This window comes from Labrus mixtus, chromosome 9 (genome assembly GCF_963584025.1).
Source record: "Labrus mixtus chromosome 9, fLabMix1.1, whole genome shotgun sequence".
Classification (NCBI taxonomy): Eukaryota; Metazoa; Chordata; class Actinopteri; order Labriformes; family Labridae; genus Labrus; species Labrus mixtus.
The window spans coordinates 5,274,464-5,417,814 of NC_083620.1; the positions used below are offsets into that span (position 1 = coordinate 5,274,464).

The 143,351-nt window shown below is 40.4% G+C and overlaps 7 protein-coding genes across 13 annotated transcripts in view; all 7 read right to left on the minus strand.

The window, feature by feature from the left end:
* Positions 1–8,088: 8,088 nt before the first annotated feature.
* On the minus strand, positions 8,089–8,935 carry LOC132980124 (zona pellucida sperm-binding protein 3-like). The gene is made up of 2 exons (XM_061046054.1): positions 8,395–8,935; positions 8,089–8,320 (listed from the first exon to the last, which is right to left on the minus strand). The coding sequence occupies exons 1-2, from the start codon at positions 8,905–8,907 to the stop codon at positions 8,198–8,200; spliced, it is 636 nt and encodes a 211-aa protein (XP_060902037.1). The 5' UTR covers positions 8,908–8,935; the 3' UTR covers positions 8,089–8,197.
* Positions 8,936–13,729: 4,794 nt separating this feature from the next.
* LOC132980126 (aldehyde dehydrogenase, dimeric NADP-preferring-like) lies at positions 13,730–24,887 on the minus strand. Its single transcript, XM_061046055.1, has 10 exons — positions 24,695–24,887; positions 22,708–22,889; positions 20,936–21,167; positions 19,820–19,905; positions 18,461–18,669; positions 16,939–17,056; positions 16,702–16,843; positions 15,433–15,599; positions 15,240–15,339; positions 13,730–14,155 (listed from the first exon to the last, which is right to left on the minus strand). Exons 1-10 carry the CDS (start codon positions 24,714–24,716, stop codon positions 13,833–13,835), a joined length of 1,581 nt encoding a protein of 526 aa, XP_060902038.1. The 5' UTR covers positions 24,717–24,887; the 3' UTR covers positions 13,730–13,832.
* A 1,283-nt stretch (positions 24,888–26,170) lies between these two features.
* On the minus strand, positions 26,171–33,313 carry LOC132980127 (aldehyde dehydrogenase family 3 member A2-like). 2 transcript variants are annotated; one of them, XM_061046056.1, is made up of 11 exons: positions 33,175–33,313; positions 31,935–32,097; positions 31,308–31,539; positions 30,866–30,951; positions 30,578–30,786; positions 30,272–30,389; positions 29,958–30,099; positions 29,653–29,819; positions 28,838–28,937; positions 28,513–28,751; positions 26,171–26,753 (listed from the first exon to the last, which is right to left on the minus strand). In XM_061046056.1, the coding sequence occupies exons 2-11, from the start codon at positions 32,094–32,096 to the stop codon at positions 26,739–26,741; spliced, it is 1,470 nt and encodes a 489-aa protein (XP_060902039.1). In that variant the 5' UTR covers position 32,097; positions 33,175–33,313; the 3' UTR covers positions 26,171–26,738. The 2 variants fall into 2 exon arrangements, with proteins under 2 accessions (XP_060902039.1, XP_060902040.1); XM_061046057.1 differs by having other exon boundaries at positions 31,935–32,109.
* Positions 33,314–34,782: 1,469 nt separating this feature from the next.
* ulk2 (unc-51 like autophagy activating kinase 2) lies at positions 34,783–78,047 on the minus strand. Its single transcript, XM_061046058.1, has 27 exons — positions 76,625–78,047; positions 70,356–70,448; positions 70,126–70,167; positions 59,369–59,401; positions 57,329–57,365; positions 54,742–54,915; positions 54,000–54,073; positions 53,557–53,658; positions 53,409–53,467; positions 52,436–52,518; positions 52,293–52,343; positions 52,125–52,213; positions 51,196–51,364; positions 50,160–50,217; positions 45,753–45,902; positions 43,895–44,040; positions 43,728–43,808; positions 42,245–42,507; positions 41,973–42,151; positions 41,421–41,530; positions 41,138–41,275; positions 39,920–40,161; positions 39,645–39,823; positions 38,567–38,685; positions 38,283–38,440; positions 37,780–37,915; positions 34,783–37,141 (listed from the first exon to the last, which is right to left on the minus strand). The coding sequence occupies exons 1-27, from the start codon at positions 76,712–76,714 to the stop codon at positions 37,077–37,079; spliced, it is 3,120 nt and encodes a 1,039-aa protein (XP_060902041.1). The 5' UTR covers positions 76,715–78,047; the 3' UTR covers positions 34,783–37,076.
* Positions 78,048–79,928: 1,881 nt separating this feature from the next.
* On the minus strand, positions 79,929–81,641 carry tmem97 (transmembrane protein 97). The gene is made up of 3 exons (XM_061046061.1): positions 81,442–81,641; positions 81,200–81,344; positions 79,929–80,371 (listed from the first exon to the last, which is right to left on the minus strand). The coding sequence occupies exons 1-3, from the start codon at positions 81,556–81,558 to the stop codon at positions 80,121–80,123; spliced, it is 513 nt and encodes a 170-aa protein (XP_060902044.1). The 5' UTR covers positions 81,559–81,641; the 3' UTR covers positions 79,929–80,120.
* Positions 81,642–82,291: 650 nt separating this feature from the next.
* si:ch211-167j9.5 (tyrosine kinase receptor Cad96Ca) lies at positions 82,292–90,190 on the minus strand. Of its 2 annotated transcripts, none has more exons than XM_061046060.1 (12): positions 90,051–90,190; positions 89,619–89,717; positions 89,037–89,118; positions 87,871–88,093; positions 87,442–87,580; positions 86,566–86,664; positions 86,313–86,473; positions 86,085–86,222; positions 84,955–85,063; positions 84,185–84,284; positions 83,016–83,115; positions 82,292–82,902 (listed from the first exon to the last, which is right to left on the minus strand). In XM_061046060.1, exons 2-12 carry the CDS (start codon positions 89,653–89,655, stop codon positions 82,789–82,791), a joined length of 1,302 nt encoding a protein of 433 aa, XP_060902043.1. In that variant the 5' UTR covers positions 89,656–89,717; positions 90,051–90,190; the 3' UTR covers positions 82,292–82,788. The 2 variants fall into 2 exon arrangements, with proteins under 2 accessions (XP_060902043.1, XP_060902042.1); XM_061046059.1 differs by having other exon boundaries at positions 84,955–85,066; positions 90,051–90,189.
* A 4,603-nt stretch (positions 90,191–94,793) lies between these two features.
* usp32 (ubiquitin specific peptidase 32) overlaps positions 94,794–143,351 on the minus strand; it is a 51,457-nt gene continuing 2,899 nt past the window's right edge. Inside the window, exons 2-34 of one of the 5 annotated variants that reach the window (XM_061046066.1) lie at positions 130,571–130,698; positions 128,539–128,644; positions 127,570–127,688; positions 125,707–125,866; positions 118,570–118,701; positions 117,983–118,090; positions 117,548–117,663; positions 116,306–116,368; positions 115,677–115,760; positions 115,506–115,567; positions 115,280–115,382; positions 114,799–114,985; positions 113,297–113,478; positions 112,343–112,483; positions 108,377–108,494; positions 107,025–107,182; positions 106,484–106,565; positions 106,177–106,251; positions 105,348–105,486; positions 105,159–105,264; positions 103,705–103,878; positions 103,194–103,368; positions 102,364–102,515; positions 100,988–101,099; positions 100,688–100,887; positions 99,902–100,086; positions 99,485–99,571; positions 98,905–99,025; positions 97,979–98,170; positions 97,653–97,878; positions 96,828–97,270; positions 96,650–96,742; positions 94,794–96,016 (exon numbers count right to left, since the gene is read on the minus strand). In XM_061046066.1, the coding sequence (XP_060902049.1) occupies positions 95,843–96,016; positions 96,650–96,742; positions 96,828–97,270; positions 97,653–97,878; positions 97,979–98,170; positions 98,905–99,025; positions 99,485–99,571; positions 99,902–100,086; positions 100,688–100,887; positions 100,988–101,099; positions 102,364–102,515; positions 103,194–103,368; positions 103,705–103,878; positions 105,159–105,264; positions 105,348–105,486; positions 106,177–106,251; positions 106,484–106,565; positions 107,025–107,182; positions 108,377–108,494; positions 112,343–112,483; positions 113,297–113,478; positions 114,799–114,985; positions 115,280–115,382; positions 115,506–115,567; positions 115,677–115,760; positions 116,306–116,368; positions 117,548–117,663; positions 117,983–118,090; positions 118,570–118,701; positions 125,707–125,866; positions 127,570–127,688; positions 128,539–128,644; positions 130,571–130,698 (4,703 nt within the window). In that variant the 3' untranslated portion in view covers positions 94,794–95,842. Of the gene's footprint in view, positions 96,017–96,649; positions 96,743–96,827; positions 97,271–97,652; positions 97,879–97,978; positions 98,171–98,904; positions 99,026–99,484; positions 99,572–99,901; positions 100,087–100,687; positions 100,888–100,987; positions 101,100–102,363; positions 102,516–103,193; positions 103,369–103,704; positions 103,879–105,158; positions 105,265–105,347; positions 105,487–106,176; positions 106,252–106,483; positions 106,566–107,024; positions 107,183–108,328; positions 108,495–112,342; positions 112,484–113,296; positions 113,479–114,798; positions 115,016–115,279; positions 115,383–115,505; positions 115,568–115,676; positions 115,761–116,305; positions 116,369–117,547; positions 117,664–117,982; positions 118,091–118,569; positions 118,702–125,706; positions 125,867–127,569; positions 127,689–128,538; positions 128,645–130,570; positions 130,699–143,351 lie in introns of all 5 variants that reach the window. The other 4 variants (XM_061046064.1, XM_061046063.1, XM_061046065.1 and 1 more) reach the window with 4 other exon arrangements.

Below are 143,351 nucleotides of genomic sequence, written 5' to 3' on the forward strand. Positions count from 1 at the left end.
GAGAGACTGGGGCACACACACTCTGTGCAGCGATGTGGTGAGGAGCTTATGTTCCCAATTTTCACTGTTTTTCCCCACACAGGTCAAGATTGTTGGGTTTGGGGTGGAGACCACCCGTAGTCCCGTTAATCTTTTCTTCTCATCAATCTTGTGTATTCATGTATTCAGTCATAGGAACTGTCTGAGTGTCAGCTGATAGAATTTGAGCCCTCTGTTCATCTGAACTTGGACTGAACTCCCATTGAAAAAGAGAAAATGCGAGGGATTAGAAAACAGTGCAGGAGCTTTATAAACTGTCATAACTGTTTCACAGCAGCAAACAAGTGAGGCGAAAAGAACAGACAGAGAGCTGGAGAAATATGACAACAGTATGATGATTCAGTGCAGACCAGCAGAGTAGGAAATCGGGTCTGCATAGCCTACTCACAAATGTCTCGAATACGCTAAACAAAGAAATTAATAAAGCGTGTAATGTTGCTGTGTGAGTCACTGCCGGTGGGCGTGCAGTGATAGCAGATGACAAACAGCTTCACTTACAAAAATAAGCCCCGTACTACCACATGTTCAGTCGAGCAGGAAATGTTCTAAACAGGGTTCCAGTTTTCTGCTTTGTTAACCTGCTTCACAACACCAGCCACTACGACTTACATCCAGACGTTGCCCACTGAGCTAACACTTTGGCTGTTCCAGGTTTCAAATAATATAAACAAATTAAATATGACAAAAATGATATTTGACTTCTTCCTCGTTCATAAATATAGATGAAAATATGAGGGGAGATATGGCAGTTTTCTAAGGAATAACAACTTATTTGATAACATATAAGCTAATGCCAGACAGCAACTTATGTCAGCATATTGATGACTCCTAACATTACTGTTTAATATATTACATAAGCTAGCTCGGAAAGGGTTGATGACTGACTCTCCAGTCCGCTGTTATACATGACTAACCATAGCTAACCATTATTATTATTTTTTTTTTTTATGAATTATACTTTCCACTGTTTAATTATTATTTATTTTCTGTCTTTTTTTTATGTTCACCTTTGTCTTATGTTACATGTTCAGAATAAACAAATCAAATCAAATCAAACCATAGCTAAGTGGTTAGAAAATAGGTTGTTTGTCCTTGAAATATGGCCCGATATTACGGTTTTTACTGGAGCTACATTTCTTCAGTTGTTTTTCATTTTGGACTGTGAAGTTGAAGCGCTTCAGACAAGAACATTAGCATTCAGCTAATTCCTTGGTAAAAGTACTGTTTAATGATATTTTACTGTAAAACTGTCTTGCTGACAATAAAGTGAGCTAGGAAAATGCTAATGTTAGCCGTTACTGCTAATTTGTTTATCAAATATGTTGTTTTCCATATAGCTGTATATCCTGCTGGATTTGCATTATCCATTGTCTTTGGAGTTGTTCAAAAGCAGTGATAGTGATGGTCTCCTTAAAGCTAATTTCAGACAAAAGCTAATATTCTGGTCTTCCAGGCGGGCGGCCCGGGTTCGAGTCCGACCTGTGGCTCCTTTCCTGCACGTCATTCCCCACTCTCTCTCTCTCTCTCTGATTTCCGACTCTGTCCACTGTCCTGTCTCTCCAATAAAGGCACTTTAAAAAATCTGAATCTTTAAAAAAAAATAAAAGCTAATATTCTATCAAATCCAAGCTCGAAAGTAATGTTTAATCACTTGATGACATTTCCTAGCTAAAGGTAAAGTTAGTTGTTTGTGCTTTTAAAGGCATTTCCTTGTAATGTTTGACGTGCAGGTATTGGCTTACAATGAAAGCTCTGTAGATGTGTCTGATACAGACGTAGGTAAATCATTTGATATAAATACTTTGACGTCACATCTCTAGTCGTTTTATAACCAATAAAAAACACATGAATGAGCAGAATGAGTTTACTAGACAATGATCAGACATCCTGTTTTTTTTTGTTTTTTTTAGCAAACACACAGCATCCTGAATCATCTGTTCATCATGTTCTAAATATGTCATGAATATTTCTGCTGCCAGTCATATTTGCATCACACACAGCACAACCCTCACATGAAACAGCCACTGACCCTTAGCAAAATTACCAGCTTGTAAATCGGGCACTTTCACCTTGTTGTGCTGGTTGCCATGAAGACGAGGCAGCTCCAACAGTTGCCTCATTCATTATTCCATCCACCAGTCACCAACAAGGGTTACATCAGTCATTCCTTACAGATTGTTTTTTTAATTAGGTAGAAAAAACTCAGAGTTAATATTTCGCAAACACCTGGCTCTCCATTTCCGGAAACGATTCCCTGAAACATGCATGAATTAAATATTTAAAATGGTACCGTCTGACGTCAGAGTAGATCATGGAAACAGGAAGCTCCCTCCTCAGGAAATCACGGATGTTGTGCTGTTTGCACAACAACGATAATCTCAGCGAATCGATGCTCTAATGACAACAGATGAATAAACACAGGCTCCATCCGTTTACAATGCTGGTAATGACTTACCGCTCGGACAGATGGTAAACATTGGTGAACTTTCAAACAAATCAATACTGCAGGCTAACATGCATGTTCAGTACACACATGGAACGTTTTAATATTGATAAACTATCAGCATTGGCGTTTAAACCAACAAAAACACACGTGCACAAACATTGACAATGTTGGGAAATGATACCAAATGCTTAATGGATTGCATACTGAAGGGTGAGCGAGGAGTTTTTAATTGACATGTAATCATATATTTAAAGGCAACCTTGAAGATTGTGACCTTTAATGGGTATCTTTTTAGAAGACAGGAAAGTTAAGAGTATGATTCAACTCCTGAGTACATTTCTGAACTGCTCACAGACTTAAACCCAACCCGGACCCTCAGGTCATCAGGTCTTAAATAAGTCCGGAGAGGGGGCCTTTAGTTACTGTGGTCCTTCTCTCTGGAACAAACTCCCTGCTGACCTGAGGTCCATTACTACTGTGTCTACTTTTAAAACAATCTGTTCTCCAAAGCATATGAATGGTTACTATTTGTATGTGTGTATGATCACTTTTGTGGTAACTGATGTTTGCTTTGTGGTGTGTATGTCTTCACTGATTAGATTTCTGTATCTTATTAATGACTGTGGAAACACTTTTTTTGTATGCTGTGTTTGGATTTTGTTTTTAACCTCAATGTAAAGTACATTGAGCTTATCTGTAATGATAAAGGTGCTATATAAATAAAATTGCTATTGCTATAAATGTTATAGCAGCCGAAACCCATCTGTAATACCCTCATTGGACTCATTGGTTTGTGGACTGCCTTTATGAAGCCTTGGATCCATTCAAAAAGTCCCCCTAAGTCCTTTCCTATTAACTTTTCCTTGACCTTGATGAATAAGGTCAAAGGGTCAAGGAAAGGTGTGAATAAAAGGAAAGGAAAAGACGACCGCAGTGAAAGGGAATCCAGCCGCACTTACACGAGGCAGATGTTACAGATGTGATATGGGACTGCTCTTAAAACTACAATCAACTGAAGATGGAGAAAGTTCATCTATCATATAGTGCGCTTACTGTGTTTAGTGCATTCATTTAGTGCTCACTCATATAGTGCAGGCAAAACAACATGAACTCCTTGCTGGTACTGATACGTATACTTGATGCTTTTTATGAGATCAGGAAGTGTCTCTTGTTTCTAAGCTGATTATAATCAACACTGGTTCTGTTTTACATCCAGCTGGTAAGTAATATGTAAATCCCTTTTAGCTACATATAAACACACTCGACTGACCTTTTGGAGCCAGCCTCAAGTGGCCACTACGGGAACTGCATGTTTTGTTGCTTCTGCATTGGATCTACCTTTCTACTCTGGGTGTTTCTGCTAAACTTTAATCCTTTTCTATGTTTGAGAAAAAAAGATGAGACATTCTTTCATTACGTTTTTGAAAGAATATACTCATTAAGAGATAAAATAATTTCCATTTCTTTATAGTATTCATATTATTGTTTCTGAATAGGCTAGAAGGAAACATTTTAGAAAGATAAGCTAGATGAGAGTGCTTCTGCGCAGGTGACAGAAATAGGCTTTTTTTTAAATATGCATATTTATAAAAAAGCATCCAGACTCTGCAGGTTCTGAGTCACATGCAGTACGCTGCTGTGATCAGGCCTCTCCAGCTGTGAGGAGGAGGAGGAATAAGACATGTGGGAGAGATGAAAGACACAGACAGCGCTTACTCCGCAGATGTTGTTAGACACACTTATTTGGAAATGCAAAATGAAAATCTAGATGTCCGTATTAATTTTAATGGAAAGCCAGAGCTCACGATGAACCACAGGGAGAAAAATGAAGAAGAAACATGCACTTGTGAGGTCAATGGAACGGCTACAGAAAACAACTCTTTCCAAATATATGACAAATGCGAAAGTTATTTTCTGATCATGATCTGGCAGGATACAAAGCAGCTGCTGCATGATTAACAGTGATGTGTTTCCTGGAAAAACTCCCATCCAATACAAACTGAGCATAAAAATATCTTGTCCTGACATGTATTTATCAACAATGTGGTCTTCAGCACCAACAACGATCAAACGTCAGCAGGATATGTTCCAGGAGGAGAAATCCAGGATAAATTAAAATCACAGCCTTGTACACTTAGATCTAAAACCAGGGTTGTTATCATTCATTTCTGCTGGATCAGAGTATTAATCGTCCTCGGCTGCAGGGAGATTTCTGGACTGGTTTTCAAAACCTGCAGTGGATCATCAGCGTGTTAGGACAAGCACCGGTGTGAGACAGAGGAGACACAGGAAAAGAGGTCACTGGCTGCTTTCATACACTATGGCACACATTTCAGACCTCACTGCAGCCTTGTGCACGCTCGTCATGAAGCGATCCTCATAAGCAACACATTAGCCTAACGCATACTGCATGCATCCACACATGATTGAGAGCATTCTGAAAGACTGGTTATGTGTTATTATCAACATGTCAGGCAACATAACACTTAAACAGCCAATGGCATTTACTTTAATTTGACTGATTTTCTGCTTTAGTGTGTTAATCATCATCTCACTCCACCAGATAGGAGCTACTTATACTACTAATGCACACATCAACCTGACGGCTATTCTGTGTCAGATCTCCGATGTGAGCTGGTAAATTAAAGCTCTATCACCTTCATCCAAAGCACAGCAGCTGTATTGGCCCACTTCCTCGTAAGAAGATGGCCTTATAGAAGATCATCGTAATCAATTCTGAGAAGTCTGTCTGACAACAGCAAAGATTGCAACTCCATTTCATCAACCACAGTTTCCCCATCTATCTTGTTGATTACAAAAGAGACACATTTCCATTTGGTTGCAAAATCAAGAAAATCCAATTCAGATGTTTTTGCTTCATCTTGGCAGTTTCCAAATCAGAGCAACTCTTCAATTGATTGGATTCTTTTTTAAAACATTCTATCATCGAGCACAAAACACTTGAAAAAAAAGGAAGTCACTGCATCCATATTTTTATACTACAAATTGACTTCAACATATCTGCGGTATATTTGGTTATCTGGCTTCATAAACCCCGACTATGGAAGCCCTGAGAAGACATACATCCATACATTTTATTTTACTCCGTTTTCCCTTGGTAATGGGAGAGCATTTCAGCTGTTTTCTCAAGATCTCGACTTATTTATCTCTTCATCTGGGGATGAAAATGTTGATATTTCCCATGATAAGTGAATTGTAGTCATTTCATCAAGATCCAGAAATTAACTTGTGATAACAGACAAACCAGGGTTGTTATCCGGAGATAAGAGAAATAAATTGAGATCAAGAATACATGTAACTTGACAAAGGAGACGTGGTAGGTGGTGTCAGGAAGCTGGTTAACAATTAGATAAGTCAATACAGTTCCTATAAAAATGGGCCGTTTTCCGAGCGTATGACCAATCACAAACATGAACAGTCAGCAGTCATCATATTTCACAAACTCAAGGCTTACTATATTAAAAAACAATAGTAAGTTAACACTAGAACGACCAGCATTTTATCACTACTAGAAAGGCCATAGCGGTCATTCTGACTGTTTACAAATGATTTGCATATCATTTCAATAATCAATATCAAATATAAGAATAAATGGATCTGTAATGTTGTGAAAGGTATAATAAACTTCAGGACACAAACATTAAATTCTAATGAATTTTAAATTTGAATAGTTTATCGAAAACCACGGGAACAGCAGCCGGAGTTTTTTGCGAATGGAAATGATCTCTGTATCATTCTCAGGTTCAATCTCAGAGCCAGTGTCAGATGAAGTTTCGAGAGACCAGGAGACATAACTTTCCGAATCCGAACCTGCGCCTCCATCAGATGCAGAAAACAACTCCATCTCGGTTATATGCAACTGTTCTGATATTTTTCCAAACCGACACGCCATGAGCAACAGTTAACTTATCCGCATAGTGTGCACAGTCTGCTGTGCTTTCTGCTCTCTCTCAGTTTTTAAAAGTTACTATCAAGCCTCTCCACCCGAAGCTCACCTGTTGTGATAACTGAATTTATAGGATTAGGATTAGGCTAAACAATGTTACAAAGCAGCAGGCAGGTGAGAGTGAGTAACCATGGTGACTGTCTGTCTGTCAATCAACAATGTCCCGCCCCCTCTATGAATTAAACTCTTCTGTCAGTAAAACTTACTTTGATCATGTGTCACAGAATGAACACATTCTGTATTATGTTTGATTATATATAAACCAAACTAAAGTTAATCCAATGATGTCATAAAAACAACAAAGCCTGCAGAGCCCATATAAAGCTCCAGCTGGAGGAACTCTGCAGGGCTAAAATAGAACAGAAACACAAGAACTTGAAGTCTACATGTTTTTAAATGAATGCATCACTGCGTGAAAATGTTCCTGATGAACATAAAAAGAGGACACATAACTAAATCATCATTTCAAAGTGGTGAGGAAAACCTTCAAATTGTGCATAAATATTGATCAAATTGAGGGAAAGATATTTCTGTTGCTAAAGATGTTCTGGGTGAGACCTCCAGACCTCCTACAAAGATGTTTTTCAAATAGATTAAACTCGTCTGCACAGTTTTTGTGCATTTAAAAACATTATACAGGGAAATAAGTTTGGTTGAACTGGCCAGTAACTTACAAATTTGTCAAAATGAATACAAATGAAAAACATCGTGATAAAATCGTGATATGATATTTTTCCCATATCACCCACCTCTACCTTCAAGAGCGGGAAAAAGTAGCGAATACTGAAATGATACACTGGCTATAATGCATGCAGTCAATATGACCACTATGGACTTTCAAGGTAGAAATACTCAAAACTCTTTTGTGTTATTGATAAAATAACAATGCTAGAATAAAATATAGACACATTTAGGAAAAGTCACGGTCCTGTAGTTACATAGGTTTTATTTTAAGTAAGTTATTACATTGCAAAATTAAAAAACAGTCAAAATGACTGCCTGGTCTTTCTAGTGTTAAACAGATGATCCACTCTTGAATCAGAGCAGCTGCAGTGAGAGATTGAGGAAGAACTGGCAGCAAAAACACTTGCTGCATATTGAGACTTGTAAAATCACTTTCCATCATAGATATGATTAGAATAGCTCCCATTTTCCCCTTAAAGGAATTCATTGTTAAAATGTTCTTTTGGCATGTTTGACAGTTAACAAACAATATTTCAGCCGCAGTCCACTGTGATCAGACGGAGCTGTTAAAATAAATATAACTGAAAGCTATAACTTATTTTATTTCTTATACACACAAGCAGGCTTTTGTGCACCATAGTTGGTCTGTGTCAGCAGAGCAGCTTAAGGTTTAGGAAAAACATTTAAGTAGAAGAATAGAAGGAGAATTGCCTCATTTGTGACCTGCTAGCTCATAATGCTAATACAGCTTTAATCACTGCAGGTGATTAAAACCACTACACACAAGGAGAAGCTGCTCATGTTTCTCCTCCAATGCTATTTGTGTAAATGATGGGAAATAATCCTAAAAGGACTCCACTTGTAAGTGAAGATACCCGGTCTTTGCAAAGTCTCAAAGTCTGTTCTAATGTATGAAGACGTGATGCATGGGCCAAGGTAAAGATAAAAACAGTTTTTTAAGATGTGAAAACTTTTATTTATTTTTCATATTACATATAAATCAGTTTATTTTTGTCCACAGGTCAAACTGAAGGTTGTTTTTGTGTGATCCAGGTCTTGCTTCACCTCGGGTAGTGACACTCCACTCCGATGACGGCACTCTGAGTCCTGATGATGTTGCTTCTGCCCAACACTCTGGGTTTGTAGACCAGCGTGAAGGCATAAATAAAGGCATCCTCTGTCATCTGAGGAAGAAGAACATCTATTTAAAGACTGAACTGACCCAACGTGTAATATTATTTAATAAAAATACTCATACCACTAGTATGCTTCCACAGTCATGCAGCTCACTTTCAAATACCAGCACATGAGAAGAGTCGTCGACCTCTGTGGCTGGACAACCACCAAGCGTGACCTCCTCTGGTTTCACCCTACTGCTCAGACCCAGCAGGTCCTGACTCACCTCCACCTGGATCTTACTCTCCCAACACCTCACTGCAACACGTTCTTTCTTCACCTGCTGCTGCTGCTGCTGCTGCTGCTTAAGCTCAACAGGAGGCATGATCTTCAGCTCCACTGGATCTTCTGGAAACTTCCAGGAGAACAGTTCGATTGCTGGCCAGATCTTCGTTTGAAGAATCCCTGCAGTTTGTGTTGCAGACTCCCTGGAGTTCCCTCTCTCAGGTCGTGCTGCCGGCTCGGCCTCCACCTCTGCAGGTTTCTGCTCCTCCAGACCCCAGTACGTTGGCAATCTCATACTGAGGAATCGAGCGTCACTAAGCCTCAAACACGCAAGCACAAAGCCAAACACAACAAGCTGCATGGACTGCATTGTTTCAAACAGACTGCTTTCCCTGCAGCTCCTTTAAGTATGAGCAAAGACTCCTCCCTCAGAGTAATTAGCTGCTTCACCTCCACACAGGTAAACCTCTCAGCTGCACCTCCAGCACTAATTAACCTTTGAGCTGTGTGACACTCTGAGACATGAGAAGCAGCCTCTACCACCTTCAGGTGCTCCACACATGCAGACTGAGCTTTCTTTGTTTCTAAAGGCGCTCAGAAGAATGCATTAGACAGCAACTGAGTGGCATTTTACAAAGATCTGTATTTGTGTTTTGAGGACATTCAGTCATTCAAACGTGTGTTTATTAAGTAAAACTCTCAGGTTTGCTCCGTGAACACGTTTTAACAGTCACACATTCCAGTAAAATCAAACATAGAAAATAACTTCATCTGAGAATAGTGATAAATAAATCATGACAGTATTGGTTAGATAATGTACTCACCTATACTTGCACCTCTTCTTCCCTACATTTCAGAGGGAAATATTCTGTTGACATCAACTCTCTGTACTCCAACTTTATCCAGAATGTTTCCTGCCAGGTTCCTAGTAAGTGTGAAGATGTTGTGAGCCAGAGTGAGCATGCAGCAGGAAATATCCAGGTGTGAGCAGGAGGTGGTGATGTGGCTTACATCCTGTGACTGGTGCATCATTATAGACTGTATGTGCACAACCAGTGTGTTCTCCATGCACAGACTGAAACCAATGTTCTTCTCCGATCTCTGTTGATACTATGAATGTGTCCAACTACACATGGCATTAATATGAAAAAAAATGAAAAATCCCCACCTCAATCTCAGATGTCTTGATGAAATTTACCTGGAAAAAGGTTTAAAGATTTTTTTTTAAAACCAAGAAATCTGAGCCTATAAGTGATGTCTCCTTTCTTTGTGTATTTTAATGTAAAAGACTTTGCTTACTTCTCCAGTGAACGATCCTGGACCAAAAAGAACCTCAAACATTTCAAAAGACATTCTGGGACTCTAAGGAAGCACAGACATCATTTCTTTGAAGGCGCCTTTTCTTTGAATGTGAAATAAATTCAAGCATTTGAACCTCTGGTGTTGAACGATGAAGCCAATGCAGAAGTGCCAAAAAAAAAGCAGTTCCTTGAGTGTGGCTGCAAAAACCTCAGGTTGAAAGAACAGTTTCCATCGCTGTAGCCTATTTCTTTATTGGCATACACTGCCCAGGGTGTCAATTTTACAAATCATCTGTTTTGATGACATAGAAGCTAATAGTTAAGCACATATTTGCATGATTTGGGGTGTGGTGGAGTTGACTGACAGGTGGATGCGTTCCAACTTTTTGCCAGAAGGCTGAAGGCCCGCCTCAAATCCACTTCTTTGCTCGTTTTTTTTGATTGATCAAAAGTCAGGTTTGGATGCTGTATTTTCAATACGGAGACTGCTGTCATTTGGCTTCAAATCATCTCTTCAGAAGCTAACTGGTGACATCACTGAGACTACGTTCATGTTTCTTCAGTCTATGGTTTCACCTCACTGTCTGTCTGTCATTGTCTGGATTGTTTGTTTAGTGTTTGTTAAAAAAAAAAATACATATATATATATATATGTACAGTATATGTGTGATATAGGGACAGAGAGAGTGGGGGGAAAGGAGCCACAAGTTGGACTTGAACCTGTACCGTCCGCTTCAAGGACTACAGCCTCTGTACTTGGGACGCGTGCCCTAAAAACTTGGCTAACAGCACCCCAGGACATAATGTGTTAACATAAAACTGATCAACAGCTGCATGTGAGAAGGAAAATAAATCACCTTTTAATCAAAGTCAGACACCAGCAGAAGCCATGTACAGCTGGACGACTTCCAAAAAACATGATTTAAACATACGAGCATATAAGAAAACATATGTTCACCTTCACATTTTTTCTCTTCTCAAAGTCAAAGTGTAGTGCTTATAAAGCCTACTCTTTTGTTTAAAATTATTCTCTGGATGTCTGAAATAAAAAGGAGTCATGAGAAATACTGTTCCTAGAATCTAGACCCTTAAAGCCAGAAGTCTGCAGGAAAATATTTGTGCTAGCAGGGATGTCTTTCTTTCTAAAGCAGCAGTGGGTGTGTGTGTTGTGTGTGTGTGTGTGTGTGTGTGTGTGTGTGTGTGTGTGTGTGTGTGTGTGTGTGTGTGTGTGTGTGTGTGTGTGTGTGTGTGTGTGTGTGGTGTGTGTGTGTGTGTGTGTGTGTGTGTGTGCTCGGCTTGGCTGCCAGCAGAGTTCAGTCATGCAGCTGCTGAGTTGACGGCTCTTTGGCAGGGTGTGTTGTCTGCAGAGAGGACAAATGAGGGCAAATATCTGCAAAAGTAAACTTTCAAATCCCGCAGAAACAAAGTCCTGATACACAGAGCAGGCCTGCAGAGCATAAGTCTGACGACACAATCTCAGAAGGAGGTCGGACAGTTGGACACCTGTCAAACATGCTGTTGTAGACGTCACAAGAAATGTCCTTGTGTCACCCGAACCATCTGAACGTATAAAAGTCTGATAGACCGAATATTCAGGTATGTTTTTATCAGATAGTTGTCATAGTTTGTACAATTTAACCCTACGAACTATCAACCAAAAAAAGTCACCATATCTTATTAAAGAATGGTCACGTCTTTTTTTCTATATCCAAGATGAATCATCTAGTCAGGCAGCATTTGCAAACACCGCAATGGCATCCCAGCCCCCCTTTAATACTGTGAGCAGGGACATACATGAATGTACACACTTTTAAAAAATTTTATTTGTATTTGTTGATCCTTTGGTCTTTTACTGCAGCGCCCTGTCGTCCAAATATGCTCACATCTGGCTGCAAATAAACAAGATGGTAATGGTGCTGAATGCAACACTCAAAACTCTGAAACATTTCCAACCAGCAGGGATCCAAAAAACATTCCTGGTTTTCATCAACCTGTAGAAACTGCAACACCACTGACAGCACCAATCTGCCCTAAGGGATGAACTCTACAACTGACACATATAAAGTACCATCCACACCGCTGGTTTAATTAGAATAGATCCATTTAGAAAAGACTGAAAGTCAAGTAATAAATGCCCATTTCAATTCCCGACTTCTTAGAACTGCTTACTGATTCAGATATTTTCAAACCTGGGCCCCATTTTTACATATGATGTAGTCTAAATGACTTACAGGGTACAAAACATTTGGATTCTTTTAGTAGATTTCTTCAGCCAGCAGCCGAGCAAACTGTAATGGTCGCAAAATAATCTCAGGACAATGCTATGTAATCTCATTCATGCTTCTTTTAAACCAGAAACAGCTGTTACATCGCTCTCTTCAAACCCACCAGACTCCACTGACAAAAACAGTAGTAGAATAACTTTCAAAACACAGGAGTTGCTGGTCTACTGCTGCTTTGATTGCAATGTTTGTTTGTGTTGTTGTGTGACATGTGTGGTGTGTAGAATGGCTAGTAAGCAACACAATATTTATACAATATATACACAATTACACAAAAATGAAAAACCTAAAACATCGACTTTGTCCAAGACCGGCAGCTCCTATGTTCTGTGAAATTCCAATTTCTGTTGATGGAGTCTGGTCGCTCTGAAGAGAATCAACTTACAGCTTTTCTGGTTGTAAACAAAGAACTGTAAAATGATTCTTTTACAAAACATCATTGTCTAGGAGCGCCAGTAGCCCAGTGGTTAGTGAGCACGCCCTGTGTATGAAGGCTGTAGTCCTCCAGACGGATGGCCCAGGTTCAAATCCGAATTCCCCACTCTCTCTCTCTCTCACTGCCCGGTTTCTGACTCTGTTCAGAGTCCTACCTATAAATAAATAGAATGGATAGAAAGCCCTTTTCTTAAGGTTGTCAGAAACAAGGTGTCAACAAAAGAACTTTTAGTCGACATTGTTTGATGGCTCACATCGGCTGCAGCTTTTAAAAATCTGCCTGAGAGCTTTTAGTTTGAGTCATTAGGAGTCCAAAATATGTGAAAATAGGACCCAGATCTCAAAGAACCTGAATAATCTTTTAGGAAAATAACATTATTTTTAAGTCTATGTGGCTAAGCAACAGTAATTTAGGCCTACATGAATTCGGCCCAACGTCAGTGAGCCTGTTAGAGCTGAAACAGGGTGCTGGGATGTCAGCTGTTTCCTGCTGCTGGTTTACAAGCAGGATCTCTGATATCCAGAGAACTATTAAGTGATAAAAATGTCTGTTTGGAGCTTAGCAGCATCTCAGAGGAGCGGGGAGAATCTGATGCTAATGGGGTGCTCGTTAACATCAGTGAGAGGGGCTCGAGTGCACTGTGGGACTGAACTGAACACTTTACATTTGTCAGATCTTATCTTTGTTACTTTCAATGCTACAGTTTGTGTCATCAGAGGTTTAGAATCTGTGTTTTCACTATCAAAAAGTTGATTTTTTTACCCCCTACTTTTAGAAAATCACCAACCCTGCATGTTTTTATTTAGTTATATGGATACTCTGCATCTTCTCATCTCACATTTATAGATTTCTGTTTTTTTTAAGCCAATGCAAATTAAGAAAATAAAATAACTGTGTTCCTCGGGTTGGCTCCTTTCCTCATCTTTATCTGGCGCCTAAAAACTCTGCTCTAACTCTCTGCTGCCATCTTGTGCCCACAAACAGTAATAACACTCCTTGCATTCAGGACTCATCTTCAAAGAGCGTCTTGTATTTTTTAGAAATTGGTTGTAGACTTTCTGTGACTATTTAGGAAAGGGATTATATGTTTGAAATAAAAGTGGAGTATTGTTGAAGAAGGAGAGGATTGTTAAAATCAGAGATTTATATTTGCTACTAATACAATAGAGATGATAACACTTCAATAAATCTTTTAATCTGAACAAACAATAGCAAAATACAAACTTGTTTGGACTGTTGAACACTGTAAGAAGAGCGTGTTTTATAATCAGATGTTTCACCAGAAGTAGTTGTAGATGCCTCTGTAGTACCAGCAGGTGCAGTTGAGTCCTGCAGCGATGAGGAGGATGACCAGCAGGGTGACGAAGAGGCCGAAGCCGATGACGGTGGCGCTGACGGCCCAGATTAACGTCCTCTTCGACATGTCGATCAGTGGTGACCTGAGCGCCATCCGAGCCCTGCGTGCTCGCCGGCGGTCCTGAGGAGGGTACCGGGACAGGTTGACGTGCTCCATGCCCAGAGAGCGGATCAGACACGCCCTCTGGTGGCTCAGCCGGTCAAAGGTGTGTTTGCCATGGTAACAGCCCATACCGCTCTGACCTGGAGGGGTCACACAACAAAACATGGAGGTCAGTGCTCAACCAAAATACCATTATAATAAAATCTAAAAGAGGACACCGGCCAATCAGAGTTTGTTTAACAAGAGCAGGAAAGTTCTATTTACTGGTCATCAATTGAATATTACAACTAAGTTGTGATTGTAAATTATCCAACAGGATTATGACTGTTTTAAAACTTTAAATAAGAATTCAAAGCTCTGAGGATGAATTTGATAAACCTGTTGATGAACTGGTTGCTCGTTGTCAAGAACAAAATTAAAACAATTGACGTTTACATGCATGATTATTTTTGTAAAAACCCAGAGACACACCTCTCAAAACATTCTGGTATTCTCACTATGGTTTAAACAGTACCAGAATTTTAAACTTCAATATATACACCTGTTTCGTTACCACGGCAACAGACCCAAAATTGTCTAGTTTATTGTTTTAAATGAACAAAAATTGCAAGTAAACTCCTGCACAGTGTCAAAATTGCACAAATATGCTGGCAGCATTTAGGTTCTGAAATGTTAATAGTGTATTTGCGCAATGTATACATACAGCAGCAGCTTTCAGTTAATAATATGCCTGAGTAATTATTTTTAAGGCTTCGGTACTTTTGGATACTGTCCATCATTCAAATAACAGAGATTGTATTTAAAACACATTGTACTTAAAAGTAATGAAAATTTTATCAACTTAATTTGTTAACCCCTCCCCCCTCCTCCTGAACTAATTAAAGATGTTGTTAAGGTTTAAAAAGCATAGGCACATTCTGTTTGGTGATCCAGTTTAGTTAATCCTACACATATTTACACTTGGAACTGAAAGAAGAAAACCTAGAGTAACACCAGATTTGGACTTGACACTGCAAAAAGTCTACTTTCTTGATGAAAGATGATCAAAGGTTTCAATTTTTTTCCTCTGGACTGAAAAACAAATGATTTTATGTTAAATTGTTTTGGAGTGGAGTTTATCTTTGGATGTTCAACATACGAGAAGGAATACTTTGTCCTGAGGCTGCCTGATATGAAGGTCCTCCCACATAAACATACAGACAATAATGTACTTTTGATTCTCACCAACTCCACCAAACGGGAGTGAGTTCAGCGTGTAATGCATCATAACATCATTGACCGTCACTCCTCCACTTGTCGTCTCCTCTATCATCCTTTTTACCGCCTTAAAAAGACAGAAACAAAACAAAAAGGAAAAGTTTACAACATGAATAAAAAAATGTGTTTGAACGTCCTCCCTGCTGCGGCTTCCTCTCACCTTCTTGTCCTTGCAGAAGATGTAGAGAGCCAGAGGTTTCTCTCGCTCGTTGACGAAGCGAATGGCGTCGTCCATGTCGCTTACAGTGACGATGGGCAGCAGGGGGCCGAAGATCTCCTCCTGCATCAGCCTGGAGTGGGGGGGCACGTCCTTCAGCACTGTGGGAGCTGCATGGAGGACATCATAAAAGTACATATACAGTATATAGAGTTAAAAAAACGGCAATCTGAGTATTCACTCCACTACTAACAGATTTCGAAAAAGTACACTCATTTTGTCATCTCATCTTGAGTAAAAGTAGAAATAGATATGCAAAGAAAGAATCTGGTAAAAGATTGACACCTGATTAAACTTTTTTACAGTTGTAAGAGTTTAAAGTCCAGACTGTTAATTGTTCTCAAAGTAATAAGTCTCCTCTGAAATAATTTTCTACTGGTTGTTTCTGTCTTTGAACAGACCGATGTCACAGCTGCGTCTGGTGAAACAAAATGTATCTGAACTTTACAAAAATGTCCTCTCTTTGTCGGGATTCTTTCTGTAGAGAGGTCTGACACTCATACTAACTGTGGAAAAACAAGAACTGAGTCAATAAGTGACATGTTACAACCTGAACAAGTTGTTCTGCAGCTGCAACTGGAAGTCATCTACTGGGGCAACTCCACAGTCATTTATCCATCTTCAACATTTCTCCTTAACTAAAGTCCTATTTAATCTGAATCCTGTAAAAACTATCAACCACTTGTAATTTAACCCATCTGTTACATAATCCTGAGATTATATGTGTCTCTAGTCTGGCTACAAACCCCCCAATGATGAGAAAAGTCCATCCTCTCCGTCTTTTGCCTGCTCCACTTTTCAGAAAATGTGTGCTCAAACAGGCCGTTTGGAGATTTTCCCTTCATGACATCACAAAGGGCAGTAACCCCTCCCCCAGGTGGGTGACACTCCCACAGCTAGGTGTTTGTTCTGCCCTCTGAGTCTGCCTTCTCACTGTAAACAATTTGGCAGTGTGCAAGAAAGCTCGAGCCACCCAAGCCCTTCCAGAGAGGGGGCGTGGTCAGACACAGCTCATTTACATATTTAAAGGTACAGACACAGAAACAGTCTGTTTTGAGCAGGGCTGAAATAGAGGAGTTTATAGACATGATCAAATACAGGATCAGAGTGGATTTAGAACAAGATACTTCACACACATGTTTTAGGCAGCTCTGATCCTTAGTTCACCTACTCTGATAAGTAAAATATTTGTATTTCTTTACTTCTACATACCAATGTATCGCTGTGAGGCGTCGCTCTGTCCTCCAATGACAGGAGTGTAACCCTCCATCAGACCCAGGACTCTGATGAAGTGACGCTGGTTGATGATTCGGCCGTAGTCCGGTGAGCTCTTGGGATCAGCGCCGTAAAATTCCTGGGATGGATTTTTAAGAAGGTCTTGATTAAACTCCAGACTGTGCAGTTTCACTTTGTGTTAAAATGTAACCAGGTGACAGTCTGAACAGGTACCAGCAGAGTAAGTCGGATGCACTCCACCACCTGTCCCTGGATGCACGGCTCACACAGGATGTAGTCTGGAGCGATGCACGTCTGACCGCAGTTCACAAACTTCCCCCACGTGATGCGACTGCACACAGAAAAAACTGAAGACTGAATTCCCTTTCAATAACATATTTTGTCCTCTTTCACAATTCAAATGTTTGAGTATTTTAAGTCTTTAAAGAAGCAACATTCAGATATTTTTATGCAGATTTGGCTGTTGGAGGTGTCATGGTTTCAATTCTGAATGTGAAATGATTTAAAGTTTCTAAAGGAACTTTCAATTTATGTTGATTTTGGCACCCCCTGTGGACAAAGTGGCTTCCTCTATCGCTGCACCAATTTGTCCTGTACATGAATAATTAGTGTTTTTTTTCATCCTACTTTCCTTCAACATTCAAAAAGGCTGTTTTGATAGTGTGCTGTTAATCACTGCTTATAATCCCCGCAGTCTCAGGCATTAAAAATAACCGTACAGAAATAGCCGTTCTTTGTTCTTATAGTCTTGTGTGTTTATTTAGGTCATAAAGAGCCATCAACATTAATTTCAGTCTGCTTCTTAACCAGCTACAAACTCCCCACAGGAGCTTTAAATGAGTCTTTGATGTCGATGATCAAAATCAAACGTTCCTGCAGAGATCAAAACATTTGTTACAGAGTATAATCCTTCATCAGATACTGACTTCACTTCACTTTTTTCAAAGAGACCAGACTCCATAGTAACAAAAAACAACAGGATTTTCATGTAGCAGAACATGGTTGTTTTTTTTGTCTACATCAGTCCTGATTTATTAGTTTGTTGGTGTCAGTGTGTTACAGAAAAAAACATGTTTGCATCCTTACCAACCATTTTAAATCAGAAAATAAAAGACAAAGTTAGACATGTAACCCTTAATACAAATGAACTAAAGCATAAAAATACAACACAATAAATAGATTCTGATTATGCAAAAAAAAGGGATAAAACACTTCAGGACTAAAAATTCTAAAACTAGAAATAAATGATGGCTAGAATAATGTGCATGGAATGATTCAAACTCACAGATTAGCACAGACAATATATCTGATCGAGGCCGAGGTAGACAAGTAAGTCCACTCTTTAGCAAGGCCAAAAACTAGTTTTGTTAGAGGAGTCTGGTAACAGTTGATGATGATAATTTAAGCCTTTTAAAAGGCAAAAAAATAGCACTTTTGATGCACATATTTAAACTACAAGCAAGTTTTACATTATAACCATTACAGCCAATTTCTGATAATCAGCGCGAGCAATTCTAAAACGTTCTATACCATTGTGCCAGATACAGTAGACGCCAAAACATGCAACAATACAGACCAGGTTCACAAGTACCAGAATCCCCTTTAAAGCTGTTGCACCTTTAGTTAAGTACAAAATCTCAACTGGTCACCAAAGGACACAGTGTTAAGCATGAACAATAGGACAGAATCATGTCATTCAGCTGTTTGTGTGTCTCTCTGCTGAGTTGTGTGTTACCGGCAGGCGACCCTGATGTCACAGTCCTTGTCGATGTAGCAGGGGCTTTTCCCTCCCAGCTCCAGGGTGACCGGTGTGAGGTGTCGAGCTGCAGCCTCCATCACCAGTTTGCCCACAGTGCTGCTTCCTGTGTAGAAGATGTGATCGAACCTGAGCCTCAGCAGCTGCTGGGTCTCTGACACACCTCCTGTCACTACCGGGTACAGGTCCTGGAAATAAACAGTAACATGTTCGTCAATATACAAATATAAAACTGCACCAAAGAACTAATGAAATCATAAAGCATACTTTACATGAAAATTGGTGGCATGTTCCTGAAACATCAGTGAGAATTTCCAATTTTTAAACAATGGTCCTATTGTTACATATTTGATTTGTAATGATACAAGGTACTAAAAGTTCTGGATTTGCTTTAGTAGATGAGAAATGGACTGCAAAAGATTGTACATACCTATGCCTGATAAAAGTTTGTCCACTAGCATGCTTGTTTTTGCAACTGACACGCTGCTGATTCTGTTATTAACAAAAGTGTCTGACAAAAGAATGGAAAGTATCCCATAGAGATAGAGCTAAAGTCTTAAAGGAGTAAGATACATTTGACAACCAGAAAAAGTAATTTCATCTTTCTTGTTTAAGATGCCAGACTCCTTTAACAAAAACAGTAAGTTTCCACTTAAAATAACAGAAGCTTCCTGTTATACTGCAGCCTCAATCTTTTAGTTTGTTGTGTTGTGTTGGATCAAAAATAACCATTTCAACACCAAAGTCACACAGTAACACAAAAAAACTAACCAGTCAAGGCAGGGGCGGATAAGAGAAACCAGTCTCACTGTTTTTGTCAGTGGAGTCCGATGGCTTTGAAAAGAGCGACTAGGAGTCTGTTTCTGTTTTGAAAAGGGGATCTTCCTCTTTTAAAGAAATCGTCTATCTCTGCAGGAATCCTTTCTATGATGTTGTTACACACTAAGTATAACAAACTGGGCCTGCTATTGGAAATGAAAAATGTAAGTGGGCGTATCAAGCAAATTAACCCTCAAGGACGATTTTGCAGTCATCACAGCCCATTTTGTGGCCTTCAGCTGACCAAACTGTTGGAGACATTTCAAAACTTTTTTTGTACAAATTACTTATTTAGACCCCACATTAGGTCAAAATAGCGTCACTTGGTTTAAAAATAACTCCTTTACAGATGATGTTAGTGTCTGGGAAGAATGAGTCTCTGCTGATGTAACGGGTCCCGTCATAGAGTGGCCTTTTAGCCTTGGCGTCAGACACATCCAGGGCTCACTGTGCTGTGTTGGTGCAAGGCTTTGACGTTACAGCAGCTTTTTCTATCAACAATAGCTCTGGTGTTCAGACCTTATCCAGATAGCGAGGCAGCAGAGCCCGGAGGAGGAGGGACGAGAATTCGCTTAGCTCTGACGGCTTCACCACAGCTGCGTTGCCTGCACAGAGAGAGAGAGAGAGGGAGAGAGGACACGGGTTCCTGTGAATGGAGTGAGATCATTGAGTGACGGAGAGCAGACAAGTAGGAGGCTGAGAATGTAGCGCTGACTGCCGTCAAACTGAAGCTAACAAGAGGACATTTCTCTGTCACTGAATCTTAGACTTGTTCAGTAAAAAGTAGTTTCTAAGAACAATTAAACGTGTATATTTAGAGGCATTATTGTCTTTATTTACTCATGCTACTGTGGTGGCAGCTAAATGTGGACAGCCTGAAGTCCAAGAGACAAATAGGACTATGGGAACATTTAGGAATCAGGTTCAGGTTAATTATTTGTACCTGAAGGTAGATTTGTTTGCAGCCAGCAAGACTGACATCCATCATGATACACAGATTACAAAACAGATTTTACAAGGGACAACACATTAGAGAGAAGGTAAACTATTAAATGATAAAATACCAATCAGGGCATATAGGAGATAAAAGTCTCAAACAATAAGATCAATAAAAACACAAATAAATACATAACCTCTTCAGTCTGGATAAAAATAGCCCATAAATAAATAAATAAGTCTGTATGTGCAAATATGGCCACAGCTTGTTCAGTTCAGTGGAAGCAGCAGGAACAGAGCTGTTGTTGTACCGCTTTGTTCTGACCCTTGGAACTAAAAATCTCAATCCAGAGGGGAGAAGATAAAGAGCACTGTGCACAGGGTGGGAATTATCGTTAAAATCGAGGTAGCTATCCCCTGTAACTGTCTCATATACAGGGATGCAGGGTAGAGCTGTGACCCACCAATCAGTCGACTCGATGATTCAACATTTGGTTTAGGGAATTTCTGTCTTTTAAATTAAGTACAATCCTTTGATTAATTTCAGGCTTCTTCAAAATTCCTTTTTATGTGTTGGATGCTCATTACAGACAGGAAGTGTCACCAAAACAGATCACAGGATAATTCTGCTCTCTGGCTTTTGGGTTCTGCTTCACTACAAGTAGTTATTGATGGACTGGAGACATAGAGGCATCTTACCAGCAGCGATAGCCCCAACAAGTGGCTGGAGGGTGACGGCCCAGGGGTAGTTCCAGGCCCCGATGATGAGCACCACTCCCAGCGGCTCCGGCTGGATATAAACCTCGTCTTTTAAGGTAAACAGGCTCCTCTCTACTGACCGGGGAGCCGCCCAATCCTTCAACTTTTCTATTGCCAGTTTGATCTCGTTCTCGATGCCAATCAGCTCCAGGAGCGGCGTGTCGTACTGGCTCTGTAACAACACACGGCATACTATCTCTATATGCAGACGACATTGTTTTCTATTTCTAATACAGAGAAGAAACAGCAGAACATTTTAAGTTTTCTTTAAACAAGAGGGAAACTGGAATAATTCACTTTAGGAATTCTTCTCTCCACAGAACTAACTGGTTCCAACTTGGATCATAAACACTATAACATACAGTTTCATGTTAATATGTGTCTTCTAGTTTGTTGCCTGATCAGCAGGTAGAGCTTTGGAAGGAATCATTAATAAAGGTAAAAACATGTCAAACTGCTGTTTGAGGCCTTAACAATACCTTTATGTAATGCTTGAATCAGGGGAAAAAAGGCTACATGATAGTTTCTGAGTCTGCACGAATATGTGCTACAGGTGATATTAACAGCTATTCAATTAATGTTAGTGTCATGTTTAGCAGAAACACTGGAATCTCTTGTAGTTTTGCCATTCGTTTTAACCAGGAGAAAACACTCCAAGAGTGTCCTTACCAAGACAGGCAGCAGCTCAGTTATCAAAGTTTCTGACAAACAATGAGCAGCCATACATATAAACAAAATGTAAGATATATCAATACATTAAAAGACATTAAAAATAACAAGTAAAACAGCAGATATTTATCTTAATAGATTAAGAGCGTCCATGTGAGTTTCTCTGGATCCAAACAGCGTCTTAGCCGTAACAAACAGGATTTTATTTTTTTATTTTATATACTTTCTTAATTCCTGAGGTAAATTCTGGTTTACACTCTGGTTTATTTAGAGACATGCTTCTCAAACACATAGGCCTGAATCACACACATGCACAGGACCTGTGGACATGCATTAGTGGAGAGATGTCAGAGTGGGGCTGCTACACACTGCTACACAGGGAGCCCACCAGAGTGGTTAGGGGTTCGATGCCTTGCTCAAGGGCAGTACTCTGGAAGTACCCTGGCACCTCTCCAGCTACCAGACCAACTTCAATATTATGGTCCATATCGGCACTTGAACCATCCGGTTCCCAACCCAAGTCCCTACTGACTGAACTACTGCCACCCATGATTAAAAACAAGTCACAGCATAACAACAGCTACTCTTTCTGTACCAAACAATCATTAAGGTTTTAGAGAATCATCAACACTGTGCTGCATTTTTCAAAGACCGACTTAAAGAATTAAATTCAGTGGATCATATAATTTTTACTTGACTAAACTTCTGTAAAACAAAATTGTTTATGTTCTCAGAGAGGTTTAAAAAGAGTAAAGATGAAAAGACATGTTGAAGTCACTCCTGGTGTAATATAATGTTAGCTTGAAATTTACTTTTTTAATTTTACATGAAGACTTTGACAGCTTTCTGATAGCTCTGTTTGGATACAAGCTGCAGCAAGCTTATTCATTTGCAACAGTGAGCAGACTAATTCATTATCATGGATGTATTTTACCCCTGCAGCCAATCAGATTCACATATTTACAGACCATGGATATAAAGTATACTATTACACTGACATAATGTACATTACATGTTACATGCGGCAGTCACCCTGCACTCACCCTGTTGATGTCCTGTTTGAGAGCGGTGGAGATCTCCGTCTCTTTCTCTTTGATCATCTTCTGCAGGGCGTGAAGCTGCTGCAGTCTGAACTCCAGCGGCCGAGTCCTGCCGCTCAGGAAGGCCTCTCTGGCCCGCTTCACTGCTTGCCTATCCATAGAGACTGCAGGAGGAGTCTCGGGGGCTGCAGGACAATCATCAAAACACTTGAGAAAAATGATCTTTGGTCTCTAACTGTGTTTATGAAACATTTCTTTATCAGCCTTAGAGCTTGTGTATCAGACACTCGTTTTACTTTAAATGGGATTCCTCAGGGAACCATTCTAAGAACCATTATGTTTGTCTTTTATGCTACCACTTGTAAATATTATTACCCATCACTATCATTTTATGCTGATGATACTCAATTGTACATCTTTGTTTCTGGTGCTGTCACAAAAGCGCTGAAGGGTTAGTGTCTGATCTGTTTTAGCTTTGTTTAGGAGGATAAATTTGTAAAATTTACAAGAAGAAAGTTGTCATATTACGCCATTAAAGTCGTAATATCACTAGATTAAAGTAGTATATATGAGATTTAAGTTGTAAATTAGCAACAATAATGTTGTAAATAAACAAGAGTTGTAAATTTACGAGAATAAGGTTAAGTTTAGTTATAACTCAGCGTTGTCAATGGTTAAAGCACGGAGATTCCACTTATTTTAAAAGCATTTCAATTAGCAAGTTCCTTTCATGAAGTAAGTTTATTAATAACGTCCATAGTTTGCGTGCCTAACAAGATATTTTCATTCTGACAGATTAGCTAAATTTATAGATAACTTTTATTTATACTCAGTTACATGAATTAGTATCTTTAGAATAATTTAGAACATGTTCATACCTTTGGCACATTTTTTGTACCAAGGCTATAAAGACAGGGCTGCCTGCCATTGTGGTCATATGTGTGACCTCATAATGACCTCGTATTAGTCTGTCTTTTCCTCGCAATCCCCCAAAAAAGGTAAATATTCTATTAAATCTCTAACTTTAATCTCATAAAATTATGATTTGAATTTTTTACTGTGGCTCTTATACTCAGTTGTAATAATATTTTTTGGAACAGTTGATTTAAAATACCAATATATGTATTTATAAATTCTTTGAAGCAGAACAGTCGGCCTACTTGTTCTTAAAGATTTATTTTTCATGAAACTGTTTTTCAGATGCTTATACTTTTTACAATAGACATAAATGGATAAATACAATTTAATAAATTTTCTTTCATGACACTGAAGTCCAGCTAATTTCAGTAGTAACTGTCTATCAACATGCCTAAACCTATGACATATTAAATCATCATATATATTATGACTTGAGGCGCCGGTAGTCCAGTGGTTAGTGCGCGTGCCCCATGTACAGAGGCTTAAATCCTCGAGAGTGGGCGGCCTGAGTTCAAATCTGACCTCTGGCTCCTTTCCCGCATGTCATTCCCCGCTCTCTCCCTCTGCCCTCTGACTCTATCCACTCTCCTATCTCTAAAATAAAGGCAAAAAAGCCCCAAAATAAGAATTTAAAAAATCCAAAACATTATGACTTGACCATTTGTCGATGCTGAGTGACAGAAGTTCTTGATACATGTTTTTGAAGAGCTGTGAGGACATCATTAATAATCTAAATTTACCAAAGGAAAGAATCTGGAGCCTTGCATGATTGTTTTTTGTGTGTCCTTGTCCTGCTAACAGCTGAGATTCTCCAGAAAGCAATTGCCTGTTACAGTTTGAAGTTTAAGATTGTCTGACATGTTTACTTTCATCCACTGAGAAATCACCAGTAAGAGATTAATTAATCTATCTATTTTCCAAGACATAGTCAAAGCACAGTTAAAAAATGGCCCCAAAGATTATTTTGTCAACATCTGCATTTATCATTATTTGCCCTTAATATAAATGAAAATGTGTCAATCATGTCATGTTTAAAATATACATCAATAATGAACAAAAAAATGAAACTTACTTGAGCTCAGGTAAACAAGCATTTAGTGGATAATCTCTGTAAAAATACGAGTTAAATCTTCAGGCAGGGATCTGAAGTGAAAGCGGTTCAGATGTCCGACACGCTGCAGACACACACACAGACTGAGCTCCGCGTGCAGGCAGCTCCAGGATCAGTTTACAGGGAGGCTTACTCAATGTGACCAGCAGCTTCATTCAGACCGCCTCAAACACTGAGAGCCTTGATAACATCAGATCCCACCTCCACACACACACACACACTGACATTTATTCAAGGCGACACGTTTGAATTAAAGATTTAGACCTCGGTTATCGTTTGTCGTAGCTTGCTTATTTGATATTGTCCAGTTTTATTCAATGCAATAAATATTTCATCACTCTATTAACAAACATCACCATTATACAATGACCTCATTTGTTCCTCAGTCCTCATGGAGGTCAGAGTGTTATAACAACAGTATATTTTAAATAACAATAACCATGGGAACCCGTAAACAATATGCTACAGATAAAAAAAAGAAAAAAATTCTGAGAAAGACCATAATAAAAAGAGAGGAGGATTTTTTTATCCAAGACTACAGTAGAAATGAAGAGAATACATTTAGTGGAGAAGTCAAGAATGAAGTATAATGGGGGGTTGGTAGTGTAGTGTTAGTTTGCGCCCCATATACAATAGGATGCTGTGATCCTCCAAGTGGGCGGCCCAGGTTTGAATCCGACCTGTGGCTCCTTTCCCGCATGTCATTCCCCTCTTTCTCTCTCTCTCTCTCTGGTTTCTGACTCTATCCACTGTTCTGTCTCTACAATTAAGGCATAAAAATCCCCCAAATTAATCTTAAAGAATAAAGTATGACATGAACAATTAAAGTCTGACTGTGCAGAAGAGAGTCCAAACATCTGCACTCGATATAATACATTTTCTATGATAAGAATGGAAGGGACATTTTGAGAATGAAGATGTCATGTGAAGGAAAACTATTCTGATTAAAGAGGAGATAAATCTTTTTTTAATGTCAGATTTTGGACCAGTTTTAAATGTTACTTCAAATTAATTTGAGATATTAAACAGTTCTCAGGATGCAAAACAGACACAAAGAAATGTGGAAAATTAGACAAAGAAAGAAAGCAGTTTCAAATGTCAAGAATACATTTGAAAAGTTGACAAAATAAATTGTTGTTGAGAAGGTCAGGGGAAATGTTGCAAATAAAAGATGTAGTTAAAAGATTAAAAATGTCAATGTTGAGAAAAAAAGGTAGAAAATAAACAAATGTTGAAAAGTTTTATTTTTAAATACTAAAATGTATGACTTACTTTAGATGTTATTTCTACTTTATTCTGGATATTCAGTCTTTCTTAGAGTGAAAGAAAGAAAGAAAAATAGAAACACAGAGATAAAGAAAGATAATGGAAGAGAAAAATAAGACAAAAATACACATGAAAGAAAGAAAGAAAAAGAAAGAACTTTCTCCTCTCAGGTTTGTTTTTTCATGCTTGTCACTCTCTCAAACATGTTGAACTGAACATTTTATTTATATATATTTTTATAAACCAAACATCTTCCTGCTCTCATCCCCTCCTCACCACCTCTTTTACCTTGCCTGCTAACTCGCACTTAAAATATGGACCAAGAAAAAGTCAAGAAGAATCATCTGAGACTTTTTTTTAGTTTGTTGGAGTTTAATTGCAGAACGTTTGAGAAAATGTAACAGAGGATTGAAAACCTTGAATGCAACAATGACACCGCTGTTACAGTTTATCTTCAAAGCAGATGTGTTGATTCTCGTGTAAAATGTTCCGTGCAGGATGTGAAATTGAAATAAAACCGATTATATTTCTATGAAAATATGAAAAACAATAAAACTATAATAGCAGCATTCAGTGTGACAGACGAGTAATTCTAAAGACATGTTTATAAAGACATACATAATACAAAAACAAAAGTATATGAATTAGAAATGATATGGGCCGTGTGTATATTTCACATTAAATCATTGGGACACCTGCACAGGTAAGACCGCAGGCCGCCAGCTTCTTCTCCTCGTCTTCATCGCAGGAACCTCTGAAAGAAACACCACACACAGACGCAGAGACATTAAAACAGATCGTTTGACTGTTCACGGGAGCAAAACAAGCGTGCATGTCAACAAAGGTGGTGGGGTGGACCAAAACAAAAGGAGCCATTTAGCAGAGGAGAGTGAAGCATGCTGGGTAATTAAAGGGAGGGTAGATGAGGGGGCGTTATGAGGTTAGATTTCCTGGACAACACCACACATTGTCCGCACGAGACAAAGCCATTGTTGTGTGAAGGTCCAGGCCTGTGGGATTGTGGGTATGTAGGGGGGAGGAGTACTCATATCTCATGGGGAAAAATGAATCTGTCGTTATTTAAAAAGCAGTAAACAGACGTCAGTTACACCATGTCACAGGAATCACACAGCTCTTCACTTAATCAGATCAGTTACATACCACTAGAGTTCTAATGTTGTCAACACTGTGACGTCTCTGCCTGTATGTGGTCGTTTCGGTTTAACTTCCTGGCTCAGCAGCCAATAGGCAGAGAAGGACATCAGTTAGCTGTGTACACCTGAGTTACTCAGGCCTAACACACTAAAAGATCTTTAAAATCTTAAAAGTTTTGAAAATGTGAGACTCCACACATGAGGACAAATCATGACGGATTAACGGTGCAGTTCTTAAAGTGTGCGGTCTGCAACGAGACCACCAACTCAGCACACCAAACACTAACCGATTCATTCACCAACAACCAGATCAAAACATGCAATCTAGCTACTCTGTACAATAATGGACTCTGTGCATTCACTTTCATTGCTCCCTATATTTGTATATTATTTATTACATTCTTTCACGGATGTGTATGTGGGTATGGTTGAGATGTGCTTGGCTTGTGTTTGTGTGCGTGTGCTGGTTATGCTGCAACTGGATTGCTCCAACAGTTTGGTTGATTAACATGACAATAAAGATCTATCTATCTAAACGTGAATTAAGAGTAAACAAACATGATGGTCAAGCTAAATGTGGCTAGCTGTTAGCTGGTACATCCATTATGGGATACATTTGCTTGCATGTTTTTGGAGTTAAAACAAGAAATTACTCAAATATTTGGGTGCCTAGAATTTCTATTTGTTACATCGATACAGAAATTGATTTCAATGGATTTTTTTACTGGTATTATAACTGAGTTTAAAACTCTTGTACGTGACATACAGTCAGGGGAATAGTCTTCATCACACCACAGACTGAAGAGATACAGAGTCTGGGTTTACAGGCTGCAGATCGTTTTTATTTTTTCATGTTTAACAGGTATCAGATTTCATAGGTGTCAAGTTTACCATGTTCAACAATTTATTTCAGTGTTAGTATGCTAACACATGAAACAAAATAAGTTGTAAATGCACAACATTTGGTATTCAGAACTTGATACAAAGTAGAGCTGAAGATAAGCTGAAGGAATTCATGATAGCGTTCCCTCAGTCCGTCAGTGCTTGCTTTCATCTAGTTATTTCTTACCTTGTCTATGGATTGAAAAGTGATTTACAAATAAAGTTTGATTTATTGATAATGCCTTCAGTTTTGAAGGTGCTTTGCTGCTGAAATTTGATCTGATGATGACCTTTAATGACATTGCAGGCATTAGTTCTTTTAACTTCAATCATGAGGGTAAGTCGTTATTAGCTGGACGCAGCTAGCTGAACTCAGATCATCTCTAAATATCTCTAATCTCCAGATCATCAGTCCCAAATTAAATACCATGAAAACGTTCCTAATTTGACCAGACAGGTGTAGATGAGTTTCTTTACCTGGACCACAAATGCTGCCAGGCCAGCCAACATGGCGAGCATGGCCATGCGCTGCAGCCCGCACACGTTCAACCTATTCAGTAGGAAGAATCGAGCCCAGCCCAGCTTCTTGGCGGTGTGAGGGGGGTAACGCATGCTGTTGACGCCCTCCATCTTCAGCTGCTTGATCAGACAGCTGCGCAGGTGGCTAAGCTGGTCGAAGCTGTGCCGGCCGTGATAGCAGCCCATCCCGCTGTTGCCTGAGAGACAGGTGAGGGGAGGAGTCAGCTGTGAACGTGCATCAGGATGAACAGCTGGAGGTTAGATTTTAGTGTTTAAAACTCACCTACTCCCCCAAAGGGAAGAGCGCTGACAGTGAAGTGAACCAGGCAGTCATTGGCCAGCAGAGCTCCGCTAGACGTCTCGGCTATCACCCTTTTGATCAGCTGTGAATCAGACAGGAAGGGTCAGAGCAGTGCATTGTGGGTACAATCTTAGCATGACTTTTTTCATTTATGTACGAGTGCCATATTATCTTAAAGTGCAATAGTGTCATTCCTTGTTACTTGTTATACAAGTGAATACTACTGTTCTTAACGGCTACCTCATGTTGACGTATTTATGTGATTTTCAACTTAAAATTCTGTATTTTAGATTTTATTTTATTGCATATTTATCTTATTGTATTTAAGCTGTCTTCAGGCTGTGGTGTATATTATTTGTTTATATAATTATTGGTTAGGATCCCCATTAGCTGTTACTTATAGCACAACTCCTCCTGAAGTGACGTCCACATTAAAAAACATATCAGCAGGTATACAGAGGGAGAGAGGGCTGATGGCCTTATACACCTGTACAGTGACAATTAACATCTTCTATTCTATTTGCAGTGTAATCGGTGTTCATGAAGTTTCTGCTCTTTGTTTCATTTGTTTTGGACTTTAGCATGTATTCTAAATTTGCATTCTTTCTGACTCTTTCCAAAATGTAAATCATTCCAGCCGTTGCGGGCCAGCTGCCAACATAGAAAGGGATATTTGTGACATTTCTTGGTGCATGATGAAACCTGATGTTGATATCAGTTAGGATTTTAACACTTCTTTTTTTAATAGGTTTTAAAAAGATATGTGTATTCATGTCTGCAGGCGGTGATATGATCACCTTGTTGTTGTGAGAGAAGACGTACACAACCAGGGGTTTTTCCCTCTCGTTGATGAACTGGATGGCCTCGTCCACACCGCTCACTGTGATGATCGGAAGTAAGGGACCAAAGATCTCCTCCTTCATCACTTTGGATTCCCCCGTCACATCCTGCAGCACGGTGGGCTCTGTCAGGAGAGAAAGGACAGGCTCAAAACAAACTGATACTACTTTAAATAAAGCATTTTAAAAGGTAGAGTTATGTGGCTGCAGTCCTACAGAACAGATGCTTTAGATGTGGAAAATATCTCAAACACATCACATACCTATGTAGCACTGAGATTCGTCGCTGTCTCCACCAGCAGCCACCGTGCTTCCCTCCATCAGAGCCATGACCCTCTTAAAGTGCCGCTGGTTAATAATGCGCCCGTAGTCCTCAAAGGTTTTGGGATTTTCTGTGTAAAACTCCTGCAGCATGTGGAATTAAAAAGACATAATGTTCACATTGTCTTCATCTTCAACCGATACTTATTTCCCCTTCATTGTTGTGTTGTGCTGTGGTCAAAGTCATTCTTAGCTATTGTCTTTTGTTCGACTCCTGAGAGATGCGAACAGGTTCAAATCTTAATTTCAGACCCACCTTGATGCACTTCTTGATTTCTTCCACCACTCTGCTCTGGATGGACGGTTCACACAGGATGTAGTCTGGAGCGATGCAGGTCTGACCACAGTTTACAAACTTTCCCCATGTGATGCGACTGTATCGGTTAAAAACAAATAATATATTGTTATTGTTCTGTATTTCATTCATTATATTTATTTTACTATTTGATTTCCTCTCAGGACTACGTTCTCAGTGGATGTGACCGCAGCAACTTCCGCCTACCCTGATGTCACGTGCATAACCTTTTATTGGCACCATTACAATGCTACATTTCAGACTGACCGACATGCCACAGAGATGTCACAGCTCTTGTCGATGTAGCAGGGGCTCTTCCCTCCCAGCTCCAGGGTCACCGGAGTGAGGTGTCGAGCCGCAGCCTCCATCACCAGTCTGCCCACTGTGCTGTTTCCTGTGTAGAAGACGTGATCGAATCTCTGTTTCAGCAGCTCCTGAGTCTCTGCCACTCCACCCGTCACCACCGGGTACAGGTCCTACAGAGAGAGCGTGCAGATATTAAAACTATCTATGTACTCTAAGTGTAGGTAAAAGAGAAAGGAGTTTGAAGCTCACTTTGTCGAGATATTTATGCAGAAGCTCCTCCATGACCTTGGCAGAGTGAGAGCTGACCTCAGATGGTTTGATCACTGCTGCATTACCTGCAGGATTAAAGAAATGAACACAGTGTTGGGATGGTGATGATCATTAAACACTGAATAAAAATAAATAAATAAATCAAGTACTTTTGAGACGTTTTGTATAAAGTTGTGATATTCAGTAATTAATGAATGTTGTGGCTGCAGTGCATTCTGATCTAATGTGTGTTAGTTTGGAGCTCAATGCCTCTGGAAATTTGGCTTAGAATCATTCAAATACATGATATCAAAGTTCAGAGGGTCAATAGGCCTAAAAATAAAATCTGAGTTAAAATTGTGCACCTTCAACAACAACAACAGCATAGCTACTAGAAATCATAGCTAAAAACTCAAAAGGGTGTGTAGTAGTATTTTAGTACCAGCTGCAATGGCTCCAACTAGTGGCTGGAGGGTGATGGCCCAGGGGTAGTTCCAGGCCCCGATGATGAGCACCACTCCGAGTGGCTCCGGCTGCACATAGACCTCATCTGTTAAGGTGAGGAAGTTCTTCTCCACCGGCCGGGGAGCCGCCCACTCTGCCAGCTTCTCTACAGCCAGCTCGATCTCCCCCTCCAGCCCCAGCGTCTCAAACAGCTCTGTGCCCTTCTCGCTCTGAAAGCAGAATTCAGACGGTACACCTGGTTATTAGTCTACATTAAGGTTGTCAAATATTTCAATTTACCTCAATTTTCCGATACCACGTGTTTTAGAACAATACAATCTCCACTGATGATAAATCGTATTAAAATCACAACTTCAGATCGTCAGACATATTTTAACCAATAGTGGCCGCTACTTATTTGTGCAACTTAGACAGTATGCAAAAGTATGTAAGCAATCTTTGGTCATTAAAGACAAGAAAATATTCGATATTTGGGACCCCAAGACTTGTACATATAAGTATGTTGCCGTGGAATCAAAACAGGTGTTGTTTTTACAGAGCTTCACAAGTGGTTAGCGTAATGTGTCTAATATGCAGATAAACAGATTGTTTTCTTTTCTTCTACCTTGCCGAGGTCTCTTTTGACAGCATATGTGATGTCCCCTCGTCTCTCTGAGATGAAGCGCAGCAGGCTCTTCAGCTGGTGGATCCTGAACTCCAGAGGTTTGGTCTTCCCTGTTAGGAAGGACTTCCTCGCCTGCTGCACGACCAGCTGTTCTCGTGACATCCTAAACACAAAGCTGTAACATTCATCGTTTTCATTCATGAGAGTCAGCCTACTATAAAAACAGGTTAAGGCTGACTTCCAGCATTTTCTCTGACGCGAACCACGCCCTGACTTGAATTTAAAATATGCCAGAGATGCACGGTCACACTTTTTTAATCAGACTGAAACACTATTTTGAACACAAGTCAATCCTACAATTGAATAAGGAGCTGTATCTTTGACTCTTGTCTAAAGAGACATACAAATTAAAGTTAATTTGTATATTGTGATGCAAGACAAATTTCAGATTTTGCCTGAAAATAAAGTCCTATCAATCAATAAATGACGAGACAATGTACATTTATCAACACAAGCACCTACAAATGTGCTTCGATTAAGCCGTGCATGATCATTTTTTGTCTTTAGGTTGATGTTATGCCTGTTATAAGAAAACATATGAAGGATACAAACAAAATGTATATAGGTAAAAACATTATCACACACATAGGCATGTGAAAAAGTGAAAACCTTATTGCCTTATTAGACAAACAGAACAGTATGTTCTAACTTCTCCAGACTATGACTACATCTTAAATAACATATCTGGATTTAGTCTTTCTGATTTCTTAAATGACATTATAAAGTCAACAATAGTTTGTCTGACAGTAGCCACTGATTGCACAGTCTTCTTAAAAATAGTCATTTAATGAGAAGTTTAGAAGAGAAGAACTACCCCAGAGATTTTTGAGGTAAACACTCATTAAATAAACTGGGAAAAAACTACAATACTGTATTAACATAGCATGAGCATTTCAACAGAAAGACTACAATACTGATATCAATATAGTACAATTATTTAATTTAAAAAGACAACAATACTGTCATTATTTTAAGTGTATAAATATCAGGGTTTGTTAACTATAACTCAACAAGCTGTTTGATAAACACACGTCCTCAAAGTTGTCTTAGCCTTAGCTCTGTTGCTAATGTCAGTGACAGCGTCTAAACTGTTTAAGATACATATCTATATTAACCATGTGAAGACATATGAGCTTTGAGGTACATACATTAATATATACAGGGTAAATTAAAGTCTTACCTTTCAGAACAACCGGGTAGCAGGTTTTAGAGCTGTTGTTAGCGCCGTCGGCTAGTGATAGAGTGGTAGAGTGATGCTGCATTCAGGTGCTCCTCGGAAAGTCCCCTCTCCCGACTCATTTGTGTAAACCTGGTGTAGCCTGAACGAGATTTACACCGTGATAAATATTTAAAGAAAATACATGGACACTGAAACTAAAATGTTTTTTTTTATTAATAACCGAAATACAGTAGTCAACTTACACACTAATACCACATAACCATTTTTAAAAAATCTAATAAACGGTTAGCAACACAAACCTTTTGACCGTCAAGTCACTATTCCCCGCCATTTTTCAGCGTATCAATAAATAGGTAATTCGGCTACCAGCATTGCATGCAACTTTTTAAATTGTTCTGGTTTACTTCCGATATGACTGCGCCTTATGGTCTTACATGATAGTTTTATTCAAGCTGGAAATCATTTTCCCGGATTTTTCCAACATCACTTGAATCACTAGCCATATTCGGCACCAGCAATTGGCCTGCTAAAGTGTCCATCAAAGTAAGAACCAATCAGCTACAGGAACCCCCAACTGATCGTCCCCAGCATTGCATAATAATAAGAAAAACAATATAGCTACAGGGTGCTGAAGAACTGGAAGAGCCACTTAGGTCGGCATTTCAAGTATTTAAAATCCATCTGCAGACTTCTCGGCTGGCTGAGTTACTTTCAAATTGTGCTTCCTCTCCGACATCTTTGAAAATACAGTAAATAATTTAAGATTTGTTCATTTTCAAAGTTGTATGAAAAGGTACATTTTACACTAATAGACAAGTGGTATAATGCTCTATCAAGGGTCATAAAAAGGTAGAGCGGAGACATAATGCAGTTGCAAAAAGGTGAAGATTTACGCAGCAACATCCATTTACATTTTTAAAGGGAGGCTCAGATGGATTTTTGAGTCATGATTGACCCAAATATCCATCTCAATTCAAAATCAACAAATATAGTATGTCCTCATCAGAAGAGTTGATGAAATGTGTACTATCCACAGCACATCAATTCAACACTCTAACATCTGTTTATGTATTCAAAAATATTTCATTCCATCTCCGTGTGTAAATATTTAAAGTTTTGTCCTTTCTTTTGTCTCTCTCGGTTCAATTAGTTTCATAAGCAAAGTGGTAGACAAATTAAATTCTACTCAGTCAATAAATGAACTAAACGCTGCAGCTCTAAAGTGTCTGTTTCCCTTATGTTGCGTTTATGGTCTATCATCATATACATAATTTGATATTTGATCAAATGCCCAAAATATTTCACCCAAATTGATAATATTTCACTAATTTTATCAGGCATAAATAAACATTTTGCTCTTTACAGCTTTCTGAAATGTCCCGACTTGAACCCAGAGTATTTGAGGTTTAAACTGATGGTTGGACAAAAGATGAGAATATCCTTTTGGGTCAAATAAATAGGGTTATACATTTTTTACACTATTGACAGACTTAAAGGTTACTTCTGAACATGTTCATCAGATTAATTGACGATAATAATTTTATGTTGAATCCAAACAAAGACAATTATGATAAATATATATTTTTAAATAATGCACAGCAAGACAGCTTTATTGTTTCTCTTTTTAATAACAAAGACTGTATTTGTGTTCCATAAAGAACAGAGAGACATCCCTTGGTGAGACACAACATTGACATTTGTCTTCGAAAAATCGGTGCTTGGATAGAGATGCATTTTCAGGATCATGACTGACGGCGGGGTTCTTCAAAATGCATTCAGAACAAGCAATAGAGGCGTAAAACAACAGGGAACATACATTCAATAATCTAGAGGATCTACAGGGTAAAATGCAGACTCGGTTGGTACCCATGCTTTATCCAAAACAGTCCGCCTCTAGTGACAGTCCATGGACAGGAGCAGATTCAGGTGGGCTTTCTGTCAGATTTATTTGTCCCTCGTCACTCTGTGTGCAGTAAAAGGCTTCGTGTGGTTCAGAGTGCTCATGACGAGGATGAGGAAAACTTAAAAACCCGGATATGTGTAGGAAAAAGAACAGTACATCAGAGAAACAGGCCGCTGGGTGCCTGTGAATGCATTTATACACATTTTTACACTGAAAAAGAATTTATTCACACATGTACAAAGGAGTAGGCCTATGTCTGCTTTTACAAGAAGGCACCTCCTTTTTTCCATCGTTGTCTGTTCCTACTGGCCTTAATGCACACCTGGCAAGTGCTCGTGTGTATATTTTCTATATAAATACACACTCATACAAACATATATACAGTACATACACTGTTGGTAGCACAGCAGACGACTGAAGGGAGGCAGAGGAACCAAGTGGACGATAGGCAGTGCAGATTTTGACAATTCAAGTCTCACAAAATTGTATAAATTAAGTGAGAAATCTGATGATTTCACACTCATTTCAGAAAATTTCATGAGACCCACTGAACAGATAAGTGTGTATTGATCAACAGTCCTGTGTAGAAAGAGTTTTCTGGAAAGTTTTGAAGCTGCCATGAGTTTTTTTTTTTTTTAGCACAACCCTGTTGCGCCAAAAAAGGTTTTATCCTTATCAAAGCCCCTTGGCAGACATGGATAAAATGTATCAAATTCATATATGTACATATAAAGATTTGTGCTCTTTGACTGACAGGCTGACGGTATCGTCAACAAACCCCCAAAAACTCTGATCTCATACACACAGACACACACACTCTCACTCCTCCTCCCAGAAGTGGAAGAAGGAATCATCACATGCATCACATATTTATAAATATATACAATTTTGCAACATCAAGTCTTGTTAAAAAAAAAGTAGCTACTGATACTGACAGAACATAAACAGCTGTAGTAATTTTAGTAAAATCAATCTTATTTTGAAAGTAAATTGTCGTCAAGTTGAGCTGCAGCCAACAAGTCTTGGCTGTTCCGAGTTTCCCTGGTTGCTCGGCCTTATGGGAAATGTATGCATTCTGATGACTTGTTGCTCATGCACATAAAGCAGGTAGGTTTGGGGGTGTAAGAGGAGTGATTTGAAAACCCCTCCCCCGTCTGCCTTCACATATCTACCTCCAGAACTTATTACAGATACTCGTCTCCTCCACAAACTGCGATAAAGTGCTTCGGCTAACAACACAACAAAATTAAAAACAAAATTAAAAACAAAGCAGTTTCAAATCTACAGGTTCCTCACTGACTAAACACGGCTGTGTGGTTTCTGTAACAGGAGTTTGTGTTGTTTCTGGGTCCAATCTGTTACAGTGATTGGCCGTCAGCCTTTTGCTAATTTCTTCTGTCTCTTTTCACTCCAATACTTGAGGTTTTCAAGATAAGCAGGAGATTCGAACGTCTTCTGAACCAATAAATAAGATCAATAATAACCTAAAAAACAGAGTAAATAACCACTGATATCACAGAGTAAGCAGGTTTTTAAAAAGATGAACCGCCTCATAGTCCTGTACAATGTCTTTTTCTTCTGGTAAAAAACAAATGATATCCTGAATGACAGACATTAGTCTTTATATACGTATAGTTCAGGTCCACCATTATAGTGTAGGAAAAGAAATGCACCGCAAAGTGCATGCATCATGTCCTCATCCAGTTACAGCCTTCAGTTTGTGGATATTTTTGTCATCTTTGGTTGGAAGTTTGTGCATCAGTCACAATTCAGTCTGTGATGCAGCCAGAAAAAACAAAAAACAAAAACTGATGATAAATACAGATGAAAACGAGCGAATGAAAAGTGCTTGAACTGCTACAGGAGTGACCAGCAGCTCTGTGAGGATGAAGGTTGACAGTCTCAGGATGCTGCAATCCCTCTGTGTGTGTGTGTGTGTGTGTGTGTGTGTGTGTGTGTGTGTGTGTGTGTGTGTGTGTGTGTGTGTGTGTGTGTGATGCTACTCGTACAGTGTGACGGTGCAGTAGCAGAGGGCGGAGATCCTGCGGTCCACGCTCGCCTTATCTGCAGGGAAACAAAAACAAGATGGTGTTTACACAAGTACCAAAACAAACTTGAAAGTTAAATAGAGTAATTAGACAAACAGACTACAGACGTCTGTCGTATCAGACATGTGTAGGCTCTCTTTTAGATTGATTGATTGTATTTATTTAGGTGTCATGCACCAAAGTGGGTTTATTTAAATATCAGTGACAACACAAACCAATGCATGCACTACAGAGGAATAGGTTTCATGTACGGGTAAGCCTCATCAGCTGAAAGTCCACACTGTATGAAATATTGTGGCAGGTAAGGTTGTTGAAGTTACTTTTTCAATACTTCTTGTTATAAAACAAGACAATCTCTCTGTGTTGTTTCTTAAAGATGATTGATAGTATCAAAACATACTGAAGCTATAAATGCACTACATCCATTCAATAAGACGGGTGTGTGGGAGAGAAATCAATCAAAAACCTCAAAGAAACTTCTGCACACAGTCCATAATTATATGAGTAACATTTTGCTGATGTACTTGTGGAATTTATAAATTGTGCAGTCAACTCTTAAAGCACTACTTAATGTAAGTTAAAACCATATGTGTTCATACTGGTTGCTCTTGTATGAGGCCAATAGTTAAACATGCGCTCAGAGTCTGTACTCACACTTGACCACGTTCTCGACGTCCGTCGGGTCCTGCAGGATCTTGGACAGGCCGTCCAGCAGCATGGCCGCCTTGCTGTAGCGGTAGGCGATATCTTCCGTCTGCTTGAACATCTCGTCCAGAGCTGCTGACTGAACCTGACACACACACACACACACAGTCACACACACATCATCAGGTAAGGCTTAACAAAACATGTAATAGCTGTTCTTTACTCAACACAGCATCTGACAAAAATCACAAGTGTCAATGATTATGTGTCTGTGGCAAAAATCTCAGATTCAAAAACAGTAAAATTGTATATTTAATAAAGAAAAGAGCTTAATTTATACGTTTACTTTATTACTTTATGTTATCTTCTTTATACCAAAATAACCAACATACATCTAAATCAAGCATATTTCTTGTACTGACCCTTACATTGCTCCACAGCAGAGGTTTTCAGGTCAGTGGCTACACAGCAGTAAAACAATATAATTCAGACTTCTTGTATCTGAGGCTCACCATCTCCACAGCTTGATTGTAGATGAGTTTCTCCGCGGTGACGCTGTTAATCTCGTCCACAAATCGCTGCTTGTCAGAGAAGAAGTGGTTCAGTTTGTCGGTCAGCCGCCGGCAGAGGGAGATGCAGCTTTTGTACCGATCGTTCAGACTCTTCACCACTGAAAGTAGAGGAGAGGGATGAGTTACTCTGCAGGGGTGTACTTGTGCTTGAAATATTTATATCTCTCGTTCAAGAAAGTAAAGTTGAAGTCATGTATTGGTTAATGTTAACTCATAGTTCTTACCTTGTTTTACTGCGGAGGAGGGATTGAGCTTGGCTGATTTGATCTGAGCTTTGGCAAGGTGGAGGGAGGAAGCCAGGAGCTGTGCAGCCTTCATGTAGAGCACCAGCTGTTCCACCTGCCTGTAGGGGGCAGCACAGACACAAAATATAAGACCAAGAAGTTTTAAGCACTGCAGCAACATCACAGAACAAAGAGCCTCCTCACACAACACAAGATAGGAGGACAAATTTCAAAACATGACATATGAAACATCAATTTGCCATGACATTCAGCAGGATTCAGATCTAAAATAAACCCTGAAAAGGTTACGCCTCCTCCAAGCTCGTCATCTATAAGCGGACATGACAGCTTCATCAGTTTAGAGTGCAGCTGTGGGCCTGCACCTTTTGGGCATGTTAGCATCGGTGTACAAGTAGTGCTGTTCTAAGTGTGAATGTGGTGATAAAACAGGGCAATTTGCGGGTTTTATTTCTGCGCATATTACCGGGCACAATCCATCATTAGTGGATCAGGTCCCATGTGTTTAAAAAAAATCTCTTGTTATTTTAACCATCGGAAGAAATTAAAAGTACCTGAGTTAAAAAAAAAAAAAATTCTGATCTAAAGTAATATTTTTAACTAAAAACTACCGTGAAAGAGAGAGAGTGAGCACACTGACTGGCAACCATTCAGCGCTGTAACATGTACTTGTGCATTTTAACCAGTGTGGAAGAGTTTGCCCACAAATGTAGTTCATTAAAACATGAAATTAGCTCATATTGGGTGTTAGGGAGGTTTTGTTGCCATGGTTTCCAAACAGGTATCGATATCATTTGATTTTACTAGTATCGTAGCAAAGTTTAAAATTCTTGTATAGTAACAAACCAGATGTCGGACAATATCAGATTTGTTTGGGACTGTTTTTTAACCTTACACGCTCAAGTCTGGACTCTCTCCTATCAGTAATGTACGATGTCAGGTATGTAACTATATACTGTATAGATCGCTGCAGTTGGATCTAATACATTTCCTGGTTCCATTAAGATGTAGGTCTGTCATTTTTTAACTATGAAGAGATTTACATTAAGTTATCCCTTACCCCCACTCTTTGCTGAGCTGGCTGATCTGGTCCACGACCACACTGTCCTGGGGAGGGTAGATGGAGGCGGCTGACACGCCGAGCTCTGCCCCTCCAGCCCTGATTGCCGCCATTTCAAGGACGCAGTCGGTGAATGAGAGCATCATCCGCAGGTGCATCAGGGTGTCTGTGTGCTCACGCTGCAAAATAACAACAATTAAATGTTAAAAATGATGAGTAGAGTTACAAGCATTTTTTCTGTAAAAATAAGATCGAGGCATCAAACCCCCCCTCACCTCCATGAGAGTCTCCTCAGGCAGCTCAGGGGCTTCGAATGTGATGAATCCCTCCAAGCTGGGAGGAGAAGTTCCATAGGGGACGTATCGCAGGCTGCTGGGCGCGCCCTCGGCCCCGGTGACAAGCTGTCCTCCACCAAAACCACCAGGAGGAGAGGAGCCCATGGCCATGCCTGGAGGGGATCCCACATAGACCCGGCCGCTGGTGGAGCACAGGGAGCCACCCGAGCTGTTGGAGCCCACTGAGAGGAGGACGAGGAGGGGAGAGGATGATGCGATAAATACAACTGACAAATATCTCAGATTACCTCACAGCCTTCCTGCTTCTATATGTTAAAGGATATTCAAGCCTGGGCCTTGTTTTAATATCATTTGGGGTTTAAATTACTAGAAAAATACACAAAGTTATAGAACTGCTCCCATTAATTGCTTGAGTCTGCAGCTGTGAAGCAGTAATGTCTCCAAACTAATCCTTGGGACAAATATGCCTTTCAGGTATGCCGATAAACACAGGCTCAGATTGTTATTCTACATCATTCTAAGTCTATGACAACATTACAGAAAGGATCCCTGCAGACATAAACCAATTTTCAAGGGCTAAGATGATTTGAGACCACAAACTGCCTTCTCATCGCTAGCCTCAAAGCCACCAGAATTCACTGACAAAACCAGGAATTTATGACAAAGAAAAACAAGATTTCCCTTTAAGCAGCTGCTCTTTCAGGCAAATATTTCTGTTGTTGTGTGACTTTTGTTCTTCAAATGTTTTATTTGGATCACACTCATATTTGTGAAACACAATTATACAAAAGAAAATCTGGTTTGACTTCCTGATAAAGGCTTGATGCCGAAACATGTCATAGTTGGTTTTGGAGGGCCACAAGCCAATGCCGTGAAGGAAGTTTGTTGGAGGTTTTTTTGTCTGACTGTATGGATCCAAATCCAAAGAGTTCCTCAAACATACATTTTTTAGTCCATGACGCTCTCCTTCCTGCAGCTTTTTGAGTTGCACAAAACAAACTGACTGATGTAGGCAGTGTTAAACGAGCAAAACCTCTGTTCTTTCAGTCATAACAGCGAGCCTCATGGCTGCCGGCAGAAGAAATCTACTGAAGCTATTCCAAAACTTTTCATGCCCTTAGTCAATAAGACCCAACATTGTGTAAAAATGAGTTTAAAAATACCAGAATAGAGCATCACTCAGTGAAGGATCTTTACCTGAGGTGGTGCGTGGTCGTGTGCCCAGGTGGCTGCAGGTGGGAGGAGTGCTGCTGTTTGGCGGTGAACCCACAGTGAAAAGGACAGTACGAGGACTGGCTGACCCGCACTGAACCAGCCCGCTGGGACCTGCAGGGGCTGCAGAAGAGGACACTTGGCTTTAATTTCTAGGTGAGGTATAAATTATTCCTCTGAGCTCATATTTATACAGAACTCTGTTTGACTAAATAACCAAACACATGCATCCCTTTGTAAACTCTGTCCGTCGTGTGTGTAGATGTACCTGTGTCCATGGGCCGCTCTGTGTTTAAGCTGTCGTTGCTCCCCTGATAGGCCTGTCCACCAAGCGTGATTCTGATTGGCTGCTCAGACAGACGACCTGTACTGACTGACCTGCAGAGGGACCACAGACAACGTCGACACAAAGTCAAACAACAGAAAAGATGACATCACAGAGTAAGGGGACAGACACAGAACATTTATTGCGTCATTATTTTACGGTTTTATCCTTATCAAAGCTCTGTTCTCTCCTTACGTTAGAAGAGGCAAGGTTTAACCCGTTGCTCTAGAAACCGACAGGTACAGTGGCTAGCAAAAATATTCTTTATCCTGATTTTTTCCTATTCATTGTACAGCATTACAAACTGGGATTTATATTGATTAAAGGGGGGCTCTGTGTTTGTGACAAAAACACATTATAAAGACAGAAAAACAGACTGCTGAAGGCACAAATATCCCTGATCTCTCTCTTTCCCTCATGGCATGTTTAGGTTAAACAAATGTCTATTGTAAGAATAAAGTTTAGGTAGGAGAAGGAAAAAGGCAGGACACAGACCTGCCAAATGTCCTGCTGCCCTCTGGAGCAGCTGGGCGTCCACTCAGGTACGGGCTGCAGTGGTGGGCGCAGATATCACGGGCATCTGCCAAGGTCTTGGTGGGCACGGGGCTGTCTGCTAGTGCCATCAAGTTACAGGACGCCTGAGTTTTGGGGATCTTGAATGGGGCAGAAATGGTCTGAGAAGGAAAAAAATAAGTTTAAGAACTGATATTTGAGTTGGTTTAGTCATGTTGACTAATGATGAATTGATTAATAATCCCTCCACTCACTTTAGTAGGGGAGCCGATGATGGTCGGCAGTGGGGACTTCTGCAGCCAGTCGGACGTGCGCGGGGATGTCCCCAGGAGCTTGGTAGGGGAAGAGCCTAGACTGGCCGGTCTGCCGAGCTGAGGGGAGTGACTGCAGGAAGAGGAGGAGGGCTGAACAGGGTCTGATAACTGCTTGTGGAGCTTGCGGGTCTGGTAGACTTCGGTCAGGGTGGGGGCGCTTTGTAGCCGAGCTCCCAGGAGCTGAGAGGACGGGACGGGGGATCCTAAGAAAATGTAGAAGAATGGATTAATATCTGTACAAGTTAGTACAGAAACTGTCTGTGGTTAAAAACAGATCTCACCATCTTTCTCTCTCTATAAATAATATTTTCTTAATGTTCACAAACATTAGGAATACTAATCTGTTTTTGTAAAAAGGTATGGTGAGCTGGTGTGAACACCGCCGGAAATATTCAGGAAAATTCACCATTGGTGAGTGGAAGGGGCTGATGATGTTTATATATCCTGAGACCACTATATGGACGATAAGATCTTCATGCATGTAAGGAAGCAGCTTCATACTCTTTCATGCCTGCCAGTATTTTCTTTTCCACTTTTTGGTTGATACTGAGAAGTTCAATAACGCGCAGCACTGATATAAAGACAAAAACGTTGTCTGAAAGGGAAGATGTCCCACTGTGAGGGACGTGTGTGACGGAGCAGCTCAGAAATATTTCATGGGAAGGCTAACCTGTAACTCTCTAGAAGTGCATGTGTAAAAATGGCTGTCCATTGATTGAGCGAGTGCAATGGCCCCAAAACAGCCAAACCGTCGGCCGAAGAACTCTACTGGGAGAAAGAAAAGGCCTGTTTGTCAACACAAGGATTTCCCTTTTATGGGCCCAAAGTATTTCTTAAGTTTAACTAGCAATTCATGTGGTATTGATGGCAATTGATCATGAACTTTCTAATTCCTCTGGCATGTCAGAGAACATCATTATGACTCATTTGTCTCTCAGCCTCCTGCTCTGTAGCCGCAGGGAGTGATGCTACTTGTGACACTTCCATAACATTTGCTGAGACTTTTCACAGACACTCAGCGTTAGTCATATAATCTGCCTGTTTGTTTGTCTTTCCTGTTTGAGGACTGTAACTGCTGTTCACTGTCTGTCTGTCTGAGGCTTCATTGCAGACTGTGTGTATTGTAGCTTCCCTCTTTTAAAACACGGTCACCATGACAGCAAACCTCTCTCACAAACAGAAAAGAAGTTGTTAGACGTCTGCAGAGTTCATGTAACGACTGCGTCAGACTTTCAATAGGGATCTTGACTCATGTTGACTCATGCACTCTTTCAATAATAAAGTCATGACACACAGGAGAGATCAAAACAAAGACTCATAGCTGCAGCTAATTCTTATAACACCAGGACAATACGTTGCATGTTAGGTTGAACACGTTGGCAAAGTTAGATGTATGTTAACCCGGATCTGTGTAAAGACTGACCTCCTGAAGAGCTGCGGCTTCGAGGCTCGTGGTTCTGCAGGTGACAGCAGCAGTGACCCAGCTGCTCGGGGATGGTCCCAACTGTAAACACGAGCACAAACCATTTTAAAATCATGTCTTTGGGTGGTGTTATTAGAAAGCTGAGACATGTCTGGACATGTTCTTACCCAGAGGTGAAGGGGAGTAAGGACGGGAGCTGCCGGTGGAGAGACGCCTGCTGACCGTCTGAGGGGCGTCTGCGGAGCTGGGAGACCCCGAGCCCACCTTAGGGAACCCCATAGGACTGGTGTTGGAGCGCCTCACTGTTCCAGACCTAGTAAACAAAACAAAAAAATCACAAAAAGTATTCAAGCCTCTGTGAGCAGTTTATGGTTATGAAACAGACATGAATTAATTGAGATGCCTCTTCACGACCTATAAAAGCAAAGGAAGTAATCAGGGACCAGATTTTCTATCATTATTTTAAGACGAGATGACTAAAAGCACCCTGCACTTAACAGTCTATTTTTTTTATTTCCGTAGCAAAGTTTCACATTGAGTGATAGGTTTAACTGTTAAAATAAAGCAGGATGAAAAAACTGCTTACAAATGTACAAGAAGGTCAGCAAATACATTAATGTACTGCTTTGTCCACTAGGGGTGCCAAAATCAACAAAAAGTTGTTTACATAGAAGTACATAGACTAATTCTTCAGAGCTTTAAGAAAAATAGAATCTGCCCTGTTTCAGCACTAGAGTGACTTCAATGGATTTAATACTCCGCATGGAGTTTTTCAATGGTTATGAAACAAACACAATCAAACAATGATGTCTCTGTATTACCAACAAATGCAAACCAGATCATCAGGAAGAGTATTTACGACTCCTTCATAGATCTTTTTGTTGCTGGTAAATGCCGCCACCAGTTAGGATTGAGGCTGAACTATTAACCAGAGCTTAGTCTGCAGTTTCCTCTGCAAGACAACACATTGACTTGTACATTAGACATTGCTTTATTTTAACATTCTTAATGTATTAGTCACTGTAAATTTTACCAGGAAAAGGTAAACAAAGATGCTCTCTGTCTGTCTGTACTATATCTTTGGGTTTATATTTAAAGTAACGGTTTAAAGTATATAGTAAAGACATCTTCTAGCTAATGTCTCCTTTGTTTTTGTAGTTCATTCAGTATTAAACTCAGTGTGTTACATATCTGGATAAAAACTCCTTACAGTGCAATTAACTGCTACCTCACCGGTTTAACAAGTTATACTTATTTGCCTGCCACAGGTCCTGACACAGTTGAATAGAAAACATGTGTGGGAGCATCTTCTTTGCAGATTGCTCATATCACACAAGAAGTTTGATTTGCAAAGAAAGTTGTAGTGTTTTGCAGGAATCCATGTAATGAGTGAGATCTTCTCCTAGGAGGGCAGGCCTCTGTTAGGTCAAAGGGACAGCGTCAGAGCTGTAATCCATCCTGAACAGACTGATAAGACAGGAACACTGAAAGTGGGACAGCTGGACAACGACTGAGGGATCTAGCTCCTAGAGGTGCCCAGAGGATCACTACAGGAGGAGTTTAATAGTAAATGACAAAGCCAGGACACCACCAGATAAAAGCAAGCCCATACAGAATACTGTCAGACTGAAATTATAACCACATTAGCAACACAAAGTCTGCTGTAGTCCTCCCTTTTCAGACAAAAGACAGTAAATGGGAACAACAGAGCTTATCTCCCTATGAAACAAGGTACCACCCTTCTTTCTTCCTCTACCCTGACATCAGCTTTGTCTTCACATTAAGATGCCAACAAACACTCCCAGACTCAAGACAGGACATCCCAAACTCAAGCTGATGTAACTGTACTGCAACTTTATTGTTGATGAAGCAACAGCCTGTGTTGTGAAACCTAGCCTTAAAAAATGCACTTCAAAATGATGACTAAAACACAAGAAAGAAGACGATATCAACAAACAGATTCTGATTCTTGGTGTTTCTATTTCTAAATCTCTTACAGTCAGACCCAGCAAAAGCAGCGCTTACCTGGGGGAGGTGTACAGTGCGGGGGTCGGGCTGCTGGAGAGGTTCTGCTTGATGCGTTGGTAGTTGCGGATCTGAGTGGGAACAGGGATGGGGGTGGTCTCGGCCCGTGGGGACACCATGGGGGTCTGTCCTGAAGTCGGCTGCTGCTGCCTGGACGGGAAGAACGAGGTAAGGGTGGTAAGCAACTCTGCTCGAAGCTGATGCTGCTGTTTCCATATGTGCAGGACATCTTCAGGGGTGTCAAAACCCATAATAATCTCAAAAAGGCATGTGTTATAAATTTAACACAAATTAAGACAATTTGTTCCTACAGCCTCCAACTTTTTGTTTACTTCGCTGGGAAGGTAGGATGAGGAACTGAAGTATAGCTTTGCTGCTCATGAGTGCAAAGAGAGAGAGAGAGAAAAAAAAGGGGGCCAGGCTCCCCATGTAAACACAGAAGCAGAACCAATCAGCTCACAGCCTTTTGCTGGGGGCGGGGCTAGAGGCAGGGCCAGTCAACGGCACGTGTGAGGCACGTCCTTTCTGTGTTCAGCAGACACAGGAGGGAAGTGCAAAGAGACACAGCTCATTTGCATTCTTTTGTTATTCCAGAGGAGACAAAATGTTCTCGAACGCAGGAGTCATGACCGAGTCATCCACAGAAGGCCTCTGCTTACATATAAAGAGAAGGGAAAGAGGAGGAGTGAGGGATACGGCCGTTAAAGAGAGCGGCACCAGTTGGAAACCACTCTTATGTAATGATGTGTAGCCTGAGAGGGTCTACAGGGGAGAAAGTGGAGGACACGTGAGGCACAGAGTAGTACAGACAAAGACACAGACAGCAGCCTCTTTGTTTGATTTGGAGATAAAAAAAAACCTTGTGCTTTTCTTTCTCCACACACAGATCAGGAGGAAGCCTGATACAGAAACACATCATGGAGGCTTCCTATTTTCTTCCAGGTTGCTAAAAGCTTTATTGATCCTCAGGCGAGGCTTAATATGTTGTGCAGTGCTGTTTTCTCCTTTTTCACAAAGAGAGAATTTGTAGGTCAGTGAATTGCTGCTTTATAAAAGAGTGTACTCGATCTGCAAGTCAGTTGCTTCTACATTGACCTGGATTTTAACTGAGCAGCGTAGGAGAGGGGGGATGGTATCAAACCATGTCGACCTCTTTCTTTTTTTTTTAATCATTTGTCACTTCTTGTTTCTCCTTATTAATTTCCCCCTACACACCATCTCTCTGTCTTGTTAAGTGTAGCTTTCTTCTATAGCCCACACAGTATTCCTATATCTATCTATCTATCTCATTCCTCGACGGCCATCAATCTAAGACACACAGGGCACAGACGACAAACAAGGCTCTGATTTAGGAGCTCTCTGGGAGTGTTTCTGGTGCTGCTAAACTGCAAGGAATGCCTCCTGTAATGAAGAAGAAAAGCGGTTCCTCTTGTTTTGATTGTTAACTAATTTATGTTCGCAGTAAAAGAGTTAGTGCTATGAAGGGAGACAAAAAGGAGAGAAGAGGGAGGGAGTAAAGCCGGCGGCCTTAATGGTTAGATGAGGATGAGACAGAACAGCAACAAAAGACCAAACAGAGTGAGTGTCACGGAAAAGGGGAACTGTTTTGCTTGAGGCTGTGTGCAAAACGTTGAAACAGGAGGGTTGAAGAAGTGTAAAGTGGTGTCTGGCTGCAGGTTATCTACAAAGGAAGGGTGGGGAAGAACAAGGCATGACAGACAGCAGCAGGATGTCTGCCAGTTTTTCATTTCAGTTTTATACTACCCTTAAGTTAGAACCTATATGAAGCTGACCAGGCTTCAGGGATTGTTGAGATGGTTCTGAAACTGTAAAATGCAGAAAATAACCACTTCTGAGACAGCTGCTGTAAGGACTTGTGTTCAAGTAGCGGGTTTTTTTTAAACATGCATCTACCTTCATTCAATACCAAGGCTCTCCCCAATGGGCCTTAGGTTTATCATTTTGCCAACTGAGGCCCTTTCACACATGACAAATTTCCTGAAAATTTTCCCCAAATTGTCCAGGTGAGCTGCATGTGTGAACCAGCCCACATACTTGATTTTAACATGAGTACGGTACCGCCTCTGACAAAGCAAAAACCCAATCTTCTGGGATTTGGGGTGGCAGATCGGATTTCCATGGGGGAATACAATGATCAAACGTACACGTAGGTTTTGATATAAGCTGTCATCATGGCGTCAGACTCTGTCGCTCCATCTGCCAGCGTCCTTTTAACATCATCTCCTCTCCCGTCAGAAAGGGACAATATTTGGCTGGGAGGGTTTTGAGGGAAGGGGGCATAATGGTCCAAAAGATTCAATTAACCTTCAAAACATGACTCAATGTAAGAGAATCAAGAAACAACCTTTGATTAAAAAACTATGAATAGGACATAGAAGGACATGAGGTTGAACTGTGTGTTCAGTGTGATGAGTGGGAAAAGGTTCTATCTGGATTTACCTGCAGAAAAACGCAGTCAGTACGATGTTAAGAGAATGTGTTGGAGAAGATGTGAAGCATGTATGCGTCTCTTAACACAGCTGGGACACAGTGGTCACATTCACTGTTTGTTATTGAAGGCCAGATCCAGTGTGTGTAAGGAGTCTATTCTTATCCCACGGCCCTCGCTGGGTCAGGAGCTGTATTTAGCACACAGCTCCACCTTGTTGTTTGGCTCAGAGTCTGATTCATAACTTAGAGGTGGGCGAGAGGATTCACGCGTGACAAACGGACAGTGAGTGTGTGTGATATCTGGTGTCAGGATGAGAGGAGGGTGTTTTCTTTATTTGGCGGTCAGAGAGCTACTAACGTAGGAAGCCTCGTTGACATGAAAACACACACACACACACACACACACAAACAATAGATGGTATGACCTTACAGACGCACACACGTGAACTCCAGGCCGTGTGTGAAATAGAATCTGAGTCACAGCATCGTGTCACAATAAAGTGCAAAGTCGATCTATTTTCTGCCCTGACTCTTGAAAACATCCAGTTCATACTCCATGAACCTCGCTGATGAGTTTCAGACACTGCCGGGCTACTTTTTGGAATCCTTTTAATGCCCTTTGGTATTTTATATATGACCAAACAATTAGAAAAATACAGTAAATTTTTTTTTTAAAGTCCAGCCCCCAACTCCCATAAAATAAGACGTTTGGTTTTTACAGTTTGGTTTGGGACATAAATAATTACAATATTTGTTGGAAAGTGATTCAATGTGTTCATGATTATACTTTAAATATGTTGATATGTAGCTTGTGTTACCTTTAAACAAAGCCAGGCTAGCTTTTTTCCCTGTTTCCAAGGCAACCAGTGAACTCTTTGAACTCAACTGTTATTTCCACTTTGTTTATTGTGGCTGTCAATATATTCCCCATCCGCTTGACTGCCCCTTGAATCTTATGTACCTGTACATGTTTATTTATTCTTACTGGGTCATAGCTTGTTTGGTTATAAGTTTAAACATGAGATCCTAATGGGGCATGGTGACTGTAGCATGCTATTGTACATTCAGACTGTTACCACAGCAAATAAACACAAACTTAAACTCCTCTAAACACCCTCATCTGATCCTTTAAAGTTTAAAGAAATACATCAGCTATTCGCCTGCTGCTCTAAATCACCATGTTTCTTTTTTATTAACATATCTGCATATTTTATTTATTTAACTTAACATTGTTTCTTTACTGCACAAATAGATTTCATATGAATTTTCACTGCATCTTGGTATAGTGAGATGATTCTGTTTCTGTATGTGAGATGACTCTGGTGTTTTGAAATAAAACAGACTTCTGTATTGACTATTGCCTGAGTAATAAGAAGTCTGAAGCAGATCTCCAGGCACAGTGTAAGGGTCATCTCTAATTTTAAAAACATTCAAAGAGCAAAGATAAAACCATATCACTCCCGCTCTCGCAATGCTTCATTTTTTCAAGGAAAATTATTAATTTTAGACCTCAACTCGTGACTTTAAAAGAGCTCTGTGACCTGGCTCTTACCTTCATCATTGATTTACTTACAGCCTGTGAACTTAGCAGCCATGTGCAACATTATCTGTCACTACATACAACTTATTATGTAGAGAAAGCCTTTTAAATCGTAAACATGTTGTTTGCCTAGTTTTATATTACATGTGTTTTATTATTTACTTTTTTCATCAGGGGTTAGGTTTTATGATTTAATGAACTTTTGACTTTAACTATGTGTACTGTTATACTTCATATCAGAATAATCCTCTCTGTCATCATTCCTATCACTATTGTCTTTGTTATTATCATTTTGGAGCAACAGAGGGGTTGTTAAGTGTCTCCGAGTTCACTCTGTCATTGCCTCTTACCCAAAGATTTCACAAGGGGGAAAATAAAATGTGGCATTAAGTCTCTGGTACTCAGCATCTACTCACCCTCCACACATGAGGAACTCACTGGACGGTCGACGAGCCACTCCCATTGGCTGATCATCTGAGGAGGGAGAGAGAATTAAAGAAAATCATCATGAGGATGCAACAGGCTTTACAGATGTTTATCAGCAGTAACAAGGTGATTGAAAGTCACTCACTGTCACACTTTCAATTCTCAGCTTTTTGTTCAGTATTTGAGTGGGGAACTAGCAGGTATGTGTGTGTGTGTGTGTGTGTGTGTGTGTGTGTGTGTGTGTGTGTGTGTGTGTGTAGCAGTAGCAGTAGCAGCTGCAAAGCATGAGGGTTCATTTTACCAGTCAATAGGCTACATGTGACTGTCTCCTGTTTGTGGACTGATGTCTTCAATTACAGCGTGAAATGGTGAGCAGCTGTCTAACTTACTGTCTGTGGATTTGGTGACATGTGCTCAGAGTGTATGTGTGTGTGTGTGTGTGTGTGTGTGTGTGTGTGTGTGTGTGTGTGTTAGCATGTGTGCTGTAGGGATCATGAGCAGGTAGTGAATGTGACTTCCCTACATGTGTATCCAAGTCATGGTGTGTCTATAAATGTTTGCAATTTGAAGACATCTGCGTTCTGGAAAAGAACAGACGTCACATGTGTTTACCTCTGTGTCAGAGGTCACGTGTTTTAATATTAAATGTACAGTGAAATGTGTTTTTTTTTCTTTAAGGAAAAATAACATATTTGTATCAGGTCATGGTTATCTACAAGTAAATGTTTTAACTTAAGGACTGAATGGGCTGTTTTTCTGTCTGTGTCTGCAAAATGTTTTGACGTTTTACCAAGTTGTGTAAAAATTAAAGCACTCTTGCACACTTGGACGTCGGCAAATCGAGTATCAATGAGATAAGTAACAGTTCTAATTTTCTATAAATGTAATGTAATAGCATTAAGCTAAAGATACTTTCAATTAAACCAAAATGGGGATTTCTTTTATTTTAATTAAAATAATCAGATTTTAACACCTGAGTTGATTACCTGGGATAAACACAATTGTTGTATGTGTGATGCAACTTACAGCTGTCAGTTGAAATGTTCGGCACCAGGACAAAGTCATCAGTGTCGCAGGACGAGTTCTTACTGCTCGTGCTTCCTGCTGACTCTTTAGATAGCTGCAGGAAGTTGGGCGGGCCGAGCGGCGGGGAGGACAAGCCATCTTCTGCAAGTGTCTGCATGTCCGGGAGAGACTGAGCATGTACAGAGAGAGAGAAAGAGAAAGAGAGGGAGTCATGGAGGAGAGGAGAAAAAACAGGATTCAATTGTGATGTGCCTCCTGAATGATGCAATTAAAGCTTCCAGGCAGGGCAGTGCTGACTGTACTGTCAAAGTAATGAAATCACATTGTTGTAGAGAACTCTGACATCCTGGGAAATAGTCTAACCCTTAATTCCCACTGCTGCTGTGAGATTAGATCTGCCACTGTGAAATACATTGTTACAACCAGAAGTGGACCTATTTACAGACGAGAGTTTGAACTAGCTGCAGTGGATTATGACTGAAAAGGTTAAAAAAAGTCTTGTAATGAAAGGTAAATAAGAAATAATCAAGTCTTTTTACTTCCCCTTTGTTGGGAACCCTGTTTTACTTTTCAAGCACTGTTTCAGGGTTGCTGCACACTTTTTAAAATTTGATTAAATAATTTACAAGACCCAAACAAATATAAATGAAATGTTTATAGGCATGATCAAAAACAGGATCAGAGTGGATTTAGAACAAGAAACTTCACGGACATGTCTTGGGGAGCTCTGAGAATTATTTAAACAGGTTGAAAAGGAGGATTATTATGTGACCTTTAAACGTGACCTTTAAACCCTGTGATTGTGCTCGAAGAAGTATGCAGATCAAATATGAGCACAACAGGGAGGCACAGTTAATGTTTTAATGCCTTTGTTAGAGTGCGAGTGTAATCCCCTCTGAATGAGGATTAATAAAGTAAATTAAACTCACAGGAGGGGAGTTGTAGCGGATGCACGGGGAGCTGCCACAGGAACTGTCCGTCCCTGCGTTGGAGGCACTGGGGACCGGCACCGGACACGCTGAGAGCAATGAATAAAAAATTAATCATGTTTTTAATCTGAAGTAAGTCATCTTGTTTAATAGGGAATGTGAACTTACATTTTTTAATGGTGGACGTCGGCTCCAGGAAAGGATGGCTGAAAAATGCATCTGCAGAAGAACAGGTAAGAGTAGATTGTAACAAAAAAATAAGACAGTCTGAGAAAACCTCTTAGATTTAATATTTTTATGTCCCCACTCACCGAAGTCCATCCGGTCTTTCTGATTTCTCTGCAGCAGCCCGAGCAAAAGGTCGCTCAGCGGTGGAGACGTCTCCCGTGGGATGCTGGGTAACAAGAGCATGGGAACATTAACAACATTGTTTCCTTTTGAGTTTGCTACGTGCGACTTTGTGTGCTCTAATAAAGTCCTGGTTGGGATGTACGTCAGACTTAATGACATGAATTCTGAAGCATGTCAGATGATGGGAGGAATGCACGGTGCATTTTAGCACCAAGACGTGAATAGAAACAAGTTAACAGACAGACTAGCTGCTCTCTGAGGCTGTACTTAAGACTGAACTGAGCTACGAGCTAAATGCTATCACCATGCCGACATCCTATAAGGTCAACACTGATGCAGTCATATGTTTGCCTTGGTCACTGTGTTAGATGCCCATCAATGGCACACAAGTGTACAACTGAGACTGATGTGACCCTCATTACTTCTGCAGGTATTTTGGTCATTAACCAATAGAGCTTTTGCAGGGCAATTCAAAAGAATACATCAGTAAAGCAATGAGAAAACTATTTTGGAAAAATGGAATAAGAAATTACTAACATTTAAAGACAGTCTTCTGCATTTAAATTTATTCTATTTCTTATTTTCATTTCTTTGCAAATGTGTTTGTTCCTTTTAATTCATCATATACGTCATTATTTGAGTGTATAGCATGACTTATCAACTTTTTTCTATTGTTATATGGCAGGTCCCAGACTTCAAAAGCAAAATATGAAAAAGATGAATGTAACAAAAGCAACAAAAAAGTTATGCATAAAATAATTAACTTTACACTTGTATTTGCTCATTGCAATTATTATTTTTGCCTTTTTTGTATTGCACTTATTTGACTCTATGAAACCCAAAGGATTTGTTAAATTCAAATGTTTAAGTCATGGTCTCATTTCTTTAATCGTCGACTTTTATCCGGTACAGAATGAGAGAAAAGAGGCTTACATAGGTTGTAGGTTTCTGTTCTTCTCGTAGAACATCCTCAGGTCTTGGGGACTATTCGCCTGAAAATGTAAATACACAAATCAGATGTCTTGACACACAACTTATAACAGAACATATTTTTGATCTGTGAGTGGAGCACAATGTCAACCTGGAATGGTGGCTTTCCGACCAGACACTGATATATGACAGTGCCTATGCTCCACAGGTCGGCCTTGGCATCGTAGTTCTGGGACATGATGACCTCCGGGGCCTGTGGAGGTTAAAGATCACGAGTAAAGATCCCGCAACACACTGTTACGCAACACACTGCTGAGAAAGCTGACAGCTCACTTTATGAAGGACTGAGCTCAGCTGCTCACACACACACACACACACACACACACACACACACACACACACACACACACACACACACACACACACACACACACACACACACACACACACACACACACACACACACACACACACACACACACACACACACACACACACACACACACACACACACACACACACACACACACACACACACACACACACACACACACACACACACACACACACACACACACAGTAAAACACACTGACCATGTACATGGGCGAGCCGCACAGAGTAGCTGCCATCATGTTGCTCTGGAGGTACCGCGCAAATCCAAAGTCAGCTGCAGGACAGAAGCAGGAAAGAAAGCAGTCAGAAAAAGACGTGGGAAGTTTTACATCTTACTTTATCCCCTTGGTGAAGATGCTTTAAAACAAACACAGGGAAAAGAAAAACAACACAGATGAATGTCATCGGTGTTGTAAGAGAGGCATTCATTACAAATATCTGATGCCCTAAGAGGACAGACATCTGTACATTTTATTTTTTTCCATATTCCTGTGAAAACAATGACATTTCGGTTGTTTTCTCGAGATCTCGACTGCTTTATCTTGTTATATCTCAAGATAACAACGATTGTTCTCCTGTGACAAGTAAACTTCTTGAGATCTCAAGAAATCAGCTGAAATTAATTTGTTATCACAGGAAAAAAAAAGGAACGCATCCTGAGATACAGAGCGATAAATAAGTCCAGATCTCAGGAAAGCAAAATGTACCTATCACAGAAAACGGGACCGATTAAAACTCAGCGTTATTACAAAAATGCTTTTTAAGTATTCTTAAATGTGTTGTAACTTTTTGGGAAAATATGAACTGAACAGAAGCTACTGTCAAAGAAAAATAATGTGCAGACTTTCAATTACCAGAAAAGTATCAGAAAACTTGTGACACTCAAAGCACCAGTCATTTATCATGAATTTGTGTCAACCCAATGGAGAGGATTACTGTCACCTATTTTGATGCGGATGCCGCTGATGTTGGACTTCTTGCGGCCCACATACGACAGCAGGATGTTCTGAGGTTTCAGGTCTCGGTGGATGATTCCTTTGCTGTTGAGGATGCGCATGGCTGCAGCGATCTGCTGCAGGAAAACCCTCAGCGTGTCTTCTCTCAGAGTCCCCTTAGCTAAAGAAGAGATAAAATGTATTTTGATAACTTGTGATTGAAATTAAAATGGGTCTTTCAGTACACATCCATTGATCCTGAAGTAACAAAAAGGAACTCTAAAATGTTTTTTTCCCCATGTTCCATATTTCTGACATCCGGAGTTGGTCTTTCCCTGTTTTGTTTGTCATGTACCTGCACATCATGAATATCTCTAAAACCTAGATAGCAGACCATAAAAGGCTCCCAACAGTCCAAAAGCTTCCAGGTTTGCTTTCAGGCTATAGGCCCTGATTGTAATGATCATTTTTCAGGATAGCTATCCTCAGGCTGGCCCATTGATCTCATTTAGATGCTTCCTGCAGCCTAATGAAGCACATTAATAACTAGTTTCCTTTAGCTGCACTTCCATGAGGCAGACTCAAAGTTTACATAGGATAAAAAGTCATGCATAACACAACTATGAATCATTTTATTTCTTTTACATCATAGGTAGAAGAAGCAACCACGACTCAGTCTCACTTAACAGTCATAATCCTCAGGTAAAAAGTGTAAATCGAGGCGATTCTTTGGTAATGAAATAAGTCTAATCCGATGTGAGTCTAAGAGGATTCCTCTCTCTCTCGCTCTCTTTCACTCTCTTCTCTTTCTCCTTCTCTCTCTCTATCAAGCTATTGTGATTACAGTGTAGTCAAAGATCAAAGCTAGTAAGCTTAACAACATTAATCTAGGATTTGAGGGGTTAGCCGCTCTATGCCCACCACAGCGTACTAACTTCTAACATGGGATCGTTATGTAAGTTGTGGAATCATTCACCAATGAGAGATCCTCTTATTTGTTTTACCTATGCAGCGCTCAACGTGACTAATGAGATCAAGATGGACAGCTGGTTCTGTACAGTATGCTGTGAACTCTGGGACCCTCCAGTTTTTATTTCACAACCAACAGTGTGACTCAAGAAGAGAGACCATCCTGACATCGATGAGTCTGACCATGAACTATTCTGTAAACTGTAAATGTTGACATGTGGGGCAGGTACATTATGCAAACGTACAGTGATAAGAGAGGAGCAGTTCCAGCCACACAATCAGTGTTTTTATGGATCAGAGGTGTAAACACCTGCAGTTATATAACAGGCGGATTGGCAAACTGCCACTCTTTTGGAGGAATTCCAGCAAGCGACCTGATTTTAACTCCACACAGCAGCAATACTAACATACTGGGAATGTTTTTATGTTCAGCATTCACTGAAGCTATAAGTCAACCCATTCAGTTTAGTATAAAAAACAAGCAACTTTTGATGTTGTACGTTTAGCTTTTACTACTGTGCATCAATAATTAAGATAAGACTAAAAGATCTGGAAATATTAGAGATATCAATTTTTTTTTAAAAGAGTCATAAACAGTGTGAGGGTAAAAAGCTCTTGCAGAAGTCTAACACATCGACCTTGAATTCAAATAATTTTTGCAGGTCAGAAAATAGTAATAGCTGCAACTTCCGCTGTCGTCCCTGCTGGCAAATCAACTGATGCATTCACTAGAAGTGTTTATTTTTGCCACTGACAGGTTCGGGTTGTTTTTCCAGATGTCTTGCAACATTGAAGAACGACAGCAACAAAGATATTGTGTGCCTTTGGTTTTTATACATCGTAAATCTGGATCCAAACAAAACATTAATTTACACACAACAATGCTAAACAAATCAAGGCAGCCGTACACTTCTCACTCTCTTGTTCTGCAAAGTTAAAAGTCAGGGATTTGTTAATGGAGTCGTCTAGCTTTTAAGACAGCGATATAACTGCCGTTTCTGGTTTGATAAATGCATCATACTTTCCAACAAAAAGGTGTATCTCTGTATGGATCATGACTGTAATGGTGTGAGACACTTAGAACAACAATCTGAGCCTGTTGGTGGACAAAACAAGAGGCTGTCGTCTAAAGCAGTCCACAGAAGCATTTTCTAAACGTTATTTAGACAACAAAATATGGCAAAATACTTCCCAGGTTTCCAAATATCAGGATTGTCCTATAAGCCAACTTGTTGCCGATGAGTAGAAATGCTGACCTTTGTTTTAAGTATCACAACAGCATATAAACTGTGCTGACTGGCTCTGAACTAAAGAAGGAACTCTTTGTACTAAGCCATAGTGACAAACACCCCCACATATAAGGCATGAAGACAAACAAAAACTCACTCAAAGACACACCCATGTACTCTCTGACATCCCCACAAGATACAGGCCTACGTTATTCTACAAATCAGACATTATGCAAAAATCATTAATGCTCAATAACGTGCACACATTCCCACACCTACACTCCCAGCAGCTGCATTCACATGGCTGTTCCTCCTCTGCAGCATTAGCAACTTTGTTATGATGAACAATAATCTGTGTGTGCATGTGGGGTGCAGACAGATTAGTGCGATGCTTACCTTGCAGATAGTCGGCCAGATCGCCTCCGTTGCAGTACTGAATGTGGGGGGGAAATACATGCTATCAGCAACATTTACATCCAGGTGCAACAATGAAAAGCTGAGAAGCATATTTTGACATTAAATCTCTGTTCGAGTGTGGCTCATTTATTAATCTTCTGATTGACTTTATCTGTGTCTGTGCTGACAACCTCAGTCGCAGAGTGCAGTTAGTTCTCAGGAGGGAAGACATGAACAGATGGATTAAGTTTTTTGTGGTGGGGTAAAAGACAAAGAACTGCTGAGTGGATAAACAAAGATGAGAAAGATTGATTCAAGTCAGAGGAAGCCAAACAGAGCTTTACTACCATCAAGCTGTGCTTGAAACACTGGTAAAGATAGTCTGTGTACTCTGTTAAAAAGGGAAATATGTCTTCAAGGTTTAGGGGAATGAAATTGGCTCTTAAATTGGCCTCTCATTATCTTCCAGAACTGGGGAAATTGTTGACAAAAACCTCATCAAGTCAACCCCGGAACCCATCTGCTATCATTTGAAGAGGATACATCCTCTGGGATTGACAGCAAATTTACTGGGGGGGAGCTTCAGATGTAGCCATTGGTTTCCGTGCAATGCATTTGTTTACTGTCAACTTGAGAAGCAAGAATGGTGTTTGTGTTGAGGAACACGAAGCATGAACTGCATGAAGTGAAAGAGAGAGAACAGTTGAAATTGAGGAAATAAATTAGCAATTTTTCAGCACCCAAATGATGCTGATGTATATGTGCAATTTCGACAATGGGCAGGGAATTGGTTGCATTTTTTGGTAATAAAAACAAAGGAATTATTCGATTTGGGGGCCCAGGACTTCTTTTTTAGTTGCTGTGATGTCGAAAAATCTACTTTTCTAGATACCATAATACTTAGAAGTCCCAAAACATGACTTATTCACATTAACAATCAACTAAGCCCCAAATACAGCTGTTGCTAACCTGTTTCCAGATGCTGTGTATAAGTACAGTAGCAGACTTCACATCGGTATAAATAGTTAAATTTATGCTTAAAAGCTTCAAATTAAACCACAACACAGTTTAGAGTTTGTGTCCCCGAGAGCTATACAGTTAGCTTCAGTATCTATCCTGTTGTCTCGCTGTTTGGCTCGCTTACTGTTTATTTGTTACTTAACTGAGACTTATTTAAACAATTCCTGCGACTGCACGTTGGCAGAAAGCTGCACAAAATGTTCCAAGTCAAACATCTCCTTTCCTTTGAAACATTATTCCAATAAATTACTTGTTTTTTTTAGCCTTCACAGGGAACAGCTTTCTTTTATTTTGGATTACACCTGGCTCTGTGCACATATCTCTTCATAACACTTTCATCTGATGTTTCCAACAATGTTTGAGTAAGACTAAGTGTTTCATGCTAGGCTAAACATGAGGAATGAGCTTTCATTTAGCCAGATTTAGCAACAAGGGCATGACCATCGCTGTATTCCTTTTTTAACAATTTTACTGTTGAATAATGAAAAGCCATGTGCGTTAGCCACAAACTGCCCTTCTTGGCTTCACCTGTGTCATAGAGCCATCCATAAGTTAATGTAACCTTGTCATATTACAGGTCAGCAGGATAAATCATGGAGTGAACTGTAGACAGCTCTAAACATAGATCAAGAAAACATTTTGGCAAAGGCTTTTGGGGAACGTGATTCCTAGAATACAGAGGGGTTCAGTCAGGGTTTGTTTTCTACCCTGCAGCAAGAAGAGAGTGTTGCGAAATTAGCGTGGAAAGTAATGGACGAAGCCGAGGGTGAGGTTGTCAGCAAAAGGAGAGAGGAAATGTAGACACAATGTGAAAGAAAACAAGAGAGGAAAACAATAAAAAGGGGTAAATAGCTGCCAAGAGCCAGTATTGGATCTGGAAGATCAAAACTCAGCAAAGAAAGCTTCAAGGCTCTGCATTATAGAATAATATAAACTTTAACTTTACAAAATAACTCAATGTAAAGTAGGGAGAATGTGAGTAGAGGTTCATAAAACATCCAGTCACGTTTTGACACTTACCTCCATGACCAGGAACACAGAGTTGGGTGTTTCCTGGAAGAGAAGAGACAGAATTAATGACAGAAGTCATTTTTCATCAAGCAGCTGACAGCTCCACCACACACAAACACACAAACACACACATGTTAATAAACATAATCCAAGAGAACATAACAGCAGACAGCTATTTTTGACCAACATGCTGCCCATGAATGGGTATTTTTAAGGCATTGGAAATGTTTCCAGATGCTTAAGAGATACTTCAGGATAAAGTTACTGTCAGATACTTCAGTTCCCCAAAAGTTTCTGGATTCTGAAACATACATACAGTATAATATCATCAAATTCAGTGTTTGAAACAGGCTATGGATTTGTACTTCACAACTATCAACTTTCAATCAATCCTAAGTCAATACATTTCATGTTGAGAGTACTTATTTGTTGTTGTCTTACCACTAACCGGTGGGTATAAATCTTTCCTAGAAGTGGGCGGGTTAGCCAACATTAAATTGCAGGTTATTGTCTACAGTCTGTAGCCTGTTCACCAGTAGTGTCTAGCGTTCCAACAAAGGCTGTGGTAGTAAAGTACAATAAACTTAAGACCTACACCTCTATACCTTTAAAACACCATCAATAAACAATGGTGAACCTCTTTCTGTGTTGGCAATGAAAAAGTGACACAGCAGCACATAAACTGCACAACACATAGTAGTCCAGTATTTTTCCAAGCCTTCTGTTCTACATATAACAAATCCTGTGATCTGATCACCAGCTTCAGCACCGTACCAACATCAAGTCAGCCTACGTGTGACCCCGAGCTAATGGGCTTGTGTGTTTGGTTGTTAAGTAGCTCAGTCTTTTCCAATCCGACACTGTGATTTCTCCAACTGGGGCAGCTGGTGATGGGGGAAGGGCCACCAGTATCCATTCTGACTGTATTGGTGGGAGAGTGTGTTGGGGCAAGGGGGCTTCAGGGGGGGATTACATAATGGGGATGTATTATGCAGTGCAATCTGCAGAAGAGGGGGGATGGGAGTACAGTGTCAGGGTTGGAGTGTGGAGGGTGACTCATATGTCACCTGCACACCACAAAACACACAAACACATCATGGGGAACACTGCAGAACATTATTGCACAATCCACGTCAGAGAAAACTGATAACAACAAATACCAGAGTACTTCTAAGAAAAGCTGCTGCCTGGAGAAACATTTATTTTTCTAAGCGTGCGTGTCCTTTGGCAGCTTCAAGTGTTGTCGTCTCTGGTTGCTGCAGTTGCCTTAGTTTGGTTTGTTGCCTAATTGCTCAGAAGTGGGATGAATTTCAAGAGGCAGGTGGGGACAGCGGCACACAGCGCAGCCTTTGTTTGTGACGGCTTAGAGGAAGTGGAAGCAGTTTTGAACAGCTCAAACTGTTTTCTAGAAGGTACAGTGTGATTATTGGCTGCGTTGGAAAATAAAAAATCTGGACTTTGGACATTGATATGGCTCAAAACATTCTGTCCAGCACAAAAAATACCCAGAACACTATGTTTTAAATAGTCCCTCTGTCGTCATTAACTTTACATGTAGCGGCCAAATGTGCAGCAGGACAGAAGCAAGTAAAGGTTGTATTATCCTCAGATATGAAAACAGACACACAAACACAAAACACTGCACAACGCCAAGAGTGAGTGTGAGCCAAAATCAACACTGAGGTTGGTGTGTTGTTCAGTTATTGCATCAAGCTGCAACTCCAGGAGTGCAAGGTTATGTAAAACCATGGGGGGATGGGACAGACAAACTGGAGGGGGTTGGAGGTGGGGAGAGAGTGTATAAGTGTGTGTGTATGTTTGTTTATGTGTGTTGTGAAGAGCAGGCATTCTTTGTCCTGCATATGTAATCCAGAGACTTCTGAGAAAACTGGTGTCATTTGAGAGCAAAGTAAAAAGAAGGACACAGTGACGACAAGTGTGTGAGTGACATCTTCAGCAGGAAAACACTCATTATGACTGAGGACAAAAGCTCAGGACTGTTTGTTGATGTTCGGCGTGGCTGTGCCTGGTGTAAAAAGGGGAGGACGTTTGTTATTTTGCAGGTTTATGATCTGTTATTACGATACACAATACAAAGCAATCACTTAGCCCCTGTGACATCTTGCCTTCACTTTGAATGTTAAGAAGGTGTAATGGGGGCCGCCATCAAAGACAATTAATTTTTTTCAAACATTTTTCTTGGAAGGTTCCAGCGCCTTCAGATTCAAGATTTGTATTTGTCACATGCTCATACAGATATGCTGTGAAATGTAAAGCAGTTATGTTAAAGTAGTTCAGTAGGTCTTTGATGCCACAAATCCGTCACAAGGGGCGAGAAAGGGTCTGCAGAGCCAGCAGGGGAGAACAGCACTGTGTGCTTGTGTGTTTGTCTGAGTGTTCACAGACATGGACACCATAGTTACGCCAATCAATATGAAAGTACAAAGACGTAATGACGACAGAGATCGTTACAGCCGTAATGTGGAATCAATCTAAAAAAAAAGGCTAAATGTCAAAAAACAAAAAAGTGTGCACCTTTATCTGTCTTCCAAAACGTCCTTGTTGTACGACAGTCCCAGTGTAACATCTGTTATGTAACAGAGGCACATGTGTGGCAGATCATGAGTGGTCAGCAATTATGTTACACACTAAGCACATGCTCCGTTCAGATGACTGTGCGACCACATGTGTGTGTGTGTGTGTGTGTGTGTGTGTGTGTGTGTGTGAGCAGCAACAGGTTGTTTTTTTTCTTCTGAGCCTCGGTCTCAGCCGGTTAAATATCAGTGAAGAAAAAATAAAAAATCTGTGCAGGAATTTGGATGGAGGCCAGCGAGGTTCACTCTGCAGGTTTTCTAGGAAAACTCACTGAGCTCCAAAAATTCCCCTTTATCCAAGAAGAACATGTACTGCCCCTGTTTTCCTTTAAGCCCCCCTATTCTGTCAGACCTGCCTCAATACCTTCTGTAATTACCACACACACACACACACACACACACACACACACACACACACACACACACACACACACACACACACACACACACACACACACACACACACACACACACACACACACACACACACACACACACACACACACACACACACACACACACACACACACACACACACACACACACACACACACACACACACACACACACACACACACACACACAATGGGCTGGGGGCCCCTCTCACGACTAGAACACAATGTTCCTCAGAAGGTTCATCAGCTTTTGTGAAGATTGGCTGATAATACTTCATAAACAAACCCAAATTCTACTCTTCCTCTTTTTAATTTCAATATTAGCAAATGTTTAATGTTTCTGTCTCTTTAAGGTATTGTAATGCATAAATCCACACTTATAGTGCAGGTGAATGCAGGTTTTGAACTTGAACGAAATAGCTTGACACAAAGATTTAATATCTCAGGGTCGGAATACGAGATTTCTGTAGAGCTTCAACTACATCTCTATGTCTTTATCAAAAGTCAGGGTTGACTTTTTCTTGGCGATGAAGACGGAAATCTGTAGAGAGCTCTGGTAAAAGCTTGCTGATGGATCCTGAATAAAGTACAGTAAGTAGGCTACTTTCATGAACTCACTAGCTTTATACAGTTCTTTCAACGTCATTGTTTGGCCTTATTTAGTTTATTAAGTATGCTCAGGACACATGATAATAACATTTATAAAGCAACTTTTTAAATCCAAGTTACAAGGTAGTTGGAGTGTACTGCATGTCTTCCTAAATTTCTGAAATTGCTGTAGTGATCACTCACATGTAGTCTGTCTTAAAGGTCCCATAATATGCTTTTTTATGGTTTTATATGCCCTTTAGTGTGTTTTCCAAGTGTCCTGTGCATGTTTAGGCACATCTATGTGCAAAAATTAAAAGTCCGCGGCTTCTCCTACCTCCTCCTGTTAGCTGTAGCATTAGCCGCATGTAACCCTCGGTTCTAGCCCCCCTCGATAAAAATTTGTCAGTGTGAGATCACTGATCTAAGTCCATTGGCTCGTTGTGGCAAGCCCTGCAGCTCATGTTGAAATTTCAGAGAAGCGTGCTGAGCAACTGACCAATAACGACAGAGCGGATCGGCAGACCAATCAGAGCAGACTTGGCCCACGTGGGGTTTAACAGTGTGGGCTCAGCAGAGCGTAGCTGACGGACTCAGAGCGTAGAGGGAGCAAGGAGGAGCAGTACATGAAAACAGACACTTTTTTCGGACTTTAGCTATTGTGAACGTACAAAAGTAGGTACATAGATTAAATATACGAACCCCAAAAAGGGCAGAATATGGGCTCTTTAAAATCTTAGAGTTGTTGTAGTTGTTTCACTGCTAACCAAAAGATATCCCACTAGAGGATTTGGTGTTCCAAACAAGTCCAGTAATATTTAACCTGCAGAATTTATCTCTGGTTTCTGCAATGCACTGACGTCCAAAATTGTGTTAAGACTGTTTGTGGATGGCTGCTCATACTTATTTAAAAACATTTAGCAACATTTGGCATTTTAGGGGACTTTCAAATTCATCAAATATCCAAAGAAGTAAATTATTTTTCATGGTAAATCAAGACAGCTGTAGCAGGAGAGAGAAGAAGGGAGGCAGGAGCCCCGACATAAGACACCTTATAATTAGAGCCGTCTGCCTCACATGGCTGCAGCTTGCTCAACATTAACAGCTGAATGAAGGAGGACAGGGAGCCGCTGAGCTGTGTGCTTAAGACTGTCATTAAACGCAGTAAATGAGCACATCTCTAAACTATAGCAGAGATAAAGGAGCTGCAATCTGTCATGGGCGCACGTACTCCCACGTCCAGCCCTGTAGTGTTCTGTTAATGCAAAGTTATTCTGAGAGGCAGGCAGGTAAGCAGGGACTTCTTTACCCACTGAAACAGCTGGGGATTCACATACAAGCAACCTCTGAGGTTTACTGCATTCACAAGAGCTGACAGAGGACATGTTCAAGAAGATTTTTAAAAAGCAGTTCTACATTTTAAACTCTACTTATTGTATAAATATTGTATCACAATCATCTTTTCAAACAACAAAATGTTCAATTTGTGTGTGCAAATCATTTCAACTGCTAATCTGCATTAGCAGCTATGACAACAATTCTCCTTTCTACAGCCAAATATTTCCACCATTAAGGCCATCGTTTCTGACCACTTTCTGAGTACTTGCACGGCTGTCCTCGAGGTTCCCCAACCGAGCAGTATATCGGATCGTAAATATTGAACATGTTTCATATGTATGATTTAAAACCAGGGCAGCCAAGTAGTTCTTTAGTGCAGATCGGATCACATGACAAGATAATCTTTAGAACGATCTGAAAAATCAAGACTTTGCTTACTTTTTGTTGGAATCGGGCCAAAATCAGCCTGATTATCTGGTCGTGTGTACTCCACTTAATTATGATATGAAAGCATTTTTTAATCAAATCAAAAAAGAAAACGTTTGTACAGCTTCTCCACAATGTTAATGAGCATGGTCCCCTTGCAACTACAGAAGAACATCATGTTGGAAATCACAGCTTTAAGTTGTCACATCGTCTGATGTTATTACAACTGAAGGACATTTCCATCACAAACTGATACTGCATACACTGAAAACCTGCATGGCCACAAAGTCCTGAGAAAAGATCTGTGAGTGTTTTCTTTTGTTGTGCTTTCAGCAAAGAGCATCAGAAATGCTGAGGTAGTGTGGTGTTAGCGCATTATTTCACAATGTGGTGCTGGGTGAATAAACACCTTCATTGTGAAACTAAATCAAACAGTCAAAAGAGCATAAGCTCTTCTACTCCGTGTTTATTCAGTATTCAGATTGATACAATGTAGTGTGGTCTATATGGTGCACAATGTGAGTTAGAAACACACAGAGTTCGCTGTGGTGGGAGCTGAAAATGTGCGTCTGATACTTCAAATAGCTTTGAAGATAAATCTACTTCACTTTCAATATCCTGCTATGAAAACTCAGCCTGTTTGTGTTGAACTTCTCCTCCTCCTGCACATCACCATCTGTCAAAAGCTTGCTGGCATCCTGTTAGTTACAACTGATACTAAAGCCATGCTAGCAGCTCTGCGAGGGTGTGTGTGTGTGTGCGTGTGTGTGTGTGTGTGAGCAGAGAAAAATGCTCACAATGAAAAGGCTAAACTAAGGATGCTTTGGAGGAATAAGTTTACAAGGTTTCCCTTCAAAGTATAGAGTTTAAGCATATTAACATTTGTTATACTCCAACAAATGACATAGTTCCTTACTTACTGAATTATTTACAATATTTCAGTAATGATTGACCATTAGGTGCAACAATCTACAGACAACCAAGGAGACATCGCAGCTCTACTGGTTCAGCTGAAGTTTATCTGATCCCAGCACTGAAATCTTAATCTAATCTTCAGACTCGACAGCAGAGAGTCTGCACGGAGTCAGCCTGAACACTGTATCTTCTGCCATTAGTGTGAGTATCTGCACGCCCCCTGAAGCACCATCAAAAGGTCACACACTCTCACAATCGCCCCTCTTTATGAGGCCCTTATTAACTCAAAGCTTTGCCCTTTCCCAGCCGCCATCGACTGTCAGCAGGCCTTTCAGCAGCCACCTGTAGTGTGGACCACAGAACGGTCTGAGAGCTGGGTTTGTAGGTCATCAGACATTACAGCCACTGTGAGATGTTAATACAGTTAGTATAGCCTGCATACAGAAACAGGTTTAATTATGACCCTTTAAGATATTTCAACATCTACATGCCTATTTGATGATCACTGTTTGCATCAAGTGTTTACTCAAATAATTTCAACCTGTCCAAATACTGGGATTTTTTTTGTAATGCACAGCAGTTTACCAACGTTTACTTAAGAAAATCCAATTAAAATGATTTAAAAAAGAGTAGAAAGTAAAGATCTATGCTTGTCCCATTTTAAACAGAAGCTTGGCGTGACTGGACAGTTGCACAGAGCAGCCCTGGTTACATTTCCTGTTCAGTTGTGTAAACGCAGTCATACAGCACGTGGTTCCAACAACAACAACAGCTGATGCAGCGGAGGCGAAGCCAACTAGGAATGCGAGAAGACATGATGTAAATGGAAACATGTGGAAAAAGTGAGCTAAATATACAAAGTCAACAAGGAATGGAAACCATGAAAAAAAAAAAAGAGGGAAAGGAAAGTGGCAGCTGGGGTTGGTTACAAAACGAATGCAGCACAGCAGAGTGAGAGAGGAAATGCACGCAACTACAATGGCTGCAGACACGCCAGCACTGCAGGGGACAGGAAGGCCAGCTGAAAAATAGACAGTGATATCGTGTGCCGTGGAGCTGTAATGTGACAGAGGCCGGACAAAATAAATCATGAAACAAAGAGGAAGTGAACGGACAAACTAACTCAAACCACATAATTGACAAAGTGCTCTTTGAGGGACTGAGAATGCATAAAGTGCAGCCAGATCCAAGAGTCTGTGTAGTGCTAAGAGCTTACATCCACTATGGATAACTACATCCCCTATAAAAAAAAAACATTTATCTGTGTGTTTATTTCCTAAAGCATTCAAAGAATCATGGCATAGGGATACATATCAAGCTTTAATCCAAGTTATAAAATCCAGATTTTTAAAGACTTTTGTGTGCTACAATTATCCATGAATACTGTATCTTTATGGATAAAATGACAACATCAACAAATCAATTAAACCCTCATGTTTGTTTTTCATATTAAAAAGCTTTCAATTAAGGAATTGGTTTTTGATGACTGATACATATGGATATTTAGAACCAGTTTTTTAAATCACACCGACAGTATAGATGTCACAATACCAGACTTTTAAACTTCAGTAAGATACCAGAAAAAAATCTAACAATAGCAATATCTACATTGATATACAAACCGAGTTTGGTACCAAAACGTTGCCAATGTATTTGTGCAACTTTGGCAGTGTCACCTTCTCTTCTCTATGAGTTTATTGGAGACATAAATGGTACTTTTGTATATTCAAAAGGACTTAATAAACGTCTGTATTTGCTGACCTGTGATTTTGAATGGAACCCAAAAAATCTCCAAACAGCCTGTTTGAGCACACATTTTCTGAAAAGTGGAGCAGGCAAAAGATGGAGAGGATGGACATTTCTCATAATTGGGAGGTTTGTAGACAGACTAGAGACACATATACTGTGTTAGAAAAACATGACAACTAATGGAAGTAGGTCAATTCTGCTGTGTCCTGCCTGCAGAGTAATGACTGGGCTTCTCATCGTCAGTAATCTGCCTCTGGAAGAGTTTATTACATCAAATGGTCTGATGGAGGGATGAGGAGACTGGTGGAGGAGTGGATGGTGTGTTCAGGAGGGTCCCTGTGGGAGGCTTACGCAAACACAGGAAGAACCTCTACTATGTGGGAAGTGCTTTATCATCGCTTCAACTGTTTTCATCTCCTTTTGTATCTCCTTATAGGAAGTGAACTAAATGTAAGCATACATAAGCACACTTAACTTCTACTAAATCTACTCGTGAGAAATATTTATGACAGAAGAGAAGTTTCCAGACGGGGAAGATATTCAGAATTAGCTGTATTTAATGTTGTGTTCACATCAGCAGAAACCACGGACTGTATAAAACATGAATGTAGTGTGTTGGTGACGTTAACCGTCGGTTACCAAAGAACCCAATGACGGTGCTATCTCAACCTGACTTTCAATCAGTCGAGTAACAGGCAAAGAGGTGGAGCTGAGGAGGGTCCTAAGCCTCCTGGCAAACATCTACAACACACCCACCAGTCAACCAACTCAGCCGTGCCTCTAATTATGCAAATATATGCAAAACACTTCGGGATAAGCTTCATGAAATCAGACTGAGTTATAAAAAAGATCCATCCTGCCCATATAGTTTTAAACAATTAATAAATAAGATATTGATACCAAAATTCATCTTCTAAACAAGTCTGAAACATGTTTTAATTTCTGCTCTAAAGTGGACATTTTAATATGAGACCTAATGGGGATCCCTTCATTTTGGCACCAGCCTCAAGTGGACACTCAAGGAACTGATTTTTTTTTTGCCATTCAGCATTGGCTTTGTTTTTTAAAATACAAGAGGTTGCCACATAACTCAATAGCTGATGTAAGTCTGATTTACTGTTTCTTACAGCTGTCCAGAATCTCTGGTGTTGACATGTTTTACATAAAAAAATACATATATGTAGAAGCTGTTCAACCACTGCATGAAGGCAATCAGACACATAACACACCATCGGTCAGGAAGAAGAAACCCATCTCTCTGTGTAGAACAACTGACAGCATCTTTAATGCACCAACGATAGATGCTAGAGAGAGGAAGCTATGAAAAATACAGAGTCCGATATCCTGCCTCAAGCAGCAATGTCTGTGTATTTTCAGATCACATTCTTTTCTATCCACCTCGGTTTGAAGCTGTGATACCAGACTCCAGCTCCAGCGTTGAACAAGAGAACATGGGTTCACAGATGAGCATCAACCAGCGTACTGTAGACGTGACAGTGTGCTCACTGTGCTGCCTTTCACATTCAGTACAATGCACTCTTCTCTACTGACTCATACTTTCCACAGGCTTCACAGTTTAGTCGAAAGCATTGTAAGTGGTTTGTATTGGTGTTGTAGTCTTTTAAAATCTATTCTTAGACATGCAGGCATGAAGTTGCAGTTTCACATCGAGCTCTCTGAAGTCCCAATGAAAAAAGATAGACAGACAGATGTGGCAGATAGCTGTTTTTAGAAACCAATCAAAGCATGTTTAAGCATGGTAATCTGCTGTAAAATATTCCCCTCAGATGAAATGACTTCTTCTTCTCTGAAGCAACGCAGATGTTTTCAAACTGAAGCAATACTCTCCATAGTGGAGCATTTCAATCTAATCCCAGAAACCCTGTTTGATTCAGGGAGGAACTCAAATGTTGTAAGGCAACTACAAGCTAATTCCTGTCTTACAAAACATACTTTTTGATTTAATTCAATTGTCATCCATAATCTGAATTAAATCAACAGTTTTGCTGAAGTTGCATCATGCATCTATACTGAGCGGGTTGGTATCATGGAGCCCTTCAGGGTGACACATGACCCCGGCTGCTCACCTTCTTGAGGTTCCTTTTTGCAATAACGACCCGCTCACTATAATTATCTTTTTCCTTAACAAATAGAGCCAACAGTTTGGTATAGTTGGTATGCCTGACTCAGAAAACATTAAAGTATGAAAATCTTCTAAAAGCCGCCAGTTTACATAGTGGATTCTGCTTGATTGTCCGGGGTGTAACTTGATGCAGGGAGCTTGTATTGACAGGATATCTTATGTCCGTGTTTTAAGATTGTTTACTGTCACTGTGGTGTTGCGGCTCGAGTGCTGCAAGATCATGTTTTTATTTGACGCAGCAGACCGACTTTGTAGAGGCTACACATCCCAACTCTGACAATCAGACTGATTGGACTGAACGACTGCAATAGTTGAGCCCTGAATCAGCCAGCTGTGTCGAGAGAAACAGAGGGGAGTCTTACTCAGCACTAAACTGAAGGACTCATCAATTGTTACATTGACCCTCTTGAAGAGATTTAAGGATGTAGATTTATTTGACTCGATCAAGCTTTTCTGCCCTCATAGATACTGGAACATAAAAAGGTCCTTGACATACCTGTCTGCCTTTAAATACCTCTCTGAGAAAACAACACGGGATGGAGAGGAGAAATCATGTACTGATAAAAATTAGTCACTCGTCTCTTAACTGATTTGATGAAGAAAAGATTAAAATCTCACCTGGACATCGTAAAGTGCCACAATGTTTTCATGCTGCAGCTCCTGAGTAAAAAGAGAAAACATGATGGAAGATAAGCAGAAGCTAATGGAGTCACTTCTAATGACATTTCTATCCATACACTCAGAGCCTCTTTTTCTGTCGAGGGAGCAGACTAACACAAGGTCAATATCAGATTGTTCTTTGATTGCATTGACGAGATAAATGAGAGGCAATTAAGGGTCATGCTCACCTTCAGGATTTTGATTTCCTTGCCAAGAAGGATCTGGGACTTGGACAGGTTCTTCTTATTGATGCTCTTGATGGCCACCTCCCAATCTGTCTTCTGCAGAGAGGATAAGAGAGTGGAAAGAACAACAACTTAATACAACTCTCTGTGAAATGTCTCATTGCCTAGCTTCAAATATACGTGAAAGCATTTGAATTCAGACATGCAGCACACCCAGAAAGCTTCAGGACATTTTTAAGAGTTTTGTGTGTGTGTGTGTGTGTGTGAAGAGGCTAAATATATATACTGCTCCTTCAGCTGGATATTTCCGGCATTCTCAAAATCAACATTCAACGACTACAGGAAGAGGCGCATGAACTTAAGGGAGAGCAAACTTGTAAATACAGGTGGGTCCCACAATCCCTCACGATGTTGTTTAGTATGGGTGACAAGCCTCCATGGATCCTGGCCTTTTTCTTTTTGTAATCAGTGGACTTAAGAGGAAACAGACGACATTTACGTTTGTTTGTTTTTCTTAACTTTATTGTTTGTTTGAATGAAATAAAATTCACAAATAAAATGTACACAACTTAAAAAGATGATGGTGAATAAGCTGCTAGCTATTGCTTGCCGTCTAATTCTGTAAGCGATTACTGATTTATTATTTCAACGCTTTTTGAGGTACAGCTTCAATGATAAGTGGATTTATTTGAATATTTATTTCAGTTATCTTTCAAGTAACATTTGCCGGTTGAAGCACCCTCAATTTGAGGGTCTCCTGCTGCTCTTTGTCATTTTTTACAGTAAATAAAAAAAGGTTTTGGTTTTAAGTGTTAGTTGAGGGAAAAAAAGAGACTTGAAGACATTACTTTCGATCATAGTGAGAAGCATTTTTCACAATTTTGTGACATTTTAAAGACTTGGAGATGAATTCATTCGTCATAAAAAGAAACACCAAAAAACGAGTCATAAAACGACAGTGGCAGCTGACACCAACTGCTGCAAACATTTACAGTAGCTGCCTTAACCTCTAAAAACGTGTATTATAAGTTACTTACAATCATATAGTTTCCCTCTGAAACTGACATTTCTGTATCAAAAATGAATTGCTTTTTAACATGTACTAATGATATTAACTGTAAAGATTATAAATGAATTACTTGAACCATTAAGTATATGACAAGACGTCACAAAAACTAGCACTAAGGGTTTAGTTCAACTTGCCTTTACCAAAAACAATGATTTATTTTAAAGTAATTTTGCACTAAGTTCACTGCCAATGAGAACCCAGAGGATACATCTCTCTCTGACTGCAGTGGCACTTACATTTTATTTGAAAAGAAAGTGACATTTAAACAAAAGAAGTGCGCTCTAAAAGCCTGCTGGCCTAAATTACTCTGTCAGCATCTCTGTGTGATCGCTGGCCTGAAGGACGAAGGAAATTTTATACGTTCCAAAAACACCGGGTCACTTGAGTTTCTGACAGACGGACCAGCCTATCGCTCTGAATGACCTGCTGAATGACGAGGCACTCAGATGACAGCTTTGAGCAGCGGCCAGCCTACTTACACTAAAAGCTAACGATGGAGGAGAGGGGACTATTTTTTTTTTTTTACCCCTGTGCTGGGATAATGTTTCCAGATGAGCTCCTGGAGCAGGTATAAAAAGACTTTCGGCGGTCACATGAGCTCACAAGCTCTCAGATCATGTGCTGCACATGCAAACACACAGCTGAAGACACCGAAATAAACCCGGGAGAGAACGTCATAATGCCCTTGAGAAAAAACACAGACTTGAGGCTGGAATATGGCAGAGGACAATGACACAATATTTTTACTATCATGATCGATATTGGTCATGAACTATCGCTGTAATCATTATCATTAATTATTGTGAGTAACTTGATAATGCTTCTCTGATAATGAATCTCAAGAAATGAACTCCGTATCACAGGAAAACTAGCATTCTGGGGCTGCTGCACATTTTAGCGAAGATGTATTTCTCATCACTTTCACCAAAAGACTGATGACTAAAATGCTTCATCCAGTTTAATTAGAAACTACTTCATAGAAGCCAAGATCTAAAAAGCTGACAATGAGCTGACTTCCACAAATTGAGTCAACTGGCTTCATGAAATCAGACTGAGTTAAGACGTCAATTGGAAAAAAATAAAGTGCGCTCTGATGTGCAGGGGGAAAACTGCCTGACTGCTGTAGTTTTTCATTTTCAGTAACAGGAAATCAGATCTTTCTATATTAATTAAAATGTCCAGGTTTATTATTCTTATTGAAGTATCTGTTCCCGAGCAATCACAGGATAATTTTATTGTCTGGCCCCACATAGGAAGTTAAATAGAAGCTAAGGACAGTATACTATGGATAAAAAAACGACATGTTTCCAAGTTAATGTGGGTTAAAGGAGTTTGTCCTTGTCCTGCGGGTGCACTACACATTGAGCCTGGCACAGAACCCAACATATAGGGTAAGAGTGCATGAGTGTGTGTGTGTGTGCGTGTGTCTGTAATACACTGCCAACTGAGCTGCATCCATCCCCAGATCACTGACAGCCTGTCCAGCCAAGTGTGTCCGAGCTGCCGACACTACACCCCAATGAAGAAAATAAAAGATGTGACCTCCGCTCGACGGCCCGTCATGTAATGCTGGTGGGGTGAGGAGAGGACGAGGGAGGGGGAGAAACCAAACTAATAGCCGGGTAATGCACCACATAATGAGGAGCGAAGTATCGCAGAGTAAGCAGTTCCCTGCACAGACAGGAACAGGAGCTTTCATTTTCCAGAATACCGCATGATCTCATTTATGAATCACAGCTGATTATAGAGCAACAAAGAGATCAGCGTCAGCAACACTGCAGCCAGACGCTGAACTAAAGGGTTGTGTAAGACAAGAGTGTGAGAACAAGACTGACAGCAGAAGATACCAAAGGAGTACAAACGTCCTCTAAAAGTTCTTGATTTTATCACTGACCTGCTCAGATTGTAATTCTAAGTGTCTGACATCACAGAAAGAAGCCCAACAGAGATAGACCTTTTGTCAGAGTCAGGTGGGGTTTCTTTAAAATCAGATATAGCCGTTACATTACTGTCTTCAAAGACACCTGACCCCACTGACAGAAACACTTATTTTACCTTCAGAACACAAGAGTTACCGTACGGCTGCTCCTACAAAAAAAGCTCTTTTTTAAAGGTTTCTTTAGGGCTTTTCCATGCCTATATTTAGAGACAGGAAGGAGTCAGAAATGGGGGAGCGAGAGAGAGTGGGGAACAACATGCAGGAAAGGAGTCACAGGTCGGATTCAAACCCAGCCACCCACCTGGAGGACGACAGCCCAATACAGGGCGTGGACTAACCACTAGGCTACCGGTACCCCCCCTAAAAAAGCACTTTTGATTCATTGAGTTACATGTTTTGCAGAGCTGCAGAAGGTCAAACTGTTGCAGAAATATGTAAAAAGTCTGTTTTACAGGATGAGAATGTTGATTTTTGGCACCTTATTCCTACTTGTGGAGTGTTTGCTGTTAACTGTGTATTGGGAAATATCCTTACAGAGCACAGCAAAAACACAATTAGCTAAGTGCGCTACCTTATCTCTCTTGAGCCTTTGCATGATTTGAAATGATTAATTTTTTAATATCACTGTTACAGAACCAACGCCAGGTGTAACATCCAACACTCCTCTAAGCAGTGAAGCGATTCATCACTTCTGAAGCATGCAGGTGGCTCTAACCTTTCTGCTCCTCCGACCTGGACGGAATTATCCTATAAATAGGCTAAATGGCACGCAGATGACAAGACTTAAACAGTTAATACACTGATCACGCGCTAGGGAGGCATTAACAGCAGTCAAGGGTGTGCTCCCAAATGAGAAGCTTTTATTGAGGATTGTTTGCAGTGTAATTGTTCAGGTACAGATACAAGGTTTGGAAATGAGAGTACACCAGTTTATGCAGCAATGAAAGCATTAGCCGTGAAGAACGTGAACTTATGTAACAAGAAATAAGTTATTCTTGCCTGCTCCAAAACAGTATCCTTAACAGCAAGCTGCACTTTACAGCCACCGATAGAGCAGCAAAAACATGAGGAATTTCAGGTCAATTATCATTATTACAAACAACAACAACAGTGCAGAGCTAGTAGAGGAAATAACATAAATGAGAGCTATATGCTGAATGAAGCAGTTTCCCTTTAAAATGCTCTAAAAGACAAAGATCGTCCTGGGGGTGCTACAAACCCAGCTGCTGCTAATGTTAGCTTAGCTTTGTTTCAAATAAAGATTTCTGGAAAACAATAGTATCAATACCAAAGCTTTATTAATACTTCATATCTTCAGTCAAATTATTTATCAAAAGCTGCAACGAGCAGAAGAAGGAGAGCGTTGTCTAAATTGCATAAATACATTGCCAAAATATTTGTGCAATTTAGACAGTGTGCAGAAGTTTGCTGCAATTTCTGGTAATTAAAACCAAAAAAAAACTCCCCAATATTGGGTATCTAGGACTTGTATTTTTGTTGCAGTTGTATCATAACAGATATAGTTTGAATGTTAATGGACTTGTAAGTTTTACAATACTTGTATTTGGACACCTAGTCTTTACTGAAGTTTTTTTTAACAGGAGTTGAATTATCCACAGAGGTCTCCTTCCCTCCAAAACATAAATACAGATTTGGTCATTAAAATTTGTTTTGAAAAATATGAAATAAGCAGCTTCAAGTTAAAAATCCTGATTTCTCGAACGCTCTTAGCAGACAGAACAGAGAGAGAGAGATATATGTCAAACAAATCTTCCACACAACATTTGGGGTGTTAATGTATTCATGTTCTTTCTCAGTTGGGACTGACTGTGAATCAGAAAACAAAAGAAATCACTCACTTGTCACTTATTCTCTGTATTTAATATGTATCTGTTCATGTTAGAGGCTTTACGGCTTTAACTTCAGCCAGGCCATACAACAATGAAAACAATCAAATCAAACCCATGTAGGATTAGTAGTAATGTTGTCAATATTCTCTAATCTGGTATCACAACAGTATTTGTATCAGCTGCTTTGTAAAGGATAGACCAGTATGGGAACTTCCTGACTGTGAGAGACGGTACAAACTGCCCTGCCCCGCTTCAGCTGCAGGGAGGGATGTGAGGCTCTAATGTGGCGTTTATTGAGGACTTCAGCACCATCTGTTTCACACCAGCAGCAATGGGGGCAACGTGATGTCATCTCTTTGCATCTCTGTCACACGTACAGAAACAAACCCACCATCAGCATGTCCTTCTGTGATAAACAACCGCACCCTTATCAAATGGTAATGTATCTATGGTTTTACTGTGATGGATTCTTGCTGTTATGGTTACATTGCTGTATTGTTGTTGGTTGTACTGTGATGTTATATGCATTGTCATTTTGGAAATCATGTTGACCCCAGGAAGAAAAGCTGCTGTCATGCAAAAGCTAATGGGGATATAAATAAAAACAAACAAACCACTATATCACATCTCAATTGGCTTGCATTAAAAGCACGATGATTCAATGGTGTCCTTTTATTGACAAGGCTTATCTGGGCCAAATTCCCACCTGCTTATCCTCTCTTCATCTTATTGGATGGAAATCACAGCCTTTATTTGTTTGACATTTTTGAAGCAATATTTTGTTCCATTGGGGAAAAAAGCTTTTAGATTGAAGCAAGTACTGTATGAAGCAATCTATATACTCATCTAAAATCTATTTTTATGGCAAAGCTGTGTGTGTAAGCGTATTATTGTTACTTTAACCTTCGTCTGTTTACTTGTTTATTGTTGAAATCATGTCTTGTTACTAATTTGGCCAGGTGTCCCTTGTAGATGACATTCCTGATCTAACTGGTGAAATTAAAAATAAGAAACTATGAATGTGCAGCGTTACATAAGGGAGACTTGCATCCTAAAAAAAGGAAAAAGGAAAAACACTGCACCCCATCCTCCCCTCCTCTTTACGTCAGCGAGTCATTCACTGCTGCCTGACTCATCCTGGTTTCATGAATGAAGCGAACCACATCAACACATTTATCCAACTTACTGCTAAAATAACAATAAAAATCCCCTGTGAAAGCCATACATCTTCATTTAGATGTTCAATCCCACAAGCGGTGCAGTTTACCACCCCCCTAAAATTGGTGACAGCCTGTATGCTGCCTCTGCTGCAGAACTGCATCCTGCATTGACCCAGATTTGCAAATGAAGCTTGCCCTCTTTTTCCTGCAAGAGAAGAGGGAGAAGAAACACTGTAGACAAGCTGTGTATTTACCTTTCTGTGTCTTCCTTTGAACACCACGGCGAAGGCTCCATGTCCAACCAGGTCTTTTCTGCTGTACTCAAAATCCCCCACAGTCTCCATCGTGATGGGCTGACGGTTCAGCTGGTGGGTAAAACCTTAATGGTTGCCTTGAAAATAATCCTGGAGCAAAAAAATCCAGCGAGTCCTGACAATGCTTGTTCTTCTTGCACTGCAGCTTTATTTCATGATGGGCTGCTAGTTCAATAGTTCATTGATTCAGAAAGTTTTCAAGCACAACTTGTCAACCAATGTTGATTCCAGCTTCATAAATGTGTTGATATGCTGCTTTTCTTTGTCATTTATGACAGCGAATTAAGAATATTTAAGTTTCGGGCTGTTCGTTGGACAAAGAAGCAATCTGAAGACCTCACTTTAGGGTGCTTGGAAATTTCAATAAGCCTTTTCTCAAGTATGTGACATTTCATAGACTGATCTTGTACCTCATCAACAGATTGATCAATAATGAAAATATTCTTGTTCAGCTCGTGTGCCTTATTATTGCATAAAGGAGAGTCACAGTCAGGACATGGTGCACTCACATGCCCTCGTATTAAGTGTGATGGGATGTTTGTAATGTCACACAGAACAGACTGAGCAACAATCCTGAGCTGAACAGATATCAGTGCCAGCTCTCAGTCGCTGACCCAGTTGGATAGATGCAATCCAGCTTTGCGTTTTTTTACTCTCCAAGGAGCCTCACAAGCACACTGTGTGTCCCCAGTCTCCAAAACGTGTTGAGGGGGACAGTCTACATGATGCCAGCCCTGCAGGACATGACCGTGCAAAAGACTGAGAGCAGCTGCAGACAGCGAGCTATCTGTTAGCTCTACAGTGACATAACAACGCAGAGGCTGCAACACATAGCGTCATAGCTGCTGCTGCAAACATGCTTACAATAACATGGAAATAACACTGGAATATCTGATGGCTTGTAAAAACCTGATTCTTTACGGAATAAACAAGTTGTAGCAGCCTGTGAAGCTAGCAAAACATCAGTGAGCTAGCATCAAAAATATCAAGGATGCAACAGAAATGTCAACACACACACTGTTTTCTTATCCGGAGGCGTTAGTCCTTATTTTCATCGAGAAAGGTCCACAAGAAAAGAGATGTCTCCTCTTGAAGAAAAATCAAAAACAAGAGGTTTCATCCACTGAGCATCATTTTCCTCCGACAAGAAGACTTCGTTGTTTTCCCTCGTCGTCAAGTCTCAAAGGACAGATAACCTTAGCACTGTCAGCAGCCGTCTCCTGTAGTTAAACGTTTATCCACGTTTATCGACTGCTTAACCAGCTAGTTCACTTCTACTGTACAGCTTTTATTCTCTGTACAGAGCTGTCACAACAAAACACACGGCAGCGGAAGGTCCTCTCCTCCTGCCGATGACTTAAACAATACTGAAATCTAGTGCCCTGCTCTGCTTTTATAACGTATCCCTCCGCGGAGGCCGGCGTAACATTACCCTTCCGCTGAGAGAGTTAGACCCTCTGTTGCGTCTCCCAGTAGGGTTTTTACAAAATAATGGATCTTCAGTGAGTGAAAGATTAGTCAGCCATAACAACGACTTTTATGTAGTTTTAAATTTTGGATACTAAGGCTATAACAAGGTGACATTCTCCAATAGATTTGATTTGAGATGTACATGATTCCTAAAAAAAACATCCCAAAACACCTGTAATGTTTTGAATATGCAGAAAGTTATGAACAATACAGTTGAATAATTAATAGTCATTCAAAAATAATTATAATTTCCTATATATAGTAAATACATTTCCGCCATAAATTAATTCAGAAAAGGCACAAATTGTTGCATAAAAATTCACCAGAATGCAGGAAATGAAGTGTTTGACGCTCCAACAAGTTGAACTTGATGCAGCACGAACCCAAAAAGTTATTTTTAAAAAGTAATCAATAGCCTAAACTTGAACTTTAGGTGTGTGAAGAGAACCTTTAACCTTGACCTCAGTCACATATCTCAAGACTCACAACACTGATTAAGTTCTGACAACCATCGAAATGAATTAATGTTGCCATTCAGTGTTGTCTTACATAATAAAGAAAACATGAAAAAACATGTGAAAATAATTTAAGTTAAAAGAATTCATTCATATAACCTAGTAACAAGCTCCATAAATGAAACATGTGATATAGCCTAATTTACAGTGCGATATGGCTATTTATCAAGTCATACATAAAAAACAGTTAATAAATAAACGTAGCCTATGTAATCTGTTTTACATCATACTTTTTATGTAGGCCTATTGATGTTTTGTATATACTCATTCTGCTCACTTACTCTTACACTCTTTTATTTAATTTATTTCAACAGTCTTAGCTTCTTAGAAATCTCCCACTTTGTTGATTTTAGGAGCCTTGTATTCACCTGTCCTCTTGTTCTGTAAATGATTTGTTGTCTGTCTCTTGATTGATCCATTGATTCTGTTATGACTCTGTGTCGTTGTAATTGACCCCCAATTCTCTTTCGAGATAAATGTGGAATGAATAAATCCAAAAATATATATGTATATATATACACATATATATACACACAGCATATTGTAGGCTGTGTGAGACACAGACACTGTGAATATAAAGGTGAAGCAGGGCTGAAGGGCGTCTTGTCAGTCAGTTTAGATTTGACGCCCTCTGGTGGTTGAAAACATAAACAGGTCTGTAGACAGTAAATGTGTGTATGTGCCCTCACAGCCTAACATTTTTTATTTTAATCCATTATCTTAAAATATATTTAGACTACATAACACTGCTCTGTTCTGTTTTAAATTTGATCTTCTTTGATGTTTAATGCTTCGTTTAAATCATTTAAATGTGAAATTGCAACCCAAATTTTGTGGTATTTTTCAACCAATGAGATTTAGAAAACGGCAAATTGTGCAGATTGGACATTAGACAGTACACGTGGGGGGGGGGGGGGGGGGGGGGGGGTGAACCCTGGTACCTGCAGAGAAGTCAATGAATGTTCCTCGTGGCGGGTACAGTTCATGTGATGGAAATCAACAGAGCAGGTCAGATTTCATATTGTATGCATCGCCTGAGAAATGGTTTTATATTACTTTTTTAGACTTTACAACAGTCTTTGTAAAGTCTGTGTAAAGTTCAGCAGGGTCTTATTTGCATTTTTACATGTTCTAAATAACAAATTAAAGGAATTAAAAGGTATGCTTGTTTCATTATTATCCTATATTGGATTGTACTGTAATATCAACATGTGATACCTCTGTGTATTTGCCTGAATAAAATGTATAAAAACACCAAATATGTTTCATAAACATGTGTTTACTTGAAAAAGAAACATTAAAAGTGCTCGTTTGAAAATGGCATTTTACCTTAAAATCACAGTGATAGTCAGTCTGAGACACAGGCTCACAAACAGATGAAATACACAGATACAGAGATTAAGGTAGAAAAGGTAAAAAAATAAAGTTGGATAAAGTCAGAGCACATTAGGTCACTTCTTCTTGGTTTTGGGGGTGTGGTTGTACGAGGCGGAGAACAGCATGGTGAGGAGCAGCAGCACAGGAACCAGCAGGTATGGAGCGTATATGGAGACCAGCAGCCAACGCTCCTGCAGGGTCTGAGGACCCGGGTGGGGCTTCAGAGGGAACTTGTAGAAGAGGATGTGAGCGAGGATCGGGACCAGCGTGGTCGCAACATGAGTGGAGTAAATGATGGCAGGAGTCCGTATCCACTTACAGCCGCCTGAAGGACGAGAAAGACCAGACAGATACGATGAGATAGAACTTTATTAATCACCAAGGAAATTATTGTGCAAGATTGAAGTGCTGAAAAAACAAGTGTGACTAGTCCTAATGGGAATTTAAAAACAATAAATAAAATATATATATATATATATTTTTTTTTTTTATTTAACCAGGAGAACCCCATTGAGATTAAGAATCTCATTTACCAGCGTCCTGGCCAAGAGGGGCAGCAGCAGCACAACACAAAATTACAGACATAAAACACAGAGTAATTACAAACACAGTTTAACACGTCTGGAGTCACAGAGCAGAAAGTTACTGGTCAAAGCATCTACAACCTGAAGCTGAAGACACATGTAGCCTACATATATGTAACCAAACTGAATTGACATGTTTGCCTACTTTTTCCTCCTCAAAGGGAGACCCACTTATGTAAGTACAGCAAATATCCAAGAGAGGTCAGGTTTGATCTGGTTTCTTAGCGCTGGTCTCTCAAGTAAGAGACGTGCCAAACTCCATTACAAAAACTGTCAATTTAATGCGCACTGGTTCAACTGAGACACAGGTGCAAACTATAGTCATAAGTAGGCTAATGGCTCATTTATAAGTCATTTAAGTCTACCTGTGATTCATAGGATGTTCTCAAAGAATAAAACACTTTAAACACTCTACAGGTCTACTCTTTCACAGAGTCTAATAGTGATCCAGAGACGGTGCCAACGCGGGATTAAAACTGCAGGTTTTTGATGCAGGTCTGGCACAGGTCGCAATTTAAATGCGCGGCAAACACACAGACTTTACACCTTACGTTTTTCTGTTTACTGACCTTTTAGGAAGGCATAAGATGCGATGGGAAAGAAAGCTAGCTGAAGCAAAGCCTCGCAGAAAATGAAGGACTTGAACCACTCCGGAGGATCCAGAACCATCGGGTCTTTGAACTCCTCCGCGTACCAGCTCAGAAGATCCTTCAGCTGCAGAAAAAAGACAGATTCAGAGTGTGACAACAGAATCAGCTGTTACTACAAACATGAATACTGTCTGTTATGTCCTCCTAGTTCAGGTGCTTACCGGCTGAGGGTACACATGTCCGGGCAGCAGCGCTTGTAAGTCAATGAATAAAGTGATCGGGATGTGAGAGGCGAAATAGAAGAAAAATACAATCTCTAATACACGTAGCAGAGCCATTGTCTTATACTTATGCAGTGCAATAGGCAAAACCGAGACCGAGTGAGTTTAAAGTGTAAGTGTGTCGTAGAAACGCGTGTTCCCGTGACAGATCTGATTGGCTCATAGGAGCAGATGTGGGCGTTCCTGAACGCACCATTCGTCAGCAAGGGAAAGGTCAGACTCAGTGGTCATGCTGTTTTAGGTGAGTCTCCAAAATACACTTCGCTCACCCTTAACCAGCAGAGACTGACTAAGACAGGAGTTCCTACACTTTTCATTTCACGACTCTCAGGGTGCCAGAGACTGGGGACCCCCGCTGTCCCGGATGTGGTTAAGACCAGGACTGTAAATGTGAGTTGAGCCATAACTTAGTAGTGCATAGCCACACACGCTCAAACACATTTTATTTCTGTGTTTTTCTCAGAATACTGAAAAGTCAGAACTAATAACATGATTTTTTTCAGTGGCCCTATTATCTTCCATCTAAAACAACCTAAAACAATAAAATTAATTAATATAGTTAATCAATTCCTAATTAATTGTAAGAAAGGCTAGACTCAGAATACAAACAGCTGATTTTGATGTTCTCTGTCTTCTAACTGCTTCAGTTTTCTTTCTGACTGCTTCAACTTGCATTTCCTTCAGAATATACATGATGTGATTTTCTGCTCCTTCTCTAAATGTTTCACCAGCATCATGACCTCTTCAACCTGAACACGTTTCCTTCAGGAGGAGGAAAGGAATGGAGGAGTACACAAAATGATTTTTAATCATGAAATACAAATCTTTAAAGCCATAGCATTGGTTCCATTTAAGGTACATTTTAAATATTATAAGAAAACATATCAATGTTTAAATCATAGACTGTATAAAAAGATGGATGACATGTCGGTCCCCCTAAAAAGAAAACCAAAACACTCAGAGCTCCCCCTGCTGACTGGCTGCAGTATAAGCTCCGCCTCCTCCATGTCAACAGATGGGACACGGGTCACAGGATAATCTAGATACATTTTTCTGAAACAAGGTGTTCACTCTTCTGAGAAGTTTAGTTTGAATAAATTACCTGATGCTATTTAACACCTTGATTCACAGCTTTGTTTACAGATAAGACTAACATGTTACCGTGTTAAACAAGAATATAAAAAGTTCATTAGTCACAACATTAACAAAAGAAATGTAGCCATAGATAAACATAGTCTTAAATGTTAGATCATAATTGTCCTTGGTCTGATGCCTTTGTACATTTATTCAGATGTGATTTTCATCCTCGAAGGAGACGCTGGCTGCTCGCAGACATTTAGCTTCGTGATATTCAGCTTCATCTTTCACAAAAATCTGCGGACTCGCAACATCCACATAGTCCTGAAAAAAAAAGCCGGAAAAAAATTTTTCATTTCAAGAAAAATATATGAGCAAATTTGTCCAAGCTGCCATATCACATAGAAGCATGCAAACAATAATGAGTCATTTCTTACCGAGTCGTTTTCGATGATGTTCTCCAGCATGGAGACGATATCTGTGAACGAGGGTCTCAGAGTGTACGGCTCCAACCAACAATCTCTCATGATGTGGAGACTGTGGGGTTCAAGGTGATTTGAGAGATATGATTTGATGCTAGTCAAATATTATACAAGTACAAAAACTGTTGTGAGTTTTGGGTCTTACAGTCAGTATGCAGCTACAGCTCGATTAGGACATTTAAAAGGAATACTGTCCTTGTCCGCGGCAGCATGCAAACACCGAGGAAGAATCGATTTATTGATGGAAAAATGTCTGATTCTGCTACGCTGGGTGGCGATATGCCCCCTTGAGCTAGTAACTACTAGACCTTTAACAGGTTTACCCTAATAACAAGTTAGCAAGTTAGCAAACGGAAAAGTGGTGGTCATATGTCGAATGGTGAACATGGACAACTTTACAAATCTGCCCCCGTCTCGCCCCTTTATGCCTCTATTCCCACCTCCAACACCTCAAGGGTAGAACAACTGCACCGCACCATTCCTTCTCTGTGCATTCAACATTGTGGACATGGTGTAACACGAGCGTAAAACTCTCTTCTTGAACTGGCAATGTAAAAGAGTCTTAAGTGAAAATCTGAAGTTTCTACCAGATTAAAGCTGCAGAAAACAAAATGGGTATCATGATGCTGTAGTTTGAAAATAACAGAGGAGCCTGGAGGGAGATCTGCACACTTTACATTACATCGAGAGCTTATAATAGATCCATCAAGGTTTATCTCAGGCTGAAAAAGAAAATGTGTTAAAGATGAGCGTTGATATCTAGAATTGATTTACAGTACACCTTTGTATCATTTCTGATTCTCAGATGTTAACCGTTAACTAGGAAGTGGCTGAATGCTAACGTTAGCCATGTTCTGATTGTTGCTAATGGATTATGAATGTGTTTTAATCCATAATATATCCAATGTCTCTCCAGGATTTCAGTTTTGTTGTTTCTTATCAATCAGGAAGCTTTGAAATGAAAGCAGTTGCTCAGATTTGAAACGTTTACATGACTTGAACGTAGAACATGACATTAAGACACAACAACATTAGAGCTTCTCATCCTGAGCCTGATGTCAAGGTAAACATGGCTCCCGCTTGGATTATGGTCTATAAAAGGAGACCGTCAGTTTTTCACATACATCTCTGGTCGGCATCCTTCTGGGTTTGTGTTCTTATGGCCGATGCAGATGTGATACACCACTGCATCCGACGTCTCCAGGTTCGGGTACGGCAGTGTACCTGAAAATATGTGAAAAATATGTCATCACTATAAACCGTAATCGCTGTCCTAACTTGGTATGTTTTCATTTCATGCATTTTATATATCAGAGACTAATGAGAAGAAAATCATATTAGTAAGATAATACCTTAAAATATGGACAGTATTCATTAGGGCTGGTTAAAATAAAATTGATTCATCAATGCATATCAATTATTGTTTTCCCAATTCAATATCGATTCAGGGAAATCCTGAGATCTATTTTTATCGTTGTAATGACGGCCCTCTCCACTGGGGGCGCTGTGGGTGCAGTGAATTCAGGTCAGGCACAATTGTGCACTTTAGATCATACTGTACTTTAATGTTTTATTATTTGCTTATGAAACAATAATGCAACAATAAAATATATTTTTGAGTCAGTTTGTTCTAAGTCTATACGGACAATGCACACACCATTATTTACTTTATTAGGTACTGTGATGAGTTATCTGGGTATTTCTGTCATCTGTATGTATTATTAAATTAATATCGAAGCATACTGATCAATATCAAATTGAATCGTGACCCAAAGAATTGAAATCGAATTGAATTGTGAGGTTGTGGACAATACCCAGCTCTAGTATTCATATTTACATAAAAAGAGGCTTCAAACAGGCCGAAGAATCGAAATGACACGAGACATCAACCCACCAAATGTCTGCATCTCCCACAGCACGATGCCAAACGCCCACACGTCTCCCTTGAAGCTGTAGTAGTTGTTCCTGAAGTACTCAGGAGGGTACCAGCGCAGCGGCACTCGCTGCTGGTGGAGTTAAGGACAAAAAACAAAAAAGTGATTTATTACTCAGATATGTAACCCACAACAGAGAGGAACAAATGAAGATTCATAAAAATGTTTGGAGACATTGATAACTGTGATATATGAGGATGGGCTCATGTTGGAAATAATGAGTAACATCAGTGTCTCGTCAATGACATCCTTAGTCCTAGTCTTCTATGAATCAAAGCCACATGTCTCTGAAACTGTTGTTTCCTGTTGCAGAGGATGTCAGCCTACACACACACACACACACACACACACACACACACACACACACACACACACACACACACACACACACACACACAGCCTGATACTAAAAACCTTGGTCTGAATAGCTTACTGAATAGCACACACTGTACAGGTGTTGAATGCTTTTATAAGTCATCCATTTAGATTATATAAAGGCTGAGAGTTGACCGACAGGTGGGCATGTAGTAGCTGTTTGCCAGGAGGCTTAACTCCACCTCTTTGCCTGTTTCAAGATTGATAGAAAAGGTATATGGTGAACACCATCTTTGGGCTTCATTACACCTCTTCAGAAACCAATTGGTAACATCACTGAGACTACGTCCATGTTTTATACAGTCTATGGTTCCGCCTTTGTCAAGGAAAACAGCCTTAAGGGTTTTAAGGTGGCACATGGACTGGGATACCAAATTTCCCTTACCAAGAGGGGGCAGTCAAAACCCCCAATATACATGGGGGTTGTCATCTTTAACATGTTTTAAATGTTAGTAAATAAAGTAGAGTGATCAGTGGAAACTCAAGACTCGACTACACCACTGGCCAACATGTACTAACATTCTGAAATGGCAGGCTGAGATTCATGTTGATCCACCAAATGTGCAAATTTAAATTAAATTTAAATGACAATTTTAGCATGAGGTCAGTGAAGGCCAGTTTTGTGATCTAATCTTGCTAAGTAGTGGGAAAACTAAAAGCCTAAGATTATCAAGGGTTGTACAACAGGAGAATGGACGATAGATGAGCGTCTTACTCGAGGGTTTCTCCAGCGGCTGCTGCGGCGGCTCGTCATACTCGTTAAGTCTCGGGCCAGACCGAACTCGCCCACTTTGACCTCCCAGGGAAACTTGTTGACCATGATGTTCCTCAGAGCCAGGTCACCGTGAATAATCTGCAGAGAACCACCACAACAGTAGTCTTTGTTTAGTAGGTGCTTTATATATTTGAATCTTCAGCCGAGTGCTTCACATTACTCTGTTACCATTTTGGAGCGCAGGTGCTGCAGGGCCAGAGCGATGTGGTAGGAGGCGATGGTGAGCAGGCTCTGCAGCTCCAGGTCTGCACTCAGGCGGACTCTGTTGGTCTGCAGGAAGGTCCTCAGGGTGCCGTAGCTCACGTACTCCATGATTAGAATGCTAGGCTCTGCACAAACACAGAGAGGATGGAGAACTCATTTACCCTTTTATCTATTTCTATTCGACCGTAGGAGCAGATAGAAGTCTGTGTTCTCCCACCCTCAGAGGTGTTCCAGTCCAGCAGCTGCAGGATGTTCTTGTGCTGCACCAGTTTCCTCATGATGGAAATCTCCATCTCCACATGTTTGGGACGGACTCCTAATGACAAAATAAGACACATAAATCCTCAGCTGTGTGTTTGATTAAAACATTGAAATCTGAAGTAGATTGTCTTTACACTGGAATTTATAGCTTTGATACATTACTATTAGAAAACTGTATGAAATATTAAATGAACACGATACAATACAGCAGCAATGTTTTAGGAGCAATTATAGTGCTATTGATTAATTATTTATTGATCTCCGGACATTTGATCTCGTCTTTCCTTTGTCTGGTTTTTACTGAAGACTCATTTCTGTCTTGTTTTTATCACCAAGTCTTACTGACTGATGGTATACTCTTATTCTTATCTTACTTTTACTTTACCTGATTGATGATATAGTCTTATTTTTCATCTTGTTCTCACTGATGGGTTTATTTATCTTATTTTTACTAAGGGCTATTGTCTTCAGTATTGAGCACTGTTGTCACTTCATCATGTTTTGTCCTGTCATTTGTTTGTAAAAGGAGCCCGACTCTCTCACTGTAAACCAAATAAAAACTACGGGTACAAATAAAGTCACCTTACTTGCCTCCCCTTATTAAAAATCTAATGATATCCATATCTGTCTTAGTACCATGACAACAACAAGTCCTACTTCCTTTGAATTTGAACTCCTACACAGTGTCCACTGTTGGCTACAGCGATGCAGTTTGATTTGTTCATCTGCAGGTTTGAAGATATCTGCCTCTATTTTTTCTGGGTCATAACTTTGATGTTGGAACTACTACTTTTACTACTACTCTTTACTTTTTTCCAGTAGAAATATGTACCTTCTTTGCTGATCTTGCAGGTGAACAGGTTGTGGCCTTTACACGTCCCTCTGTTCATCCTGGCCTGGTAGAAGACGCCCTCCTTCCCCGCTTTGATCAGCTGCAGCAGGTTCAGGTCCGACTTGGTGAAATGAGGACTCTAAGTAGCAACAAGGAAGAGACAGAGACAGCATGCTAAAAAGACAATTACAAGTTTTCCATTGGGAGAACTGGGCAGCAGCTAAAGAAATGATGCAAAACCAGAAACACATAAATCTAAAATGTGCTGCCTGTGAAAGATGTGCAGCTCAGGGCTAATTTAGAGAAACATGAATGAAGAATAGTGAGAAACATACAAACCCAGAAAACAAATGCTCGAGAAAAATGCTGCATTCAAATCTCTCTCCACATCATGTAAATCAAAGATGGAGGTGTTTCTGTCAGTGTTACCTGCTGCAGGCCTTTCCACAGCCTCCTGGAGGACAGACGCATTTTGCTGCTCTGCTGCAGGGGGATTCGAGGACCCTCCTCTTCTGCGCCCTCTCTCTCTTCCTCCACCGCTGCTGGGTCCGGCCTCAGAGGTGTGCTGCTGGAAGCGTCCAGCCGAGGACCGACACCCAGCGAATATCTGCTCCCCTTCAGGTCTTCATACCTCTTTACCAAAGAACAATATCTGCAGGGAAAAATACGACAACCAACCAATCGCTCAAACTTAATTCATACAGCACATTTCAGACAGATTCAAATGCAGTTCAAAGTGCTTTACAAAATGATTTAGAGTCTAAACAACACCCATAGGAATTCAATAAAATAACAATTAAAAAAAAGATGGATGATGACCAATAATAAGAGAGAGAGAACTATATTTAATGTTAGTAAAATATGTTTTAGAAAATAAACTCTAATCTGATAATGTGATGATAAGAAATAAACACAATTTCTAAAAAAAAACGTAATTCAAACACTGAAATGTTAATTTAAGAGAATAATAATAATAATAGTAATAATTAGCTTAGTAATAAAAAAACATACTGTTATAAGAAGATTAAATAAATTCATTTTTAGAATAGATTTAAAATCTCAGTTCTCTCAGCTCCTCTTTAAATCTGTTCTAAAGTCTCAGAGCGAAACAGCTGAAGGCATCACCAAATGTTTCAGTTCTTTTCTGTGGAGCAACAAAAAAAGAAGAACCAAAGGATTCAGAAACTAAGCAGCTCTGAAAGGTCGTCTGGTGCCAGGCCATGTTGTGCTAGGAAAAGCCTGCAGCAGGAAACTCTGATGGAAACACCTCCATCTTTGTTATTACATGATGCAGAGAGAGATTTTATGGTATCTTAACTTAAGTCTTTAATCTTAAAATCAAAAACTTTAAGTGAAGCTAAAATAATAATACAAATGAAACTCTAATTCAAATGTTTTCCCTTTATCATCATTAATGTTGTTAATGTTGTCATACATAAAATGAAAAACCGTCTATTACTGTAAAAAACTAAAGCTCACTTATGTCTTAAATCTTGATTTTTTTTCATCCAACTTTAAGTGCAGCTCAAAACAGGATGACAATGGCGACAGATGTTGAAAGTAAATCTTTGTGAAATGATTCCAGCCTCTCTTACTTTCTGAGATAAATGGCAGCGAGCAGCGTAAACACCACGATGGGGAAGGAGACGGCCCCGATCAGACTGTAGAGAGGCCAACCTGAGAGACACGACAGGACAATCACAGTCAGCTTCGTCAACATCTCACACACTGCAAAAACTCACATCTAAGCAAGTCCCATTTCTAGTCAAAAATATCTCCTTACACTTATTATTACATGTAAGCTTCACTAACAGGTAAAGTGAGGAGAGAAATCTTATTTTAAATATAAAAATTACAAAAAGTATAAGGCCTGCATTGCTTGTAATGCGTTTTTTTTTTATCTGCCATCGGGAAAGAAATTGATTATTGATATTGTTGAGTATCTTGAAATGAGATGTACTCACTAATTCAGGTAGCACATCTCAGTCATCTGTTACTGCCCCGTTGGCAGATATATTTGACTTATTACATGTTTATCTGGACTTTTCAGGTGAATGTGGCTTATGTTAGACGTCAATGAATATTTTTGACAAGATGTTAGACAAACACACTTGCTTAGATTTGATTTTTTTTTGCAGTGCAGTGTTTCAGAGAACAAACGGGGATGTAGATCTCACCTGAACAGGAATGTCTAACAGTGGAGTTGCAGTCCATGTTGTCTCCTGCTCAAAAAGGCCGGTTCTGGTCAAAGAGCATCACTGAATCCTGAACTGATCCTGAAAATAACATCAGAACAAAACATCATGCTTTTGAACAAAAGGAAGACAACTGAGATAAAGAATATCTCAAAGTTTTAAGTTCAGAGCTACAGTGGTTACATTCTGACAAAACTAAAACACAAAAAAAGAGAGGACACACAAAAAGCTCACAAACTCACATTTAATGCGTTATTATGATATAAATCAGCCTTACCTGCGCCTTTAGAGGAACTCCACTTAAAGGAAACTCATCTTTCACAGATGCTGATCAGAACTATAGTCTGCTCTCTGGCTCCGTTCTGCACGTTTTCACAAAATAAACATGGAGCTACTTTGAAAAGGCTGTGTTACCTCTCAAAGAAGCGTGTGGTGGGAGCCTGCAGCCAGTCTGTATTGTGTCAGGGTGTCGACCACAACATTCGCAGAGGAAATGAACAGAAGCAGCAGGTGGTTTGAGCTGCAAACACTCTTTTTGTCACACTATACCTGATGCTCAGCAGGAGGGTCGTAGGCGTTATATACGTTTGATTTGAGGGACTTTGAGAAAGTGCTGTTTGAGTTCAAATCGCCTTAAGTTGATAAAACAAACGTAATGGCAGTGATGCAAAGAAGCTATTTCTGTTCCCCCCTACATGTTAAACACAGAGTGCAGTACAGAGTAAAAACAAACAAAATACACAGATTTACATTTGAATACAGGGAGAGTAAACGATTTGAAAATCCCTAAAATAATAGATTTCAATCTATTAAAACAGCATGAGAGTGGACAAGGGGGGAATAGTTCAGAACAGTTAACATTCACTTTAAAAATAAATTGGCAGCCATAAGAGGGTAGAGTGTAGTGTAAAAAAAAGTTAGACCAACAACTCCGCCCATCTTCTGTGAGGTAAAATTACCCAGCACCAGTCTGGTGGCTTTGAAGAGAGCGAGGTAACAGCTGTTTACATACTCAATTAATGCATCTTCCTCTGTAACAAAAAAGGTTGAAGTTACCAGTAGGCTGCAAAAACTCCCATTGTCAAATAATTGTTTTTTGTAAATGGAGTCTGAGGCCTTTGAAGACAGAACTGTTACAGCTCTTCTTCTTTGCAAAAGCTCTCTCTGTCGGGTTTCTCTCTGGGATGTTGTCAAACACTTAGAATTAAAATCTGAGCCTGTAATATGAGCCCGACATATTACTCGGCCAGCCGATAATATAGGCCGAGGTATTGGCAAAATTTATCTCTGATATGTGCTGATATAACTAGGTTTATTAAATGTAATATATTGATTTATTTGTATTTAGCTTTTATTTATAATTGTTAATTTCTAAGTTAAAAAATTGTGTTTCAGTGCACTGTTGTTATTCTGGCCAAAAAAGGCTTTTGTTCAACTTAAAAAAAATATCTTAATTATAAATCTTTTTCACAAGTGTATAATAACAGCATGTGTGTTTATCGCCATCAATCAATCTCTAAAAGTCAAAGACAGATCTAAAAAAGGTATTGGCCGATATTTATCAGCATCAGAATATCGGTATCAATATCGGCCCTAACACCTCCATATCGGTCGGGCCCTATAATGTCTGTATTAGTATAGTATCACTATTTCTGTATTTCTTGAAGTCTACTGCTTCTAAAAGCCTCTACAGGAACAGGGGTTGCAAATTAGCCCAGAAACCTGTATGTGAGGAAGCTACTTTGTATTTTACATATGATATCCTTGTTAAATAAACAAATAAAATCAAGAAAAGTAATCAAGGTGTTTACTTTATCCTCCACTGGAAGGGGGTTGCTGATCTACTGCTGCCTTCATTTGTTATTTTGACTTATTGCATTTTTCCAAAGATTGTGTTTGATTCAAACGTATGTAAAACACCACTCACACCATTAAAAGAATAAAGGTTTGTGTAGAAAACGTTGTTTCTGTCAGGATTCCAATAAAAACAGGCGTCAGTCAGGCGTCGTTGTTTCCTCTGCAGAATTTAATTTGTTGCTTGAATATTTTGTTACAGATCAACGGTATCACTCCATATACAACTACAAGTACAGTATTTTGTACAGTTCATATTCAAATACATCGTTTTCATCGGCTTATTTACAAAACACATTTTTTTTTATGTACATGTTTTTCATGTCAGTGCGATGTCACTTTCTTTCAACAAACACGTTACAAAAAAGTTCTTTAAATTAACAACTCTGGTTCAGATCGGACAGAAATGAACTTAAATAAAAAGTGGCTACAGACACTTACAGACAGCTCAGTAGTAGATTGCACTGCCTGCCGACACGCCGAACTACTCTTCTGGTAGGGTGGGGGACAAGTAGGCGGGGCTTCAGGGAGGGGGAGGGGCTTAATATACATCTGTGTGGTTCATATAATCAGTCCAATCTCAGCGTCCAAGCTCAGCCTTTTTGAAATTGTGCTGAAATTTACTCCAACTATAAATGTGTGTTTGCTAATTCAGTCCAAGCTACAGGTGTGGTTAGCTTAGCATCAAACAGTTAGCCGTTCGAGTAATCATTCACAGCCAAAAACATAACAATTTGACTGCTATTGCACCTTTAAAATGAAGCAAACATTTCAAACTGGGTTCTCAAGAGACACACTTTCCCTTTGAGTGAATTCATGACATTTGAAACACGGACAAAGGCAGGAGGGGTGGAGAAGGAAAAAAAGAAGAGAGCAGAGCGAAACAAACATAAATAGCACTCATCTGTACATTTCCATTTGTTCAACAAATGCAAAGGAAAATAAAGTTTCATTCAGTTAACAAATATCTCTGCAAATGCATCCACACTGGCGCCTTCTCGTCATAAATACAGCAGCTAAAAGAAAAAAAGGGGGCGAGCACACAGAATCGTCTCCTGTGATCGAGAAGTGGGGGAATTTTCGGGGAGCTGCTTTTTCTGTTCACAGTGATTAGACCGAGCCCTACGCATGCTGCTACACACCAGACCGGACTCCACACAGCAAGAAAAAAAAACATACGGGTTTGTTCATCTCTGAAAAGTCACATCAAGAAGCCATGAAAGGAGGAGCGGGAGTTAGAAGATATCTGGCCGATGATATTTAGATGCAGCAAACGGTAAACAAATGAAAGCTTAGGGGTCCAGTTATGTAGTGAAGCTTTTACAGAGCAGACTCATCCTGCTGCAGCTCTCAACAAGACGCTGTATAAAGCAGGCATGAAGGAGCTGATACAGTTTTTCAGTATCTCCAAAGGAACACAGATTTACAAAACCTTCACTGCACAAACTCCACTCTTAGCAAGAAGATAAAAATACCCACATTCACCTGACGGGTCCAGATAATCTTCTTATTTCAGGATATAAAAAGCAAAATATTAGGTCTGAAATTCTTGCAATGAGTAAAAACAGTGAAGCAAGAAAAATGCACTTGTCAAGTCTCTTGAGATAAGACGTTACATCTCTTTTTTTAATCACTGCATTGGAAGGAAATTGTACCCATAACAAGCAATTCAGACCTCATGTTTTGCTTTTTAAATCTTGAAATAAGATGCTTATCTGGACTTGTCAGATGAATGTTGTTTAAATGAATTGTCATGAGATATTCTTGAATAGAAATGATACTAATACACTTTCTAAGAGTAGAGATTTTGCAGTGTCCTTGCCCTAGCGGGTGTTTTTTTTTTTTAAATTAGTGCATTTTATGATAAATGAATAAAACATGTATTTATTTAGGAATATGCACCACATACAGTCAGAGTGATATCCAGTATGATACGTTATACACTAAAACTAGATTGACACAGAGCACCTAACAGCACAGGACTTTATGGTTTGTTGTAAATGAAGGCTTTAATGGTGCACATGACTAAACAGGTTACGATTTATCTATGAGCTTTGGGGACTATTGGAGAGTAAGACCACGAGTTTAAGATGTTTAATTCAAATGTTACTGGGGACGTGTTTTTATGAAGGGTGGCATTAAGAGTGCTGAATTTATAGAAAGATGTTTCATGAGCAACCTTTGAAGACGGACTATAAACCTCCTGAAAAGTCTGGTTTTCTTGCTGACTTTCTGGCAAAATGCACGCGACGATGTTTTCATTTGAAAATGTTTTTTTAAAGAAACAAATCTTTATCAACACAAGTTTTCTCAGCACAGTGTTAAGACTAATCTCTGTCTATATTAACACGCCCTGAAAACGCGAATCACCAACAATTCATATAACTTTTCAATACCACGTGTTTGAAAAACCACACAGTTTGATAGTATCGTAAAAAAAACAAAGCTCTGAGTAAACTACAGATCTTCAGTCATATTTTTAACCAAAAGCTGCCGTGAGAGAAACGTCTTGATACATTTGCACAAATGTGTTTGCGACACATTTGTGCAATCAAGAGAGTGTGGAGAAGTGTGCCTGCAATGTTTTTTCGGGAATTAAAAACAAGAAATGACTCAATACGAGGTGACCAGGACTTCTATTTTTGTTGCAGTGATATTTCCAAACATATTGACATTGTTTGATTTTTACAGAAGTCTTATTGAGGTTTAAAAATCTGGTATTGTCATAACCCTTAAAATTATGTATACAGGGCGTGCATGTGCAGGAGTAAATAGACACACACACACACAAAAGTGCTGAAAGTAGGGCTGGTGATGCACACAGGATTCAATGGGAGTAATAACACGCGTCCTGAGGAGCATGAAAATATGAAACGTTTAGCTCCGTCACAGCAGCTGTTAGACACCAAAGGGAATCAGGGTCTAAATTAAGTTATTGATGTTGAATTATTTGCTGCAAGTCAAGACTGATGTTTGTTTCTCTTGAGACTGAAACAGGAAGAGCATGTGGCAGTCCATCTCATTGTATTAAAACCCTGGGGGGCGTTCAAACTTACGCAGGCTCAGCAGCATTATTCTGTCAAAGCTCCGAGCGTATTTTGGAGTTTTTGCGTTCTAAAATGAAAAGATCTTGGTGTGGATGTGGCCTGACGGTTGAGAGTTGCAGCAGAGCTTCAGAGCTGGATGCTCTGAAGCTCGACCCCCCCCCCCCCCCCCCCCCCCCCCCCCCCTGTGTAGCTTTGCGAAAAATGTCCGTTCCTCTACCTGAAGTGGCTGCTAACGTCTTAAAAAAAGAACAGAAAGTGAAATTCAATAAAATTAATCATTCATAAAAAAAATGTAGGATGCAAAAACAAAAAACATATACTGTATAATGTTCTCTTAGCGTCTCACTTTGGAAAATCATGGCACCTGTCCTCGACAAACCCAGAGTGACACTACAGCGTTCTGAGTTTACAGGAGAATTATGGGTAATGTAGGCTAAAAAAATGTCACTAAGTAGCACTGATATTTGGCAGCTGTGGGATCAAACACACTCCTCGTTTTCACATCAGGGCATGTGAGAGGGAAGTGACAGGAGACGTGTGCCTCCTGGCTCCTACAGAGGAAGGAAACATTTCAGTGATTGATAATACTGTCACGGATGTTTAGGGAGGAGTTGGCTGACACTGCATGAAGCGATGAGGTAGTATATGAATTATGTGACACTACCCCCTAATAAAAACATTTGGAGAAGCATTCTCTAAAACGTCGACAAAGTATCCAAAAGATGTGATACCAAATGTAATCATCATGGCATCAAATTTGACTGTTTAAAACCGTATCCAATCATTGGCCTCAAATTTACACCTGGAATCCTTTCTGTGCCCTTCTTCTTCTTCTTCTTCAGGTGAGATATCCAGACGCTGGTCACGCCTTAACTTCAGGTGAAGGTGTTGCTTTTTACCCTAACATCACAGGTGATGATGCAGAAGAAGACTTCATGAATTGGCCACACTGGCATACATTCAGAGATGCGTTAATAGGCGGATAAATGTTACATAAATGTTATGGCGAGGAGGAGGAGGACGAGGAGGGGGGGGGGGGGGGGGGGGGGGTTTGTTTCGTCGGGCTCAGCAAAGTGCACCTGTTGAGTGCTTTCACCACGGCTTTATTGTGGCCTTGGCAAATGTTTGCACTAATCCATGTTTTTGATCAAGTGTAGAAAGTGCTGCAACACGTCCCTAAACACAAAGAGCTCAGTCTGACTCTTGTCGTTAGCAGTTTGTGATCTGAATGGTCTGAACGTTCCCGCTCACAGCGGCGGGGGTGTGTGTGTGTGTGTGTGTGTGTGTGTGTGCGATGGAAGACGATCACTGGAGGACGCAGTACTTCTTGTAGTCCGACTCAAAGTCTTCGTCCATGCTACTGGTGTCGGCCATCTTCTTGCCGTCGATCTTTGGCAGGAACTGGGAGTACTCGACGCCCTGCTGCTCATAGAAGAGGATGTAGGCCGAGTCGGTGTCGATCTCCTCAGAGTGAACCTCCTGGAGGAAAAAGAAAACACAGAGGTGATGTGATGGACAGAAAATACTTAAAAAATACTTTCTGAATTGGTTGGCTCGTTTTTTAAAAGTGAAAAAACTAAAGTCAGAAAACAATTAGGCGTTACTGATTTGTTTGAGTTATATTAACCTAGTGTTAGAGATCTGATCATTGGTCTAGCACTGAGAAAAAAAATTGAGACTCAGATGCTGCATAAAAATGCAGAATCTAAAGGCACACAGGCAGATTTTGGTATCAGAAGCATTCTGGTGTTCATTTGTAGTCCAAGTAGAGTCATCCACCAATGTTTCAGGAGAAAAAAAAACAAGTCCATGTGGTGGAGTAAAAGAGGTGGAACAAATACTAAAATGCTTTATTATAACATAGTGTAAACAATGGGGACAAAGAAAAGGAAGCCATGTCTAGGAGACCTTCCACCGGCTGCATCATAACTCCGTTAAAGTTGTCTGAAGCTACAAAAAGCTGCGTCATGGTCAGACTGTAGCCTGATGGGATCCAATTTCAGGACAAAAATATTGTGCACAAAACTAAGCAGATTTCTGAAATGTTTAGTAGTGGTTGGCCAACAATCAAAGCAAGGTGATAGAAGAATACGATTGGTTCTAGTGTCTTACCTTACAGCTGCTGTCGTTGTAACAGTACCATTTCTCGTTGGGGTTTTTGGCATATGTCACATAGTGGCCTCCTCCCATGATTCCTGAATGGCACTGATGAGACAAAGAGGATTTAGAAATAAGAGGACAGAAAAGTGTGGACTAAATATCAGAGACTTTAACGTGTGTGTGCTCTTACTGATATTGCATAGAGGTTGTAGATGGCGTCCAGACACATGTTGTCTCTGTGCTGCAGCAGTGAGCTGTCAGGGTCCACGCTGCTCTCTGTGCTGCAGTCCGAGCTCAGCCCGTTGCTGTCCCCGTTCACCAGAACCACATCACAGTGGCTGCTGGACGCCTCGGTGCTGCTCAGCGATTCTAACGTGATGCCGTCTCCCATCGCCGCCGTCCCCGCTGCGCTGCCCTCTGTGTCCGCCTGTGACACGCTGTCTCGTGTGTCCCCCTCAGCGTTAGCGGCTCCGTCCAGGCTCTCCTTGCTGTTGGAGAGGCGGTGTCGGCTGCCGAGCTGGGGCAGGCGGAGCCGGACTGGTCTGCGGCCTCCGGAGCTGGTCTTCGGGCTGCAGGAGGGGCTGCTGGTCCGGCTGAGAGAAGGCGCCGACTTCCTGCTCGAGGCAGGAGATGCTGCGGGGAAACCACAGAGTATTTTACTTACTTCCTGTGCAGCTAGGCCTGAGACTGCTCTGCACATTTAACTCTCAAGTCTGTTCAGTTGACATGCTGTCAGGCTCTTATCATTACAGCTTCCCAAATAAACCTTTTAGGTGCAAACCATTTGCATGTGTCTCAAACAGCAGGCTGCAGTGGTGAGATTATGCTAATTAACTATCAGATGTATGTTAGAACTTTTTAAAGTTTAATTTAACTGTTTATTAATCAATTTTGTTCCGTAAAAAATGCAGTTAAATCAAAAGAAAAAAGAAAGTGCATGCATCTCTTTCACCCTACATTTATAGACGTTCTGTGACGCAGCTCATTGTGTGCATTAGAAGGCACCGTGTTTTACCTTTGTTGAGGTTGTAGAAGCCAGCAGGGGCAGAGATGGAGGACAGGTTGTCCTCTCCGACCCGCAGCAGGTCCTCGCTCTCGCTGCGAGAGTGCAGGCAGCGCTGCTCCAGGTCTCTCGGGGCCAGGAAGGCGCTGGGATCAAAGTTCTCCCGCGGGAACTTTACGATCTTCTGGGACTTGATCCAGCGGCCGTTCACAAACTGGAAGCGCTTCAGGTGGACGATCTGCAGACGAGAACACACACACGTGGTAAATACTCACAACCTCATGTAGATCTTTGACAAACTTTTGTCTAAGACCAGTGATCTCCGTTTCTGGACTCACCAGGATGGGGGGCAGCCTCCAGAGGTCCAGCTTCTTGGTGGCGAGCCGGTGTGTCTTGCACTTGGAGCAGTAATAGAGCTCGTCTTCGCCCAGCTCCTCCTCGCTGGTGAAGGCCTTCAGACAACTGTCCAGGCTGATGGGCTCGGCCTGGGTGCGGCGGGACTGCTCCACACTGCAGTGCTCTTCTACAATCTGCAGGGAGACACAGATGGAGACCATACGGTTAGTTTTTTTGTCTTACTGACAGTGTTCTATATCAAATACTTCTGACTTCTGTGATGATAAAAAGGGAATCCACTTGAAGATGTGGAATATCACAGAACCTTTTCTTTTTAAGGTTTTCATTTTGGGGCTTTTTGCCTTTATCTGATAGGAGAGTGGATAGACATAGAAACCAGAGAGAGAGAGTGGGGAATGACATGCAGGAAAGGAGCCACAGGTCGGACCAAAACCCGGGCTACCAGTCCAGCACATGGGACACGACCCACAATGTGGGTGTCTTTCATTAAAATGTCAAAAAAAGTGTGTTCCCTAACATTGTACAACATTGCTTACAAGGCTTACCTACAGTGTGCCTATACGGACAGAATAGCATGCAATTAATGCAATATCAATTTGGGACCTTAATAAATAGCGTTTAACGTGTTGCTGACAGTACTATTCAGAATATATCCAAGATGGCGGATGATGCAATGGAGTCCGGCGCAGTAAAATTCTGGGTAAATTCGAAGTGAAAAATTCGGCTGCATGTGTGAAAAGGCTCTATGTTTGGTTTTGTCAATGGGTGCAAGAAGTAGAATAAAGCACAATTCAAATAGTGAAATAATTAGTGACCTAAGACAGGTAAAGAATTATTTTCTTTTATAAACGTTCAGAAAACTTTGAGGAGCGTAACAGCATGTTTGTGTTTATGTGTGAGTGCTTACCCTCTCCTGGGAGGTCTGGTAGCGGAGGTGCAGGGCAGTGGGGTCCCAGTCCACAGCGATGTAAGCGTTTCCTACAGACGCTCTGTCATCACAACACTCGATGGTACAACCCCGACAGAACCTGCACACACACATACACACACAAGTAGGTCAGGTACAGCTGCAGCACAAACACAGAGTACAGACCCCACAAAATTATTATATATATATATAAAAAAAAACCATGATAAATGTTAGATGTACATACACAACCTATAAGTGAACAAACAGAACTGTTACAATTATCATGATTTTTCTATGCATTTAATTTTTTTTGACATTTTATTCTGAGGATTATCCATGCAATTGGGAAAAGTGCAGTCCAGGCAATAACCTGTTTTGCACAGATTGTTAGACAGGACATGTTGTGTAAAGCAACAAAAAGTGTGTGTTGTTGTGTTCAGTGAAAAGGAAAAGGGGGCATGATGGCGGAGCTTCTTTACAGCACGCTGTGGTATCTCTGTATAAAAAACAGGTTAATGTCTCATTACTAACAGACACATTCCTCTGTACTTAGTGACATGTGAGGAAATAATCTTACCTGTACCAGGGACACCAGGCACACGAGTTACCGTCTTTACCAACGACCCGTAAGGTGAAGGGGTACTGGTAGCCCATACTGTCATCACTGAGGGGTCAAAGAGAGAAAAACAAAGTCAACAATCATCATACATGACGTCATAAGTCAAACTGCAGTTAGTTGTTGTCGCTGAACAGTCAACAGAGTCTGTGTGTTATCAACAGTTTCAGAGTGTTGTTGCTGGATTGGGGCACTTTGGGAGTTTTGTGTAAATATAACTAAACAAAGAAGCGTTAATGGATCCGGCTTAAGATCGCTGATAGAGGTCAGCCGTCAGCATGTTAGTCCGGATCAGCTGAGGCCAATCCTAATGGTCTTTACTTCATTATGTTACAGGATGACCCGGCTTTGCCCTGTCAGAATCAACTGGCAGCCTACCAATCCTGGGCGTGGTTGCTGGCTTCCTGTGGGGGCAGCGGGCTCGCCAGGCGGGACACTTGGATCCAGACGGCGTCGTAAAGATCCTTCTTATTGGTGTGGACCGTGCAGGGGACGATGAGCGGCATGCCGAACAGACTGGGCCGGTTCTTCTGAGACGACAAAAAGTAGAGCTCCGTGCGCATCTGCAGAGGACACACAAACATGGAAGTTATAAAGACGGCAGGGACGAAACCAATATGGAAAAAAATAAATACTGTTTTTGTAGCAACATGGATAGCACCAAAATACATGATTAAATAAAATACAGGTGAGATTAACACGCATGCTTTTTTATCCTTTTCTTTGGTTTTACATTTTAAAAGGTTTATTTTTGGGCCTTTTAAGAGAGAGGACAGTGGATAGAGTCAGAAAGTGTGTAGGGAGAGAGAGTGGGAAAGGAGCCACAGATCGGATTTGAACACGGGCTGTCCGCTTGGAGGACTATAGCCTGAATACATGGTGCACGCTGGTCACTAGGCTTCAGGTGCCCCCCTCTTTGGTTGTACTAATGTTTTCCTTTTACTGCTTACTCGGGGGAAAAAAGCGGGATCTTGCTGGTGACGGGATAAATGCATTTATATATCGTCTATGCATTAGAAAATGCTGACTGCTGTTAGCAAGTATTAGTAAGTATGTATTGTTTGTTTCACTACAGCTACAGTATCTGAACATGCAGCGCCAAACTAACCACTAGGCCACCAGCGCCCCACACTTTTGCAATTTTTGTTCTTCTTTTGCTCTCACCATCTTCCTGTGCATGGCGATGATGTATCCAATGAAGGGGCTCTCCTGCACCGGTGTGATGTGTCCGTTGGCGATCCCGTTGGCAAGCGGCGTCTCCGGGCTGCAGGGGACCATCGTGTTGGGCCCTCCGTTGGGGATGAGGACAGGTTTGTTTCCCGGGATCCCGTTAGCAGCTGAACCGTTAGCGATTGGGGTGATGTCTGATGAAGGGGAGGAGGGAGGATTGAGAAAAACAAAACAAACATGTTTGTATATTCAGACAGGTCCATGCAGATAGAGAGGTGGGAAAAACAAACTCACCTGTCAGGGTAGGTGAGCTCAGAGACGTCGGCGAACCCGGCACGGGGATCTCAAATGCACACAGGAAGCCGTTGACAGACAGACGCACCTTCTGGTTGTCCTGAGGGAAGTTCTGAAGATAAAAAAAAATAGTGGATATCAGCGTCAAGCAGCAGGACAGAAACAGATAAAAGAGATTGTGCAGAAATCACACAAGTTATGACTTCTGGACACTAAAATGAGAAAACAAGGAGGGAAAATACTGAGAAATTTAGCGTGACAATAAAGATCATCGACATGCAAACATGTTCCCTTTCTAACACATCGACTTTAATTTGTTTGAATCTAGAAACAGTGACAGACTCTGCCTAACACAAAGTTTTTAGGATGCTGATTTTTCCTATGTTTCCTTGAAGGCACCAGAGAAACACTGAAATCAAAGACATCTGCAAAACTAAGCAAAACGTCCTGCTCAGGTGCAGTGACTTATTAAAGAATGTGCTCACTTTCCTGCTGAGTAAAGAAATGCACTGAACTACAAATAGAGAGGATATGCTTCTTTCGCCGAGCAACAGCAATAAGATTAGTGATATTTACACTAATCCAGCTGGCTCCTCTCTGAGCCAGCAAACCTGCACTGACCGCCGCAGTGGTGCCCTAAAAGAATAGTGTCAGGAGGGAGCTTGTTTTTTTGGTGGAACAACGGCACGTGTGGAGGTGAGTCATGGCATTAAAATGGCCAAAGCCCTGCAAAAGAACAAGTCACGTCAGGTTCTATGTCTTCTATCTCTAAGAATAAGAAGAGACTTATTGCAAGATCCAAATCTTCCTCCAATCTTCTTATTCTTGGGGTGTTGGTCGCTTCAAGGAGTGACAAGATTTTTGAACAGAAGGAAAGTTCTGTTTGCAACCGAAGTCCCCATGTTATTCACAGTTCACAGGGTTATGCAACAAAAGGTAAACACGGTGATGACCATGCTTTTTCAGAGGACGTATGGAGCAGCTGTGAGCTGAGCTGCAGAAAGCACTTTTTCTTGATGCTCTGCTTGCTCTCAGGAGAAGACTCCTCCGCTTCTTACTGTTCATCAGATTATTTCAGAGAATCAAATCATGTACACTCTTTCTTTCCAAAACACCCGGTGACTAAAGGTTACAAAAAAGATGGTTCTGATGCTACTTGAACGGCCTTTAGGGTCTGCTGGCAAAGCTGCGGCTAACTGGAGCTAATTAGCTGAAACACTAAGAAAGTAAACAGCTGGAAATCTTTTACTGTTCAGATATCAGCCGGCCTGGGTCAAACAGTTATGACACGAGACTCATTTTGGCTGTTTTTAAAGATAGAGGGAAGAAAAGGAACAAGTCTTCAGTCTTCTCACAAATGACAAAAGGATGAGTACCTTGATGTTGGAGGTGTGGACCTCAGCCAGGAGGATCTGCTCCGGCTTCAGACTGCACAGTTCACTCAGCTGTTTCTTCAGCCCTGTGTACTTCTCGTCCATGTTCAGCCTCAGGCCGTATCGCACAGGTGTGGAGCCGTCCAGTTTAATCACTACAAACACATCAAAACATTTCACATGATTTAGGTTCTGCTATGGGTTGCATCAGCAATTAGTTAGCTCAAACGATGGAGTGGAGTGTAAGCACTACTAACACTTGAGATAGTTCTGATGTAGGCAAAAGTTACAACTTAAACCCTAGCTCCTAGTAGGTGTAAGGTGTAAAGTACTATGGTTGTCATGGAGGATGAGGAGGTGCAGAGGGTTTTACTGGCTTTGTTTTTGGTCAGCAACATGTTCTGTTGGATAGATTACATCCCTCAGAAATGTGTGATTTATACTTCAACACAAGTTATTTTCAGCCGTTGGTCTGTTCAGAGACAATTAATACATGAGACATAAGATTGTCTGCAACAAACACTTCATGAAAGAAAAATGATTTTCACTGACGCCACACAAAGTGAAAATGTCATTTCTAAAGCAACATTTTGGTTAGTTTGGACGTTTTGACACAAACACTGACACAACTTAACTAACAAACTAACTAGTTTGGATGTATGGTTTAAAGTAGACTTTATGCAGACAGGGACATAGATTGCAAATTAGCCACGACTAAAAAACCTGCATGAATGGCATCTTAGTATTTTACATATGAAGCAATGTTCATTGCATTTGTCTCTGTTAAATAAACAAATAAATATGAAGCCCATGCTACAGCCCCCCCTCCTCACCTGTGATCTCCAGGTGCATGGAGCTGTCCATGGGCAGCGGCAGGGACAGGAAGTTGAAAGGGTCGAAGCGAGCGCTGATGTGTCCGCAGGTCTTACACTTCACCTGCGACTTGAGCTGACCGTGGAACAGATCCACCACGATGGAGCGGTTCCTGCGCAGGTGGTTCTCCCACGCCTGCAGGAGCATTCAAACAAACACATGAAGAGCAAATCCCTCAGGACAAACAAAAACTCACTTAATCAATCATGTTTTTATTTGTCTTAATATAAACATTATTTTTCTCTTTTTAAGCACTCCTTTGATTCCACAGAGCGACACATAGTCGTCTCAACTTTTAGAATTACTTATTCATTTTTAAGTTTATTATCAGTATTATTTAAGATGTTATCTCCTTTACGAATAATTTATAGGGATCTGTTAATTTTTTGACCTACAATCTGAAATAAATGCCCCTAAAGGGAAGTAATAAAGCCGTTTGAATTTAATGGATCAGTAGTGTTAATCTCTGACCTCGGAGGCGACCTCCCAGTCCGGCCTGCCGTCGCTGTCCTTCAGCTCCACGTACGGTTTCTCATGCACCCGGTTCAGGTCTTCGTGGAGACCGTCCAGCAGGAAGGCCAGCAGCTCCTGAGAGTCCTGCTGCTGGAAGCCGTTAAAGCGCGGGGCGTACTTAGCTATCGTCCACTGCAGAAAAAGCAGACATTTTTTTTATTCCAATAATATCTTGAAGGATGTTGAAAGGCTGTTTGTAAAAGTGTTCATACAGCAAACAAAGTGATTCAGCTAGTAGGAAGATGAGGAAAAACAAAAACACCAACAAGCATCTTTAAATAACCAGGACATCCAGCAGATGTGTTTTAATACATGTTGAAGGTGATTAGAATCAAGTGTGCATTAAAAACATTTTTTTTTTGACCGTGTCCATGTTTGAGTGTGAGATCTGAGGAGTTCACTTTGAGTTTTATATTTTATTCTGTTAAAGATTGATTGAATATTTATGTAATGATGGATCTCTGTATCCCACATGATGATATGCACTGGATGGAGATTTTGTTGCTTCACCCTGAAACCGTTTTCCCTGTTCAGTTATGCAGGCAGCTGTGGTGAAATAAGAAACACAGGTGAGGGCAAACAATGTCACTGTGTGCTCTGTGATTGCAGGACTGCAGCTGCTCTCTCTCTCTCTCTCCCTCTCTCTCTCGCCCTCTCTCCCTCCCTCTCTCCCTCTCTCTCTCCCTCTCTCTCTCTCTCCTCGCTCGAGGGGAGGCTCTTCTTCCTCTAGGTGGAGTTCTGCACACGCTGAGCTAAGACTTCTGACAATTTGGAGGCAGAGACCTAGGCGGGCTCTGCCCCTCTTATGACTGGTCACTTTCAACAACATCACACACACATAACCGGAGTCATTCAACTTTGACTTTGGTTATGTGAAGCCTGCTCTTGGATTGACGGGACAGACAGAGGTCACTACGACATATATATATATATCTTTTATTTTTTTGCAGCATGTATGCTAGTAGCTGGCAAGACAATGACAATGAAGTAGTTTTGCAGCTATTCTTTAAGACATTTTAGGGTTATTTTCTGGAAAACTCATCCTTTAAATTCCTTAAAAATGTGAGATGCGTTCTTGTTCTTGCTTGAATTGAAACTCTTTCACAAAGTTGCCAACAATTCATGCTAACTCATTTTGACTTTCCTGCCACTCCGGCACATTTCTTTGTGATTCAACAAATAAGTATTAGTGTTATCTTTGTGTGCAGCAGCTTCAACGACGCTTGGCGGGTGTTATAGATAATGTCTGTGTTGTTGTTTTAAAGTTGACGGGTGATTGCAGGTTGGGGTTTGTGACCTGCTTCAGTGTTAAAGGCGGCTGAGAACACCAATCGAGTTCGTCTTCAGAGTTTCCTTTGTATAGGCAGTATCCGGTAAGCTGTCACATGGGGAACTTAAACGACCCTGCTCACCCTGAGCTTCAGCGGAGCCACATTCTTCTGCGTCCCGCTCCACAGCTCCATCACGAGGTCACCGTAACACTTGGCCATGTGACCCCGCATCCCAATGGGGTTGGTTCTGTAAATGCACAGCAACATGGGTTAGGGTAAAAAGAAACAGTGGCAGGGTTTATGTCACAGTGACACCAGTACAAACGTCACCTGTTGAGCTCGTACAGGTGTCTCCCAGAGATGAAGTAGTCCGTGAGGGGCTTGGTGTTGCTCACACACTGGATACTGGAGTTCATGAAGCACGTGTTGCCGAGGTTACTGAGGCCAGTGGCTCCTTTTTCAGTCGGGACTGGGATCGAAAAACAAAGACGCGCACTGGTCAGACTTTAAGCAAAACAACCTACCTTTGACCTTACTATCTTTTAGAGGCTGAAACATTTATTTTATTAATCAATGAGTGGTTTGGTCTGTAAAATATCAGAACATTATCAAATATGTTCACATCAGTCACTCAAAGCTCAATGTGATGTCCACTGATTTGGTACTGTCTTGTGATTGCAGCCTGGTATACCTTAACACCAAGCCTAATCACCTGTAAGCCCCGATGGGAAACGCTCTGAAACTAAGGTTGTGGGCGCTGCCAGGGCAAAAGAAATACAAACTGAGTTTTACTAACTGTACATCTTTCAGTCAGATTATTTTGTTTAGCAAAAACATGAGGGACACAACCGTATTTCAGCCATTAAATGTTTCTTCTTCAGGTTGTAGTCAAGCATTTGGGCATTACCAGGGAAACAACAGGATCACTTATTTCAATTTGTTTTGTTTTTTTGATTGCAAAATGCACAAAAACAAAGATGAATGGCCTATTTTTTTCTTTAGCATTAACATGGTATAAGTAGACAAGGAACTTAAAACTGACTCCTGATAATGGAAATCATCTCTTGTATAATGGAACACAATTCATATCAAACAATCAGAGCCATCTTCTATCAGGTCTCCGGTGAACAAAGATCTCATTGATCACCTCCCAGCTTACCTTTGTGTCTGTCCATCTTACTACTGTTTGCAATGAAGGACATTTCTTCAGGCCAGCTCATGTCTTTGTTCCTGACTGTGGAGAAAGAGAGAAACATGATTCAGCTCAATTAACGTTCAAAATATCCGTCCCTTCATTTCTGGAAGGAAATGAAACATACAGAGCTCCTACAGGGACATGGGTGAATAAAAGAAGTTTCTGGTCCGTACCAGAAAGTAGCAGGTGCCCATCAGATACTTATGCTACTTTTGTTTTTCAGCCCATGTCCCCTCAGGCGTAGAAACATCAACATGGAAGTGTTTCTCACCTTCAATGACCAGCTGCTGCTCGTCGTGGATCTTCAGGCTCTCCAGTGTGTGATCTTCATCGTCCAGGAGGGTGAGGTAGTTCTGCAGAGTCATTTAGACTTTGTAATTATAAATATGTTTTATTTATTTATTATATATATGTTTTTTTTCTCATTCGCATCAATTCATTTTGAATGTTGATTTATGGTAATTAAGGAGAGAGATATATACAGTATATTTTTGGGGTTGCTAATAGGGTTGTCAAGATGTCAGAATTTTAAACTTTCATACGGTTCTAATAAAAATAAACAATATTTAACTTGTTTCAATGCCCCAGCAATGACAAAAAAAGAAGTCCTAGACATCCAATATTATGCCAGGCACACACACATTGGCAACGTTCGGGTACTGAAACATTGCCAATGTATTTCTGCAATTTAGGAAGTGCCTCCTCCTCTGCTCTCTGTGCTTTTGCATCTTTACAAGACACCAAAAGGATGCGTGAAACATCTGTATTTGTCGCCCTGTGAATATGATTGGACACATGTCTTTGCAGCTCACCTCACTGTTGTAGAGCCAGAGTCTCATGTCCTCCTCTTTGATGCGGAGTCTCTGGGACAGGTACAGGTGGATGTCTTTGATGGTGCCCATGCGGCTGAAGCAGCCTGTGTAGGCCAGCACCCTCTTCAGAGGAGCGTTGGGCGAGGGCACGCTGCCCGCTGAGAAGCACAAAGACGAGCGTTAACACACTTACAGCAGCAGCTTGTTTGAAATCTCTATTGGCTCATCTGACTTCTTCATATCTGGAAGGACTTACAGTATCAAATCAAAAAAGTCACAGATGCAAACAGGTGAACAATAACAAAATCAACACTCTGGTGACTGAGGATTAGTTGTAAGGAAGCAGCAAGAAAGGGCTTTTCGGTCAATCAGTGAAGACTTGATTTGTCAATCAGTGTGGTGGATTTAGTGAACTCCGATTGGATTAAATCAAATACAAAAAAAAAAAAACATTAGTTCTGTTAAATCAGTTTAAAGCTTCATTGAACTAGTATTGATCCCAAATGTATGATTTAAAAATAGTGATTTTAAACTTTTTTTGTTTTCGATCTGCACAGCTTTGCATCACTACCAGAAGAACAAAAAGGTCCTGTAGACTTGTTCAGCGCTCTGCTGTTGCCTTCAGGCTCTCAGAGGACATTATGAGGCAGAATTAGATCCACTTTAGATGTTTGGCTTGGAGCCTAAAATAGGGACCGCTGTAAAAAGCTGCTTGGGCTCAGAATGAGTCATGCTGGAAGCCGAATCCTCACTGGGGGCAAAACCTGATACTCGAAGTGGACCAGCGCTCTCCAGCTCAGTGCTGATGCCATCTCCAAACCTGATTACACCGCAGCAAATGTGCACATCTCCACTCGCGTTCATAGTGTATACTTGTCCAATGAATCCATTTGGATGTAATATAACAGGACAACAGACACTGCACTGAGTTACTCTACATTTAGGGTTTCCGTTGTGAGTACACTGGAGCAGAATTTACTGAAATTCATAATAACACTGCAGATCCCTGACTGTTCAAAGGGCTTTGATTCAGAGGAGAAATAATAAAGGCGACCGCAGAGAACTAAAACATGAGCAGCAAAGTCTGTGAAGATGGAAAAGATTGAAATTATGCATCTTTTAGAGTGAGCAGTCTTTCCCCTTCATGGGCCGTTTGGTTTATTCCACCGCCCACTCCAGAGCACTGCCAGGGCTGGATCAGTCCACTCTGGGAGGATTAAAGGGGGGGGTGGGGGAGGATGCAGGTTGGCTCAATGAAGCGTTTGTCGACGGCTTGCTCTGGTCTTGCTGCAGGCTTACTTTACCTCTTGCTGCGGGTAAATACGGGGGGAACATTCGCAGACTGGTCATACCCATATTGACCCAGATGTTGGACTGGGGGGAGCGCGTGGCCGGTTGCTGGCGGAGGAAGAGGAGGAAGCGGGGGAAGAGCTCCAGCTCTGCTTGGCCTGTCTTGCTCTCCAGGATCACCTGCAAGGATGGAAGGGAAAGTTTCACGACTATTCTGAAGCACCATACAATGAGCAGTTATTGCTAAAGTGTCCTTTCTTGCTCTGTTTGATTTTGTTTGGTAAAGATCTTGAAGAATAAAACCTTTGTTGTAAGAAACTTGAATTATGCTGCAGTTAATATGCCTGTTTTTAATGTTTCAACTTAGAGACTTTTCTAAAATAAAACCAGTAAAACTTGACCCTTGCCTCTATGAGATGTGTCTACAAACATTTCTATGTATGTAAGGAACTTTTGTTTTCCCCCTGAGGACAGAGAGGTACCTGTTATTTCTTGTTCTTGTTAAGTCCTGTTCTAGTGATGTTTAACAAACGCTCTCATCCCATTTCTTTTAACAATCAAATGTATCACTCATTAATAATCTTTGAGGTGAAACATGTAAACAAGGCTGTTGGCAGTGTGCAGTAAGTCACTTTGTCTGCCACCTACCCTGGTGCTGAAGTTTCAGGCATTAAAAATAACATTATAGAAATCTTTTGTTCTTGTCGCTGATGACCTCATTTCCTTTGTTGGTCATAAAGAGACATCAGTATTTATTTCGGTCTGCTTCATGACCAGCTAAAAAAAACTCACAGGAGCTCACAGGAGGAGGAGAAGAGCTCTTAGTTTTTCTACCCTGAAAGTCTTAAAGATTATCACTGTTTGTTTATGGGTTAGGGTAGCCATTGTTGTGCTTTTGAAAATGTGTGTCATCAATACTCAGCAAACATGGATGTTTTTTTTTCCCACTTTGCAAAGCTGAAGTCTTGCTTCCATTTTTTTAAGCCAAATTTGAAAATAAACAAAATAACACTCTAGCACAATATTTTAACTCTCGTTTTACAGCTTGCCATGAAAATGTGTTATTGTGTGATTTGGTAAATTTTTTAAATATTTTCCTGTGCCGGTCAGATTGACTCTTTTGGCTTTTTAATATCTGTTGTCGGTTTATCAGTTTCATACTTGGAAAGTTTTACCATAACTTTAAAAATTACATGAGTGATTTATTTAATAAGTAATGGTATGCTAAGACCCCAATGAAGCATTCATCAGGTTTAATGGTGTCATCATCACACATGCACAAAACCAAATCATATGTAGCCGTTATCAGCAGCCACGTTTACAACTCTCTTCCAGCAGGACTCAGGACTGTGGATTAACATGTTGTTTACTTTCACCAAGGAACAAAGGAACTGATCAATGATTTAAGTCTCCCTCTCAGACAGGATGTTATGAACTTTTACAACACCTGGAATAAACAATCGAGCGGAAACAGAACACTCTGCTATCTACGAATTGACCCCAAAGACATGAACTGTGAAAGAAACCAGTCTCTGCAAAGTCGTAAAATTGACCATCTGTTGAAGGACTGCTGAAGAGCTGAATTAAACCACAGCTTTCAATTCTGCATCAAATGAACATCTATGTCCTTCTTCATCTAGATATTTGTAATTGTCACATTGAATGTATTATAATCATCTTTTTAAACTCAAAATCTGATCTTCAGAACAGGAATAAGAGTTATATTATGTTTAATAGGAATTTGATGTGGAGCGCTATAGCCATCTAGTGTTAGAATATCCATGAATACGTAACCTTCATAATTATACATTTAGACGTGTTATAAAGCATACTCTTTGATATTAGCTATAGAAGGTGTTATTTAAAGACACCAACTTCTTTTTCTACTTTATTAATATGTCTTATTAAGAATGTTGACTGTATAACATGTTTTTGTTCACCTACAGGATGGGATTGACTGAGGATGTTCCCAGATGGTGTGATTTTCATCTCAACATGAATCTGATGACGTGAACCTACATCAACGTGGATCTGATAGAAATAATATCAAAATGAATGTATGGTGACGTATATATGTTTAGATTCTTATTCTTAATCTTATTGAGTAAACTCGGTTTAGTTTAAACAATTGTCCTCCGGTCAGAATGGGAGTCACCCGTGGGCGGCACCCCTCTTTGCCTGCAGACCCCCCTCCTCTCAGCCAGCAGATAAGAGTTCACACTGAGCTCAGATCTTGGGTTCTTCTTAGTTTTGGTTTCTTGAAGTTTAGAGTTTCAGCTCTTGCTCGCTTCTCTTCGGACTTCGGTCTGAATCACTTCTTTTAAGTTTGTGCCGTAGACACGAGTCTCTGCCGAACTTTCTTTTTCACGCACAATTTTTGGAACATAAATTCTTTCTGGCTCAAGCAAGGTTTTTGAACTTTCTTCTCCAAAGTCTTTGCTCTTCAATTTTAATTTTCCAATTCCTTAGTTTGGATTCATCGATATGGCCATCCGGTTAATCTGAATTGGAAATCGACGTATCAAAAGACTCTTTAATACTTTTCCTGTTGGATCCTCTTGGAGCTTCTGAGACGAAGGCTGAACTGACGTACAATCTCCATCCCAGCTGCACACTCCGGCCAAGTTGTTAAGGTATCTAATCTGGCCCGTGGACCTCTCTGGGCCTGAAAAGAACCACTTGCCAGAGACTGAAACGCGGGACCAGCCGGCGGAGTTCAATTGAACACATCTCACAGTAAGACTGCTGGTGGCAAGGGGTGTTGGAAGATTAAGTCTTGAGTCGTGTCTATTCAGAGCCCTCCTTTAAATCCAAATAGAATCCCAAAATTCTTTTATCAACTTTTTTTTTTTGATCATTTTCTGATTAAGTCATTCAAACAATACCGTGTCTTATATCATTACTAAATATATTATGTCACCATACATTATAATTGCATTATCCCGATCATAATAATCCTATTCTTTATATGTTTCATCTATACATTATTGTTTACCCCTTTTATATTAAATTTTACACATAAAATTCAGGACTTTGTCTGTGTGTTTTCTTGTTTAACATTTCCAGAACTTACTTCATTAAAGATATGAAACTGACTGATTAATTAATTAACTTATACCATTAAAGTTATTTTCTTCCTTTAACAGGAAGTGGTGCCCCGTTCTTTTAATCCGAGGTTAAATAAAGATATAACAACTTAATAATTTAATTACGCTACACATACATTTTCTGCATGAAGTCGAAGTGAATAGATGAGTGAATGTAGCTGGAAATATTCTTCTTTTTGTTTTTTTCTTAAAACCAACACTCACCTCTGATGAGTAGGAGAGAGTGATGATGTTTAAATCACCTAACCAATAAGTGGTAGTTCACAAAACAAAGCGTTTTCTCATACTCTTTTCTGCTAGTCATTGTGTTCTTTTTCGCTCCTTAGTAGATATCGAGGATACGTCCAATTACACATATCATTACTGTAAAGGCAAAAACTGTCATCATAGTGTCGGACTTTGTTTCATCATCTTGGATATCTTGTTACAATTTGACCACAGCGATCTCTTGAGGACATTGATTGCCTCCAGTGGAACATCTCCAGCTGTGAGGGACACGTGTGAGTACATTTCTAAATTTTCACAGTCAGGCTGGCCTGACATTTTTTTAATAAATTTTCAGGGGTGCATGTGTGAAAACAGCTTATTTGTAAAAAAGACAAAGCCAGAATTGGTTTAATCCAATTTCTTATCTACAGTTTCTTTGGTTGTTGTTTAAAATATTTATTTTCCCATTCATTAGACTTTAGATTTTGTGTCATGTGTATTATAACATTTTCGGTTAAATCATACCAATCGAAACACCTGTCCTAAAATCAAAGTTCTATGAATTCCTATATTTGAGGGCAGGGGACTGAAATGAAATGTAAATAATGATTCATATGTGTATCTCAGTTCTACACCTGACAACAGCCCATCTGATCATCACAGGGCCAGTGATCCTGATCACGTGATAAGTATGAATATTCTGTATAAACTCACCGGTCTTGGCAGGCTGAGGTTGGCACCGTACCAGTGGTAGAGTGCCCGCCACACCGGCTCTGGCACCGTCTCAAAGTCTCTGCCATGCGGCAGCTGCAGGGCGCGCTTCAGCCGGCCGCCCTCCATGGTTAACGTGGGGGCCTGCAGGGACACAGCATTTAAACACGTGCACAAAATAAAACCACTCTGCCTGCTCAAATGACAGATAATAGACAGGGACCGTATCCTCTGTCATTACAGCAAAATACAGAGATAAGACAGAGGGAAAAGGAAGCACCATCTGGTCCCTGAGAGCCTGAGCCAGCAGAGGAGGAGGAGTGACTCCTCGTTTAGAATATCAGATCTTTACCTCTGCTATACAAAGCAGGGTCTGAAGGTTCTTGAGGATGGAACCACAGGTGTGAAAATGCTATTTCATTTCCAGGTTTTAGGACTTGTTATTGATTCACTCTATTGCATTTACAGAAGCCAAATATGCTGGTTGTGAGAGAACTCAAATGCCAACACAGTGACAGAGCCAGCTTGTAGATTCTGTGCATCATGGGGGAGTAAACTTTGTGTATCTCTTAAATTTAATTAGTTAAACTACAAAAAGCAGGGAAACCATTGAGCTTTAGAGGCTTGGTAGTAGGTGTATTTCTGACATTTTTAAATAGATTCAGATAAGTGGTTCCTTTTCTTTAAGCTTACCACATCCTGACTAAAACACTTCCTGCTTTTACCCCTTCTCACTTAAAGACATTTGTACAAATCTGACCTGCATCACAATTACAATTTCAGGCTGAACACATGAGCACACAAATACAAAATAAAGTTAGGTTAGCTGCTTCTTATTAAGATGTAACCATGTCAACACTAGAATTTGAAATCTTTTCATGTAAAGAAGCTGAACAGTGTGTGTGGCTCATTCTGCCTCTTAAAACAACACATCAACAAAATAACACTACAGCTTGCCTTCATGGGGTCAGTATTGACCAGAGACTGGTTGTCGATGGCGCCAGGTCTTTGTGCTGCCAGCTGGGAGGGGAGGTGTCCGTTAGCTCCAGAAAAACACTGATTGTTGTTGTCTGACACGTTGTGCTGTCGGGCGAAACAACTCTCGGTGGCAGAGGGAACTACCTGCGGGCTCAGGGCTGCTGGATCAGAGGAGAGAGAAAGAAGCAGAAAGAAAACACAAAAGAGTTACATTTTATTCCTGTGTGAGATTGTGATGTTTTCCATGAATCTGGACTTTATGAAGATACCTGTATAAACACAGTTAGACTCAGCCGTGTGATATTGAAAAAGTACTAGTGATTAATCACAGTAGAGGCTGTGATTAATCACTATAACACCTCTTATTTACTTTTTAAAAATACTCTCAATGAAATGCAAAGAAAGCTACAAGCAGTCTGTTGCAACACAGCCCAAATTCATTTAGGATTTGAGAGTGGAAGATCAGATTTAAAGTGAGGCTCTCTGGCCTCCTCCTGGATCCACCTCTGATGCCCAGGCAAACTGACCTGAGGCTGCCAGGTCATCGCTAACACCACTACGCATACTGAGGCTCCTATAACTATCACTCTATGGATTAAACATGTCCGCTCAGAGATCTATGGTTCAGCCGACCGTTACTGCCTGAGAAGACAATGAATAGCTAACCTTATGCAACAGGAGGAGCCTCTTTATAATCTTTTTAAGTAAAAGGTCTGAAGTCAGCTCAACCATTTTTAAAGCGTCTCTAGTGCTGTGAATGATCGATCGGGAGATGTTGACAGTGAGTTTATGATAATTCAGTGCGATGAGGAGACACACGTCTTGTTTCATAACAGGGATCTGTGTGTAATGATCTTTTGTCTGTTTTAGACTGTTGTTTCACAGCTTAAAGAAACCTGCAGTGCAGTCCTTATATTTCAGTGATAGTCCACGGAGGAACATCAGCCTTCATGATCAAACAGAGTATTACATCACGTCATCACTTCAGCCCGTATCATGACTGCTCCTTTCAGTCCAAGTCATTCAAAATCATTAACGTGTAAAGGTCTCTAGAGTCATGATGAATTAACACGTTAATGTTGACTGCCTTGATAAGAATATTTGCTCAATAAAAAATACAAATGCACTTTTTAAATACAATTCTCCAACATGATCAGGGTCCATAATCTCTGATTATGTAATAAATTCAATTTGGTTTTTGGATAACTTGGTTGTTGTGTTGCTGATCCTGAGATACAGATCAGTTTTGAGTTTTTAACTCATGGTAAAGCCCTGAATAACAGCTAATGGGCAAATACAAAGCCATAAGCTTCAGATTAGCTTGTTGAAAACACAAACTGTAAAACAGTACTTGTACAGGAGCTTTTGAATGCATGTTAAACACTGTATTAAACCAGAAAGGACAGAAAGGATGCTACATCAGCACAGTCTGAGCATGCGTTGGGATTCGTTTTCATATTTTGCGCAGTGTGCAGACTGACCGCTCTCCGTAGCCTCCGAGGCGCTGGACACAGCATCGGGTGACCTCTCCTCAGAGGGGCTGACCTGGCTGAAGGTTCCCAGTCCTCCCAGTCTGTCTGGTGGACTGGGCTCCACAGTGGCTGTGGCCATGGGGGTCCGCAGCGAGCCCAGGATGGACGGCTGCTCCACCACGATGCCCTTATGCTCCTGCACAGGAAGAGAAACGCAGGGACTGCCCTGTCAAGGTTTACCTGAGATTAATGAGGTGTTTGCTCTGCATCTATCCCAGTGTGCTGATATGGATCCTGTAGGTTTTTTTTTTTTTTTTTACATGTGTGTCTTCAAACAGATTCCTTCTGAGCATTAGATGTTGTATGATGTAAAGGAATAGCAAGGCAAAACTTGATATGGAATTATTTTATAAAATGCTTCTTTAAAAATGTGGTATGGTGTTGTTACATTAGTTCATATCTATATTCACACGTCTTTAAGATGACTTACATATTGAACGTAGTCCTTCCACTGCTGCCACCACAGCATGGAGATGAGGAACCAGTTCTGACCCTGCTGCAGCCCATGTCTGCTCTCCCTCTCTAGCCAACCCCTACACACACACATTTACACACACACACACAGAAAAAGAGAAAAATCTGATAAGAAAACATACATCAAACAGGCAGGCTTTTCTTTACCCAAGCAGAGGCCGGTAAATAAAACAGATTTGTACCTGATGATTTGTCCCTCCTCCTCAGGAGTACCAGGCCGAAGCCCCAGGACAATGTGGCAGACCTGGACCAAGACAAACACACAAGTACAAAACACATGGAAAATGATGACTTCATCTTTGCAATTTCACAAAAACACAAGTTGTACAACAGCAGGAAGTGTGTGTACTGACCTGGAAGAGCAGGTTTAGGAACTCATTGGCCAAAGCGCTCTTCACACTCCAGATCTGATAATCCTCCAGAGTCAGATGACCCAACTGGTGAGGAAGAAAAACACCAGAATAATCAGATTTACTTTTTTCAAACAAATAAAAATCAAGATCCCGCTCCTTTAAAGGAGTGAAGAAAAATCTTTGCACAACTGGAGGGTTGCTGCAGGTCTGATGGGAATTCTCCTTCATGTTGTCTAAATTGTACAAATACTTTGGCAACATTTCATTACAAAAGCATTTGTACAGTTCCGACAGTGCTCCGTCTGTAACTGGCAGCTTTTGGTTAAGAAATGACTGAAGATCTGTAGTTTTTAAGTTTTTAAAAGCTTCTCTACTTTTCAACACTGTTACTCATTAAAATAGCTGGGACTGTATTTTAAAACACATGGTTAGGTATCAAAGTATTTCAAATGTAAATCTTAGCCCCTAGTGATAACATGTGGAACTACAAGACTGTGAAGCAGGTCAAAGCTAGAGTTAACCTTCTCCGCATCAGGATTTATAAAATATGAATATTATGGAGCCAAAATCAAAGGATTCACTTCTAAAGGCTACACAAATGACGACTGATCAAGAGTCGGGTGTCTCACCTTGGTTGTGTCGTGCATCTTCAGGATGCCCTCAACGATGTCGGACACGCTACTGTGCAGCTCCTGAAAGGTACATTAGCATAACACAATATATATTAGCATAAAAAGGCAAACACCATGCAGCAGCTCATGCTCGTCTACTGATGTGGACAAATCACAACAGTCCAGTACTTAAAAATATGACATTAAGACTACAATACTTGACTGGTTCAAAACCCAATATTTTCAGTTTCATAATCATACATTTAAAACTTAAAGATAAACTCCCCAAACAGTCTAACTTTCAAACAAACATTTATTGTCAACTTTTCAGTACTTCAATTTTTTTTTGCCTGATGAAGGTCTAGTACCGAAACGCCAATAAACATTTGTTTGCAAGTTTGACAGTGTGCAAGAGTTTATCTTCGAGTTTTTGATGGACACATTGCTCTCCTACGCACCCGTCTTGTGAAGTGGATGTGTAAAGGTTTTTTTCCATGATCATACATTTAACTGATCTGTGTTCAGATTGAGCCAGGACTCTCTCTGTTTTGGAGCAATGATTAGATACTTAAAGAGTAAAATAGAAGATCAGTTTCTATGTGTAGTCTGTGCTTACAAGTACAAATCCTTAGCATCCTGCAAAATGTTAAGGTAAATGATAAATGGACTTGAGCTTGTATGGTGCTTATCTAGTCTGACTACTCAAACCCCCAACCTTCAGGTTGAGAGACGACGACTCTACCAACTGAGCCGCAGCCGCCCCAAAATGTTGAATAAAGCAATATTGAAATGTACTTATTTAAATTCCAATTTTACCTATAAGAACATTTTTATGTGAGAAAAAACTATTTTCAGATGACATTGCATGTAATAGAACACAAGTATATATTACAAAATGAATGCAGTAATGTACAAGGTTCAAGGCCCCACAAGTATGAACTGTAAAGAGTTGGAGGTCAATAAGAGATCATTTGGAAATTACCTACTGGGTTTGAAGACCCACAGAAACAAGTAAGTGCAACTAAGGAGTTCATTTAATTAAACGTTTCTAATATTTAGCGGGTTAGAAAGACTTAGAAAGACCAGACTTAGGACTAAGCAGAGGTTTTGTTTGCATTCAACTATTTGAAGAAAATAAAAACAATAATGTCCTTCGTTCTTTTCACACACAGTTTGTACATGCATCTTTGTTCAGAGTGTTTGTGTGTTTGTGTGTGTGTGTGTGTGTGTGTGTGTGTGTGTGTGTGTGTTTGAACTTACAGGCAGTGTGTCTGTGCGATTGTCCTTCCACACCTCCAGCAAGGCCACGACCATTTCGTGCAGCTCATCTCGACTCAGAACCCCGTCACGGTCAACATCAAACACTTTGAAGCAAACTAGCAGAGGAGGACAGAGAAGATATGAGTTAGTTATGAAGGAAAATACAGATGCAAACGTTTCATTCTCGGCTTGCAAACCACACATAATGCTGCTTAGACTATTAGCAGGAAATCCATTTCTGCAAATGTAATTTCAAGCTCCAGTGATTGTGCACTAATGAACTACAATCTGCCACTTTCCAAAAAAACACCCTCACCCTCCAGCTTACATTTTAAACCTCAAATAACAGCTTCAAAGAAGAAACAGATTGCGTGTGTGTGTGAAGCCTTTGGGATGCATTTATCTGTAATGATTAAAAACCACAGCATGGCTCACATTTCTGCCTTTCAGCCACCGGCCCCCTGCAGCATGCAGACAGTCCACAAGAGATCTCTTTAAAGTCGATGTGATTGTCCCGGTTCTCGTCAAAGGCGTGAAACAAGCCTGAAAAAAAACAAACAAATATAAGACAATATTAACACAAACGCTACTCTGTGGAGATTAAAAAAAAATAACCCTGCAAAGTGAGACTTAAGATGTGCCAGCAGAGCTCTGCGGCTCAGAAACGACCTGCCGCAGGAGATGCAGAAGGTGTGCGGAATCAGGGACGTCTAATAACTCAGTTTTATAGACGTGTTTTTACAGGATGTCATCTTCTTAATGCCTTCATTATCTCACTTCATTGTATTCTTCTGAGTGCTTCAATACCATATGTCCTACATATTTGTATCTCATATTTCTCTCTATGGCTTGTATTTCTTTTTTATTGCATTTGTCTCCTTTTATCACATTCATCTCTTTTTATTGCCATTCGTTTCTTCCTCCAAGCAAGTCAACTTCCTCCTAAAATATCATTATTATTGTTATTATTATTGTTATTGTTATGTTCATTAATATTTAAAAACAGGTCAAGTCTGTCTTACCTTCACTCAGGGAGGCGTGGATAGGAGGAGAGACCAGCGGGACAAAGGTTTCCAAGTCAAAGCGTCCGGTTCTGGACTGAGCTTTCAGCAGCCAGTAGCGCTTCTCCAAGTCTATAATGTCGGACTCCTCCACTGCAGGACAGGAAACAAGAGGGGTCAAAAATACAGAGTACAACTATTACAAGGTTTAATGAATACACAGTGAAGTGTTTTAGTACAGACGAGACGATGTCAGAAACAAGGTGATGCTGATGACCGTTGGTTGGAGAGATATGGCAGCGATGGAGTATGAAGAACTGTTACCCTAACCCCCCCCCCCCAGCAGAGCCCCTTAGGAGGGGGTCCACCTGTCTTCTCTACAACACCAGAGTGCAGTGAAGAGCAATGGAAGGTGTTGTTCTTACCTGGTTTCTACAGTCAATCACTAAAGTTATTCTACCAGCTAATGTTGGCTGAATCCAATGCAGTACTGTGACATGTTAACAGTCTTTCCATCGAGTCTGCAAGGTGAACATTGTACATCTATGTGAGCCCCATACACACCTAAACATCAATCCATCCATATCAACAATCCATCCATTGTCCTCTTTGTATCTAGGTTGTGATGGCAGCAGGCAAGTTGACCCAGACTTCCCTCTCCCAGGAACGTTTTTACGCTCCCCCGTTTCCCAAGGAAAGATGTTGTATATTTAATCTCTTCAACAACCTCTGGGTCTACATGGAGCACTTACATGTTGGGACCAAGCAGGAAAGGTAAACATGAGAACTGTCATGTTAACAGCAAATCTGAGATGTTCTCATGTATGACTCAGCCAATATAGTATATACTGCACTGCCCGGGTCAATGACCCAGCCTCCCCCTTTTCAACATGCTAATCTGCAGCTTAAGGTAATAGGATTCAGCAGCTAGCCAGCTAGCTAGCATCTGGCATGGAGCCACAACATATGACAGGTGTCAAAACACACACACAGGGAAATAAAACGGAGGTCATCTCCTGACAGAAAGTGGACAAAGGCTTTCCAGTCGGGTCATAAAAAAAACCTTCCTAGAAGCTTGTATTCTCCAGTTATTGGTCACAGCTTCCAGTCAGAGGAGATGTTTATGGTTGTGGGCGAGTGCTTGTGAATCCTGGAAGTTGTTGTTCAGTGTAAGAGGGGTATCGCTCTGTCGTTCAGGCTGTGATTCCGGTCCTGATTAAACGAGAAAATCCACCATTACCAGAATTTCAATGGGGCATTTCTTGATATCCAGGATTAGCTTATCAATGTCACTTTAGTGCCTGCTGTTCAAAGCTACATTTGATTAGATCACCTTGATCCAGATACAGACGTTAGAAGACTACCAAATCCGGATTGCTTTAAATGAGACTACCAATCAAAGCTATGTAAAGAACAAGTAGAGCGGCCAGCACAGGGTTACTTAAAGTAATAAACATGCAGAAATGTTTATTCTGGAGCACTAAAATGACACAAACTGCACATACCACAGCACAATCAAACCTTACTGTCATCTACTTATGTTTCTTTTGAACAGTCAGGCACCTGATCAAGCCGACTACAGATAAAGAAAAATAGTAGGCGATGCACATGCCCAGTTACTTTCCAGTTGAGTGACCGTCTTGTCTTTGTTATGTATCTTTTTCCACAAGTCTTTGATAACTGCATTTGAGGGATCAACACAGTAAATGTGTATAGCTACAGTATCTATCTATCTTCACAGATCCAACTTGGATCTAAGAAAGATATCCGCAGTTATAACGGTATCTGACTTTTTTTCTTCCAATCAATATCGGGCCCAAAAATCTCATATCAGTTGGGCCCTAAAATATAAAGATAATAATAAGACAAAAAAGGTCCAGAACTAGAGTTAATAGAATAGGACCACAACCAGACGTGGATGTTAATAATACATGATCCTGTAGGAGCCTCAGGTTGAAACACACTTCCTTTGGGGACCTTTAATTTGCAATAAGGGACACAGTCGTTAAAAGCTACTTTTGACCGTCATTGTTAGATTTGAGTAGTGTTTGGTATTTTTCCTCTATAATATTTACATTTCCCCTTTAATCTTCACATTTTCAAAACAGGATTTTTATTGTAGCTTTGATTCCTTTGAGCCGAATGATTCATTATTTTTCATTGAGCATTATTGCACCCTTCAATCCCAACATCAAGACGGGTTTAACCTACATTGATGGACGAAAAGAAGATTCCTTGGCGCATCAATCACATCGGACAAAGCTAAAGACATATCCAGATAAAAAAAACAGAGACAGAGGAAAACTGGTGAATGTGATGTCTGTGAGCGAAGGGGGGGGAACTTTGAGCCACATGGATGAAAGTGAAGGATCCAACATGGCCGACGACAAGCAGCAGATTTAGAGCAGAGAGAAAATCCTCATCCAGCTGTTTTACAAACTTCATGTTCCTTATTTTCTGCAGTTTGATTTAAATATCAGATGAGTTTCAGTTAGCTTTGCATAGACTGTTTTTTACTTTTACTCCCTGAGGACATTTCAGAGCATGGACTTTAAACATTTACTTGATAAAAGAAGTAATATCAGTATCTTCAAATAGTCTTGTTTTACACAACCACCTAAGTATTGCGTGCATGCGTGTACATTCAAAGCCTCTGACCCTGTAGTTCAGATGTAAACCTCAGGAAAGTTGACCCTGACCTGTCTGGGAGGAATTCCATCCTTTTTAACATTTTGTGTTCACCTCCATGTCCGGCCTCAGGACATTTTGTTTCTACCTAAACAAACTGAACGCTGAGCGCTGAGTGCAAAATCAATAATTTAGAGCTAAAGGCGGCTATATGGAGAAGACATGGAGGAAATAATATGAGAGTGATACATTATTGAACACCTCTGAGCAGACTCTGGACTAACCTTATGTATCAACGCTTAGTTGCAAACTCAACAAAACCAAGAGGTAACCTTCTCAAGAAAAATAATAAAATAAGCAAACTGTGATGGAGTCCTAATCACTACGGCTTTGTGGATGTGTTGGCATTTTCACACATCCACTCTTTCACTTGTGGCAGCTTTTTTGTTAAAAATACAACTGAAGATCCGTCGTTTTTTTCAAAGCTTTTGTACTTTATATATTATTGATTATTGAAATAACATGGTGTATGAAAAAGTAGCGAGGTATAGATATGCTATGGAAACCTTTCATCCCACAAACGAACTTTCAGCACTTATCAGAAATATCTTTGTGGCACATTTCTGATCAGCTTCATTAAGATTGGTATCCATCCTGTTCCTGTTTATTGCTCTTTTTCCTCCTCTGGTTTGGTTTCCATTTGGTTTCCATTTTGTCAATAAAGCAACAGCTTTCACCAAATTGTGTTAGTGGAGGGCATGAGCAGAAGGAACACAAGGAAGAAGGATCAGGTTGAGTTGAGTTTAATTTGATCAGTTTAGAGATGTTTAAACTCTCCTCTAGACTGGCTTTAATTTCAGTCTGTTAGAATCAGTTTTATTTTGAATCGAGGCGATTACAGAAAGCATCTTTTTCAAAACCGCTCATAATAAGTCTTTATGGCTCCTTGTTAACGAAAAGGCTACGGTATTAATGAAGGTTACATCAGTATCAGTGGCTTTGATTGAACTCAAATTGTTGGAACGATTGCAGTCTTAAAAATTTGGGTTTGGCAGGGGAACCTGCCAGAAGCTAAAGGACCTTAAATGCATTAGGGGTAAATGAGCTTTCAGTCCGACCATCCTTTAGATACAGATAACCAGAGACACACCAGAGTCTTCACCAACAGGTATATAAGCAAAGACAGTACGTTTCTGGAAAAAGTGCCTCAGGGATAGGTCCAGGGTGTTCATTTAAACTTCATACTAATTCTTATTTTGGGTTCTTTATGACTGAATGGGTCATCTCTGCAGGAAAATGGACCCAATCAAAGTACGCTAATGAAAAAGTAAGCTCAGTTTGTTATGTTACATGTCGGACGATAAAGTCATTTTACATCATAGAACACAGGACTTGCTGCTCTACCTCGAGTCGGTTATTTTGCTGGTGTTATCATGAGTCTTTACACAATTATCATATAACACGAAGAAGTAACTGATTGATGCATCTGTAGACAAGCAACTCCCATGTTCTGAAAGGTTAAATTAGCATATTTATAAATCAACTCGGGTGGCTTTAAAGGCTGAATGTCTTCAAGGGAACACTCCTGGTCCAATAGAATCATCTTCCGCTGTATTGAAAAGGTCCACTACTGTAGGAATCTTATCTGTAATGTTTTCAGACACTCAGAAAATCAATCTGTCAGTGACACAAACAAGAACTTTGATGGGTCGTACTTTGATGGGTTGTATATTAAGTCAAGGAGTAGTCGTCACTGCAGCCAGTTTTGTGACTGCTACCTGAAGCAATATGACATAGATATTTCTACATTTCTCCATCTATTATACCCAATCATTTAGAATCAAACACATGCAGAAGATAGGGCCCAGTTTTAGAGATGACTTACTCTTTGACAACTTCATAAATTAAATGTATGGGTAGGATTGGAAAGAAATGTCCTAGCTCAGGAACTTTCTGTTAAAAACTTAGACAGGTGTAGGAACCTTGATAGGAAGTTTGACACAAGTTCTTCCTTCTTAAAGTTTCTAATTCTTTGTTTTACAAACACATCTTTGTTTATGCTTCAATCTTAAGGATTGATATTGTGCTCTCCTCGTAAATCTACCAATAAAACAAACAAAGGTCTGTATTTGTCATCAGATGAAATTGCCCTTTCTGTTAATACCAATTAAAAGGTCAAAAGATCTCCAACAAACTGTTCCAATGATAGCTGCTAAAAGAGAACAACAATCACAGCAAGTCTGACTAGTCTGACGTGATACCCACCTAGAGGTGCGACTCTCTCCGACCTGCAGCAGAGATACCATACCATTATCCAGGGAACATCCTTGGAGAGGTGCTGCCACAGCCAGCGCTGAGCATATTAACCTCCACCTGATCACTGCTCACAGAAATCTACGTCATCCCGACCCGACGCCCGTTTCTCCCTCAGATTTCCACTCTCAGAATATTACAATGCTATGGGACGCTAGCAAGTTAGCGGAGGGGGGATTCGCTGCTCTAAGCTCGGCCGTGAGTCAAGCTTCATGTTCCTTTTCTAGAAAGAATCATGGATCAGGAGAGTGTCAGTCACTCTCTCTCTCTCCCTCTCCAACACACACAGTCAGAGACACTAAGTTAAGAGGATCAGCAGATTAAAGGCAGCGTCCAGGTTCTCTTTACAAGACACGCTTTTCCAGCCCTCTGTCCTTAATTGGCTAAATAAAGCCTGGCTAAATTTACTTGAAAGAACATGTCTGTATATTTTCTTTCCTTGTTCTATATTTTAAATATGTTTTGATTATGAATTTTTTTTTTTTAAACCTCTTAAATGAATTTCGCTTCAGGATAAGAATATCAAAAATCAGATATCAGTACAATATTTGTTGGATTTCTAAATGGTAAATAGACTTGAGCTTGTATAGCTCTTTTCTAGGCTTCTGACTACTCAAGGTGTTTTTACACCGCAGGTCACACCTACACATTCACACACTGATGGTAGAGGCTGCTGTGTGAACGCCAGAAGTAACTTATCCCATTCATTCACAGTCACACTGTCGCCGCTGACGAACCAGCAGGAGAAATTTGGGGGTAAGTGTCTTGCCCAAGGACACATCAAACATGTTGCTACAGGAGCTGGGGATCGAACCCTCGACCTTCCGGTTGAGAGACAACTGACTCTACCAACTGAGCAACAGCCGCCAAAATCTTGGTATCTTGCAGACATATCCAAGTCAAACATAAAGCTAAAGAAATAATCGACAAATTAGATACTGAAAACAGATGTTATAATGAGAGGTAACATGAGGCAACATGACCTGGTTAAATGAATAATCCTGATTGGGGAATACTGAATTTTTATGATGAAATTAAGATATTTATTTTGTCCAATCATTTCTAAAACCTGTTCCTCTTAATAATAAAAAAAAGGTCTTCATCGGCTTCCAGCCAACAGGATTGATGCAAAACCAACTGCTCTTTTTGTTACCTACATGGGCAATCAAACATGCGTCACAGTTAAATCTTTGTTAGTAGAAGGAATAAGCTGTGGAAGAACTTCTATTAAATATACATTACATTTGGTTGAATTTAGAAAAAATAACTCCAACGCAGTTTCTTTTCTCAAGGTCTTGTACAGTGGCAAGAACTTTTTTTTGGGGGGAAATCAAGTCGACTGAAGTGAATCCTACGTAGAGAATCTGAGTAAACTTTATTTAGAGAATCATGAGATAACGAAGCTGTGATTTGGTTCAATATCAATACAAATTACTTGATTGACATATTCCCTGTGTCTCTTGTTCTACCTGTTGAAAGATGCCGATTTACACATTTTCTTCAAATGCAGCAAAGTTGCAGCAAAGTTTTAAAGGAATGCTGTTTGACATTTTACACATAAATACAGCAGTAATCAAGTATCTCATGTGAAAATATCTCTGAGTCATGACTGTCTACAGTGAGTGAGAAACCTGAGTCCCGCCAGCTGTACTGTTGTCGGGCCGTGTTTACATCATGTGTACATGGACGGGACGACCTTATGTATAAAGCTGTTTCAGTCAATGACTTCAGAAAAGAAGAATAACACAGCCTACTCACTGATTATTTGGATGTCATGTGTCAAGTGTCTCGGACCTCACCTCTAACACCAAAAATAGACTATAGAGTGTCATCAAAGTGTGCAAACAGACTGCAGGATCAACATTGACTGACCTTCTTTGTAAAGGACTGGGTTCTAGGTTGCTTTGATCTGGATACAGATAAAGTTTGCCAAATTACTTGAGCAGCAAAATGTTCACTAGTGCTTCTGGAGTCTTCAATATAATTGCAAAAGTTAAACAACAAATACATCTGCAACTTTAAGTCAACCTTGGCAACAATTACAGAGTAATGGATACAGAAATCCTGCATCAACAGTTAAGTAGTCATCGATCGTGGTGTGCAGAACTCAAGTGTGATATAGGAGGCAGCAGAGAGGTGAGAGAGAGCTGACTGATGAAGGGCAGATGGAATAATGAAGAAGACAAATGATAGGAGGAGAGTGTTTCTTGTACTCACAGTGTGTGACACCAGCGAGGGTCTGGTAGAAAGTTGGTGTGTCGCTGTCGTCGGTGAGCGTGACACACACTCCTCCAGACAGAAGCCATCTGGACAAAGTGAACGCCTCCTTGTTCTGTAGGAGCCAGCTCTTGAAGCGCTCATAGTTCACTTTGTCGCCCTGCAACAACAACAGAAATCACAGTTAGACTGTCGAAAAAGATGATCAGCATCTCCGCCTGTAACCACACGTGTGTCTGTCTCGAGGAGTCCAGCCGCACAGTCTGTCAGCTGCCTTCAGCAAAGTGTCGCTCACCTTTGTTGTTGTGGCAATACGTGTTGAGCAAGGTGGTAGGCTTCATGGTTCTTGGTGTTGGCCATGTGTTGAATCACATCTCTTTTAACGCCTCACAAGTTATCAAGCAGATATGCTCCTTTTCTTCACTCCTCCTCAGCTACATGTAGTGTTCTGACACATGGTGGTGTGTTACAGGTTGGCAGTGGTGTTGGTTCTGCTACTGCCACTAGATGGTGTGTTTAACAGTGCACTATTGGTGAGCAACTTTAGGAACATATCTGGTTAGTGTTTATAAGTTACGCGTATAATAAAGAGAGGTTTCCCTCTTTAAAACAAACTTCTACTTAGCTCTTATGGGGGAGGTGTTATGTTCTGTAGTGTTGTGTCTCTTTGCTGAGGTGTTTTCTCCCTCTCCCCTGTCGACTCCTCACACCTCGTTTCCACCTACACGTGTGACTGATGTCTGTAGATCTGTTAATATGGGGGTGATGCCACTAGTGTCCTAGAGCATTTCTTTACAGATGAATAGAAACTACATGTAGCCGAGGGAGAGACTCATTTTTAACTGATAAAGAGGATGACTGTGTTTTATATCGAACTGACAAATGTGATAAAGACTTTCTATAAAGTATAACCATATTGTAGCGGATTAACATTTCTCAGATTCAGCATCCTGTTAGCTAGTCAGCATCATGTTAGCTGAGGTAGCACACAGCCATGCGGTCTCTCCGTATTCCAACGCAAAAGTTCAATTTTTTTTTTTTATGAACTGGACTACATTCCAGACTGAAATATAACGGAGGGGAGGAGTTTTCGCAGGCATATCGGATATCAAGGGGATTCCCAAAGGAATGAATGGTTGACGTGCCTCTGTAAATATACGTAAGTAGCAACGAGGCGTCAGGTACTGCTCTCCTGTTGCTGCAGCTGCTGATTAAACTCATCTGTGCCAACTTAACAATCGAGGCAAAGTATACAGAGCAGGAGAGAGGAGGCAGTCAGTGCCAGTAGGCCATTCCTGTGATATTGTGTGTGTGTGTGTGTGTGTGTGTGTGTGTCTCGAGCTGCTTGTGCTGCTTGTTAGTTTTTGGATTTAGCTAGATCTACAGTTTACTTTTAGTGCAGTGATTTTTACCTGCAGCTTGTATTAAAACCTCCCTTACATTACTGCTATTGAACTCCCCTGGAGCTCTCTGGCTGTGATGTTTAATTTGCGTTTTATTTTTTATTATCCCAAGTTGTTTGTTGCACTTTGTGATATGAAAGGCTCTTTTGTATTCTAATAAGCAGAACAATATCCCGCTATGAAGCCAAACTTTGTATTATCTCTCTGGCTCCATGTGTGAAACTCTTAACTATAGCTGTTCTATGAGCATGTGGCTAACTCCTCTGTAATAATGAAAACAAACCCTGAGATATGAGCCAGGAAGAGAAGGCGGCTGATAAGAAAGATATCAGTCTGAAGCTCCCTTTAGACTGTTTTTATTATTCAAACCACACGCGTTTACACACACACACACACTTGACCCTGGTGTGTTCGTTGTGTGTGTGTAGTTTGTTGTGACAGACCTGTTGTGTTTACTGACCTCACTGAAGCACTTCTTGAGGGATGTTGGGACTTCTCCATCCAGAACCTGCAGAACGCCTTCAATGTCTTCCCTGGCAGCATATCCACCCAGATCACTGGCAAACAGGCTGAAGAGGTCTGTGAGCACGCACACACACAAACACACACAGAGTCAGAAGAGACTTGAGCTTTATCACAGGAAGGCAGGCTTCGGTAAGAAGCTACAATGTCAATAACATCCTGATGGATTATTCTGCCTGCAACACATCAACATCAGCTCTCAGAATAACAATGAGGGAGAGACAGACAGAGAGAAGTCCTGCTTCCATAATTGTGTTTTTATGCTTTTGCATTAGAAAAGCTCTGCAGAAAGGGCAGACTTGTGATAAAACGTTAATGTTTCAAAGGATTATTATAATGAATGTGTCAAATGTTTTAATCCAAAGGGCTGCACTCCCGAGCGAGAAATGAGGATGCCGGGAATGGTGAGCATTAAATTTAGAGTTTTCAGCGCCACAAAGCGGGCTCTCTTTTTCGCCGTGTTGACTTACACTGCTATCCTAATCTGGTGGAGAGGCGGTTCAGAGTTTTTGATTTAATTCGGCTGTTAAACGCCGTCATGTCTGTTGTTCTTGTGCTCTGTGAGGCAAATATAGGTTTGGATGTAGGAGGAATTGTAAAAGGAAACTTGTCAAATTGTAATGTTGGGTTTTGTAAAAGTGCACAACAAACTGTACAGTGAACAGTCTGCCACAAACTGGAGCACTGCATCATGAGAATGTGCATGTAGTGAATCAGACAAATCTGACCCCTCCTTTCAATCTTCTTCCTTTCATGGTTTTCTGTTTGCTTTAAAATGATGCAAAGGACTAACAAGAAGTAAGATGACACAGAGGCGAGAGCAACTACATAAACTGATGACAGTGATATGTGGTGTATTCATAGCAGTTTAAAACACCCGACTCTTTGTTTGTCAGAAGAAACTTACACTTTGCTTTCTCCTCATCGCGTCCTCGAGTCAGGAGCACCAGACCCACGATCAGATTGTTGAAATGAAGCCCTTTGGACGAGCCTCCAAACGAGCTGTAGATCACCTGAAACAAAGAAAGCAGTGTTAGAATCAACTTCCAATCGGCTCGTGTTCACACCGTCTGCAACACAATTTACAGGTTAGCAGAGTATGCAGATGCAAGTTGGTCTGAAGAGAAGTTGCTCTTTAAGTCTCAGAGATTCTGGACCTGAAATTTGATTCCTCCACTCTTTTGTATCTTGATAATAAAAGTTGTAAGTAAAGGGACAACTTATTAAGGCCGCAGGTTAAAAAAATCATCAACTCTATTTGCTTTGTGGAGGAAAAGACTTGCTCTCACTTCATAAGACGAAGAGGGATGAATACTTGGAAGAATAGGATTGCTATAAAGATATTGTCTTTAACAAATATTTTGCTATATGAATCCCTTTGTTTTGATTTAGACAGTCCATCTGTTTTTTTAAATATCACTGACTATGCTGTAAGGTAGGCCCCATGTCAACTTGGCGGTTTTTTTTCTCGGGCAAAACAGAGCTGGAAGGTCTCTCAGAAGCGCTGAGAATAAAAGTGCTGCACATCCATCATGTCTCTATTCTGTTTCCAACGACTTCATGTTTTATATCTCAGGTTGTTTTTTCTTCTTGATCAGACACGGAGCAAAGAGGATGTGTGTAAGACCACGATCAGCAGGAGGCAAAAATACAGGAATTCATCTTTTATTTTGAAAAGAGCACCGACGACGTCAAGCAGATCATTCCTTGTTGGAGGAGTAAAGTTTGACACTATCACTTGAAAAATAACTGACACGTCACACGATTGATCTATTTTTAGAAATATCTGCTGAGTTATTAAAAGATTAAAGACACCAGTGGTTCTGTTGTGCAACAGTTTGAGTTCTGTTGTTTCTGATATTGCAAGATTACGTTAAATCAAAATACAAAAATATAAAAAAACTAATGTTTCATCATCATCATCATCAATAAACAGCTCATCTCTATCTTTTAAATAAAAGGTTCAACAACATTCAACAAAGCGTGAAAGAGAAGATTTCAGGCTGCTCGTGTGAACAGAAACATGAAGCTTGAGAGGTGACTGTGCAGTCTGTGAACTAATGAAGTGTGTCTGTGTCAGTGGGTCACATGCGCGCGCACACACACACATAAAGACACACACTAGAGCAGCATCACTTCTTGTTTAACAAAAGGAGAAGTCAACATGAGTCATACTTTGAAAAGTTTTAAATTCACCATCAAACTTCCTGTGTTACTTTTTAACCAGTAATTTAAAGTATATTCAGTTCCATCTACTTCCACACTTAACAAGTTAATAAATAACTTAATTTAATCTTTTTACGTATCCAACAACATGAGTGAAAAAACTAGACGCCAACCTAATGTTTTTACATTACATAAACTCTCAAGGTTATAATTCAAATTCAAATAAGGCCGTTTTTGTTTCTAATAAATTTAAACTTTGTGGAGCGTCGATAGCCTAGCGGTTATGTAACGGATCCTGTCCAATCCACAGGACGGATTTGAACTGGTGCTGCCCGCTTTGAGGACTACAACCTCTGTACATGGGGTGCGCAAACTAACCACTAGGCCACCGGTGCCCCTAGATTGATTTAACCAACGGCATCATGGTCAAATCAGACGTCTGGAGATTGAAAAAGATTGTATTTTTATTCCCCTCATGAAAGTGTACACATTATAAAGAGCTCATCTGTTTCTACACTGACTCATGCTTTCTTTGAACTGTCACAATGTGCAGCAGCCATGTTTCTGTTTGAAGAGACCAGCAGCAGCAGCAGCCTCAGATCAGGACCACTGTCACCGCAGTAACGGCTGCCATGGTGACAAAGGACGGAGGAGAGAGAGGCAGCATGCTGGTTTGTCTAATGGACGCTCAAGTGTTCATTGCAGTGCAGATATTGAGCTTTTGTTTTAGCCAACACAGGATATGCTGTGTGAGATTACTGTGGGAAACTTACCTCTGCAACTTTAAGGGGAACTCCATCTCCCAGCACTTCCCTGTAGAAGCACTGCTGGGTCATGTAATAGGTGATGCCGCTGGTTCTCTTGAAGGCATCTTTCAGACGCTTCAATTCCACATCCGTGACTGGAGAAGAGAAGAGAAGGAAGAAAGTTATTAGACAACTCGGCATGCATCGTTGCTTTTACAAAATAATGACAACAAAAGCCAAACACAAAATAACTCTGTTTCAATGAATATATTGAGGATTAGAGACTGCTGAGGAGAAAACACATACATTTTATACCAGTAAAAAAAAAAGTCAGGCAGGAAATGAATGAAAGGAACACATAGTTTTTGACTTAAATGTTTAAAAAGTCATTTAAGGACAACATTTTTTTTTCTTTCCCTGCTGTTTCAAAACACACAAACCTGTGAACAACTCTTTACATGATGTTTAGATCATTTACATTACTATTAAAACATTTATTATTAAGTATATAGCCAAATTGTGAAGTTGAGTGTCAACTTCACAATTTCATATAATCACTGCTTGCATCATGCCAATTTTCTTATATTATATTATGATTCATAATTTTTATATAGAAATTGCCGAATTCTAAAAAATGTTTATTCTTTTATTTCAATTATCTAACGATGCAAAGGCAATTTATATATTTTTATTTAAATCTAAGAAATCATTGATCATATTTGGGTTGTAAAGTTACTGAAAAAAGTAATGCATTAAGAAAAAGAAGCTTTTTAAATAAAGGATTTCAAAATCCCAGATCAAGTACATTTATAAGACAAATAGTAAACATCTCTTTAAATAAACAGAGCTGCAGTTTCTGGTTCTGACAGTGAAGCACTGAAAGCTTTTTTTAACCAAGTGACTTTGTGTCATCTAATATAAGTTATCCTAAACATTTTTGATAGGTTGGGTCATAATAACAAGCTTAAATCTTTAAAAACCACTGCACTCAGTGATCTCGGACGTTGCACTCGTGTTGGTGTGGCGTTTCAAATCTGCGTTAAGGGTTTGTTATGATAAATGTAGATCTGTTTACCTCAAGCCTCACAACGAGGTGACGTTTTACGTGTTGCATCATTTTGGATACGCTATTTATATGCACACTGTTTGAGTCTTTTGTCTAGTCTGTAAGTGTCTCTCTTTGCTCCTACACCCCTCTTTTAAAACAAGAAGCTGCATTCTCAACAGCAGCGTGCCTGCTGTGAGGTTGAGCTCATTATAACCACTATCACCTCTTTAGTTCCTTAAGTTCTCTAATACAACCACAACTAGCATCAATAATCAGGCTGCATGCTGGTAGAGAAGATGTGTTTTGGCAGTTCATGGTTTTGTAATCCTAAATAAGAATATTTCTTTTAATAACTGTGTTAGTTACAAAAGTAAAACGAGACTGAAACATCAGGTTCTACTGTGTTCTGACACCAGCCTGTAGAGGGAGATAGAGTCCAAACAAAGATAGAAACATGAAGCTTACCCTGCAGAAACACACAACCTCAAGTACACATGTTTACAGCAATATGCAGCGTGTTGTTAGACTGCAAACACTCAATATAAACTAGTGTAAACACTCAATATAAACTAGTGTAAACACTCAATATAAACTAGTGTAAACACTCAATATAAACTACTGTAAACAATCAATATAAACTAGTGTAAACACTCAATATAAACTAGTGTAAACACTCAATATAAATTACTGTAAACATGCATTATTCTCCAACCATAAAATTAATTTTCAAGATTTTCATCTATTTCAAAAAGCAGTTTTCACAGGGGCTTTAAAACCTGAGAAATCTTCATCCTGCTTCATGAAAAGTAAGCAGTGAAGAAATCCACACAACAAACTTCCTATGAACACAGACATCATTTAACTTAGAAGCCAAGGAAAGAGGGCGCCGATGGCCTGGTGGTTAGTGCGCACGCCCCATGTAAGGAGGCTGTGGTCCTCCGTGCAGGTGGCCCAGGTTCGAATCCAACCTGTTCCTCCTCTACCCCGTATCATTCCCCACTCTCTCTCGCCCTGATTTCTGACTCCATCTACTGTCCTATCATTACAATAAAGTCATAAAAAGCCCAAAAATACATCTTAAAAAAAATAAGCCGAGGAGAGAAATGTATAAAAAAAACATAAAAATGCACTCTTCAGTGGGGCGTCAGGGGCTGCTAACTGAGCTACCGCTTACTTTAGCTCACAGGCTAAATTAAATCCTTTAATCATTAAGTAAAAAACAACACAGGAGTGACTTTAAACACTAAAAAAGTAAGCAGCTGGAAATGTTTTACAGTCTCACATTCAGACAGTGCTTAATGAAAAGTAGGCAGATGTAGGAGTCTGGTGTGGCACTCAACTGCAATAAAAGGAAAGAATAGTGAAAGCTTCATATTAAATATTTAAATCCAATTCTACTCACAAAATCCTGAACCAGGTCGGATCAGTCAACATTAAATTAAAGGGTTTAAAACAAGGACAAACAGACTTCTGAGATACACACTTCCTCTGCCACTTCTACAAGACTTTAAAATAGTTTATCTTGGATGGCCTGGTGACCTTTTCCTCTCCACACTCACAGTAACAATAACCACTCACACAGCATGAGCTGCTGGTCTCTGTTTGACTTTGACTGCTGTCAGTCGGCATCAAAGAACATCCTTGGCTGCAGAAGTATCATTTTTACATTCTAGTTTTACAAACACACACAAACCACTCTCCTTCAGTTCCCTTTTCAGTCAGCCTAACCTTATCCACCGCCTGCTCCACAAACAAAGTGATCCAAAGAAGCAAATAAGGCAAATCAATTCAAAGAAAATGCTTTGGAGAGCAATACAGGGACGCAGGTGTTTGACAGGATTGATGCAAAAGAGGATTGATGAGACACTGGTGCGTCCTTCGGGATGGCTCGGGTATTATTGCACATTCATCTAACCAATTTCAGAGGCGGTGGTTAAAAAAACAAAAAAGATCCAAGCAGATAGAGCCGTGATGAAAGCCAATAATGATGATACACTTTGGGCATTTCTGATCTTAATATGAATAGATCTAACAGAATATCTCAAAGCAGTTCAAAAGCAACCAGTCTTTTCTGCAGTTTTTGAAACACTGTGAATATTAAAAACCTCTTTACGTCTAGTCTCCTCTTCATTTTTACATCTTGGTCATCTACAATAGAATTTCACCAGATGAATGCAGAAAACTCCGGAAGAACTCCTGATATTTCCAGGAGGAGTCGTATGTGTGAATGCAAACAGACAGATTTCTCTCGCTTTTGACTTCACCCGTAGTTTCTCTTGCAGCCCCCTAGCATTCTTTCCGCAGCAAGTCTGAGTGAGCTAATGTGAGAACGCAGCAGGATATTATCCGAAGAATTCCCCTCGAGCCAGTAGGAGAGGGTGGTGGTGATGTTTTTGTCATGTGACTGGAGTCCGTGCATAGACTGTGTGCATGCTACCGCTATGATCTCTGTGCACAAAATAAAACAGCAGCATTATGTTTTCTGTTTGTCAGTATGTTGTTCCACGTCTTTTGTTGACATTTTAAATCCATCGAACTACACATAGGGGACTCTGTTGCTTCATCCACTTTTTTTTTGGACCCTGACTGTGACCTCATGAAAGACAGTTTTAATATTCCAGGAAGCAAAAGCACAAAACGGAAGAATATAAAATGCAAAGTTGTTGTTTTATGGGGCTCAGTGACTTCCTCAAGTCAGAGAGAGGCCATCAAGTTACAATACTCGAGGAAGTTATTACAACCAGTGAGGAAACAGTTTTGCATGAAGTCTCACATAGCCCTGGACGGTTTTACAATTCTTGTATCTAATGGATAAAACAAACAAGGTACGAGCTGTTTCTTCAGCTGTAAGGACAGTTTTTGGTTGGGACTATAGCGTGATTAGTCTTCCAAAGGATTAAACGTCCTCACCCTCAGTTGTCGTCGGTTTAACTTATTATGAATATGAATCAATGTAGGGCCACATTACCAGTTAAATGATGTGTCGTACATATATTCATATAGTCACTCAACCACTCTGAGCAGAAGTGTAAAAACATTCAGCACAGGTATTTGGACGTGAACCGGCAAGGAGGACCAAAGGCTAGCTGTGCTAACACTGCTAATGTTAGCCACAATCGGCAAACCAATTTGACCTTGTTTACCCGCTGAGGCTGTGATCCAACTCGGTCTGAAAAGATAACACAGATCATCAAGAGAATGACTGCACAAGATATAATACTCAGATAGTCCTACTTTCAATTTCTGTTTAATAGACAAGGATATAAGCCGCTAGGAACATCCCGAATTTGGACAGAGCCCGGCTAGTTTTCCCCTGTTTGCAGTCTGTATGTTAAGAAAACCATCTGCTGGATGTTGGGGTGTAAGAAATGATTGTGAGAAAATATAAACCTTGCAATCAAACAAGATGTGCGGACAGCCAGAGGGCAGAAACATAAAAAACAGCTCACCTCGAGGGATTCTCAACACTGAGAAACACAGGAAAATGACCAAATGTCAGGGAATAAACCTGGCTGCACAATCAAGCAGCCATGACATGAACATCTGGTTTTACTGCACATCTTCCAGGTGTTGATGTGAGTAACAGTGTGAGGAAGGATTGCTTTACTGCACAAGAGCACCACTGGTTACATTTTGAAGCATTTCCCAAACTGACTAAATGGGAGATGTGTCGCAGAGCAGCGGTGTGTCGTTAACAGAATAGAAAATGTGTTTTTCTGTATGACTGAGCGGGCGATAGGAGCCACCCAATAGAAATGCAGATATGATTAGCATTGAAGTGCTGAATCACAGGCTTTAGCAGCCCTGCGAGCAGCCAATCACACACGTGGATCAGCAGAGCGCATAAAGCTCCAGAGGCAGAAGAAAGGAGCAGGCTCGTGTGTCATGTAATGTCGAGCTCACTGTATTCACAAGAGAAGAATAAAAGACACTGCAGAGCCCGGCAGCAGCTGCCTTTGTCCCATAAAAACCTTATCTCATATTAGTGACACATTAGCACATTTTAATCTCTGCTAAATCAAAGTTACAGTGAAGCTTCGTCTCAGTGCTCATGTGTGTAGAACAGTGAAGACTTGGTATGGTTTGAAACCTTCCTAAACTAGTGAACATTTGAAATGGTGTTAATGTTGTTTTTTTATTTGATTCATCAATTTAAGTCTTTTTCAATTTAGATATTCTAATAAGCTTTTTCCTCTGACAGATCAATTCTGATATGGTAACTTACAGATACAATATGTAGATTATGCCGCCAGTGGGCTCTCAATCAATACTACAATAACAAAAGATGACGTCGAGGCTATCGGGGAAGAGAATATGTTTACAGAAGAGCTAATGTATCCAAGCATAAACTGACATGACGTTTCTATCCCTGAACTGAGCATGTGCAGGTATTATAAATAATCAGCAGATCAGAGGGGGGGCTTGAAGGGCTCATTATCTGACTTAATGTTACATCTGCCCTCTGCTGAACCCTGCACTCACTCAATCTCAACATTGACACGCTGGAGGTTAGCGGGCAGCCAGCTGACGGATCAGCTGGGGCGGGCTGTCCATCAGGGAAGCATCAGTGATGGAGGGTGGATAAACCACCGCCCTGCAGACAGCTGTGTGTTAGAGCACTGACGTCGTCCTCTATCTAAACATTTAACATTCAACACATTTAAGCTGTGTATACTGGTTTATTCCACCATGAAATATCTGAAGTAGAGTAGGGACGTAAAGGTGTTTATAATTTTACTATACTGACAGAAAAAAGTAGTTTGTATCAGCCACAGTGGAGCAGACAGGAGGAAAGTTGGAACTACTGAGACCATCGTCCAATGCGCCCCCATCATCCTCAGCAAATATGGCGGACACCAGCGCTATTTGCGAGGGAGTACAGAGCGACGATTTTGAAATAGTGGATGCCACAGCGACTTTTAAATATGACGTATGGAAGCGTTTTGGTTTCACCGAGTAAAGAAATGTGACAAGAGAAGGTGACGGAAACATCATGCAGACACTGCCAGACTGCGGTGACCTACTTATCGGGGAATACGAGTTATATGAGAAGCCATTTGGCAAATTGTCAACCCATAATGTTGGCAATGCTTCGGTACCAAAACGTTGCCAACTTATTCGTGCAGGAGTGAGCATGTTTCTTTTGTTGACTAATAACAATAACATTTCCCAATGTTAGGTATGTAGAACTTATATTTTTGTTGCCATGGTATCGAAACAGGTAACACTTTTGTTTAACTTTTACTAACAGTCATATCAAAGTTTAAGATTCTAGTATCATGACAACACCATAGGTAAAGTTTTCTATATAGTCCACCTCAGTGAGGTGACTGAATAACTAACAACACCTGATTCAATGAATGACTGTGGCTCAGTTGGTAGAGTGAGTCAGTAGAGTGGGTTGTCCCCAGCTCCTGCAGACACATGTCCAATGTGTCCTTGGGCCAACGACAAATTCATAGTATAAACTTTGTCATCTAGTGCTAGTGCAAGCAAGGGGTAGAGAACGAGCAGGGAGACAGGGAGGCGTGATTGGTTCATCAGATTGGTACCTCTTACCAGATATTGTTCAAAGCTTTTACAGGCTTACAACAGGCATCCCTTTTTCAGAGCACATGAGTTATTCATTTCTGTCAGGATCTAAAGACAATTTTAATCAAAATCTTAAAAAAAGTGTATCTGGAGAAAATGACCAGCCCTGTCTTCAAGTCATTTTTTCAATCCTCTGGATCCAGCTCCTCCAGTAAAAGGCTTTGCTACTTACTCCATTTTATATCTTTAAAAAAAATTACATTTTTAGGTTTTTAACTGTTGGTCAGAAAAATGATGCAGCTTGTCAAACTGGCCTCTGGAAAATTGAGACGTTTCAGCCCGAATAGTTCATCATCATCAGCATGACAACTGTATGCACAAAAACCTCAACTACAACCTCTGCAGGCTCTCATAGTCAGACTCTTGTTAGAAAGCAAACATATCAAGGAACTGCCCCAGAGAACCAGGCAGTAAATAAAGAAAATGTTTAGTTTGCGAATCAGGGAGCAGAAGTGTTCTATTATACCACTCTAAACAGAATACAGCCACGGGATTATAGCAGAACTGTTACGTTTGCACAGACAAATGAGGACGGGAAACAAAGCAGTTCACATTGTGGAGAACACTCTGTGTATTGTTGATGCTGTGATGCAATGGGTGTATTCGTGGACACTGGGCTGCATTAACTGCAACGGTTACCATTCAATACAGGGCAAACAATAGCTCTGGTTTCTGCAAGTGCACCAACACACTTTAATCCACACACACACACACACACACACACACACATACACACACACATACACACACACACATACACACACACACATACACACACACATACACACACTCTCTTCGGACAAAGCATGAGGGATTGTTACTGCCTGATACACACCACTGAATCTTTAGCTTTTCTTTCTCAGTTTGCACACACACCTGCATTTCTAACACACACACACATTCACAGCAGGTTTTCTGTTGTACGACCACCTCACTAAATTATCATGGCAGAAGCCAGCAAAGCATCCCGCTGTGACTTAATGCCTCCCATCCTGTCAAATAAACAGGAGCACTTCTGCTGACAGTGAAAGTGGAAACACTGCAGAGTCTGAAGCAGAATGCAAATACTGAGCTCACATGAGCCCGGCTGTCAACAAATAGCTGCAGGCAGAAACATACAGGGAGTGCTGTTCTTAGAAAGCCCTGTACTTTTCACCTGAGGGCAGGATGCCAGCATTCACCCGAGAGCTTTTGTTTGATGAGATTGAGAAGAGAAAATGTTTTTATTTTTAGAGCCACTTGTAAAATTGATTCTACAAATCCTAATAATCCCCCGTGTTCTGCGTAGACTTTATCATCTGATTGTTATTTCAAGTGTCTGACAACTTATCAGAAAGGAGCCAAACAGAGAAAAAACGTTTTGTAAAAGAGTCAGATGCTTTTAATAACCAGAAAACGATGTTACCTTGCACTCCTTAAAGCCACCAGACTCCATTGACAAAAACAGTCATTTTAGCGGAACATATTTGAGCAGAACATGAGAGTTGCTAGTATACCGCTGCCTCATTGATTCAGGTCCTTGTGTTATAATGTGACTGTGGTGTTTTAAAGGGTTGGCCAGAGCAATGTTTATGAGTGGCATATTAGTATACATAAACCAACCGGTTAAGGCAGCAGTAGATTTGCATCTTCAATGATCTGCATGGTAAAATTTACAGTTTTGTGAATGGAGTCTGGCAGCTTTGAAAAATGTGATGCAACAGCCATTTCTGGTTTTTCAAAGCCCTTCTCATTCATCAAATATTTGGAATAACAATTTGGAGCTGTTGGACGCAAAAACATTCAATTAATAGAGGATATATTTTAATTAACCCAAAGAATCATGTTTCAGTAAAACAAACTTTTAGGCTGCCGGATGAAGCAATTAATCTTTATGTATCTATTGTTTACTTTAAAAGCAAGCAGCAACCTCCAGTGTTGGAAAATGAAGTGCAAATAACTGAGTAGTCCCCTTAAGGCTGGCTGTAAAAGCCAAAAGGGCCTTAGCTACCTCCATCGTTGGGCTAATAACCCCTGGTGCTTTTCATTGCGGGAGCAGCAGGCTATTATATGAGATTATGATATCAAAAGTCTTTGACAAAAGGTGTAGTGCAGCCACTTAAAAAATGTTTGCCTCACTTGGTATTGCCTCACACTGTACTTCAATGCAAGAAGAGCAGGAGAGTAAACAACACACATCTCTATGGAGATCTAAACTATAATTAAAGCTTAAAGACTGCATGTTACTCATTCATACAAGTTACAGAAAGTCAAGCAGCAAAATGATTGAGGCACTCCCAGATTAAGAAGTCACTGCCTAAACTCAAAAGTACAGACAATTGTTTTATGATGCTAAGAACTTTAAGCACAAGGTTTATATCAAGCTTTTTAGTCGTTTTCATATGCAAAGATAATACATTCAATCAATAAAGTGTGAATTTGACAGTCCTGCTGTCTACAGCTAAAGTATAATATGTTCTATTGTAATGCAGCATGCAAACATGCACCTATATCTGAATGATGGCCTAACCATGTTTCCATAGCAAACACTGCACTGTAAACCTTTGTGGCAGCAGTAGACAGACCCACATCCACAAACCAGGAATACCAGGTAAGAATGCAAAGCAGGGGTTTGCCAGCTGGGCTGATAAAGCCGGCTGACGTCAGACTCAGGGAAGCAGTGCAAGCCTCCGCAGTTCTCAGGTGACTGTCAGGCAGAGTGTCAGGCAGAGTGTCAGACGACTCAGACTGATGACCCTGGTTGTTGCAAAGCTAAACTGTGTGGTGGTCAACCACAAAGGATCAAATGACCCATGAAGGTTTTCAAGGTACTTTCAAAATCTGCATGTAAAGAGGTCCCTGCTCCATCAGAGAAATGGGAAAATACTGAAATACCATTAACAATTCTGCCAATGCAAACAGGTATTAACAACCAGGGTCAGTCTGGGAAAGAAAATGTCAATACAGTCATATATGTTTGAGTTATGCAGCTTCACTGAAGTTAAAGTGCATTACAGGCGCAATTAAAACTTAGCCCCATTTTTAAATAATAAAAGCAGTCCCTGTAATGTGGATTCGAAAGGTAATGAACATTTTGACAAAATGATCTCTTCCTCAAAGGTCTGCTATGGAAGAACAACATATTGTAATTTACGTTCTAAATATGGACGAAGCAGCGTTTAATCATGTTGCCAGGGAACCTCTAGGACTAGGTTTATCTGTCAGGGGGGGGTAGCTTGGTCTTCTGCCTCTCACTCACTGTGAATATACCTGTACACTTCGCTCTGCTGCAGTGTTGCGCAAGTTCACACCATAAAACCACAAGCTCAAAGTTCAGTTCACACATATCAGAATGAAGTAGTTCACATTCACAGTGTCAAATTTTGAACTAAGATTGTTGTCCAAAAAGTCAAATAGTTCATGTTTGTGTTTCTTAGCTGTAAAGAGCTACTCTCTTTCAGTACAGCCTCCTATACTTCATCCCTTCTTGATGTCATCATTCACTCCTAAGTTTTACCTAAATTAAAGCTGCAGTGGCATCCTGACAACCAAAAAAGGCCACTGGATGGAATCTGAAGTCTTTCCAACTCATGGTGGGTAAAAAACAATGTCCGTCATTGACTGCCTTTAACTCTTTATTAACAATCATTCATATTAGAAAACACCTGTAAAAAGCCAGGTGTACAGTATATGAAACACATGACAGGACCCAAAAACACCTCCACACACGCACGGTTGAAAAACTGTGTGGCTTCCCCTGATTCCTGATTCCCCTTCCTCATTCACCCGTGACTTCCTTTCTCGACTTTACCCAGGGGCGCAGGTGACGTAGAAGTGGAAAGCAATGTTTACATGTAGTACCTGACTTACCGCACACAACACAACACACATCAAAGTGGAGACAGCAACAGCCATAAACTAAACACAATTCAAATGTCTTGCTTTAGTAAGTATGATAAGGATCAATTCAAATGAGGCATGTGCTCAACCACATGTATCACAGGGATCTACACCAGCGCTCTCACAGTGCCTGTGTCACCCAAAAGGGGGTGTGGTTACTTTGGCGACAGGGAAGTTACCTTTGACTGCTCTCCTCCATACGGGAATGATGCTGCCAGGTATTACAACATAACTCACTGCAATACAACAGCTCCACAATCTTAAGCTTCATAAATACCATCAAGGTGAGTCAACACTTCCAGGTACGTACAGTCAGCTGCTACTTCAGGAAGTGTTCTCCCTCTGATCTGCAAACTACTATTCAACAGTGGAGATGATTTCAAACAATAACCTCGATGAAGCTCAAACAGAAATCAGACGGCAGCTTTGTCCATCATTCACAATGCCAGAAGGACATGTTTCATGTTTGTTCCCTTTAAATTCAAGTTCTTGACAATCACCCAGAAAACGGAAACTGGACCTGAAGTAGATCACACATATATAATCTTTAACTCTGCAACCTTTTTACGAAGGTCAGGTAACATCGGACTGTAGATGACATTTCTCTGTAAGTGAAGAATGCAGACTTTAGCCTTTTCCTTCTTTCTAGAAACACCAGTAACCAACTGGGGGGACGTGCCCTTCTGTGCTGTTCCAGTAAATGTTTTATTATCATTTAAGAATCTCTGGGAAAATAAAAAGGACTTTCACCTCTTTAAATCATTGCAGCTACTTCTCCACCTCCTGCTTTGATTTTTTAACACACGTCTGGTAAATCTCTATTGTTCTTAGTGACTGTTCTTTTCTGTAGTTCATTGTGCAGATATCAATGTTATAGTTCCGAAGTAATCAGCACCAGAGCACTGATATGGTGTTTTTATACCTCATGATATCTCAAGCACTCATTATGATCTCTAATGCCTGACTTTTAAACTCATTTCCTGTTTTTTACTCCATTTAAAGCCAGCCGAGCAGTTGCTGCTTACTTTGTTTGTCTCATAACTATGACCTGCATCTTGTAAAATGATAAAGGTTAAGGTGACAAAACAAAAAGATGTAGATGATAGGAGAATTTTTTTTTATTGATGACCCATGTGCAAGCTAAAAACTGCAGACTGTCTCAATGTTGTTTCACTGTTCGACTGACTATAACATCTATGCACAGAGTTCAAAATGTCCTAAATTTGTCATCTATTTGGAATAAATTCAACCTCCTCAAGACTATTTATTAACAAGCTTTATTCAGAAAATGATTAATATGTTAGAGCAATGTTTTTTTAAGGACAAGAGCAGCAGTATGGTGACCCAAAGAAACCTGACATTTCAAGCTGTCACACTGATTATATATGACTTCAAATGACAGAAAGGAGAGGGTGGTGGGCAGTAAGTCTAGTTATCTAGATTAGCATAAGGAAGGATGAAGTGGTATCTAACATCTTTATGTTTAACAGCACACTATACTAGTTTTATTTCCTACAGACATATGGCAGCAATCACACCGTGTGGTGGTAAGAAAACTGTAAACAAAGTGAACATGGAGTGCACAATCAGCCCTGTATAACGACTTGCAGGAAGTCTGAATGATCCCGGATTTACTACAGGAACAAATCAAAGCATGAACTTTCAGGACACAGGATGCTCCCTGAATGTTATCCTACTGCGGTCCTACCGGGACGAGCTCAGATGAAAACCGACCCCATAATTGCTGCAGTCGAGACTGCTGTGGGAATTAGGGAAGGCTAGCATGTGACCGGTCAGATAAGGCTGGATGGCTGGATAATTCCACCGCCTGCGAGTGTGTGGTCACATGTGATCATCAGAGTGGGAACGAGGAATGTCCAAACCACCGCACAACAAGCGGCAATAATGAAGGTTTGCCACACATGGACTTAAATAATAATGGAGTATCTCAGCTGGAAATATCTTACACTGTATGCAATGCAGAGGACAGGTGAGTCTGTCAGGACTCTGTTACAGATGTGACCGTGTCCTGGATGAATGTGTAACAGCTCCCCTCTCGTAATCTGACAAAGTTCATCTGTTGCCAACCCAGGGAGTAAAGTTCAACATGAAGGCCATCGGGTTTAACATCTCCTATGTGTTTCCTGATGAATGCTCACCCACATCTGACCATGCACCAACACTGCATCACTTACTACACAGACTCAGCTAGCTGTGTTCTGTGCTTATAAGATTTCATGCATATTGTCAGTTTTACGGCAAGAGTTATTACAGGCATTTTCACACTCA

What these genes read in the sequence shown, in the direction of transcription:
- LOC132980124 (XM_061046054.1), bottom strand. Translation starts at nt 8,907, where the DNA reads ATGCAGTCCATGCAGCTTGTTGTGTTTGGCTTTGTGCTTGCGTGTTTG. An exon ending in ACTGTGGAAGCATACTAGTG is followed by an intron (nt 8,321 to 8,394) that starts GTATGAGTATTT and finishes CTTCTTCCTCAG; the next exon opens with ATGACAGAGGATGCCTTTAT.
- LOC132980126 (XM_061046055.1), bottom strand. Translation starts at nt 24,716, where the DNA reads ATGCTTGTTTACCTGAGCTCAA. An exon ending in CGCCTCACAGCGATACATTG is followed by an intron (nt 15,600 to 16,701) that starts GTATGTAGAAGT and finishes TCCTCCATGCAG; the next exon opens with CTCCCACAGTGCTGAAGGAC. An exon ending in ACTCCCGTTTGGTGGAGTTG is followed by an intron (nt 14,156 to 15,239) that starts GTGAGAATCAAA and finishes TGACCCCTCCAG; the next exon opens with GTCAGAGCGGTATGGGCTGT.
- LOC132980127 (XM_061046056.1), bottom strand. Translation starts at nt 32,096, where the DNA reads ATGTCACGAGAACAGCTGGTCGTGCAGCAGGCGAGGAAGTCCTTCCTA. An exon ending in AAATCAAGAAGTGCATCAAG is followed by an intron (nt 30,100 to 30,271) that starts GTGGGTCTGAAA and finishes CACATGCTGCAG; the next exon opens with GAGTTTTACACAGAAAATCC. An exon ending in CGAATCTCAGTGCTACATAG is followed by an intron (nt 29,820 to 29,957) that starts GTATGTGATGTG and finishes CTCTCCTGACAG; the next exon opens with AGCCCACCGTGCTGCAGGAT.
- ulk2 (XM_061046058.1), bottom strand. Translation starts at nt 76,714, where the DNA reads ATGGAGACTGTGGGGGATTTTGAGTACAGCAGAAAAGACCTGGTTGGA. An exon ending in TCCGCTACAACTCCCCTCCT is followed by an intron (nt 51,365 to 52,124) that starts GTGAGTTTAATT and finishes GTACATGCTCAG; the next exon opens with TCTCTCCCGGACATGCAGAC. An exon ending in CTGAGGAGACTCTCATGGAG is followed by an intron (nt 39,824 to 39,919) that starts GTGAGGGGGGGT and finishes GTTATTTTGCAG; the next exon opens with CGTGAGCACACAGACACCCT.
- tmem97 (XM_061046061.1), bottom strand. Translation starts at nt 81,558, where the DNA reads ATGGCTCTGCTACGTGTATTAGAGATTGTATTTTTCTTCTATTTCGCC. An exon ending in GACATGTGTACCCTCAGCCG is followed by an intron (nt 81,345 to 81,441) that starts GTAAGCACCTGA and finishes TTTTTTCTGCAG; the next exon opens with CTGAAGGATCTTCTGAGCTG. An exon ending in ATCTTATGCCTTCCTAAAAG is followed by an intron (nt 80,372 to 81,199) that starts GTCAGTAAACAG and finishes CTCGTCCTTCAG; the next exon opens with GCGGCTGTAAGTGGATACGG.
- si:ch211-167j9.5 (XM_061046059.1), bottom strand. Translation starts at nt 89,655, where the DNA reads ATGGACTGCAACTCCACTGTTAGACATTCCTGTTCAG. An exon ending in CTGCAAGATCAGCAAAGAAG is followed by an intron (nt 86,665 to 87,441) that starts GTACATATTTCT and finishes TTTTGTCATTAG; the next exon opens with GAGTCCGTCCCAAACATGTG. An exon ending in ACATCATCGAAAACGACTCG is followed by an intron (nt 82,903 to 83,015) that starts GTAAGAAATGAC and finishes TTTTTTTTTCAG; the next exon opens with GACTATGTGGATGTTGCGAG.